This window comes from Giraffa tippelskirchi, chromosome 13 (genome assembly GCF_054371585.1).
Source record: "Giraffa tippelskirchi isolate mGirTip1 chromosome 13, T2T-mGirTip1v1.2.pri, whole genome shotgun sequence".
Taxonomy (NCBI): domain Eukaryota; kingdom Metazoa; phylum Chordata; class Mammalia; order Artiodactyla; family Giraffidae; genus Giraffa; species Giraffa tippelskirchi.
The window spans coordinates 21333278-21477456 of NC_137287.1; the positions used below are offsets into that span (position 1 = coordinate 21333278).

Here is a 144179-nt window from a genome sequence, read left to right on the forward strand (position 1 = left end):
TTGAATTTAGGTCACTTAAATACTTGTCTGACGTGACTGCCTCACATCATCAGATAAAGTGCAATCTGGCTTGTTTTAGAGGCATTGAAAATATCACAGTTCAGTGTCTCGAGCTCAGGTTTCATCCAGGCAGTGGTGCATAACAAGAATCCAGGGCCCCTCATTTATTTTCTCAAGTGCTTCCTGGTTGGGCAGGCAGGGAATAAAAGATTTTATGGTGGTGGTGTGCCAGAGCTAAGTGGGCAGCCCCTGGAGAGATGGTTCAGGACGGCATTGAATGATGTCACATCAGTAGCTTGTAATTGCCTCTGGTGGGTGCATTTACAACCAGGGAAATCGGCAAATTCTACAAAGCAGATATTCCCCTCACTGCCCACCGCACTCCCTTCAGAGAACTCATCTACCAGCTGGAGATACAGGCTGGGAGAGGTTGGTTCTGGAGACATTTGCCTTGAGAGGTCAAGTGCAAGAGATAAGGAGAAAAACAGAAGGTCTCAAAGTGGGAGTACTGGAAGATGGTTGTGGGAGATTTTCAAGACTCGTTGGAATATATCAGTAATCTAAGGGACAGATTTTTCAAATTGTTGGAGACTATTGTTACAAAGACTGTTAACTGCCTTCTCAGTATCCATTCTCTTATTTTTCCTTAGTGTCAAAATCTTGGGTTGTCAGGGAGACAATGTGTTTAGCTAACAGTACATTTTCTAGGCTATTTTTCAGCTAATGGTAGTCCATGAGATGTAAGTATAAGTTACTGGGTAGAATATCTAGGAAATCTCCTCAAATGGGGTTGAACTGATTAGCAGGAGTATTTTTCTAACTTTCTGTTTTCCTTCTTTCTGACTGAAACAGAGATGTGGTGGCTGGAGCACCAGCATCCTTCTTGGACTATGAGGATGCAAGCCAATGGACTAAGGTTGATGTATTAGACAGAAGGCATCTGAATCCCTGTTAACAGAGCTGCTGTACCAGTACTGGACTGTCCAACTTCAGACTTCTTTAATTTGAGAAAATAAATCTCGAATTTATTTAAGTTACTGTTGTCAATAAAAAGCAGTCAGGCATATAGTTCCTAAATGGCACAGTTGTATTTCCATTTCATTCTAAGCTGTTTTGGAGGCTGAGGTATGTTTTCTTTCTTCCTTCCTCCCTCCTTCTCCCTTTCTTTCCTTCCTTTTTTTCTTGTTTCTCCCAAAAGATAAAAGCAGTATGTTCTTCTTATTTATCAGGAAGCCAATTGTATCAAGAGTCAAATTCATCGTTTAAGTGTGAGAGGCCCCTTGGGGCATCTATTTATCCACCTGAATTGGTTCTTTGGCTCTCCAGTGCTGGGCAATGGGAGGTGGAGTGAGAGGAAGAGAGGACATTTGTCTCCCTTAGAAGGCATCTAAGCAGACTAGTGGCTCATCTTATCCTGGAAAAAGAGTGGCTTTGCATTTCTGCCCTTAGTACTGGGTAGGCAGGTGTGAGGTCCACTCTGAATTTGTGGAAGAACAGACTAGTCCTTGAACTGAGATGTGGTGTGGCTAGGCCTAGGGCCCAATCCAGTGACTGGAATTTAGCCCAGTGCTCTTAATCCTTGTTTCTGGTTGTCCTGACGCAGCAAAACAGGTTCCTGTGGCATCTCAGACTGGCATATAACGTTCTTCTCCAAAGGGTGATTTCCTCAGTATTCTTTAAGACCTGGCCCCGCTGCCACTTCCTCCACGAAAGTCCTCGTCCTCTTCCCTGTGCCCTCATCACATAGTTTCAGTTTATTATATTATAGAGTTTATAATATAATTATATATTATTATAGTTTATGTGACCCTCATCCTCATTAGTCTGGGAGCTCCGAGGAGGAAACAGGAACAAACGTTCCCACAATTGTGTATCCTCCGTGTCTGCCTAAATTTTTCAGTAAATATTTGCAGAACAAAAGAAATCCCATTGATTCCTATTTTTTTTTTTTTTTTTTGTATTTCATCTAGTAGGTTCTTTACCAAATTTGAGGACCAGACCCCATACTGTCCTTCTTGTTCCTGGGAGATAAAATGTCATTACAGCTGTGGTGTCTAATAAGCAAACTGAGCTTTATTCAAGAGGTGGTGAGATTGTTATAAGCGGAGATGGAGCAGGAAGGGGATCCGTGTTCGTTCTCATGAAGTCCTTGCTGACTGTGTTAACGCCATTTTCCTTTACAACACCCTCCACTTTGCATTCTCTCCAATTACTGCCCTGGACTCACTCGATCACCCATCTCTCTTGAGAGGAATGCCTGGGTTGACTCCTACTTCTGCTACTTGTGTGAACTTTCTTCACTTTGTTCAGCCTCAGTTCCCTCACCTCAAAGTTAGGAATAATGTCAATATTAGTTACCACTTTTGAATGTGATTCTCAAACTTCACAGGAATTGACATGTCTAATCCTCATAACACCACTATGATGTTGGTACTATTATTAGCACCTCTATTTCACAGATGGGAAAACTGGCACAGTGAGCATCAAATGACTTGTCCAAGATCCCAGAGTAAGGGGGCAGTGAGTTAGAGTCAGAACTCAGACAGTCTCTGCTGTTAACCATCACACCCATCTGTCCAGTATTTACTACACTTTCAAACAAGGTTTGTTTTGTAGGGTTGATAAGACATGGAAGGCACTGCAATCATATGAGATGTTCACCTCTAGTTAGCCTGCCTCCAGCTTCCCTGAACCAACAATCACCAGGGCACACCTGGAGCTTTCCCAATGAAAACTCCTTGCTATGGCAGGTTTTTATATATATATATAACACTAAAAAATTTTTTTTAATTGAAGGATAATTGCTTTACAGAATTTTGTGGTTTTCTGTCATATATCAATAAGAATCAGCCATAGGTACACCTGTGTCCCCTCCCTCCCGGACCTCCCTCCCATCTCCCTCCCCATCCCACCCTTCAGCCTGTCATGGAGCCCCTGTTTGAGTTCCCTGAGTCATACTGCAAATTCCCATTGGCTACCTATTTTACATATGGTATTGTAAGTTTCTATGTTACTCTGTCCATACATCTCCCCTCCTCCCTCCTCCCCTCCCCCCACGTCCATAGGTCTGTTCTCTATGTCTGTTTCTCCATTGCTGCCCTGAAAATAAATTTGCTATGGTGGTTTTGTGTCAGGAGGCTCTCTTTTGCTCTCTTTGGGGTGATCTCCAATGACTTCCACACTCCTGTCATGCTAGTGGAATGAGCCATTGTGAACTGTGGGCTCTAGGAGGGAAGGTACCTGATTCTCTGGTATTTTGGAATTACTGTGCACCCTGTACTGTTAGTGAGAGAGAAACACGCTTCACACACACACACACACACACACACACACACACACACACACAGGCCTGAAGGAGCCTTCTTTGTTTCAGATTTGAATAGTCAGACTTCATCTATTTAAACCACACTAATTTGGAGTTTGTGCAAGTTTGCCCTCAGGCAGCCTGGGTGAAAGGATACATTTGCATTGGATTAAAAATCAGAGTTTGCTGAACAGACCCATGTATACATCTGATTTCACTTGTTTAAACTAGGATTTTTAAGGTACTTCAGCATCTTTTATTTGCATATGATGATTGATATATTAATTACAATAGATTCTGACCTATTCATTAATAGAGGCTACTTAGTCTGGGAGGTCTGAGAATGCTTGTAATGTAAAGGAATAAAGCTGCATTTGGGCATACAAAATTCTGAAATTTCATCAATTCTAATTCCTGATCAGGATAAACAAGCAAATTTCACAGTTTCTTGGGTGTTTCCTCTGGGTTCCAGTGTAATTCTGTCTCCTAACTACAACCTTGGCCAGGATCACAGGACACCAGATACTTTTGTACGGGAATGTATAAGGGCAATTCATTAATGTCCATATACAACGTATTCTTCTTCTGGTCCCCAGAGATTCAGTGCCCAGTTTCTGGGTGGTGGTAGCTCCCACTGGCCTCTGTCCCCCTTCTCCACGCCCATGGGGGATGCTTAGAACCATGGATTATTGGTACCATGTTCTCAGTCATTTAATTTTCTTAGGTCATTTCCTAAGATGCTTGGGGTAGAAAAACGTGCTAAGACACAGAGCTAATATCTCAGGCTTTTGTAAGTCTTGTAAGTCAGCTTCTTATTTTCAGGAGCATTCCATGATGCCTGACAGAGCAGACAAAGGGCAAGGGGGCCCTGGAGGTTCAGCAATCCTTCCCAGCTACCCGTGGGTCCTGTGGAGCTATCTGGCAAGTATCCCAGAAGTCCAGTTCCATGGGACATTCCTGTCCACGTCACCAGACTCCCAACATCCATTCATCCACTTACACATTCATCCCTCAAACATTTGCCTTGTGCCTACTGCATATCAGCAAGATGCAGTCTTGACTCTCAGGGAGTTCAGGGTCTATGGTCAAGACAGGTATTTATGACAAGTAACGATACTCTAGTGTGATAAAAGCTGGACCTGAGATGTATACAAACTACCAAGTGCAGAAGAGCAAGCACGTAACTCAGCTTGGTTGGGGAAGGCTGCACAAATATCAAGCCAGAGACACTTGAGTGAAGTCTTATGGGAGCAGGGGTTTCCATTAGCTGGAGATGCCTGGGGGCAAGCAAGGCACGGATACAGAAAATGTCAAGAAAAGGCACACAGTTCTGTAAGACTGGAGCAGAGGGTGACGAGGGAGAAGCAGGCAACCCCAAAACTGCCATTGGTGTTGTCCCAAGCACCATGCTGGAGGATTCGGACTTTATTCTGAGGCCATGGTACATACTCAAAGCAGGCCTGTGAACTCAAATGCCTTACAGGGGTCACTGTAAGGCATTACAATGCCTTACAGGATGATTAGGGGGTACAGTTGGGGACTGAAAAATCAAGGCGTGCAGGTCCCATCCGAGGTGGCAGTCATGAAGCACAGGCTCAGCTGGCCAAGTCTCCATGTCACACTGAGTAAAGTAAGTTGGACAGGGAAAGAAAATATCGTATGATGTTGCTTATATGTGGAATCTAAAAAATGGTACAAATGAACTTATTTACACAACAGAAATAGAGTCACAGATGTAGAAAACGATCTTATGGTTACTGGGGGAAAAGTTAGGGGGAGGGATAAATTGTGAGATTGGGATTGACATATATACACTACTATATGTAAAATAAAGGACCTACTGTATAGTACAGGGAACTCTATTCAAATACTCCGTAATGACCTATATGGGGAAAAAAATCTAAAAAAGAGTGGGCATATATATATATATATATATATATATACATGCACACACACACACACATATATATGATTCATTTTGCTGTATAGCAGGAATGAACACAACACTGTAAATCAACTATACTCCAATAAAAATAATTTAAAAAGAAGCTGGAAATCCATATTTTAGATGAACACTCCCAAGTTTGTAATGTGGGAAGTTATTTCAAAATGTCAAGCTGGCCAAGCAAAAACATGTCTGATGTCCTGTCAGCCTCTAGTCTGGCTTCACTTCAGATGTAAAGCTTAAGCGGAGAGCTGACACCATCAGACTATGTTTCAGAAAGAGGATGCCCCCACAGGTCTCCCCAGCCTTTGTCAGCAAGAACCACTGCTCCTTCCTCCACCCCCTTGCTTCTCCTCTCACTGCCCTCCCACACCATCCCCAGGACAGCTCCACCTTGCTGGGAGGAGCTGGAAGAATGAGCCATGCCCCAGGCCTGACTCACAGAGAAAGCCCAGCCATAAGGACACGAGAGAGCCGTATTTATTTCACATGGACAAGCATGATTCCATTGCATGCTGAACATGAAAGCTCGCGTGAGGAAAGTACCCGTAACAGCAGAATTATGTGCTTTTGTCCACAGGGAGCAGGGAGAATCACAGGGTGGTTTTCAAAGACAGTTCCCGTTCAAGCAGAGTTGAAACCACAGGCTTTGAAATCACTGGTTTTTTTCATCAGCAAAGGGACTGTCTCCTAAGAGTGGCCAGGGGGAACACTTCCAGCTCCACAATCTCTCCATGAGCTCCTAAGGTCAGGAGGACGAGGCTGGTCCCCATTCATCACCCAGGGTGGCTCCAGAGAGTTAAGCTCAGAGGGGAGGTACATGCCACTCGGAATTAACAAGCCCACTCCAGGGTGGACAGTGACGGGATAGACTGCTGTGTTCATAGCAACAGAACCATCACCACTTATAATATGTATCTATAATCAGAAGATCTGTGCTTCCTAAAACAATTTCCCAAGGCCTCTTATGGGCTGAAGGGAAACTGTTAGGAACTGACAGGATGTGCCAGAAATAGATCAACTTTGCCTGGACAGACTGGGGAGAGCAAGTGGCAGGGACCCCCCTCCCTGGTCTCTTGGCCTTTAGCTGGGCTTCCCCATTCCAAGAGGATGGAACGCAAGAGGGGAATAGGGGCTGGAGCCCGGATTCGCTGAGGGAAGAGGGTCAGAGGCTCTCGGGGCAAACTTCATGGAAGAGACTAGCAGAAGAGCCCTTGAATCTCCCTGGCTCATTCCCACCTGAAGTCCTGCCCAACAGCTTCATAAAATTTAATATTATATGGTCTATAAAATTCCCGGAGTTGGTCTATCACTTCAGGGTCGATCTGTACATGAGTTCTGCCTTTTGATTTGCCCAGGCATCGAGGCAGGAGGCTCGATTCTGTTTTTTTCAAGCAAGGGAATCCTTTGGTCTTGTTGAAGTAGAAGTGCTTGTCCGTGATAAGCCTCTTAATGCCCAGGAAGTCCTGGACGCGCCCCATCTCCCCGGCCGGGTCGGTGATGAGCCGCTCGCCGCTGACGAAGTGGATCTGAGCCAGCGGGAAGTAACGCAGCCAGCTCTCCAGGTGCAGCGCGTACATGCCGATGCGGATGGCGTTCCAGGACACGTCCACCAGGCCCAGCGTGCGGTTGCGGAACGAGAGGCCCTCGAACGTAGGGATGTCCGGCTTCTTGGAGAGCGTCTGGGTGTAATCCGAGATGGCGCGGGTCACCGGGTTCCGTACGACCACGATCAGCTTGGTGTCTCGGGACATGTTGAAGATCCGGCGAGGGGCCTCTTGAGTGACAAAATAGCTGGGGGTCTTTTCCAGTGTGATCTGACTCTCGAGGGTCCTAGGCATGAGGCTCCTGTGGGGCAGAAATGCACATGATCAGCCACGGCTTTGCTGGGGGCCTCCAGGAGATCACTTCCCTCCACCCAGCTCCCCAGGGGATCCCCCTCTTCTCTGTGACATTTGAGCCTCGCCTGTTCTCATCTGATGAAGCACCTGTTTTAACTCTTGTTGACCCCTTTTCCAAAGTCTTTAACAGTTTAAGACAAGAACCAATCTAAATGTCCATCAGTATGGGTTAGATACATGATGGAATAGCCAATTAATACAGTTGGGTAGATCTGTATGTACTGTAATGGAATGATTTCCAAGATTTAGTGCTTAAATGAAAAAAGGCAAGACGCAGCTTGTTTATCTGGGGAAAGATACCAAGAAACCAATAAAAGTAATTGCTTCTGGGGAGGGGCCTTGAGTGGGAGCAGAGCAGGGAGGTCAGGGATAAATGAGAATTACTTTTTATTGTGTAATCTTTTACGCTGCTTGAAATTTTTATTGTGCTTATTACATATTCAAAAAATACAAAGGAAGCCACCGAATATTGTGCTGGCAAAAGATACCTCTCCAAATATATTAAGAAAGTCTTTTGGGGAGAGGAAAGGCATGTTTTGTAGGAATAGCATGTGTTTTTGAAATGAGTTCTGATGTCTTTTCCTGCTGAAATACATCTGAAGTATATCCCTGGTAAAAGACTGAAGAAGCACAGAATTTCAGGTTGGGTGGGTGGGGGGAGGGGCTCAGTCGGAAGCCCAGTAATGCAACCTCTTGCTCTCTTCTTAATTTTCTGGTTCTGCTTAAGATTTAAGGGAGGATGGCAGGACAAGCTGATGTCTCCTTCTCACGTGTATCTCTTTCAGGTCCTCGTAAAGGGGAACACCTCTGGCTCCCAGTCGCTACTTCTTTCTGAAAGTTGTGTTTTACCCTTAACTTTATATAGTGAAGGATAGAGGAGCCTGGCATGCTGCAGTTCATGGGGCTGCAAAGAGTTGGACACATGACTTAGTGACTGAACAATGACAGCAAAGTTTTTCTTAATCTTGGCTGCACATTAGATCACCCAAGAAGTTAAAAAAAAAAAAAAAAGGAAGATGGTTCTTTTGAGGTCCTAGCCTGCCATCTTCTCGATCAGTTGGCCCCTGAATAAAGTCTCTGTCTTGCCTCAGCCCCTCATCTCTCAGATTCATTGGCCTGTCGTACACCAAGCAGAACAAGCTTGGACTCAGTATCAATTTGGCTTAGCCAGCCAGAAGACTTGCTGCTCGTGGCTAGCTGATCCTGATCAAGGAATGTTGGGGCAAGACCCTAGCAGCTGCTGGGACCATTTGTCCTGAGGTTCTTTCTTTCAAGATTCCCTGCAGTGGCCTGGCTGCCCCCAGTGCTTGGCAGTTGAGAAAGGAACAGGCAAACTTCTACTAGTTGACAGACTTGGATTTTGTTTGTAGAGATTCATTAACAACAAACCCAGCCTTGCTGAGATAGGTGTTCTAAAATATCTTCAGAAACTTGATAGCTTCCAACTCAGTTCAAAACTGAGTAAGCATCCAAGTAGAGAACAAGATGGCAGAGGAGTAGGTGGATGTGGAGTACATCTCTCTCCACAGATACATCAGGAATACACCTTCAGACACAGAAGTGCATGCAGAACACCAGCTGAGAGCAGACAGGGGTACCTGACCAGCAGAAAATAATAATACAGACCCACGCAAAACTCAAGATCAAGCCTTGAGCCTTTGGAGTGGGAGCACTGACTCCAAGACCCTAGACTATGAGAGAACTAACCCTAGGGGTATCAAATAGTGAGAACTCACACAAAGGAAATCACTTGAATACAAGACCTGGCATCACTCAACCACCAGTAGCAGCCTGTGCAGGACGCCTCATCTAAACAACAAACAAAACAAAAATACAAATGAAATCATCAGCAGACAGGATTACCACCTCACTCTCCCTTGCCCATCAGAGGAAAAACAAACAAACAAGCAAAAACTCAGCACAAATCTCACCCTATACAAAGCTTACACAAACCACTGGACCAACCTTAGGAAGGCAGAAACCAAAAGGAAGAAAGAATTCAACTCTGAAGGCTGGGAAAAGGAGACTTCAAACACAGTAAGTTAAAAAAAAATTAATGAAAAAGCAGAGAAATGCTACGCAAATGAAGGAACAAACTAGTCCAAATAAATGAAGAGGAAATAGGCAAACTACCTGAAAAAGAATTCAGAATAATGATAGTAAAGATGATCAAAAACCTTGACAACAAAATGGAGAAAACTCAAGAATCAATTAACAAAGACCTAGAAGAATTAAAGAATAAACATGCAGAGACAAACAACAAAATTACTGAAGTTAAACATACTCTAGAAGGAATCAATAGCACAACATCTGAGGCAGAAGAACGAATCAGTGAGCTGGAAGATAAAATGGTGGAAATAACTTCTGAAGAGCAGAATAAAGTAAAAAGAATGAAAAGAACTGAAGATAGTCTCAGAAACCTCTGGGACAATATCAAACACATCAACATTCAAATTATAGGGGTCCCAGAAGAAGAAGAGAAAAAGAAAGGGTATGAGAAAAATTTTGAAGAGATTATAGTTGAAAATTTCCCCAATATGGAAAAGGAAATAATCAATCAAGTCCAAGAGGTGTAAAGCATCCCATATAGGATAAACCCAAGGAGAAACACAACAAATACATACTAATCAAGTTAACAAAGACTAAAACATAAAGAAACAATATTAAAATCAGCAAGGGAAAAGCAACAAGTAACATACAAGGGAAACCCCATATGCTGAACAGCTGATCTTTCAGCAGAAACTCTGCAGGCCAGAAGGGGATGACAGGATATATTTAAAGTACTGAAAGGGAAAAATCTACAACAAAGTTTACTGTACCCAACAAGGTTCTCATTCAAAATTGATGGAGAAATAAAAAGCTTTTCAGACAAGCAAAAGTTAAGAGAATTCAGTACTATCAAACCAGCTTTACAACAAATGTTAAAGGGACTTATATAGTCAAGAAATACAAGAGAAGAGAAAAGATCTACAAAATCAACCCCAAACAATTAAGAAAATAGCAATAAGAACATATGTGTCAATAATTACTTTAAATGTAAATGGATTAAATGCTCCAACCAAAAGACATAGAATGGCTAAATGGATACAAAAACAAGACCCATATATATGCTATCTACAAGAAACCCACTTCAGATCTCAAGACACATATAGACTGAAAGTGAGAGGATGGAAAAATATATTCCATGCAATTGGGAAGCAAAGGAAAGCTGGAGTAGCAATCCTCATGTCAGACAAAATAGACCTTAAAATAAAGATTACAAGAGATAAGGAAAGACACTACATAATGATCAAGGGATCAATCCAAGAGAAAGACATAACAATTGTAAATATCTATGCACCCAACATAGGAGCACCTCAATACATAAGACAAACACTAACAGACATAAAAGGAAAAGTTGACAGTAACACAGTAATAGTAGGAGACTTTAACATCCCACTCATACCAATGGACAGATCATCAAAACAGAAAATTAATGAGGAAACACAAGTCTTAAATGATACATTAGATGAGATGGATCTCATTGACAACTTCAGGACATTCCATCCAAATGCAGAAGAATACACCTTCTTCTCAAGGGTACATGGAACATTGTCCAGGATAGACCACATGGGTCACAAATCAAACCTCAGTAAACTTAAGAAAATTGAAATCCTATCAAGCATCTTCTCCAACCACAACGCTATGAGAGTAGATATCAATTACAAGAAAAAACTAAAAAACACAAACACATGGAGATTAAACACCACTTTTCTAAATAACCAACAGGTTACTGAAGAAATCAAAAGGGAAATAAAAAAAATTATAGAAAAAAATGACAATGAAAACATGACTCAAAACCTATGGGATGCAGCAAAAGCAGTCCTAACAGGGAAGTTTATTGCAATACAATCCTACCTCAAGAAACAAGAACAACATTGAATAGACAACCTAACTTTACACCTAAAACAACTGGAAAAAGAAGAACAAAAACCCCCCAAAATTAGTACAAAGAAAGAAATCATAAAGATCTGAGCAGAAATAAATGAAACAGAAATGAAAGAAACAATAGCAAAGATTAATAAAACTAAAAGCTGGTTCTTTGAGAAGATAAACAAAATTGACAAACCTTTAGATAGACTCTTCAAGAAAGAAAGAGAGAAGAATCAAATCAACAAAATTAGAAATGAAAAAGGAGAGATTACAACAGACGAGGGAGAAATACAAAGGATTAAAAGAGACTATTATAAAAAAACTATATGGCAATAAAATGGATAACCTGAAAGAAATGGACAGATTCTTAGAAAAGTTCAATCTTTCAAGACTGAACTGGGAAGAAATAGAAATTATGAACAACCCAATTACAAGCACTGAAATTGAAGCTGTGATTAAAAATCTCCCCAAAAACAAAAGCCCAGGAACAGATGGCTTCACAAGAGAATTCTATCAAACATTTAGAGAAGAGCTAATGCCTATCCCTCTAAAACTCTTCCAAAAAATTGCAGAGGAAGGAACACTTCCAAACTCATTCTGCAAGGCCACTATCACCCTGATACCAAAACTAGACAAAGACCACACAAAAAAAGAAAACTACAGACCAATATCACTGATGAACATAGATGCAAAAATCCTCAACAAGATTCTAGCAAACAGAATTCAGCAACACATCAAAAAGCTCATACACCATGATTAAGTTGGGTTTATTTCAGGAATGCAAGGATTCTTCAATATATGCAAATCAATCAATGTGGCACACTATATTAAAAAATTGAAAGATAAAAACCATATGATAATCTCAATAGATGCAGAAAAAGCCTTTGACAAAATTCAACACCCATTTGTGATTAAAACTCTTCAAAAAATGGGCAAAGAAGGAACCTACCTCAACTTAGTAAAGGCCATATATGCTAAGCTTATAGCAAACAGTATTTGCAATGGTGAAAAACTGAAAGCATTCCCCCTAAGATCAGGAATAAGACAAGGATATCCACTTTCACCACTATTATTCAACATAGTTCTGGAAGTCCTAGCTACAGCAATCAGAGAAGAAAAAGAAAAGAAGAATCCAGATCAGAAATGAAGAAGTAAAGCTCTCACTGTTTGCAGATGACATGATAGAAAACATAGAAAACTCTAAAGACAGTATCAGAAAATTACTAGAGCTAATCAGTGAATTTAGCAAAGTTGCAGGATACAAAATCAATGCACAGAAATCACTTGTATTTCTATATACTAACAATGAAAAATCAGAAAGAGAAATTAAGGAATCAATCCCATTCACCACTGCAACAAAAAGAATTAAATATCTAAGAATAAACTTACCTAAGGAGACAAAAGAACTGTACACAGAAAATTATAAGACATTGATGAAAGAAATCAAAGATAACATAAACAGATGGAAAGATATTCCATGTTCCTGGGTAGGAAGAATCAATATTGTGAAAATGACTACATTACCAAGTGCAATCTACAGGTTCAATGCAATCCCTATCAAATTTCCAATGGCATTTTTCACAGAACTAGAACAAAAACTTTCACAATTCATATGGAAACACAAAAGATCCCAAATAGCCAAAGCAGTCTTGAGAAAGAAGAATGGAGCTGGAGGAATCAACCTTCCTGACTTCATATTATACTACAAAGCTACAGTCATCAAGACAGTATGATACTGGCACAAAAACAGAAATATAGACCAATAGAACAAGATAGAAAGCCCAGAAATAAACCCATGCACCTATAGGTACCTTATTTCTGACAAAGGAGGCAAGAATATACAACGGGGCAAAGACAGCCTCTTCAATAAATGGTGCTGGGAAAACTGGACAGCTATGTATAAAAGAAAGAAATTAGAACACTTCCTAACACCATACACAAAGATAAACTCAAAATATATTAAAGACCTAAATGTAAGACCAGAAACTATAAAACTCTTAGAGGAAAATATAGGCAGAATAGTCAATGACATAAATCAAAGCAAGATCCTCTATGACCCACCTCCCAGAGTAACATAAATAAAAACCAAAGTAAACAAGTGGGACCTGATTAAACTTAAAACCTTCTGCACAGCAAAGGAAACTATAAGCAAGGTGAAAAGACAACCCTCAGAAAGGGAGAAAATAATAGCAAATGAAACTGACAAAGGATTAATTTCCAAAATATACAAGCATCTCATACAACTCCATGCCAGAAAAACAAACAACCTAATCAAAAAGTGGGGGAAAGACCTAAACAGACATTTCTCCAAAGAAGACATACAGATGGCTAACAAACACGTGAAAAGATGCTCAACATCTTTCATTATTAGAGAAATGCAAATCAAAACCACAATGAGATATCACTTCACACCGGTTTGAATGACCATCATCAAAAAATCTGCAAACAACTACTGAGTCCTGTGTCTCCGTGCTCGGCAACTAGAGAGCAGCCCCTACCCACCACAACAGATAAAGCCTGCATGCAGCAACCAAGACCCAGCACAGCCAAAAATAAATAAATTAAAAACAAAACAAAAAAATCTTCCAATCCATGAATGTGGTATCTCTCTCCATTGATCTATTTTATAGGTTTTAATTTCTCTCAGAATTTTTTGGAATGGATTTTAGCAGATAGAGATATACTTTGTTACCCTTACTTAAAAATATTTTATTACTGATGCCATTGTACATTTTTTAAACTGCGTTTTTCAATTGTTTTATTTCAAGTCTATAAACTTGTATCCTGGAAAACTCAAAAAAAAAAAAAAATCTGCCAACAGTAAATGCCGGAGAGGGTGTGGAGAAAAGGGAATGCTCTTGCACTGTTGGTGGGAATGTAAATTGATACAGCCACTATGGAATAAGGTATCAGTTCAGTTCAGTCGCTCAGTCGTGTCCGACTCTTTGCGACCCCATGAATTGCAGCACGCCAGGCCTCTCTGTCCATCACCAACTCCCGGAGTCTACCCAAACCCATGTTCATCGAGTCGGTGATGCCATCCAACCATCTCATCCGCTGTCATCCCCTTCTCCTCCCGCCCCCAATCCTACCCAGCATTAGGGTCTTTTCCAATGAGTCAACCCTTCGCATGAGGTGGCCAAAGTATTGGAGTTTCAGCTTCAGCATCAGACCTTCCAATGAACACCCAGGATTGATCTCTTTTAGGATGGATTGACTGGATCTCCTTGCAGTCCAAGGGACTCTCAAGAGTCTTCTCCAACACCACAGCTCAAAAGCATCAATTCTGCTGCGCTCAGCTTTCTTCACCGTCCAACTCTCACATCCATACGTGACCACTGGAAAAACCATAGCCTTGACTAGACGGACTTTTGTTGGCAAAGTAATGTCTCTGCTTTTAAATATGCTATCTAGGTTGGCCATAACCTTCCTTCCAAGGAGTAAGCGTCTTTTAATTTCATGGCTGCAGTCACCATCAGCAGTGATTCTGGAGCCCAAAAAAGTAAAGTCTGACACTGTTTCCACTGTTTCCCCATCTATTTCCCATGGAGTGATGGGACCAGATGCCATGATCTTAGTTTTCTGAACGTTGAGCTTTAAGCCAACTTTTTCACTCTCCTCCTTCACCTTCATCAAGAGGCTCTTTAGTTCTTCTTCACTCTCTGCCATAAGGGTGGTGTCATCTGCATATCTGAGGTTATTGATATTTCTCCTGGCAATCTTGATTCCAGCTTGTGTTTCTTCCAGCCCGGCGTTTCTCACGATGTACTCTGCATATAAGTTAAATAAGCAGGGTGACAATATACAGCCTTGACGTACTCCTTTTCCTATTTGGAACCAGTCTGTTGTTCCATGTCCAGTTCTAACTGTTGCTTCCTGACCTGCATACAGGTTTCTCAAGAGACAGGTCAGATGGTCTGGTATTCCCATCTCTTTCAGAATTTTCCACAGTTTATTGTGATCCACACAGTCAAAGGCTTTGGCATAGTCAATAAAGCAGAAATAGATGTTTTTCTGGAACTCTCTTGCTTTTTCGATGATCCAGCGGATATTGGCAATTTGATCTCTGGTTCCTCTGCCTTTTCTAAAACCAGCTGGAATAAGGTATGGCGATTCCTTAAAAAACTAGGAATAAAACCACCGTATGACCCAGCAATCTCACTCCTAGATAGATACCCTGAGGAAAACAAAATTGAAAAAGACACATGTATCCCATTGTTCACTGCAGCACTATTTACAACAACTAGAACACGGAAGCAACCTAGATGTCCATTGACAGATGAATGGATAAAGAAGCTGTGGTACATACACAATGGAATATTACTCAGCCACAAAAAGGAACACATTTGAGTCAGTTCTGATGAAGTGGATGAACCTAGAACCTATTATACAGAGTGAAGTGAGTCAGAAAGAGAAAGATAAATATTGTATTCTAATGCACATATATGGAACCTAGAAAAATGGTACTGAAGACTTTATTTACAGGGCAGCAATAGAGAAACAGACATAGAAAATAGACTTATGGACATGGGGAGAGGGGAGGAGAGGGTGAGATGTATGGAAAGAGTAACATGGAAACTTATATTGCCGTGTGTAAAATAGATAGCCAACGGGAATTTGCTGTATGGCTCAGGAAACTCAGACAGGGGCTCTGTATCAACCTAGAGGGGTGGGATGGGGAGGGAGATGGGAGGGGGGTTCAAAAGGGAGGAGATATATGTATACCTATGGCTGATTCATGTTGAGGTTTGACAGAAAACAACAAAATTCTGTATAGCAATTTTCCTTCAATAAAAAAATAAATTAAAAAATACACAGATGTCTGAGCCCCATTCTAGACTAACTTATTAAAAATATTTGGGTTCTTTTCTGAAGCTCCTCAGATTATTTCAATGTGAAAATAAAGGTGAGAACCACCAATACACAACCACCCTTCCCCCACTCCCCATTCTTTTGTTTAAAACTGTTTATTTTGTTTATTTATCTATTTTTGGTGGTGCTGCACGACATGTGGGATCTTAGTTCCTTGACAAGGCATCAAACTCATGCCCCTGCATTGGAAGTGTAGGGCCTTAACCACTGGACCATCAGGGAAGTGCCACCCTTCACCTGTTCCTAACACTATGGCTTCCCAGACCCCACAGCAGGCAGCTTCACAGTCCTATGGAATAGAGGCACCTGGTGTCTAGTCTTCTTTGTCCCACCCCATAGTCATCTCTTCAGTAACCTGGTCTCACAGGTCTTTGGCCAAATATCTCCATTTTCTCTTCCCATTTAGCAAACTCTTCTTCATGGCCATATGTTAGGTTTTGTCCTTGGAATTGATCTAATTCTGAAAAGGTTCACTCTGAAATTCTACTCTAGGGCTATGTCGTGGATTGAATGATGATCTTCCAAAAGATACGTTCCCCCAGAACCTATGAATGAGACCTTATTTGGAAAAAGAGTCTTTGCAGAAGGAAGTAAATTAAGGATCTCAAGATGAGATCATGTTGGACTAGGGTTCCTTGTAAGGAATATCCTTAGAAGAGAAGAGAAGGAGAGAAGAGACACACAGAGAAGAGGAGATGTGAGGATGAAGGCAGAGCACGCAGTGATATGTCTACAAGCCAAGAAATGACAAGCATTGTTGGCAGCCGACAGAAGCCAGGAGAGAAGCATGGAGTAGATTCTTCCTCAGAGTCTCCAAGATGAACCAACCCTGCTGATAATTTGCTTTTAAGGATTCTGGCTTCCAAATCTGAAAGAATAAATCTCCACTGTTTTAAGACACCTCCTTTCAGGGCATTTGTCATGATGGCCACAGGAAATAAATGTAGACCATAACCTTCTTTCTTTCTGTCTTTACCATAGTCTCAGATTCATTGTACCTGATCTTCAAATTCATCTTATTTCACTTTCTTTTTTATTTCACTTTCTTCTAAACCTTCTCTGGACCCAGGAAGCAATCATTTCCATAGCATCATCTTCACATCACCCCACCACCACCACCACCATTAGTCCCAGAGGACAAGTTATACAGGGGCTCACCTGCCCACCTGTGCTCTCAGATCCCTCCCCCCCTGCCCCTGACTCCGCTGCCTTCCGTACAAACCTCCCATTTTCCCCTTGAATCTTCAAGTTCTTTTCGCAACTGAGAAGCTGATCCAACTAATATTTTGCTTCTAGGCCCAAAGTCTGTAATAGACCTTGATGGGTTGAAAATTTTAATAGTATTTATTAATGCTGAGGATATCATTCTTAGCAAATAATCACAGGCACACTTGAATAGAATTTTTTGGATTTTCTTAATCTGCCTGTATTATTTTATGATCTTGGAACACATTGTAATGAGGTGTTGGCCTTAATGACAGAGTAGATGAAATTACATATCTGTGACAGTGCATTTAAACTTAGGGACTTTCCAAGCCTTATAGGGGTATAAGGCCTTCAATACACAAAAAGTTGACCTGATAAGCCATTAAACATATTTCTTTGCAATATCCTTTAATACACCAATTAATATTCAAGAGAGGAAAACAGGTTGCAGCATTTCCTAAGCTTATCTGGCTAAGGAGCCATGGACTTTTGCCAGGAGCGCCAATTAACATCTCTCTCTGCTACCAGTTTGGAAAATTCTGACCTATTCCAGGGATCTTCAGGGTGTCACATCACTCCCCAAGCTGTGCATTAAAGTGAAGTTCCACCCTTCATAATTGGCATATCAGCTACAAAACCAAATTACAGTTACTAAGGAAGACATAAACACCATACTGTAAATAATATCATGCACAGATCATCACACCATGAGTCAAACGTGTACTTCAAAATTTCTCTGTTCCACCAAAGGACACCTTACATATTTATTTCTCATTAGGTCACTGGAATTAGGTACCTGTGTAACGGTAACATACAAAGAGACCATGTGGATACATACCTCTCTGATCTGTGGTGGGAAGGGTGCATTAGTCTTTTTCTTAAGGCTCATTTTTCCTCCTCATGCCATTGTTCAAATTTTGCTGATTTGTTTCCAGCTGCTAACAAACAGCTGAACTTTTCTCTCACCCCCATAACCCTTTTAAGCTTCAGTCTCCTTTTGTTTCTGTGTGGCTCTGCAAAAATTACAGAAAGAGTGGTCTAACCCTCACCATTTGGACTTACTGCCCATCTGTTATTTTAACCTGCTCAGCAACAATTTCCACCACATCTGGTAGTAGCCCCCAGATTTCTTTTAAAGGAACCACTCCTACTTTGGATAAACTCTTAGCAGTCCAAGGAGAGGGTGCATGACTGACAAAAAGTGTATCATGAAGACGGAAAGTGGACTGAATCTTCCAGCCAGACACAGGAGCTTGGAGGAGCCTCTCCTGCAGTCTCTCTTACCAAATCCCTCAGCTCTCTTGGTTCTTGCCCTTTCCCAGACCTGGTTTGCCCACCTTCCTCTGTAGTTCTATAAGTTACTGCACATCTTTCTAAGAGATTTGTTTTACTACTTGAAGTTAATCAGAGTCCATTTCTGTTGCTTGGAACCCAAGATTTCTAACGTGCCTTATATAACCTGGTTTTATCTCTGTGGAAGCTATGTTAAGCTAAGCTCACCCCCACTTGATTATAAACTGCATGAGGCAGGGCAGGTGCACCTTATTTGCATCTCCCTCTGCAAAGGCTACCATAGCCATGGCACAAGTAAGGTCTCCATCAGTATTTCTAAGGCTCACATGAAGCCAACAATCTAATCCAGATATGCAATGGAGCCCGCATCCCCTTTTCACATTCTCAACTCTTTCCAAATCACTGACAACCTTCCCAGGAATCTATCTCCCACTTCTCTTATTCTACGTGATCTTCCTGGATGACCCCATTCCTCCCTAGCCTTTAGCACCACCTGGGAGCTGTTACCCCTCACATGTCTGTAACTGCAGTTTCAAGTTTCCCACACTCTGGACTGGAATGTCCAACTGTCTGTGGACTGGATACCTCATCTCGGTAATGAACTTGCCATTTTCCTCCCATGCTTACTTCTCTCTTTTGCCTGTTTTTGTAGATGCTATCACCATGAATCCACTCACAAAGCATAAAACCTCACATCCTTCTTACATCTAATGTCTGTCTTCCTGGTAAGTTCTCAAGTCTCCCCCCATCTCCTGGCCCCATTCATACACCTCAGGCTCGTGTCATCTGTTCCTCTGACAATATATTTCTCTCTGACATCCAGCTTCTACTTTCTTCTCCCTTTCAATTCATTCTGAATTCAGTGTCCACCAAGGGAATCGTGCTAAAGCAAATCCATACTCTTGTGTAAATGTGACTAATGGGAACCTACTGTATAGTTCAGGGAACCCTACTCAGTGCTCTCTGGTGACCTGAAGGAGAGGGAAATCCACAAAGAGGGGATATATGTATATATAACAGCTGATTTTTGCTGTATAGTAGAAACTAATACAACATTGTAAAGCAACTATATTCCAATAAAAATTTTAAAAATAAAGTGAATGAATGCAGTCACAGACAGTGATAAAATATTTAGATGAGTCAATACTGAGAGTTGTAAACATCTTTCTCCATAAGAAGATAGGCAATCATCTGCCAAGAATGTTGGGCTCCACATTTTTGGTGTTTGCATCTTGATTCATAAAATATCTACTGAGAATACAAAAAAATAAAGCAAATCCAATCCTGTCAACTATCAGCTATTCTTAATAAAGCCCATATTTCTTGACTTGGTACTCAAGGCTGTCGTCTACCTTTCCAGAATTAATCTCTTGCCACTTCCTGGAAATCTGATGCTTATAACTGTATTGAACATAAAATTCACTCTCCAAACACACGCTGTTCTTTCATGTTTTTTTTTTTAAGACTCTGAATCATCTTTCTGGTCTCTTTCACCCTGGAAAATGTCTACTCATCTTTCCAAACCCAAAGGAAAAGGCACACCCTCTGTGAACATTTTTTTAAAAATAATTTCATGGCACTTCCTGAATCCAGCTATTAAGACTTCATCCCACTGTGTAGTACTTACTAGGTACACATCATTTCTATCAAGAGATCATCAGCATCTTGGGCGTGTTTCTTATTCATTTTTGCCTTCTTAGCGTAAATCTGGCACAACATAGGTGCTCAATAAATTGATCAAAGATTTAGTGTCAAACATAGGTGCCTATTGAGGGGTTATGTTAATAACCTACCAACTCAAGTCCTCAGAAGTTACTAGAAATTATGAAGCCTGGCCTTTTTTTGGCATTCTGGACCTGGGCAGAGGAAGGTTAGCAGATAGTCCTGGGGTGAAGGGATCATTGTGTCATTTAAAAAATTTCATCATGGCCACATGTGCTCAGGTTCATGAACTGAGGGGGAATTCAAGCTCTGCTTCAGCCAAAACCTCCCAATATAAGAAGGTAAAATGAGACTGAAAGGAACAAATCTTGTGCCATTTCTGTTTTGTTATCTGCAATGTCCTTTGCCCAAGTTCCCTCTGATGTTGAAAGAGGATAGGGCTGTGGTCACCTGTAGTGTGGCTGAAAGGGAGGAGGTGGGAAAGTCAAACTAGATGTGATAAATACCCCCACATATGCTAATGTGTGCCAAGTCACTTCAGTTGTGTCCGACTCTATGCAATCCTATGGACTGTAGCCCGCCAGCCTCTTTTGTCCATCGGATTCTCTAGACAAGAATACTAGAGTCAGGAAAAAGACAAGGGTGCCCACTCTCACCACTACTATTCAACGTAGTTTTGGCCACAGAAATCAGAGCAGAAAAAGAAATAAAAGGAATCCAGATTGGAAAAGAAGAAGTAAAACTCTCACTGTTTGCAGATGACATGATCCTCTACATAGAAAACCCTAAAGACTCCACCAGAAAATTACTAGAGCTAATCAATGAATATAGTAAAGTTGCAGGATATAAAATTAACACACAGAAATCCCTTGCATTCCTATACACTAACAACGAGAAAACAGAAAGAGAAATTAAGGAAACAATTCCATTCACCATCGCAATGAAAAGAATAAAATACTTATGAATATATCTACCTAAATAAACAAAAGACCTGTATATAGAAAACTATAAAACACTGGTGAAAGAAATCAAAGAGGACACAAATAGATGGAGAAATATACCGTGTTCATGGATCGGAAGAATCAATATAGTGAAAATGAGTATACTACCCAAAGCAATCTATTGATTCAATGCAATCCCTATCAAGCTACCAACAGTATTTTTCAGAGAACTAGAACAAATAATTTCACAATTTGTATGGAAATTCAAAAAAACCTTGAATAGCCAAAGCAATCTTGAGACAGAAGAATGGAACTGGAGGAATCAAACTGCCTGACTTCAGGCTCTACTACAAAGCCACAGTCATCAAGACAGTATGGTACTGGCACAAAGACAGAAATATAGACCAATGGAACAAAATAGAAAGCCCAGAGATAAATCCACGCACCTAGGGACACCTTATCTTTGACAAAGGAGGCAAGAATATACAATGGAGAAAAGAAAATCTCTTTAAAGAATGAAACTAGAACAATTTCTAACACCATACACAAAAATAAACTCAAAATGGATTAAAGATCTAAATGTAAGACCAGAAACTATAAAACTCCTAGAGGAAAACATAGGCAAAACACTCTCCAACATAAACCACAGCAGGATCCTCTATGACCCACCTCCTAGAATATTGGAAATAAAAGCAAACATAAACAAATGGGACCTAATTAAAATTAAAAGCTTTTGCACAACAAAGGAAACTGTAAGCAAGGTGAAAAGACAACCTTCAGAATGGGAGAAAATAATAGCAAACGAAGCAACAGACAAACAATTAATCTCAAAAATATACAAGCAACTCCTGCAGCTCAATTCCAGAAAAATAAACGACCCAATCAAAAAGTGAGCCAAAGAACTAAACAGACATTTCTCCAAAGAAGACATACAGATGGCTATCAAACACATGAAAAGATGCTCAACATCACTCATTATCAGAGAAATGCAAATCAAAACCACAATGAGGTACCATTTCGCGCCAGTCAGAATGGCTGCTATCCAAAAGTCTTACAAGCAATAAATGCTGCAGAGGGTGTGGAGAAAAGGGAACCCTCTTACACTGTTGGTAGGAATGCAAACTAGTACAGCCACTATGGAGAACAGTGTGGAGATTCCTCAAAAAACTGGAAATAGAACTGCCATATGACCCAGCAATCCCACTGCTTGGCATACACAACGAAGAAACCAGAATTGAAAGAGACATGTGTACCCCAATGTTCATCGCAGCACTGTTTATAATAGCCAGTACATGGAAGCAACCTAGATGTCCATCAGCAGACGAATGGATAAGGAAGCTGTGGTACATATACACAATGGAATATTACTCAGCCATTAAAAAGTATGCATTCGAATCAGTTCTAATGAGCTGAATGGATGAAACTGAGTGGATGAAACTGGAGCCTGTTATACAGAGTGAAGTAAGCCAGAAAGGAAAACACCAATACACTATACTAACACATATATATGGAATTTAGTAAATCGGTAAAGATAACCCTGTATGTGAGACAGCAAAAGAGACACAGATGTATAGAACAGTATTTTGGACTCTATGGGAAAGGGTGAGGGCAGGATGATATGGGAGAATGGCATTGAAGCATGTAAATGATCATATGTGATACGAATCACCAGTCCAGGTTCGATGCATGATACACGGTGCTCGGGTCTGGTGCACCCAGAGGGATGGGATGGGGAGGGAGCTGGGGTGGGGGTTCTGGAAGGGGCAAACATGTACACCCATGGCAGATTCATGTCAATGTATGGCAAAACCAATACAATACTGTCAAGTAAAAAAATAGATTAAAAAAAAAAAAGAATACTAGAGTGGGTTGCCATGCCCTCTTCCAGAGGATCTTCCTGATCCAGGGATCAAACCCTCATCTCTTATGTCTTCTGCATTGGCAGGTGGGTTCTTTACCACTAGTGCCACTTGGCCAGTCCCATACCACCGCACCAGAGTAATTAAATCAGAATCTCTGGGTGGGTGCAGAGGCCTGGGCACCTGCAACTTTAAAGCTCCCCAGCTGATTCCAGGGGGCCCCCAGGGCTAAGAACCATGGTTGAGGACTGCATGTTCTTTTTGCTGCATAGCCTTCAATACAGTAGCTCAGAAGTGTTTTCTCCTTAGAGGAAAAGAATCTCGGTATATTCAGCTTCAGTGGGTTTAGGGTGCAGCCCAGGAGCCTACATTTTTAACAAGCCCCCTGCTCCATGACTCATGACTAGAGAAGCTTGGGTAGCACGGTCTTAATAAAATACACCCTCATAAGTAATGTGATCACACTCATTGCTACCTAAGACGTTAAATATTTATTCAAAGGATATCTCTGCCCTCCCCGAGCCCAACCATAGACTGGAAGTTCCAAGAGAAGAGCACTGGTGTGTCTTTTTCTCGGTTGTACTGCCACTTAGTAGGGGCATAGTCAATATTTGCTGAAGAGAGAAAAAAAAAAAAAGGCAAGGCTTTAGTCTGGAACAATGAGAAAGTAGCATATTTGTGTGTGCTGGTGGAGATCTGTGCCCCAAAGTCCATTTTATGTCTTCTCCCCGAGGGAAAATATCACAGACTTCTCTGTCCCTTACCAAAAGAAGAAAGAAAGAAAAAAAAATCCAAATACTGTCTTGTCAGTTTGAGACTCTCCGGAAATGGCATTTTCTGACCTACTCAGTGGAACAGCGGCAGCTCTTGTGGCCCCACCGTCCACACGGGGACGTGGTGTTCACGGCTGGCTTACCCGGATTATCACCGGAAGGGTTCACCGGAAGATTTCCTTTCCGGCTAAATCTGTACACCCCATGACTGTGCTCTAAAAGGCCTGGCTGCCTGGGGGACTTTGGTGATTTATTAGCTCCTGGCTGGGCAACCAGGCTCCTTGAAAAAAAAATAAATCATTGCCGTCTCCAGAGGGATAATTAGGAGCGGAAGGGGAGGGGCAAGTCTTTCCTGCAAGAAACTGGTTCTTCCAAAAGTAAACCTGCTAAACCCGCTCACCCTCCATGTGCTGGCCAGCTTCGGCACAGCACCCGTGAGCACAGACCTGCGGCCCCTCTGGCATCTCAGAACCCCCTCCTTCCAAGTCCTCGGCTCGAATCCTTATACTGATGTGACTTGGGAGGAAAACGCCGAGTCCCAGCTTGAACCCCATCAGTAATTCTTCACTGCTCACAGGATAAAGGACTTATTAAGATTTAGGTGGCTCTACTTGATCCAGCCCACGGCCATCTTGGGCTCTGGCCAGACTGGACTATTCAGAGTTCTCCCCTCAAACTGCATTTTTCATGCCAAGGGACCTCTGATGTGTTGTGGCCTCTGGGGGAAGCCTCTGTAGCTGGTCAGGCAGAACTTCTTCATGTCTTAGCCCTTAGCTCATCATCACCTCCACCAGAGAGCCTTCACTGACTGTGCCTTTATTATCTCCATCTTCCCAGAAGTTAGTTATTTGTTATTCCTGTGATTCCATGGGACTCACTACAGACATAACTCATTTTTTACACACTCTCTGTCATCACCCTAGAGTGTTAGGTCACAAAAGGCAGGGCTCACCACTATCAAGTCTCTGTCGATAATGCCTATCCTGGGCCTGGTATGCAGTCATGTGCTCATTCATTGGACACACATTTATTGAGCACCTGCTGTATGCCAGGATACAAAGACAGACATGATCTTCAAGGAGTTGACAGCCTTGTAAACCCAAGGGGTGAGCGAGGGTCCCCAGTGTGAGGGGCTGATGGAACTTGGCTTCCCACTAGGGCTGGTTGCTTCCTCTTCTGCTAGGAGGGGCCATGCTTGAATCCTGCCTCTGACAGTCATCAAGGTCCCCATGGCCTGGGCAGTTGGCTTTTCCCCATAACTCATATAAACATCTGGCACCTCAGTCCAGCCTGCCTGGTGTCCTAGTAGTTTGACTGTCTCCCAGCTGACAAGGCTGCTCTCACCTCTGCTCTATAAGAAGGGAAGCTGATGTAAGTGTCTGAGCACAGTCTCTTCCCTGGAGCGTTAACCCCCAGGCAGTCTGGGCTCTGTCATGTTCCCCAGGGTGATGGTGAGAAGACAGGGTAACCCTGCCTGCCTCTTCTACTGCATGTTTCCCCCGTGATTGCTGTTCTTTCCCCTCTACTTTGTGAATTACTGACTTTGTCTTAAGTCCCACCAGGTGCCAGATGGAAACCAGAATAGAATTCTCCTTGCCTGGTGCATCCACATGGAGATGTTCGGAGGGCGGTGGGCTACTTTAGCGGCTGGTTGTGAGTGTGCGATTTGAAATCAGAGAGCTGAGTGTGAGTTTTGCCACTTGTTAACCAGAAGAAATGGGCATGTAGCTTCACTTCACATACTGTCCTATAGGTTCACCCATGTCGTCACAAACAGCAGGTCTTCCTTCTTTTTTTATGACTGAGTAAAAAAAGACAAGCACAGACAGATACTATATGATTTCAATTACAGATGGGATCTCTATGTTGAACTCACAGAACCAGAGAGTAGAATGGTGGTTGCTGGGGGCTGGAGGTGGGGAGAGGGAAATGAGGAGATAAAGGTCAAAGGATACAAACTTTCAGTTGAAGGTGAATAAGATCTGGGGATCTAATGAACAGCCTGGCGATGAGTTAACATTGAAATTTGCTGAGAGAGTAGGTCTTAAGTGTTCTCACTACACACATACAAAAATGGTGACTCTGTGAGGTGATGGATATGTTCATTAACCTAATTGTGATAATCACTTCACAATCACTTAGCGTGCACGTGTGCTGAGTTACTTCAGTTGTGTCTGACTCGTTGCAACCCTACGGACCGTAGCCCACCAGTCTGCTCTGTCCATGGGATCTTCCAGGCAAGAATACTGGAGAGGGTTGCCATTTCCTCCTCCAGAGGATCTTCCCAACCCAGGGATCAAACCCCCACCTCTTATGTCTCCTGCATTGGCAGGTGGGTTCTTTACCACCAGTGCCATCTTTGGCTACCATGATGATTTATACCAAAATCATTATGTTGTACACCTTGAAAAAAAAGGGCACCCAGCCTACATCAGGCAATATGCACGGTTTGCTATGGACTGGATGCTTGTGTCCCTCGTCATCCTCATCTCAAATTTATATGTTGATGCCCTAATTCCCAATGTGATGGTATTTGGAAGCAAGGCCTATGGGAGTAATTAGTTCACAATAGAGGAGGCCTTAATGCTCTTATAAGAAGCGACAAGGACCTACTGTATAGCACAGGGAACTCTGCTCAATATTCTGTAACAACCTAATTGGGAAAAGAATAGAGACATATATACATATAAATGAATCACTTTGTTGTATACATGAAACTAACACAATATTGTTACTCAACTATGAAAATGAAAGTCGCTCAGTCATGTCCAGCTCTTTATGACCCCATGGACTGTATAGTCCACGGAATTCTCCAGGCCAGAATACTGGAGTGGGTAGTCATTCGTTTTTCCAGGGGATCTTCCCAACCCAGGGATCGAACCCAGGTCTCCCGCATTGCAGGCAGATTTCTTTACCAGTTGAGTCACAAGGGAAGCCCAAGAATACTGGGGTGGGTAGCCTATCCCTTCTCCAGTGGATCTTCCCAATCCAAGAATCGAACCAGGGTTTCCTGCATTGTAGGTAGATTCTTTACCAGCTGAGCTACTCAACTATATTCCAGTGCAAAATAAAAAGTTAAAATAAATTAATTTTTTTAAAAGGGAGAGATGATCTCTCCTTCTCTTCCATGTGAGGACACAGTAAGAAGATGTCTGTCTGTAAACCAGAAGGAGAGTCCTCACCAGGAACCAAATTGGCTGGCACCTTGATCTTGGACTTCCAGCCTCCAGGCTGTGAGAAAGAGCTTTCTGTTATGGAAGCTTCCCAGCCTATGGCATTTTTGTGATAGCAGCCCAGGCTGATAGAGATGGGGTCATTGATGCCCTGGACATCATGAACAAGCTAATAGCTACGATTTCTCATTCAGGGACCAGTGGTCAGATGTGCTACGCTGTGTATGAGCCACCTCCCTTGGTCCTCACATTAACTCCACGAGCCCAGCACTCTCACTATTCCTCTTTATGAGCTGAGGAATCTTGGACATGGAGAACTGAAGGCAGTCACCGAATCAAAGCAGCAAGTTGCAAAATCCAGATTCAAGCAAGTGTGACTCTAGCACTAGAAGAAAACGTGAGAATATAAAATTAATCTTGGCATGAGGACAGCCTTTCTAAGCACGAGACAAAACTCATGGAGGAAAAGCCTGCAAAGTTAGGTACATAAAAAATGTAAGTCTCTGGGATGGAAAAATACCATAAATAATATAATGGGAAAAATGACTCACTGGAAAAACATTTGCATCATGTGAGATAGGGAAACAAAGGATGATTTCATATATTTTTAATATCTATATATACATTTATATTGCAGAAGGAAATGGCAATCCACTCCAGTATTCTTGCCTAGAGAATCCCATGCACAGAGGAGCCTGGTGGGCTGCTGTCCATTGGTTTGCACAGAGTCGGACATGACTGAAGTGACTTAGCAGCAGCAGCATTCATTTATATGTTTTATATATTTTTTGAAGTCCTTGCAAATTAATAAGAAAAAGAACCAGCTGGTGAAGTAAATGAACACAGGCTGTGAGAAGTTAATATCTAAAGAGCTACCAATGGGAAATAAAGTTAAGAAAAGATACTCCATCTCGGTTAAAATTAAAGACATGCAAATTAAAACTAAGATGCGATCATATTATTCACCTGTATGACTGGAAAATATACTTTTTAAAATTATAACAGTTATTAGGACTTCCCTGGTGGTCCAGTGATTAAGAATCTGCCTTGCAATAAAGGGGATGTGGGTTCGATCCCTGGTCAGGGAACTAAGATCACACGTGCTGTGGAGCAGCTCAGTCTGCATGCCACAACTACTGTGCCACAGTGAAAGATCCCGTGTGTCCCAGTGAAGACCTGACACAGCCAAATAAATCAATAAATTATAACAAGTATTGCTGGCAAGAGTGTGTAGAACAAAGTACTTGCCAATACTTTGAGGGAGTGTAAATCAATACATCTTTAGAAGGATAATTAGATATTATCTGTGTATGCGTGCATGCTAAGTCGCTTCAGTTGTGTCCAACTTTTTGTGGCCCCATGGACTGTAGCCCGCAAGGCTCCTCTGTCCAAGGGATTCTCCAGGCAAGAATACTGGAATGGGTTGCCATGCCCTTCCTTCTCCAGGGGATCTTCCCGACCCAAGGAGCAAACCTGCATCTCTTATGTCTCCTGCATTGGCAGGTGGGTTCTTTACTACTAGCACCGCTTGGGAAGCCCTAGATATTATCTACTCAAATGTAAAAAACACATACCCTTTAACCCAGCAATTCCACTTCTGGAAATTTAATTGTACAAGTGTGTGAAGATCTGTGTGCAAGAATGTTTGTCACAGCATGTTTGGCAGAGATGGGGAGGTATCTACCAAAGATCCCTGCCTCTCACTCCATTGTATAGCTCTGTCTCTAGAGGGTGGTGGCCCAGCCAAGGACTACATCTCCCAGCAGCCCCTGCGGTGGGGCCCTGTGGCTGGTTCTAACTCTGTGACCTCCAGGCCCAGGTGTTTACAAAGTAGGTGAGTCCTCTTCATTTTCTTTTACATCTGCAAGCTAAATGCCGAGAACTCTGAGGCCTTGGAAGGTTTAAAAGGGAGAACGGGCATGAAGACCACTTATAATTAGGGAAACAACCCCTTTGGACTATCATGAGCATGACACACACTTTTCTCTTGGGGTTTGTTTGTTACAGCAGCTGGCATTGACCTAATAGCTGAAGCACTGTTTGTAACAGAAAGAGACCAGAAACAATCTACACGTCCATTGGTAGGAGGCTGGTTAAATAAGCTCCAGTGAAGTCACACAATAGCTTATTTTATGGCTGTGAGAAAATAAAGTGGATCTATAGATATTGACACAGAAAGGAGTCCAAGATGTATTATTAAGCGAAAAAGAAGCAAGATGCAGAACAGTGAGTTCAGTGTGTGTCTATTTACCTATAAAATGTACACACAGATGCCACCATTGACATGCACACACCATCTCCAAAAAGATACACTGTCAGCTGTTGACCGTGATTACCTTGGGGGACCCAGATGGCCTGTGGTGTAGAACGGACTTAATTTTCACCGTGATCTCTCTATGCTCATTGGATTTTTTTCCCCTTTGTAGTTTAAAAAACTAGCTAATAAATGTTATGTTAAAAAGTCTCCATTGATCTTATTTAGGGAGAAGATAGCCAGCAGGCAAGCAGTTTTGAGAAGCGAGGGGGAGGAAACATGTCTGGAGGAGCCTGAGTGTGAGTCGAAAGCACGGATCTGTTGGGCTGGGAATGCACAGCTCTGCTCTCCAGAATATCTGGGCTTGGAAAGGAGGAAGGGTGACCGTGGGTGTTGAATGAATGGATTTTGCTGCTGTACCTACAGCTCCAATAAGTTTCCAGGTACCTGGACTTCAGTTTCTCAGGTGCCACCTGTGGGCTAGCCTGGCTTGACCATGGGGACAGTATCAGGGCACCTGCTGGGGGTAACTCTGAGTCTCTCACCTTCTCTCTCGGTCTGGGCTTAGCTCCTTCTCTACACCTAAGCCTACTTTCCCTTTGCCCTGGGAGTGGATCCTTCCACACTTGAATGTAAATTTGTACTGCCTTGGGATCTTGTTGAAATGCAGATTCTGATTCTATAAGTCTAGGGAGGGGGCCAAGATTCTGCATTTCCAAAATGCTCTGCAGTGAGGCTGAGAGGCTGGTCCGTGGCCTACAGTTTGAGTAGCCAGGTGCTGGCCATCCTGGCACAAATTACATAGTGAACATTTATGCATTAAATGGGACTGGCTAATGGATGTTGGGGGACTTCCCAGGTGGTGCTAGTGACAAAGAACCTGCCTGCCAATGCAGGAGACGTCAGAGGTACGGGTTTGATCCCTGGGTCCGGAAGATCCCCTGGAGGAGGGCACAGCAACCCACTCCAGTATTCTTGCCTGGAAAATCCCATGGACTGAGGAGCCTGGCAGACTATAGCCCATAGGGTCGCAAAGAGTCAGACATGACTGAAGCGACTTAGTACACAGGCAAATGGATGTTGGGTCATGAACTGTAGATGATGTGAATTCAGAAAACCCAGATTGGAGGCCCAGCTTTCCCATCTCCCGGACTTGTGACTTTCATAGCAGTTTCCTCAGCTCAAATTGCAGATGATAATAAGGTGGACTTCCCCTGGTTGTTGTGAGGGCTAAGCTGGATGAACATGGAAGGGGCCCAAGTAAACTGTAAAGTGCTGTACCCGCCCATCAAAAGGTTCCTCTTTCTCTAATTTCTCCCCTTTAGTTTAAGTCTTTTTTTGTTGTTGTTCTTTTATTTATTTAGTTATTTTTAAAGTTGAGATATAATTGACATATAATAGTATATTAGTTTCAAGTGTGCAACATAATGATTCAACATATGAATGGATATTTTGTGAAATGATCACCATGATAAGTCTCGTGAACATCCATCACAACACATATTTTTTTTTTCTTCTGATGAGAACTTGTTACAGCTACTCTCTTGTGCTGTGTGAGTGCTCAGTTACTCAGTTGTGTTCGACTCTTTGTGACCCCATGGACTGTAGTTCACCACGCCCCTCTGTCCATGGAATTCTCTAGGCAAGAATACTGGAGTGGGTTGCCATTTCCTCCTCCAGGGAATCTTTCCAACAACCATGTGGGATGGAACCCACATCTCCTGTGTCTCCTGCATTGGGCGGATTCTTTACCACTGAGCCACCTGGGAGCTCTCTTAGCAATGTTCATATATGCAATACAGTGTTATTAACTATAGTTACTGTGCTGTAAGATTTGTTTTTCTGATTTTCAAAAAGCCTATCATCTGTTTCCTCATGAGCTCCCAATACAGCCCTACAGGGCTCCTTTTCTTCCCAAAATTCTTGAGAGAAATCTCAACAGCTCCGCTTCCTCCCCTCATATTCATCCCCAACTTGTCACATCTGCCTTCTGCCTCCTCACCCTCTGAAGCAGCTCTCTCTGAGCAGTCCCATTTTGTCCTGGCCTTGTTTTGCCCTCTGTGGCATCTGAGGGATTAGCCCAATCCCTGCTTCTTGAGGAACATGTTCTTTCTTGGCTTTGAGAACACAATGCCTTGGTTTCCCCTTTACCCCTCTTACAAGTCCTTCTCGTGACATATTTCAGTTATTTTTCCTCTCCTTACCATTTATCTCTTTATGTCTCATGTAAAGGCCCCAGTTACCCAGCAACACTCACATCTAATCTATGGTGGTGGTTTAGTTGCTCAGTTGTGTCCGACTCTTGCGACCCCATGGACTGTAGCCTGGCAGGCTCCTCTGTCCATGGGATTTTCCAGGCAGGAATACTGGAGTGGGTTGCCATTTCCTACTCCAGGGGATCTCCCTGACCCAGGAATCGAACCAGAGTCTCCTGCATTGCAGGCGGATTCTTTACCAACTGAGCTATCAGGGAAGCCCCATCTAATCTATAACTGAATCCAACTGGTAATCTCCCATCCAGTCTCTTCTGACATTAGTCCCTGCCAGCTTAGGACTCATCACAGCTTCCTTTTTCATGGTCAGAGCTCCAAGGAGCAGCTCAGCATCTTTCTTGTAGACTCTGCTTGCCAGCATCTATTCTGAGCCAGTTTGCTCCACCAAGTGGTAGGGTTGGTTCCAGGGGGTGGCTTAGGGGACCTTCATCCTCCTTTCAGTCTCTGGAAGTCAATCTAAGTGAACACAGATGGAGGGGAAGAAGGGGAACATTTGAAACTGGCAGAATGGCTCCATTACAAACATCTGATTCCTGATGCTGGGGGCCTCAGCACAGCCAGCGATTCTGCCATGTTCCTCTGGCCAACTTGCTCTCCCATTCTGCAAACAGCTTTTTCAGACCTTTTCCACACTCTGCCAGTGATCAAAGGCTGCCCTTTTCTGCCCGTCTCAGCAGATGAGTTCACACCATACAGAATATAGAAACTGTTAGAATGAAACATCTTCACTATCCTGCTGCCAAAAACATAAGTTTTTCCACACTGACCAGCCCCAGGCGGAGGAAGGAGCTAGTCAACCCAATGGCCTTCTGATGCCAACTTCACCACCCTTCCCTCCCCCCAGCCTGTGCATCTTCCCCCACCTTCACCTCCCAGGGCTCCCTGCCTGCAGTGTCCACGAGGCCCCACCTTCCACCCATGCCTGGATCCATGCTAAGGATCTGTCTGCTGTCCCCACCAGATCTGAATGCATCCCAGGCATCTACAAATGTTCCAGCCAAAGACTGGATGAGTCAGTAAGTTTATCTTCTTTTTTAACACCAAGCCTTACAATCTCATGCTCCAGAGCTCCCATGGGTACTAAATTTTTCAGGGCTGAGTTCTGCAAGCCTGCCCCCACTTCCTGCAGCATAGCAGTGCCCCCTAGTGGGAGGTGATCCAACTGCAGCTGTTGGAAGCAACACCTCCTGCCTGGCCTCAGTTCCCTGTTGTCTCCCTGGGAGAAGTTAGCCACCATCAGGAGTCCTTTTAATTTTGTCTCCCGAAGAGGCAGGTGTTTCAGGATACATGAAGCCCAGTGGTTCCAAGGGTGAGCAGGGGCTGGCTTTCTGATCATTCAGGGAGTAAAGAGAGCCATGTTGCTATTATCATTCAGTTGTGTCCAACTCTGTTCGATCCCAAGGACTGCAGCATGCCAGACCTCCTTGTCCCTTACTATCTCCCAGAGTTTGCCCAAGTTCATGTCCATTGAACTGGTGATGCTATACAACCATCTCATCCTGTGCTGACCTTTTCTCCTGCTGCCCTCAATCTTTTCCAGCATCAGGGTCTTTTCCAATGAGTCTGCTCTTTGCATCAGGTGGCCAAGGTATTAGAACTTCAGCTTCACCATCAGTCCTTCTAATGAGTATTTAGGGTTGATTTCCTTTAGGATTGACTGGTTTGATCTCCTCATTGTTCAAAGGACTCTCAAGAGTCTTCTCTGGCACCACAATTTGAAAATATCAATTCTTCAGAGCTTGGCCTTTTTTATGGTCTATCTGAAAAAGGTCTTAATAACCTGGATAACCACTATGGTGTGGTCACTCACCTACAGCCAGACATCCTGGAGTGCAACGTCAAGTGGGCCCTAGGAAGCATTACTACCAACAAAGCTAGTGTAGGTGATGGAATTCCTTCTTCTTCTTTCTTCTTCTTCTTCTGTTCACTTAGTTGTGTCCGACTCTTTGTGACCCCATGGACTGTACAGTCCATGGAATTCTCTAGGCCAGAATACTGGAGTGGGTAGCCTTTCCCTTCTCCAGGGGATCTTCCCAACCCAGGGATTGAATCTAGGTCTCCTGCATTGCAGGCAGATTCTTTACCAGCTGAGCCACAAGGAAAGCCCAAGAAAACTGGAGTGGGTAGCCTATCCCTTCTCCAGGGGATCTTCCCGACCCAGGAATCAGTTGAGCTATTTAAAATCATGAAAGATCAAGCCGTTAAAGTGCTGCATTCAATATGGCAGCAAATTTGGAAAACCCAGCAGTGGCCACAGGACTGGAAAAGTCAGTTTACATCCCAGTTCCAAAGAAGGAGAGCAATGCTCTTGGGCAAAGCCCTGGGGAGTTTTATATCCAATGCTTAGATATCATCCAGGTCAAAGATGCACTTGTATGGTTACTGAGTCAACAGTACTTCTACAGGGTCCAGGCCTCGCCCAAACTGTGCAAATCTGGATTCATGTCCAGGCAGTGGTAGAATGGTCCAACTCTACATTTCAGTTCTGGAAGGTATTCAGGACACCCTGTAGGATGAGCTAGCTGACATTCTCAAATCCATCAGTCCTACCCTCTGCTGCCTCCAGGCCTTTTCTGCTTTTTGTGCCTAGCACACTTTCCCCTGACTCTTCCACGGCTCAGTCCTTCTCATCCTCAGGTCTCTGTTCAAATGTCACCAATCTCAAATGTCACTCTGCAAACCCCATGGTTCATTTCCCTCACCGCACTGAGCATGACCTGTAATTCTCTTGCATATCTGTTTGTCTATTGCCTTTCCTCCCAGTTAGTCTGCACACCCCATCGGGAAGGGATGCTGTCTTCCTCGCTGAGGGTGGCGTCTCAGTCCTTGTCACTGGGACACACCACCACAGGCAGCCAAAAAGCCTATGATGCAGGCTTGTCAAATGAATAACAGGGGAAGAAGCAAAGCCTAAAGCAAGAAGACCTGGGCACCGTGAAGAAATGGAGCAGCCCAAGCTCTTTAGAAAACGTTTCCCAAAGTTCCGTCACACATCGTCTCTGGTCTGCAAGTGATTTGTGGATGAAAATTGTATTTTTAAAAACACTTTTGCATTTGTTTTAATGCATTTGAGAAAATTAGAACTAGAACATCTAGAACATTTAAGCATCTAGTTTAAACTAGAACTAAAACTTTAATTTTATTACTTAGGATGAGGCTGAAATATGTAGTGAGCATAGAAAACATGGCTTGATCTGAAGACAAATACTAAGCAAATAATAGTACAAATGGTATATGAATATTGGGGAGAAAGGTGATACTAACAATGACAGAAGTTTGGGAACCTCTGGCTCAGACAATGTTATTTTGGCCAAAGGGAGTCCAAGCCAGAGTAATGTAGACATAGACTCATTCAACAAATAATTTTTAAGTACCCATGTTTGCCAGCCACTGTGCCAGGCGCTGAGGCCATGGCTCTAAATAAGATACATATAGCCCATGCCCTCATGGAGCCTCTGGTTTGGTGGAGAACATAAGGAACAAATGGGCAAATATATAATTACAATCCAGGGCGGAGGAATAGAACAGCAAGCATAACAAGGGACTGAGAGGTCAGAGAAACCCCAGAGTAGACATTTGAGCAGATGATCAACAGATGAGCATTGGCTTGGGTGGAAAGACCATAGGATGAAATGAAAACACAATAGGATAAGACAGAAACAGGTACAGATGAGGTCAGATGGTACTGTAGAGAATCTAAAAATGCATTAGCAAACCACACTGACAGCAGTCAAGAGGAGGCCTAACAATGCAGAAAATAAAAATCAGAACAAACTTGAACCTGATCTTGGGCTTCTCAAGTAAAGATCCACAAGACTGAACTAATGAGAGAGGTGACATGGAAGGGGAGAGATGACAGAGTAGTCGTTAGCAAAGAAGAGTTTGGGATGTTATTGAAGAGGAAACCAGAAACAAATTGAATAGAGCTACAGGCAAAAGATTTCACTAAATAGGCATTTCCAGAGGTAAAAGAATGGGCAACGTGGACATATCAAAAGGTCAGCTTAGTCCAAACAAAATAAAACTTACATCTGTGAATCCATCCATCCACTCATCTATCCATCTATCCACCCATCATCTATCGGTACAAACATGCATCAGGGCAAACATTTAAAATTATATGGAAAATGCAGAAGTTCTATAAGTATTATAGATATCCAGGCTAGATAAAGCAAATGAAACAGCTTTTCTACAAATTTAAGCCAGAGAAGGACTTTAAAGCAGCATTAAATGCTAGAATAGACAGATCATCATCCATAGTTTTTAAAATATTCATTCACTAATTTATTTATTTGGCTGCTCCAGGTCTTAGCTGTGGTATGTAAGGTTTTTCTTTTTCAGTTGTGGCATGCAAGCTCTTAGTCGAGGCATGTTGGATCCAGCTCCCTGACAGGGACTGAATCCAGGCCTCCTGCATTGGGAGCATGGAGTCTTAGCCACTGCACCACCAAGGCAGTGCCAACTATAGAGTTTTGCAGAAAAAAATGTGACTCCAAACACTTAATATTTAGACAATTCACTTGTGAAGGCAAAAGAAAAGCACTATAAGTTTGAAAAGAATTCCACCTCATTCTCCAAAAAGTTTTCTTAAAAATAAAAGCAGCGATCTGAGATACGGTGTGAAGGAACTAGGAACAGGGGAAGTTGTACATAAAAGGACAGACTAGGATTGAACAAACTATGGAGTACAAAGAACTAATACAGTTAGCACTCTTTCTTTCTTTTTGGCCATCCTGTAGGGCATGTGGGATCTTAGTTCCCCAACCAGGTATTAAACCTGTGCTCTCTGAAATGGAAATGTGGACTCTTAGCCAGTGAACTGCCAGGCAAGTCCCTATTTAGCTCTTAATATCCGTATTTTTCTTTAAAAATTTGATGTAAAAAGTAATAATCTATACCTCAATAGAGTTGAAAAAATTAATAAATAATTTGATCAATCAAACTCAAAATCCAAGGTTAAATCACCACAGACTAAGAAATTAGCAACAGAGGAAGTGGGGGAGGGAAGGGGCTGAGAGTCCTCCCTACTCATTTGCTCTGTTAGAGAAACATACAATGAAGAATTTAAAAACAGGACATGTATCTTTCAAGACACTGGAAAATAAAAAAGCAAACTAAGTGCAGCTCATAGAAGAAAAGAGACAGGAAAGGAAAGCAAGGAGAAAGCAGTCAAAATTGCACAGCAGATGACAGAAGTGCAGGAGTAGGACTGATTGTGTCAATATTAAAAATCAATGGAAATAGGCTAAACCCCATAATTTTTAAAAATGACAACAAGACAGATTCCTCATTTCAACATAAAACCCAGTCAGTCATATCTGTGTTTATAAGACCACCCCAGAACACAAGGATGGAAACATTTTGTATGAAAAGTGGAGAGGTTCAGATACAGCAGGAGAATGCCAGTCTAAAGAAAGCGAAGTCACGTTATTAACATCAGAAAAAGTAGAATCCAAGACGGAAGACTTTAAATGAGACAAGGGGAATCATTTAATGTTGAGAATAGTCCCCACTCACAGTAGTACTTCCATACGACATGGGAGCTCAAACACAGTGTCATCTCTCCTTCTCTGTCACCACTGAATTGATCATGAAGAGATAGCATGTATAAAGTCAAAATATCAAGAGGATGGGTGAAGAGTTGGTGGCAGACAATGAAGAGAGGCTGGCTTGTGGAAGAAGGGAGGCTGACTGGCGATGGGATGTTCGTTTTGGAAGAGAAAGCTGAAACTTCAGTGGCTGCAGGGAGAAGAGGGCATCACTAATGAGAAGAGAGTGAAATCTTCCCATAGCTCTGGAATTGGAGGCACCAGGGACCCAGGTGGGGCGAGAGGTGTGGGCAGAAGCACAGTCAGGGTTAGAGCTCTCTAGAAACAGCAACTGGACTTGCAGAGCTCCTATCCCCCAGCCCTACAGCCAGGTTGGAGCCACTTCTCTAGCAGGTCAGAGATGGAGAGATGATCCTTCTTCTGAAAGACGCAGCCCCCAGACATTGTCAAGGTGAAGCGGGGGGTGAGGCATCTGCCAGAATGCTGACGAGCAGCTTATCTACCTCAAGCTGACAAGTGGAAGCTCCCCCTTGAGAGAAACTGACCAGTCAAGATTTCAAGTAATATCTACCAAAGCACAATTTATTAAGAGTAAAGCTGCCACATCCCGCTGAGATCCATATCATTACATGTTATACAGAATCATAAGTCAGTGTAGAAATAGGTCATAAGAAAAAAAAAATGATCCTCTCAACAGATTCTGAAAAGGCACTTAGTAAATTCAACATCCATCACTAATTAAGAAAAAAATTACAGTAAGAAACCAGGAAGGCTGCATCTTCAACATGAAAAAGAATATACATCTTAAACCCACAGGGACTTGAAGGATTAAATAGTATCTTTTTAAAAGAAGTTTTATTGAAGTATAGTTGATTTACAACGTTGTGATTTCTGCTGAACAGCAAAGTGACTCAGTTATACATATATTCTTTCTTCATATTCTTTTTCCATTATGGTTTATCATAGGATATTGAATATAGTTCCCTGTTCTATATGGTGTGTGCCTGCTAAGTCGCTTCAGTCGTGTCCAACTCTTTGCAACCCTATGGACTACAGTAGCCAGTCTTCTCTCTCCACGGAATTGTCCAGGCAAGAATACTGGAGTGGGTTGCTGTGCCCTCCTCTAGGGCATCTTCCTGACCCAGGGATTGAACCTGCATCTCTTACATCTACCTGCACTGGCAGGTGGGTTCTTTACCACTAGCACCAACCTGGGAAGCCCACTCGTTCTATTCAGTAGGATCAGGACCTTGCTGTTTATTCACCCTATGTATAATAATTTGCATTTGGTACCCAAACCCAATATTTCCCTGTCCTCCCCTTCTCCTTGGCAACCGCAAGTCTGTCCTCTTCAATAGCTAACTTTTATTGAGAGCCACGTGGCAGGCATAGTTCTAACTATTTTCATATCTGTTATCTCATTTAAACCTCATCACAGTATCACAAGGTAGGTATTTGTATTAACCTTACAAGGAAAGGAAATTTGAGGAAATTTGGCACAAAAGAATAAGCTGCCAAAGACCCAAAGTACTGATCAGTGAAACCAGGATATAAACCCAAGTGTTTTGACTCTAGTGCCTGTGCTGTAACCTGCGGGCTATGAATCTCATTAAAGTCAGGCAAGACAAAGATGCCTGCTTACACAATTAATATTTAATATTGTTCCATAATTTATAGACAGTTCAGTTAAAAGTTTAATAAATGGAGAGATGGGAAATCGTAATATTAGAAAGACATCCATACTTCTCAAATTAATCTATAAATCAAGTGTAATACCAATCCAAATCCCAAGAGGATTTTAAAAATTGAATTTGACATTACAATTATAAAGTTTCTTTTGGATGAATAAATTAAAGGTAAGAGCCAATGCATTGTGTTAGAGGAAGAATCATGGGGAGGAAGCTACACTGTCATCCAATATATATTATAAAGCCGCAGTAATTAAAACGGTGTGGTTCTAGCTCAGAAATAGGCAAATGGATTTATAGAACAGAATACAAAATCAGAAATAAGCACAGCTATATGAGAAACACATGATAAATGTAGTATTTCAAATCGGTTGGGAAATTATGCATTACTGGGACTTTGTTGGGACAGAGTCCCAGCATAGCTGGAAACAAAGCTTAATTGATTAAGCTGGAAAAAATGTAGTCAGATTTCCTCTTTTACATCTACACCAATATTAATTCAAGATAAAGGAAACATTTCAATGTTGAAAAGAAAACAATGGAGTAAGAGATTAAAATTTCAGTAAGAATGTATATATTCTTGAGACTTGGAAAGACTATTACCATGATATCAAAGAAGAAAGCAAAAGTTAAAGTTTTGGGAAATTCCCTGGTGGTACAGTGGTTAGTGGAGAAGGCAATGGCAACCCACTCCAGTACTCTTGCCTGGAAAATCCCATGGACAGAGGAGCCTGGTAGGCTACAGTCCATGGGGTCACACAGAGTCGGACACGACTGAAGTGACTTGGCAGCAGCAGCGGCAGCAGTGGTTAGCACTCAGTGCTGTCATTGCTGGGGCACTGGGTTCAATCCTTGGTTGGGAAATTAAGATCCCACAAGCTTTGAGATGTAACCAAAAAAAAAAGTTAAAGTTTTAGAAGACAAAAAAAGTAACCACAAGGGGAAATAAAATGCAAAAAAAGAAAAAAAAGGAAAAAAGCAAATGGTATTCCAAATAGGATAGACAAATATTTAATATCTTTAATAAATATAGTTTTTATAAATCAATAAGGAAGACATCCCAACAGAAAACTGAGGAAAAGACAAAGGATTCCGGAAAGAAGGTATAAATCTGGTAAAATAATAAAATACTAGTGGGAAAGAACCTTCCTACTAATGCAGGAGACATAAGAGATGTGGGTTTGATCTCTGGCTCTGGAAGATCTCCTGAAGGAGGAAATGGCAACCCACTCCAGTATTCTTGCCTGGAGAATTCCATGGACAGAGGAGCCCGGCAGGATACAATCCATGGGGTCACAGTGTTGGACATGACTGAAGTGACTCAGCACACAAAATAATAAAATTCATTAGGTAGCAAAGAAATACAAATTCAATCTAAATAAGAGAGCATTTTGAACCCACCACAAAGTTAAGAATTATTTAAAGTTGTCCATGGTGCACAGAAATATGCACCCTTGTACAATTCTAGGATTTCAAATAACTTTAAATTTAATGGAAGATGCTTGTTAGAACTCAGCCTGTTGAAATGTTAATTTATTTGCTGAAAGATTTATATTATAAGCATGTTCAACACATTCTTCTTTAGTTAAAGTGGTGAAATAATGGAAAGAACTTAAATGTACAAAATACTATATTGATTAAGTGATGGTATATGCATTTTATGAAATGCTATGCTGCAATTATGAGTAAAGTTTCAGAAAATGTTTAAGATAATGGCAAAATGCTGGTGTTAAACTGGCAGGCAGAAAAAAGAAGTTAGAAAATATCATATTACACATGATAACTGGTCTTTGGGTGTGGGTATGTGGATATCAAAAGGGAGGACATAGTTAGTTACCCCTGGATAGTCTGGTGTTCTCTAAGTCTCTCAACTATGTAAAAAAATATGATCTGCTGTTCTTAATGATTTTTCCTGAAAGATATGTAGATAGAATAGTGTGTTCTTCGTTTGATACTCATACAAGTTAAGTTCAGTCACTTAGCTGTGTCCAACCGACTCTTTGCGATCCCATGGATCACAGCACACCCAGCTTCCCTGCCCACCACCAACTCCCAGAGCCTGTTCAAACTCATGTCCATTGAGTTGGTGATACCATCCAACCATGTCATCCTCTGCTGCCCGCTTCTCCTCTTGCCGTCAATCTTTCCCAGCATTAAAGTCTTTTCCAAGGAGTCAGTTTTTTGCATCAGGTGGCCAAAGTATTGGAGTTTCAGCTTCAGCATCAGTTCTTTCAGTGAATATTCAGGACTGATTTCCCTTAGGACTGACCAGTTTGATCTCCTTGCAGTCCAAGGGACTCTCAAGAGTCTTCTCCAACACCATAGTTCAAAAGCATCAATTCCTCAGCACTCAGCTTTCTTTATAGTCCAACTCTCACATCCATACATGACTACTGGAAAAACCATAGCTTTGACTAGACGGACCTTTGTCAGTAAAGTAATGTCTCTGCTTTTTAATATGCTGTCTAGGTTTGTCATAGTTTTTCTTCCAAGGAGCAAGCATCCTTTAATTTCATGGCTGCAGTCACCATCTGCAGTGATTTTGGAGCCCAAGAAAATCAAGTCTGTCACTGTTTCCATTGTTTCCCCATCTATTTGCCATGAAGTGATGGGACCAGACGCCATAATCTTCGTTTTCTGAATGTTGAGTTTTAAGCCAGCTTTTTCACTCTTTTCTCACTTTCATCAAGAGGCTCTTTAGTTCTTCTTCGCTTTCTGCCATAAGGGTGGTATCATCTGCATATCTGAGGTTATTGATACTTCTCCGGGCAATCTTGATTCCAGCTTGTGCTTCATCCAGTCTGGCATTTTGCATGATGTACTCTGCATATAAGTTAAATAAGCAAGGTGACAATATACAGCCTTGACATACTCCTTTCCCAGTTTGAAACCAGTCTGTTGTTACATGTCTGATTCTAACTGTTGCTTCTTGACCTGCATACAGATTTCTAGGGAGGCAGGTGAGGTGGTCTGGTATTCCCATCTCTAAGAATTCTCCACAGTTTGTGGTAATCCACAGAGTCAAAAGCTTTAGCATAGTCAATGAAGCAGAAGTAGATGTTTTTCTGAAATTCTCTTGCTTTTTCTATGATCCAATGGATGTTGGCAATTTGATCTCTGGTTCCTCTGCCTTTTTTAAATCCAGCTTGAACATCTGGAAATTATCAGTTCATGTACTGTTGAAGCCTAGCTTGGAGAATGTTGGGCATTATTTTGCTAGTGTGTGAGATGAGTGCAATTGTGCAGCAGTTTGAACATTCTTTGGCATTGCCTTTCTTTGGGACTGGAATGAAAACTGACCTTTTCCAGTCCTATGGCCACTGCTGAGTTTTCCAAATTTGCTGGCTTATTGAGTACAATACTTTCACAGCATCATCTTTTAGGGTTTGAAATAGCTCAGCTGGAATTCCATCGCCTCCACTAGCTTTGTTTGTAGTGATGCTTCCTAAGGCCCCCTTGACTTCACACTCCAGGATGTCTGGCTCTAGGTGAGTGATCACACCATCATGATTATCTGGGTCATTAAGATCTTTTTTGTACAGTTCTTCTGTGTATTCTTGCCACCTCTTAATATTGTCTGCTTCTGTTAGGTCCATACTGTTTCTGTCCTTTATTGTGCCCATTTTTGAATGAAATGTTCCCTTGGTATCTCTAATTTTCTTGAAGAGATCTCTAGTCTTTCCCATTCTATTGTTTTCCTCTTTCTTTGCATTGATCACTTAGGAAGACTTTCTTATCTCTCAGTGCTATTCTTTGCAACTCTGCATTCAGACGGATATAATTTTCCTTTTCTCTTTTACCTTTCGCTTCTCTTGTTTTCTCAGCTATTTGTAAGGCCTCCTCAGACACCCATTTTGCCTTTTTGCAATTCTTCTTCTTGGGGATGGTTTTGATCACTGCCTCCTGTACAATTTATGAACTTCCATCCCTAGTTCTTCAGGCATTCTGTCTATCAGATCTAATCCCTTGAATCTATTTCTCACTTCCACTGTATATTCATACGGGGTTTGATTTAGGTCATACCTAAATGGTCTAGTGGTTTTCCCTACTTTGAATTTCCCTTCAATTTAAGTCTGAATTTGGCAATAAGGAGTTCATGATTGGAGCCACAGTCAGCTCCTGGTCTTGTTTTGGTGACTGTGTAGAGCTTCTCCATCTTTGGCTGCAAAGAATATGATAAATTTGATTTTGGTACTGGCCATCTGGTGACCAGATTGGCCATGTGTAGAGTTGTCTTTTGTGTTGTTGGAAGAGGGTGTTTGCTATGACCAGTGTCTTCTCTTGGCAAAACTCTGTTAGCCTTTGCTCTGCTTCATTTTGTATTCCAAGGCCAAACTTGCTTGTTACTGTAGGTATCTCTTGACTTCCTACTTTTGTATTTCAGTCCCCTATGATGAAAAGGGCATCTTTTTTTGGTGTTAATACAAAACCCTTCCCGATTTTGCTCCCAAAGCATTTATAAATTCTAAATAGGAAACTTCAGTATAGACATATGGTTCATTTCAGCGAAACAACTTATAACAGCAATTTCAAAGAAAAAAAATGTATACATGCATAGGTATATGAGATGATGTGGAAGAACGTAGGAGGGGGATCTCCAAGAAGGGAAACCCGAGGGTGAAGGGCTGGGAGGAAACTCCTTTTTAATTACGTATCCTTTGTGTATCCTATGACTTTTTGTCAAGTGTATTTTTTTGTTTTGTTTTCAGTGGAGAGTGCAGAAGGGGAAATAACAGGCATTGGAACCAGACATGTCTAAGTTTGAGTCTCTGTTTGCCCACTTATTTGTGTACAGCCTTGAGCAAGTCACTGACCTCTCTCTGAGCCTCTGTTTCCCTATTAAATGGTAGAAAACAAACCTTACTTTGCAAAATTGTGGAAGGGATTGATGGTTATGCATGGAAATTTCCCTGTGTTTTGGCTGGTGCATAGTAGGCGCTTGTTAGCCGCGGTTATTATGATTAATCTTGTATCTGCCTGAGACTGTAGGCAGAGCTGAAGCAGAATGCAATTATCCAGGTGGGAACAAAGCCAGGGTACCTGAGTCTTGCAAAACATGCTGTTGAATGTTCAATCAAGATATGTAAGTACATACAGCCACAGAACATACCCAGCAGTTTCCCCCAGGGTTTGGGAAGTAAAATGCATTTTACCATGGCACATCTGCTCGTTTTTTAAAATTCCACAACTAATTAACCAGAATCCTCATCAGCCATCTCCATGTGGATTAACTAAACATGTCAGCAAACTCTGGCCCTTTCCTGTTAAACACAGGCGATTTCTTCTTCCCACCAGTGCCTCCAGCAAGATGCTGAGAGCCCGGAGAATTGAACTGCAAAATCTAATGTTCATTTAACCCACTATAAGGCATTTCTCAGGTGGTGTTAGTGGTAAAGAACCTGCCTGCCAGTGCAGCAGATCTAAGAGACACAGGTTCGATCCCTGGGTCAGGAAGATCCCCTGGAGGAGGGCATGGCAACCCACTTCAGTATTCCTGCCTAGAGAATCTCATGGACAGAGGAGCCTGGCAGGCTACAGTCCATAGTGTCCCAAAGAGTCAGACATGACTGAAATGACTTAGCATGCACGCAGGCATTTCTCACACAGTAGGTCAGTTTGATAGCTCTTCAACAGTAGGAAGGCACCATATCTTAGTGGTTAAACCCACAGTCTCTGGAGTTGGTCTGACATGGCTTCTAATTCTGCTTGATCACCTCTTAATTGAGAAATCATGGGTAAGTTATTTAGCCTCTGAAAACCTCAGTTTTTTCATCTGTTAAGTGGGGCCAATTATGGTGCCTACTTCTTAGGATTATGGTAATAATTAAGGGTGAGAATAGATGAGCATTAAAGGTGTTTCACACAATGTCTGGCAAGGCTTCCAAAAAAAAGGGGGGACAAACAAAGATGTAGTGCTTTTGCATTATGAGATTCCAAGGAAGAGTCTTGTTCCTCATGCAAGCAACAGGGAAGTCATGCACTGAAGGAAGATGTATGAGGCTGAGTTCTCTGTAAGGAGCCCTGTAATGACCAGAAAAAGCAGTCACAAAGAACATGTATATTGTCTACTGTGTTGTTTATAAATAATTTGCTTATCAAATACTCTCAAAGGAAAATGTGAGAAAAACTGTTTAAAAGTATGATCGCCTTATGGTTGAAAACATTTTCTTGGTTTTCAGTGAAAAAGAAATAAAGCAATGTTCCTTTAAGAAGGAAATCCTTTTAGAATATCCCAAAGTCAGATTATTACTACAATTATCTAATGCTGTTGTAATTGTCAGAGAAGGCAATGGCACCCCACTCCAGTACTCTTGCCTGGAAAATCCCATGGACGGAGGAGCCTGGTAGACTACAGTCCATGGGGTCGCTAAGAGTCGGACATGACTGAGAGACTTCACTTTCACTTTTCCCTTTCATGCACTGGAGAAGGAAATGGCAACCCACTCCAGTATTCTTGCCTGGAGAATCCTAGGGACGGCGGAGCCTGGTGAGCTGCCGTCTATGGGGTCACGAAGAGTCGGACACGACTGAAGCGACTTAGCAGCAGCAGCAGCAGGTCATGTCCATCTCTTTGTGACCCCATGGACTGTAGCCCACCAGGCTCCTCTCTCCATGGGATTTCCCAGACATACTGGAGTGGGTTGCCATTTCCTTCTCCAGTAATCTTCTCCACCCAGGGATCGAACCCATGTCTCCTGCATTGGGAGGCAGACTCTTTACCATTGAGCCACCAGGGATCTCTCATATGTCAACATTTTTTTAAGGAGTAGGCTGTCATATAAATGTAACTAATTATTATTTAATCCCAAGCTTATGTGAAAAGTAATTTTCTGATTAGCAAGGTGGTAAAAAGAGAGATGTCAGAAGCTTTTTTTTTCCTTTCTGATTGTACAAGATTGTTATGGAGAAGACATGGATTTTTCCTTACTATATCAAGAATCTTGACATGGAGTCCGGCAGTCACTATTTAACTGCTATCAAACCTAAGAATCAGGGCTCCTCAGGTAGTGCCAGTAGTAAAGAACTAGCGGAGACGTAAGAGATTCAGGTTCAATCCCTGGGTGGGGAAGATTCCCTGGAGGAGGAAATGGCAACCACTCCGGTATTCTTGTCCGGAGAATCTCATGGAGAGAGGAGCCTGGCAGGCTACAGTCCATGGGGTCACACAGAGTTGGACGCAACTGAAGCTACTTAGCAGAATCTTGACATGGGAGAAGGCAGTCACCATGTAACTGCTATCAAACCTAAGAATCAAAAGAATCAACCTAAGAAAAGCCATGGCTTCAGAGGCAGCTCTTTAATCTGTTTTATTTTTAAAGAAATTTTTTTTTTTTGTCAGAAGTCCATTATTTCCCAGAAAAATTTTATAAGTTATTCCCCAAATCTCAGGTCTCATCCCACCTCCTAACTGTTTTAAAAACCTGCGGAATGTGTCAAGCATGACCCCACAGGAAACAATTTCAGTGCAGTGAAAGTTCGGGCCTGAGTTCTGATCCAGTCTCCATCACTCACAATCAGGGCACATTTAACAAAGCACTCCAACTCTGAGTCACTTTCTACACATAAGAAGGGAGAAAGTAATATATTTGTACAACGGATAATTTAAAATGTAACATGTTAAGTCTCAGCTTGACTGGGCTAAGAAACGCAGCCGAGATAGCTGGTAAAACGTGATATCTGGGTGTGTCTGTGAGCCTGTTTCTGGAGGAGATTAGCATTTGAATCAGTGGACTCAGCAAAGAGAGCAAATCTCTCGTTACTGCCAAGGTGCTAGAGCATCATCCTGTGCGCTGAGAGTGCAGATGAACAAAAAGATGAGGAAGGGCAAATTAATTCTCTTCTTGAGCTGGGACATCCATCTTTTCCTGCCCCTGGAAGTCAGGGCTTCTGGTTCTCAGACCTTTGGGCTCAGACTGGGATTCACACCATCAGCTCCCCTGGTTCTCAGGCCTTCAGACGTGGACTGGATTCCACCACCTGTCCCAGGCCTCCAGCTTGCAGACAGCAGATGGTGGGACTTTTGAGCCTCTGCAACCACGTGAGACAATTCCTATAATAAAACTCCTTTTATATATAATCTATATATATCCTATTGGTTCTGTTTCTCTGGAGAAGCCTGGCTGATACAGTCTCTCACAGGGCTTCTGTGAGGGTTAAATAAAGTGTATATAATGTGGCTGCACAGTACCCTACATGTGATCATTGAAGGATTTGAGGGAGCAAGGTCACCAGCCGCAGGGCTGGGAAGGGCGGGCAGAAAACTGAATGTAGAATGAAAAGTTTGAGGTCACCACTGGGGAACAGAGAGAGGGCATCACAAGGCTCACAAACCGCTCGGAAGTGCTCAGGGCTTTAAGGAAGTGTGGGATCCATAATTCAACAGTGGCATCGGCACCATAGGAACATCTTTCAAAAGTGAGGAATAAACCAGCAAAGGAGAGGGGAGCAAATGTCTCCTTGCCTTCTTGCGTACATGTTCAGTTGCTCATGTTCGACTCCTTGCAATCCCCTGGACTGTAGTCTACTAGGTTCCTCTGTCCATGGGATTCTTTAGGCAAGAACACTGGAGTGGGTTGCCATTTCCTCCTCCAGGGAATCTTCCCAATCCAGGGATCAAACCCACGTCTTCTGTGGCTCCTGCATTGGCAGGAAGATTCTTTACCACTGAGCCACCCGGCAAGTCCTTGAATTCTTGAGGTGTTTTTTTTTTTTTTTTCTTAAATTTTATGAAGCAGAGATCACATTCTGGGCATAAAAGTACCTGCATCAGGTCCATGACCCAAAGTTGTGCAAACTGTTTTCCCAGGGGTTCCAGTCAAGGGAGAAACAGGGTGGAATCCAGTTATCACCAGGTTACTTAGTGTCTCCTGTGCAGCTGGTTTACCGGGAGTGATGCCTGTTTTGCAGGAGGTGGGTAGTGACCGTGGGCTTAATACAGGGGGGTCCCTTGACCATGGTTTGGACCAAATGTGGCTCCTCAAAGGCAGGCTATCCAAGCCTCATGTCCAAGGGAGTGATATGAACCCCCTTACCTTATAGGTCCCTTCCCCTGTATTTTCCCAGAAAGATTTTTGCCTATTAGTATCAGAGAGAGGGGGGAGAGAGAGAGAAGCTCTATTTCAGTTTGTTTATTGCTCTAAAGCATCTGTTACTTTGCTATGTTGTGCAGGGAAACTTGGCATCTCATATTCATAAACCGGGCTGTTTTGGGTTTAATTGTGTAGCTAACTTGAGCTATAAAATGGGATCTGTGGTGGCCTGGGAAGATTTTCGAGGGAGAAGCAAATGAACCTCCAGGGCTACTGTACTTAGAAGATAATCATGTGTTAACTCCATCCCTGTAAGGGATGAATATGTAGCTCTCGGTCTTGGGTGTGAGGGAGCCTGGGTCCCCACCGGAGTCACAAGACAACAGCTGATTTCTGATGACCTGACCCTGGGAGACAGCCAGGCTGGGCCAGAGGTGGTCTATCAAAATCTCTGAGTCCCCAGCTTTTGGCAACCAGACAGGATTGATCCGGTGACTGTGGGCCAGACCCTCATTTTTAAAAAATTCATTTACTTTTGGCTGTGCTGGGTCTTCGTTGATGCGCAGGCTTTCCCTAGTTGTGGTGAGCAGGGATTGCCCTCTTGTTGCAGAGCATGGGCTCTAGGCGCTCGGGCTTCAGGAGTTGCAGCTCTCAGGCTTTAGAGCACAAGCTTAGTTGTTCTGCAGCATGTGCGATCTTCCTGGACCAGGGATCAACTGTGGCCCAGACCTTCTTCTTGGTGTTGTACCCAAGGACCTCATTTCTTCCTGACACCATGGCTAGGTTGTTGTTGTTCAGTCACTTAGTCATGTCTGATTCTTTGCAACCCTATGAACTGAAGCTCGCCATGCTTTCCTGTCCTTCACTATCTCCTGGAGTTTGCTCAGATTCATGTCCACTGAGTCAGTGATGCCATTGAACTATCTTATCCTCCGTTGCCCCCTTCTCCTCCTGCCTTCAATCTTTCCTAGCATCAGGGTCTTTTCCAGTGAGTCAGTTCTTTGCATCAGGTGGCCAAACTATTGAAGCTTCAGGTTCAGCATCAGTCCTTCTAATGAACATTGAGGGTTGATTTCCTTTAGGACTGACTGGTTTGATTTCCTTATGGCTAAGTGGGTGCTGTGTTTTAGGGAAGGGTCCCCATTTTATCCCCAGTAGAGGAGCATCTCTGGTAAAACTCTAGAACAAATTGGAATCTACAGGTACACACAATGAGGCCGCTCTGGTAAAAAGGGAAATTTTAAGGTAAGAGCCCCAAGTTCAAATGTTCTGTTCTTCGTAGGGTTTTCTTAGCTTCTCTCAGTTCCCTCTTAAGAGACTGTGGACTGACTTAGCCTCTGAAAAATTTTACTGTATTTGAGGCTTAGAGGAAAAAGAGTAGGTAGGCTTTCTTCAAGCTATTTCTCACAGACCCTTAAATTAAAGAGGCAAAAAATGGAGAAGCGATTGGTACTGTGTCCTGTAAGAGTGAAAAAACACAATTGTCTATGTCTGAAGGTGCATCTAGCAATAAAGAATGACAATCAAGGTAGATGTTGAGATGGATCAAATCCTGCCTAATTTCTTACAAGGGATAAAGGTGATAATAGATACTTTCCCCTCCATTTTACAGGTGGAAAAACTGAGGTAAGGGAAGTTACCTGAGGTCATCCAGCTCAAAAGTGGCAGAGGTTTGACCTCAGCTCTGTCTGACCCAGTGCCTGCCTTGGAGGGTGAAGCTGCAGGACCTGGGATCCAGGGAGGAGACATGAGATGCGAAGCCCCTTCTACTACAGAGTCCTGGCCAATGGACCAGTGAGACTCCCTGTGTCCTCTTGAAGAAGCATGGTGAATAAAGTCTCTACATTTCCTTCCGTCTTGGCAGGAGCTTCAGTTTAGAGTCAGATGAACTTGGGATTTGAAGCTCAGCTCAACATTTTACTAGTATGTTCTTAGGCAAGTTACTGAACTTCTCTGTTCCTCAGGTCTCTTATCTATAAAATGGAGATGATAATAGTAATAGCTCAGAGGGTGGTTGTTGCAAGGATTAAATGAGATAATATAATGAGATAGATCACAGGAAGCCCTTAAGATGGTCCCTGACATGTAATAAGCACTTTGTGTTAGATGTCAAGATTAATTAATTACATGGTGACGTTTGGGCCAAACATGGCTCAGCTTCCTTCCTGACGCTGTGTTTCTTCCTCTGTTTCTGTCTCTGTGGTTTGCCCAGAAATGGAGCCCTTATCCCACCTGGTGCTGGTCCCACCTGTTGCTTCAGGAAACAGGTCTGGAAACCACTCTCTGGCTTTTCTCAAAAGAGGGCAAGGCAGATCCAGAACCTCTCTGTGGGGTGCCCCAACTTTTCCTGCAGGTTCAAGGACTGGTGGGAACTTTTGGCATGCCTGCTTTTGGTCTTGTGTTCAAGAGGCATTTTTCAAACTAGCTTCATCAGGAATACAAGTAGAAATTATATTTTCACTTCTACCTACATCTATTTTTTAAATTCACTTTAGAATCAGGAAGTAAAGAGGGCTGTGATGAAATGCTAACCTCTAATCTCAACCAAAGGGAAGCATACAATTCAACTATCATCTAATGTTTACTCCTTAAGCCAAAAAAAAAAAAAGGAAAGGAAAAACCCAGTTAAGTGGTTATTCCAGCCATTCCCGTGACTTCCTGAGATACCTCACTTCATTATTATTATTACTGTTTTTGACAGTGTTAATTGTGATGCCTTGAACTTCCCATCTATCATCTATGACATAGGCAGGCCTTCCAGGAACAGCTCTTCTGGAATAGCTTTTCAGTTACTTCCTAGACCTCCAGAGAACTCCTGAACCCAGGGAATATTAACCAGTGAGAACTCCCACGAAGGCCCCTGTCTGAATCCAACACCCGGCCCCACACAACTGCCTTCAGCACCCAGTGCTGGCTGCTGCACCCAAACAACAAGCAAGATGGGAACACAAACCCATCAACAGACAGGCTATCCACAGACACTCCAAAATGCACCAAGTCACATAACCCTGCCCATCAGAGGGAAAAAAACTCACCTCCACCCATCAGAATGCAGGCACAAGTCCTTTCCAACATGAAGCCTACACAAGCCACTGGACCAACTTCACCCACCGAGTGCAGAGACCAGAGCAAGAAGAACTATATCCCCACAGCCTGGGAAAAGGAGACCTCAAACACAGTAAGTTAGATAAAATGAAAAGACAGAGAAATACCATGCAGATGAAGAAACAAGCTTAAAAACCCACAAGACCAAATAAACAAAGAAGAAATAGGCAAGCTACCTGAAAAAGAATTCAGAATAATGACAGTAAAAATGATCCAAACACTTCTATCTTAGAACTCTCGGGTCCAGGTAAAACTGTTCTTTTCCCTCAACCCTTGTCCACTAAACCAGTCTTTTTAAAGTTTCCTCTGGCCTCTCCAACATATCTGACTCTCTCTTAGAGGGTATGAAACCCTCTGCCTTGCTGGGCTGATGTTCTGGGCAGCAGCTGCCTGATGCAGGAAGGCTGGGGAGCACCCACTAAGTGTCTTCTGTCACTTTCTCTCAGCCTGTGACTCTCAGAGAAGGAAGCATAAATGGTCAATGTGTTTGGGAATTGGTGTCTTTTTGCAGTTTATAATATTCTGCAAACGCTATAAAGCAATCTGAATTTGCCTGAAATGGAGCATATGGTTAGCAGGATTGTTGCTATGGTCTGGGAATCTTAATGCTGCTGAGTTCACCTCCCTCGCTGATCCTAAGACTCTCTTTGGAAATCCCACATATGCTCTTTTTTAAGTGAAGTCAGAAATAAAGATTTTCATGTGAACGTTCTCAATTATAAAATTTTGGCACATGTTTTTAAACAACATCAACAGCTACTGAAAACACAGGAAGAACCAAACCAAATGTGTTCTCTGACACTACAGCCTACTGATGGCCAGTTTACAACCTGTATAAACCTTAGGCCACTGGCATGTTTTTGGTTTTATCAGATGTTTATGAAAGACCAATTAAGTGCCAAGAACTTGAGATGTTTCGAGAAAAGAAGTGTGCATAAGACCCACAGTTCTTGCTACTACAGATCCTGCAAATAAGTAAATTAAGGCAAGAACCTAAGGCATCAGTTTCTGAGATGCTATGAAGTGTCTTCAGCTTCACAAGGTCACTGGGAACTTTCGGTCCTCATTTTGCTGAGTGGTTACGATTTTACCATGGAAGTCAGCTGCCCCTATGTAAATGTGTGTTCCTACTTCTGTGGGCTTCCTGCAGGCTCTGCTCTCTCTCAGCTTGGTTTGACTTGATCCTTCCCACTCTGACATGGGTGGACATGCATCCTGGTACCCTCTTTAGAGCACAGAGAGGGCTAGTAACTGAGGGACACAGAGGAAAGGGGTAGAGATAGTGCAAGGGCAGAACCTGAGAGCAGGGCTTAGAGCTTGCAGTGTTCATGTGGATCCTGACATCTGCCCTCCTGACAGCACGATGTCTGCACTGCCCACCAAGACTAGAGCACCAGCGAGGGAAGGGACCCAGAATGGCACTGAGCACCTGTTGAGGTCACAAAATCATCAGGAGTCCTCATGTCTGCTCCTCCCAACAGCCCTACAGAGGACTTGCTTTGTTATTCATATTTTGCAGACAAGCACCCTGAGCATAGATGAGGTAACCGACTCTTTGCAACCCCAGGGACTGTATAGTCCATGGAATTCTCCAGGCTAGAATACTGGAGAGGGTAGCCGTTCCCTTCTCCAGCGGTTCTTCCTAACCCAGAGATCGAACTGGGGTCTCCTGAATTGCAGTCGGATTCTTTACCAACTGAGCTATTGGGGAAGCCCAAATTCTTTCCCTAGATCATAGAATTAGCAGCTGGCAGAGCCAGGATTGAACTGAGGTCTGTCCCTTGGTTGCAAGTTACAGAAGCTCAACTCAAACAATACGGGAACTTATGGCCACACACACTTTGGAAGTCCAGTGACTCAACAGGTTTCAGGAACATCCAGATCTAGGGATCAAATGTGTTGTTGGGATTCTGTCTCCATCACTTGGCTCTGTTGTCCTTGGTATGCTGGCCTCATGTTGCAGACCGCTCCCTCCATGTGACTGGCACAGATGTCCATTGGCACAGCATGAGATCCCAGAGGAAGAGAGATTGATTTCTACTGGAATCCATATATCATATCTTAGGGATGTTTTGATTGGCTCAGTTTGAGTCACATGCCATACCTGAACAAACCACAATGGCCAAGGGATAGAGTTGCCTGATTGGCCAGCCGAAGTCATGTGCCCAATCAGCCGACAGGGTCTGATCTACTCCTCATCAGTATCACATGGCACAAGGTGAAGTCAAGGTCTGGTACCAGCCAAAGAGGGGAGTGGATGCTGGGTGAGCAAAACCAAGAGAGGTTGTCTATACTTCTCATCACTTCATGGCAAATAGATGGGGAAACAGTGGAGCCAGTGACAGACTTGATTTTTCTTGGGCTCCAAAATCACTGCAGATGGTGACTGCAGCCATGAAATTAAAAGATGCTTGCTCCTTGGAAGAAAAATTATGACCAACCTAGACAACATATTAAAAAGCAGAGACATTACTGACAAAGGTCCATCTAGTCCAAGTTATGGTTTTTCTAGTAGTCATGTATGGATGTGAGAGTTAGACTATAAAGAAAGCTGAGTGCCGAGGAATTGACGCTTTTGAACTGTGGTGTTGGAGAAGACTCTTGAGAGTCCCTTGGACTGCAAAGAGATTCAACTAGTCCATCCTAAAGGAAATCAGTCCTGAATATTCATTGGAAGGACTGATGCTGAAGATGAAACTCCAATACTTTGGCCACCTGATGAGAAGAATTAACTCATTTGAAAAGACCCTGATGCTGTGAAAGACCAAAGGCAGGAGGAGAAGGGGATGACAGAGGATGAGATGGTTGGATGGCATCACTGACTCAATGGACATGAGTTTGAGCTAACTCCGAGAGTTGGTGATGGACCAGGAGGCCTGGCGTGCTGCAGTCCATGGGGTCGCAAAGAGTTGGACACGACTGAGTGACTGAACTTAACTGAAATGATACTTCTCAGATGGCAACCCTGAGAAATTTCCTGGGAAATCCCATGGACAGAGGAGCCTGGCGGGCTACAGTCGATGGGGTTGCAAAGAATCAGACACAACTTAGCGACTAAACAACAGCAACAACAACACTTTCTAACATCAAAGCTTTTCTCACACATTTTTATTGGAAAGAATACAAATCAAGTTAGGAGACTCAGCAAATGTGAGCCTTTTCTCATTCATGGGATTACTCTTTAATATCTAGGTTGGCAGAATGTCCTTAAATAGTCCTGTAGGCTGTACTCTATGCTGTATGGAGCTTTGTGGGGGCTGGAGGGAGGGGTGGGTTTCCTTGTTCTCTCTCACCGTGACCCATCCAGTTCATGGCTGGCAATCAGGAACTGTCTCCCAGACCAACAGCCTCTAAGCCTGTCTGGGATGCTTGGCCCGGAAAGATTCCCTGACCTTGATGGTGGAAGATAAAAGTGGTTACCTTACCCACTCTGGGAGCCCAGGGAGAGATTTCAGACTCAGACACATTTGGAGGAAGGATTCAGCACTGGAGCTGCTACCTCCAGATTAATTTACACTCTACCGGCCCCCAGAGAGGCTGATAGACTGATGGATGGCGATGCCTGCTGGGTGTGCAGCCGCATTAATGCTGCCACAAACTCAGCTCATTAGCTCCGAGTTCTTCTCCTTCCTCACCACACCTTGGACACAGTTAATCTCGCGTAAAATGGGGCCGGCTCCTAGGGGCCATGTGCACTCAACAGCAGATCCCTGGGGTGGATGCCCAGCTCAGCTACCAACACAGCAGAGGGTGCTCAGTGCCCTGCCTTCATCCACCATCTGTCTTCACCCTTACCAGTGTATGGCGCAGGTCACACAGGATGCCAGGCAAGAAACACACTCCACACAAGGAACTCAATTACCTCAGTAACAGTTCTGAGGACAAAACTCAACATCACAGTTGATGTAGCCCACAGGGGATTAGGCACATAGTGTCTCCTAAGCCTACCAGACGCTAAAACTCTTGGTGGATTCTGTTGGAATCCAAAGAAATAATCAGTCAAACTGGTCATTTGCTCAGAAAGCAGAGCCCGAGAGTGTAGGCAGAGCCCAGGTAATCTGCGTCAACGGTGCCAGGACTGTCTACACAGATAACCTTGGCTCTGGCTGAGGAAGGCTGGCACTCAGCTTGTGAAAACAGAGCACAAAGTGGCCAACTGAATTTTTCACCTATTCTCCCCCAAAGACTGGCAGGAATATATAAATAGGGCTTCGGGCAAATGTCAGGAGACCTTCTGCACCCTTCCCCCCCTTCTCTGACTTTATCTCTCACCATTTCTCCTCTCTTCACTCTCCTCCAGGTTCACTGGCCATTTTGCAGTGGAACACGCCAGGCTCACTCCCACCTCAGGGCCTTTGCACGTGCTGTTCTCTGCATGGAAAGCTCTTTCCTCAGAGCTCTATGCCTCCCTCACCTTCTTCAAGTGTGCACTCTGCGCCTTCTCAGGGAAGACCACCCTAAGGACAGTTGCAGCACCTTCCCCCAGCACTCCTTACCTGCAGGTGTTCATTTTTCTCTGCCACTTTCTAACATACTCTATAATCTACTAATTTCTGTCATTTGGATCATGTTATTCCCCTGCTTGATATCCTCAAGCAGTTCTCCATGGCTCATGGGTCACCCACAGGGTGGGGTGATGCAGGTGGTCATTGGGCTCAGCATTAATTAACATCGAATTGTAGACCAAAAAGTTTAACTCCTCCCACTCTCCCCCGCTTAGTCAAGGACAGAGTCTCAGTCGATGTCAGCATGTCTCCAATGTGTCCTCCATCTTTTACAGAGAGAGAGCAAGTCTCAGGCTCTGAGCTTTCAGCAGGCAACAGTGTCTAATCAGAATTAAAGAACATCATTTTGTTTTTACTTTATTTATTTATTTGACAAATGATACCAGTTTTCCATGCACCGGTGATAAAAAGTGTATTTTCCAAATAAATTTAAGTAGAAAACCCAAGTACCTGATACAAAGAAAATCATGAAGGGGCTACATGACAGAGGTTTAAGAAATTGTAATGTATACGACAGATTCGAAATATCCTTCAACAGTATGTTGAGTCTTCCATGATCTGGCACTTGGTTCATTTTTTCTCCTCATGGACTTGACTCTGGAAATGCAGGAGTATTCACGATGCCCCTGGCATTCTGTGCAGTTTCACACATATGGATGCTGAATGGGCCTCCCAGCACTGTCTCCTGGGTGAACTCTAACCATTCAGAAGTCAGCATCAGCATCACCACCTCTGGGAAGCCCCTTGCTATCCCTCTTTGCAAGACAGAAGTTATCCTTCGCTCCACTTTGTTACCTATCTTGTATAGCTGTACTGTTGCATGAATTACATGGCACTTGTTTGGAGAACAGTTCCTTGAGACAGCAGAGACTGCCCTCTTCATATTTCTTATGTACAGTGGCCAGTACACATTGGATGCCAAATAAATGTTGAGTGAAATACCATCTCATGGATACTCCACAGGATAACCCGATTGCCTGGCACTTGGGGTTAGGGATAAGTCTGGAAGGCAATCCAAGCTGATCCTGGCCTGCACCCTCCTCAGGGTAAGTCATGACCTCAGGACTTCCCCAGATTCCACTCCTCTGTTCAGGTGAGACTCTCCCAGCCCAGCGCATCCTCCCTGGTATACTGAGTAACCTGGCCAGCTGGGTGTGTCAGAGGGACCTCCATTTCCCTGCCCACTTATAACCACGTGCAGAGTCTTCAGTGAGAATCATACTCTTAATCTCTCTCACCACCCTGTAGTCACTTCTATAGTAAATGTTGATTTACTTATCTGGCAAGTTTGGAAGAAATAACCAGCCATGCTGGGGTCAGCAACCCTTCCTGAGCCCTGCCAGAACCAGCTATCCCCCCTAAAGGGCACTGCCACTTCTCTGGGCCATCAACACCAAGGAACAGTCTCTAGGGGATGCCCAGAGCTACTCCCAGCTCAGCAGTGACCAGGTGTGAGTCTAAGTCACCAGGGCCAGCGGCATGCTCTCGTGACCACACTCTCAGCCACCTTCATCAGTGACATAGCTGACCTTCTGATCACCATCTGTCTGCCTCTCGACTCAGCTGGTTCTGAACCTGGGAAGGGAAGAGAAGAATGCAATATTGTTCTCCTCCCCATCAGTTCAGGTCAGTTGCTCAGTTGTGTCTGACTCTTTGAGACCCCATGGACTGCAGAATGTCAGGCTTCCCTGTCCTATCACCAACTCCCAGAGCTTGCTCAAACTCATGTCCATCGAGTACCAACTGTCAACGGAGTAATAAGTAGGTCTACAGAAGCCAGAAGTCATGGGCTCAGGCAGAGGACCTGGGCTTGAGTTGTCAGGGAATCTGGAGCCAGGACCCAACTGAGTACGCTGTTGGAAAACTAAAGGACAGAGGCTGTATTTTACCCCCAGCACATACTGAAACACTCATGTCAAAGCCCCAGAGTCCCAGCCCCTTGGAAGGGATATGATTCAGGTGAGAATCCTGCCATGGCAAGAACCCACCCTTCTGGGTCCACTTGTCCCCCTTCTCTGCTTTCACCCTTCTGAGCCCCAATTCCAGCTGCTCATGGCCACCTCATCCTCCCTGTCTTTGGCATCCAGGGGTAGCAATTAAGGGCATGGGTCCCAGGGTCAGACTGACAGGCTGAGGCTTCATCAGCACCCCTTCCACTTACCACTGGCTGGACCAGCAGAGTGACACCATCTCCTGGGGTCTCAGTTTCCCCTTCTTTAAAACAGTGATAACAATGATACTGACTTGCAGGGTATAGGCTCAGCAAGGTGCCTGGCACATAGCAAATGCTCTGCCATTGTCAGCTGCTGTTATGATGGTCCCACTAGGGCATGTTTCTGCAGTCTTGGGCCTTATTGTTTCTTGTTTGTGTTTGGTACTGACCCTCCTACTGCAGCCATAGAGTCCTGTCCACTGCCTCCACCAGCCCTGGGGGAGCCATCCCACATGGTACAAGGATCAGGCAGGTCCCAGATTGTCCAGATACTGGGAAAGTTCTGGGTGTAAACCCTGGTGTGTATCTTTGGGAGACCTGAGGGACTCAGGACACTGCCCCTTTGGCACTAGTAGCGTCCTACTGGTTCAGTTTTCCGGGACCTGTGGGTACAGCAGGTCCCAGTACTTGTCCTGACTGTGACAGCTTCCAGCCCCAGCAGCTGCCTCTGCCAGTTCTCAGCCGTGATGTTCACAGTGAATAATGCCCTCTCCCAGACAGCATATGGCCTTGGCAGAGTCTGGCATTCAAGAGGCACTGACTCACAGCCATATGGGCTCACTGCCCAAACTACTCTGGCCAAGTTAGGTCACCCAGGGCAGCATGGGTTGGGGGACTTGAATGAGTGAACCAGGCTTGAGGGGAGCAGAGCGTGAGCCCCACTGGAAAGCCGGCTGGTGCAGTCATCAAGGAATAAATTCCCCCAAGTCCAAGAACATAGAGACTGGGAGTGAGAGAGGAACACTCCCCTTCCAGATTTTTCCACCTACTAGAAGTCAAGGGAGTAGCTTTCCAGGTTGGCTTACAGTCATTGTGAGATTGACTGTTTGCAAAAGTGGCTACAGTAACTCCCCTTCCTGTATGAACCCCTATGGTAGAGCCCACCCACAATGACGTTAAACTTGGCCACGTGACTTTCTTTGGCCAATAGGAGAGCAGCAAACGTGAAACGCAGATACTTGAAAATCACTGGTACACGGAGGCTTTCCTTGCTGCTTCCGGGGCCCTGTGGCCCCCATTCAGTACTGCCAGACTCATCTGCTGGAGGATGGAAGGCCGTGTGGAGATGGGACTCCCATCATCTCAGCTGTCCCGGACCAAGACACCAGGCAGCCCAGTCAACCCACTAGTTGGCCACAGATGCATGAGTGAGTCCAGCCAAGTTCAGGTGAGCCTGTCCCAGACAAGAAGGGGTTGTTCAGGTGAGCTCAGGCCAAATTGCCAACCTGCAGAGTCATTGAGCTTAATAAATGGCTGTTGTGTAAGTCACGATGTTTTGGAGTGGTTTGTTACACAACAAATGGAGACACATGGATTTTGTGTTGTCAGAGATAGCTAGATCACTGTGGCTTCATCCAGCTAGATTCTGGCATTTCTGTTCAGAACAATCCAGAATGACTGTTTAAAACATTCCAAGAACAAAGGAGCGATTATGAATTCAAAATGACCTGTACCAGAAAGAAAAAACTGTCACCCATTGCTCCATCACTTCCAGTCTAACTTATCTGTCTCCCAAAAGTTTTAGTTGGATGTAAGTTACAATAAGTAAAAATGGTCCAAGAAACTTGCCATTAAAGTAACATAGGATTTAATGGACACTGACATGCCTACCATGTGCCAGGCTTTGAACTTGGTGTTTTAAACATTCTCAGTTTCATTTGCTACCCTCCTTCTCTGCCCACTTAATAACCTATGAGACAGATTCTGCTTCTGCAAGTTATGAAGCCCAGGCTCAGAGAAGAGGCATGTTTTCTCTGGGAGTGGAGAAGCCAGGATTTGAAATCTGCTCTGCCAATTCAAACTCTGAGTGTTTTTCTGATACCACAGAATCCCTATTCCAGTGAACCTTTGTTTGACCACTACTTAAATGCCAGGTCCTTTTCTGAGTGCTTTACATAAACAATTTAATCCTCAACTCTAACCCAATGGGGTAGGAACTACTGTCACCATCACAGTATAGATGACAAAACTGAGGCATGGAGAGCTTAAGAACCATGCACACAGTTATACATCTGATGAGGGGTCGAATTGACACCAGGTCTCCCACCTCAAGAGCTCATTTTAGCCAAGTTGTTCAGTGTTAGTGACTGAAAGTCTGGAAGTCATTATATAAATAATGCCTTCTAATTTTGCCTCTTAGAAACTAACCAACACCAGGCTGGGAAGCAGATTGTCTTGCCAGTCCATGTTGTAGACTCTTTGGGATGAAGTTTGGGAGAATCTTATACTCTGGGGTCCAGAGCTGCCCCCTCCTCCATCCTCAGCTCCCTGCCCGGTGGAGGGTGCAAGAGTTGCCAATTCAGGCACCTCCATGGATCAGGCCAGTAACTGGTGAGTCACTGGGTTGGGTAGGCTGGTGGGGAACCCTTGGCTGCACATCTCATGTAAAAAAGGAAATCATTTTCCCCAGCTGATGTTAGCAAGCAGGAATATGGGTCCACTGTTTCTTAACTTTCCCATTTTTCAAGACAAGCCAGAGATTTAATTTTTTTCATGTGTTTTCATTTTTTAAGCTGGAACCCAATAAACATTTCTTTTCCTCCCAAAACATGTGAGCCAAACAAAATTTCTTTGAGCCAAATATTGCCCAAGAGTAGCATTTGCTATATTTGGTGGAGGAGATAAAACTCAGGGTAAATGACAATAAAAACCAGAATGAGTTTAAGGGGGAGCTTATCTCCTGGAAAATAAGTCTGGAATAATCATTTTTAGGGTCGATAAGTGAAGTGAAGGGTGGATTATTAAATAGTCTTTCACTTGGGTTTATCTCCAGGGCTGCCACTTGACATCCTAATACTCAGTTGACAAATCACAAGACTGTCCCATTTGTGTGCAGAGAGCAGATTTACAAGCCAAATTCTGAAATTTTCATCTCAGAGAGTCTGGTGTGCTACCGGGTCTTTAGGTATCTACAATAGTCTACAGATCTCATTTCCATCAACAATAAACACATTGTCTGGAGAAGTACAGGCACTATCTGCAATCATTCCACTGGTGCCCAACAAAATGTCTATATGCCTGGTCAGTTCCCTGCAGGGCTATTCCAGGCCTGCCTGCACCTCCTAGGTAAGTCTAGTCTGGATCTGGAAGTGAATCCTTGTCCCTGCCAGCATCAGAGTCTGAGCCACACAGGTTTCCAGCCCACGAGTATTGCTGATAGTGGCTGCTCTCAATGTAAGAGTCTTGCTGGCTTCCTTGGGGGACTTTGCCTCCAAAACCCAGCCCCCTGTGGGTGGAAGGATATTGGACTAGGTTCATTTATTCATCAAGTGTTTAGTGAGCACCTACTATGTGCAGGGCACTGTTGCAGAGTCCAAAGGTAGGCTGAACAGAAGAGACACAAATCCCTGCCTTCACAGAGATTGTATCATTGTGGGGAGGTGGACAATAAACAAGATGAATAAGCAAAACAGCATGTTAGAGAAGGTAAGTGCTAAGGAGAAAAAATAAAGCAGAGACATGGATGATGAAGGGTCAGAGGGATTAACATTTTACAAAGAGTGTCTGGGGATGGCTTTACTCAGAAGAGGAGAGTTTTATAGTAAGTAAGGGAGTGGGCATGAGGATCTTGGAGGAGAAAGCATTCCAGGTGGGGCAAACACAGGTGCATGACCCCTGAGGTGGCATTGCACCTGGTGTGTGCTAGGAACCGTGAGGAAGCCATGCTGCTGGAACAGACTAGCAGGGGAGGAGGTCAGAGGGACAAAGCAGAAAAGGCTGGATGTAGGACATGGGAGGTCATCGCAGGACTTTGAGAAGCAGAGCAGTAACCTAACCTGAGTTACGTTCGAGCAGACCTCACAGGCTACAGTGCTGGAAACAGACAGACGAGAGCAAAGGGCAAAAGCATGAATCAGTTGAGGCTACTGACAGTCATTCACAAAAGAGATGGTGGTGGCTTGGCAAGAGAGGGTGAGAAGTGGTCAGACTGGATACATCCAAATCCCCCAATTCTCGATCATTACTGACATTGCAAGTTTACTGGGCAATCCTGGTGGGCTTTGCTGGACCCCATGGATCCCCTGAAACTGTCTATAGAACACTGTTTTGTGTACTGTATATATCTGGGAGGGTCAGCACAGAACAGTACATTCCAGGGATTGCAAACTGCAATCAGATGGCCTGAACTCAAATTCTACATGAGCTCCTTACTCTCTTTGTAACCCCACACAAGCTTTTAAACCTTAGTATCCTCACCTGTGGGTTTCCATTGTGGCTCAGCTGTAAAGAATCCACCTGCAATGCAGGAGACCTGGGTTCGATCCTTGGATTGGGAAGATCCCCTGGAGAAGGGAAAGGCTACCCACTCCAGTGTTCTGGCCTGGAGAATATAGGACTGTATAGTCCATGGGGTCACAAAGAGTCAGACACGACTGAGCGACTTTCACTTTCCTCACCTGTAAACTCAGGGATATTAATAACCATGCCTACCTTGGTTTCAAGAATTGAAGGCTATATTTGTAAAACCCTTCATAGTAAGTATTCAATATACATTAGCTATTTTTATCCCATTTTTTTTCAAATGTCAGTAACCCAAATAAGGTTGAGACTAAGGCCTTCAACCTGATCCAGACCACATCTGGTATAAAAGGGCTCCTTTTTTTCCTCTGGCTTCAATTTTAAAAAGGTTGAAGATCTTGGGGTTTTAGCTTAGGCATGCCCTATAATCTTGTATCAGGAAACTGAGTCTTGGGTAGGCTAAAGTAATTTGCAATAACCTCCAAGATTACAGAGCTAGAAAGTGGCAGAGCTGGGTTTGAATCTACAGGTCTCTAACGTTAACCTTTCTTTATAATACCATGCTGCTTCCTGAATGTGATGAACAAAGATTTGTCCAGCAAGGCTGATGAGGGAGGTCTCTAACAGAAGGCAAAGTCAGAATCAGCCCTGCCTTACAGGGCTAGTTCTACAGAGACCCCCTTCTCCAGCTTCACTGGGCTTCTCTCTGCTTTTACAACAACATAAATCCCAGCTACAGGTCTCGCTGTGTAATACCTGTCAGGAAAATGCTAATTTCACTGTGAATCCCACTGCTGTTCAGATGATCACAAACAGGTCCATCAAAAATCCTCAGGGGACAGCATTTATAAGTGATTCCCTCTGTAGACTGTACCAATGGAGCCTCCTAAAACTGCTGTTTCATTAATGGGCCATCTTCATACTTGTTAATGTCTAATTACTGACACTAATGGGCTCATGTATTTTAAAAATGAAATTATGGGTTTTATTCAATTAGGAAAAGCACCAGATAAACTGCTGAATAAATCTAGCAAGGGACACAAAGGACTGCTAGTTAAATAGGCACCCCCAGCTCATGAGACCTCAGAATGCTGCAGCAGCAAAATTAACTCCAAAAATAAACAAATCAATGCCCGGGATTGTAAGACAGAGCACAGTTGTGGATGAATTCATCTTTAGATTAACAACAGTCCTGGGTATGGCCCAGGCTCAGAAATGGATCTGAAACTTAACTGCTGCTGACTGTAAAATATATCCTGACTTTGCATTGTCTGGCTGATTTACATGGAAATAACACATCGGATAAGTAAGAAAGAAAAAACAAAGATCCTGTAAAACCCCACCATGCAGAAATAAACATTATTAACAATGTGTTGCATATTCTTCAGATTTTCTACATTTCTATTTGTATGATTTTGTGTGTATATTTTCAAAAAGTAAACAGAATTACACTAAATTAATGTGATGTTCTATAACTTTCTAGAACTTGTTAACATATGAAGGACAGGGAAGCCTGGTGTGCTGCCATCCATAGGGTCACAAAGAGACAGACACAACTTATCAACTGAACAGCAACAATACAATGGATAATATTCCATGATAACAGCTTATATTTATATACTTCATTTCTTTAAACGGTTGTATAGTATTCCATATCCATCTCCAATATTGCATATTTGTTTGTTTACATTTTAAAACATTCAAACAAAACTATATTAAATATCTTTGAAGTTAAATAAGCATCTACTTTTTATTTCCTTGAATTTGTTTTCTAAAAAGCAGTTTCTGAATGTGACTGAATCTAAGACTTTTCAGCAAATAGCTGAGTTTTCTTCCAGAACAATTAGACCAATTGACAGGCATAATACTACTTCAGGAGGATATTTTCACATTTCCTAATTTCATCAGTGAAAAAGTACTATCACTATTTTACTTCCTTTTTTTCACAAAGTGCTACTGAGTTGAACACTTTTCTTTCATTTGTAGATTGTCCATTTGAATTTCTGCTTTACACATTGTTTTTTCATGCTCACTGCCCAATTTGTTATTAGAGTGTCTGTCTCTTCATTATTTGGAGAAGGCAATGGCAACCCACTCCAGTACTCTTGCCTGGAAAATCCCGTGGATGGAGGAGCCTGGTAGGCTGCAGTTCACGGGGTCGCTAGGAGTCGGACACGACTGAGTGACTTCACTTTCATGCATTGGAGAAAGAAATGGCAACCCACTCCAGTGTTCTTGCCTGGAGAATCCCAGGGACAGGGGAGCCTGGTGGGCTGCCATCTGTGGGGTTGCACAGAGTCGGACATGACTGAAGCGACTTAGCAGCAGCAGCAGCAGCTCATTATTTATATGTTATAAATCTTTACAAATTAAGGATAGTTAATGCTTGACTATTTGTGTTGCACATATCATAATCTACTTTAACTTCTGCTTCACTTTTATAATTTTTTTAGTGTACAAATGCTGTTACATTTTTATATGGTCCAGTTTCTTAATACTTTCCTTTATGTTTTCTGTCTTGGTGTCATGCTAAGAAAATTTTGACCATTCCATAGTCATAAAGTGGTTTTATTTTTAGCATTTAACTCTGTAAGCATGTTGAGACATTTTGATATATGTGAGGGAAGAACTATCTTCCAAATGGCTACCCAGTTATCCCAATACTATTTCTTAAATAAGTCTTTCCCACTGATTCAAGTGTCACATTATTATATAACAAGCTCAAATATTTTATGGATTTTTTATTCTACTCTATTGATCTTTCTTATAGCAGTACTATATTTTTAATTATTATAAACGTACACTATATTTTAATACAATCTTATTCTCCAATTCAAAATTTTCTCCAGTGTTCTCACCAATCTCCAGATGAACCTTAAAAGTCAAGATTTTTCTTTTTATTGGTGTTTCCATTTAACTGAATGAAAGGAATAGATTAATTTGAGGAGAGTTGACAACCAGCTATATGCCATGCCCTCCATCATTCAGGTGTTTGTTTGCATTATCTAGTAGAGTTTGATACTTCATACACATTCTTTCTGGGTGTTTATTTAAGTACTTAGCATTTTATTTCTGTCGTAAACAACCTTCCTCCCTGTGTAATATGTGTAACAATACACAATATTCTTAACTGGTTATTGTGTGTGTGTGGGGGGTAACTTCGCCTAGCCAAACTCTTCAAAACCTTCTTATTAGTTCCTAGACTGTCAATTGAGTCTCTGGTTTGGGGGCAGACAATATCATCATCTGCTAATCATGAAAAAAAAAATGACTTCTTTTCAGAATCTGTGTCTGGTTTCACTTTTTTCTTGTCTTATTGCATTGGCTATACCTGCCAGAACAATACTAAATAACTGCAGTGGGCTTTAAATGCCACTTAAACATAATGTAGAAATCTAGTCAGATAAATAAAAAACACTATCCACTAGTCCTAATTTAGTACTTTGTTTTCAGAAATGACACTGATTTCCATCAAAGCCTAATTTAAAAGCCATCCAGCTGATTGTGAATTTTTCTTTTTTTTTATCCACTAGAGTGCTTTAATTGTATTATGAAGTATCCTAATAAACCATTCCTGGAATTCTTGGAAGACATTCTATTTGGCTACAATAAGTACCCCCTGACAAATTCTCTAAGTATATATTTCTTTGTGTTAATTTAGCTGGATATTATTTGTTCCTTTATCATTCAGGTTTTCTGCATTTGTGCTCAGAATTTGGTATCAGGGAAATCCAGTTGCTTGTTAGTAAAATAAACATTATATTTTTACACATTTAGAATAGCATAAATTTTCAAGTTCCTTGAAGATTTGATTTAATTCATACATGGAATCTCTTTGGTCTAGCAGCTATTAGGGAGACATTATTTTCAAATACATTCCATGGTTGTTGGTATGTTTTCAGTTTTCTCCATCTTCCTGAGTCAATATTCTTCCCTGGAAAACCATTTGCTCAAACTAGGTTTTACCTTTTAATAAGTAAAATACATATATTTAAAATACAATATTTTAAAATCTGCTGTTTTGTCTTTCTGATATTGTGCATTCAAGTTTTCTCCCCCTACCCCCAATTTACCTATCCAGAGATCTGTTTTGCATTTCTTTAAAAAGCAGCACTTGGGTTTACTTACTAAGCATAATGTCTTGAGGGCCATGCTCCTAGAAGAAGTAGTAAATGTGTTATCTGTATGTACTCAGTCACTAGAATGGATATACCCAGGGCTATCTGCTCATCTACATCTCTCTTTCTGCAAGCAACCCTTTCACTTACAAGAGTGGCCCCTGCAGCCATGTTTGTACTGAATAGCTGCTGCTGCTGCTAAGTCACTTCAGTCGTGTCTGACTCTGTGCGACCCCATAGACGGCAGCCCACCAGGTTCCGCCGTCCCTGGGATTCTCCAGGCAAGAATACTGGAGTGGGTTGCCATTTCCTTCTCCAGTGCATAAAAGGGAAAAGTGAAAGTGAAGTTGCTCAGTTGTGTCCAACTCTTAGCGACCCCATGGACTGTAGCCTACCAGGCTCCTCCATCCACGGGATTTTCCAGGCAAGAGTACTGGAGTGGGGTGCCATTGCCTTCTCCATGTACTGAATAGCCTGACCTCCTAATCTGGACTGGACCAGGTACAGAGACACTTCGCTCAAACTACAGCAGTTAAGCAATCCTGGGAACTTGAAACTGAGAATCACACATACTAGTTAATGTTTGCCATTTACTCAAATAGGTAATTACTGCCTTAGTTTCTGGCTACAGTTCTTCTTGAGGTCCTGTCATCTTGCCTATATTTGGTTCTATGAAATATCCCTATAACTTTATAATAAATCACCCTTTTCTGCTTTACCTATTTTGAATGCTTCTACTCTTTTCAAGCGGATGATACTTGATTCAGACAATCACTAAGTCCAACATCCATCATATCACCACCTCCAGAAGTAGAGAAATTATATATTGGGCATGTTGGTGTGGCCCTGACTAAAGGGACAGTGTGAATCAGATGATGGTCAGTCCCTCTATATTCTTACTCTTGGGGTAATATTTATTTATTTACTTATTTATTTGGCTGCACAAAGTCTTAGTTTCAGCATGCAGGATCTTCGATCTTCATTGAGGTGTGCAGGATCTCTAGTTGTGGCATGCAAACTCTTAGTTGTAGCACGTGGGATCTAGTTCCTTGAACAGGGATCAAACCTGGGCCCCCTGCATTGGAAGCATGGATTCTTAGCCACTGAACAACCAGGGAAGCCCCTTATAATCTTACTTGTTAAGTTTATGGGTTATCTTGAGACTTCAACTTCCACCTGATTTACTAAAAGAACGTTTGTGCTATATATTTACAGTTACTCTGGTATTGAGAGTTTAGTTAAGCTACTCCATGGTATTGCTGCCTTGGTTGACATCCATTTTGTTTGGTCAAGTGGCCAGTGGGGGCCTTAATCGGACACTAGACTCTACATGCAATCATATGTCCTAGATAATAGCCCATAGAGTCATAAGCAAATGTAAGCTCCTCGTATGACTTCACCAACAGCCCCTCACCCTTCCCAAGGCCTTTTGCTTGTATGCCCTTTAGATAACACACATGTGGAACTTTTCAAAATCTCACTCTTTCTACTTCACATTGACCATCTGGCCTTAGCCTATGAACCCCAAATTACTCCACACATGGCCCCTAAAAAAGGCATATTTCCCAGTTCCTATCCCTCTCTCTGCCTGAACCCTACCTTGACTTCCCCATGTGGCCCTTGGAGGTGTGTCACATACTTCCTCCAGGACTGGTGAGTAATTAACTTCTCTGTTTCAGTTTTTCTTGTGGCCTTTTGTTGAACCTCCTCACTGTCCAGCACCCTGGGCTCCAGGTAACAAATGCGTATTTGTAACAAAGTCTAAAAACCTGATCACATGAGCTCTGATGAGGGGCTTTCCTACCAGTGAGGAACCCTGCCAAGCTCAACAGAAACCAAAACCAAAAGGGTTTAAATGAAGAGAGAATTTTTTGCCCCAAAATGGAAACACACAGACCCTGCTGGATCTGAGGGTTCGGATGATGTTCAGAGTTTGCCCCCTCTCTGCTCCTCCCAGTCATGACTCCCTGACAGTCTTATCCATGTGCCAGGGTCAAGCATCCTATCAGCCCAGCAAGTTCAGTGGAAAAATGAAGCTGTCCTGATGACTCTGGCAGGGAAGTCCTGCCACAGACACTAATGGTTCAGCTGGTACCTTGAACTAATTACCACGGGGAAGGGGGCTGGACAAGCAAGGATGTGTGACACCTGGAAGTGGATGTGGGGACAGAGATGCAAACAGCATACCTGTGATGGACAAAGCCGGATGGTAGTGCAGAGATCTTGGGATTCCTGTGGTGGGGATGAGTGGTTAATACATTGCAGAAGGCTTGACAACACACCTTCATCTTGAGGGCCCAAAGGCCTTCTGCCCCAAGTGAATTGTCACCTGTCAACTTCAAGTTGATGAGAGTAGGACGCTTGCACCAGGAAATTCTTAGGATACACTGGTATTGGCAGGTATGTTGAATTTTTTATTGGGCCACCCACATACACTGTTACTTTTGTCCCACTGCATCTTTAAAGGCATCCCAGGACACAGAAATCACCATCATCTGCTTTTTCTGCTTTTCTTATCAAGCTGATGGGGAAAGTAATAAAACCTAGCTAAATGGGGATACTGTAAATTCAAAAGGAAGCACTGTCATTTTAGCTAGGGCCATTTAAAAAATTGTACTTGAGCATTTCCTCAGCATCCACTGTTTTCCAAGCTGTGCTAGGTGTAGAGGATATTAGTATGGAACAAAACAGACCCACTTCCTGCTCTCATGATCTGCCTCTTGCATCCCCATAGGAGATGTTTCAAACCTTTACTCTCTTTTCTTCTTGGTGGTCAGCCTTGCTTAACTCCTTTAAAGATGAAAGCCAGCAGCTATACCTTGCTGTCCCCCAAACCCCATGCCCGGGAACATCAGAGACACGTGAGAAGACTGGTCCCCAAGCCAGCTTCCTGAGAATGGACTTGGATCAATGAGGACAGCTGTAGAAACCAGAATAGGTATCTTGAGTTCTGAATCCAAAATGATCCAACAGTCTAGGGTAGGTAAGCTCAAATGCTGCAGGAGCCAGGCAGGTAACAGAGATGTGTGAGATGGGAAGAGTGTAAGACAACTGATGCTAAACAGCTGGGATTCCAAGAATAACAGGAGCCTGGGTAGTCTGCCTTTAAAACACTGCAGGAGGCCCATCAGCCCCCTTCAACAAATCCACAGGCTGCATCTAGCTCCACATCCTACCCCTCTGCAACTGTTGCTGCCGACTCTCTTCAAAGAAACTAAGAAGAATCCTGCCTAAGGAGAAACATGGCCACACCAGTTACCTTTAGATCCTAAGACAAGAAGGCCTAGTAGGGCTGCTGGTGCATTCATTCATTTATTCATTTGCTGAGGACCAATTAAGTGCAGGGTGCTGTGCGGGGTACTGAGGACCAATTAAGTGCAGGGTGCTGTGCTAGGTATTGAAGCTACAGTCATAAATGAAGTCCCCCCATCCCCTAGCCCACTCCATAGAGCTCACATTCCCAAGGTAGGGGTAGAGACACAAGTTATGGAAATTAAACAAGTAAGTGAAATATGTCATGAAGAAAACACACAGATGGGAGAGGCTACTTTAGAAAGGTCTCTCTAATGGATATACTGGGCTCAGGTCTGAATGATGGGAGGGAATCAGGAATGGGGAGCGGAGAGCTCACTCTAGGAATCAAGTGCAAAGGCCCTGAGGCAGGAAAGGAGCTCAGCGGGTTCAGGAAGCAGAATGGACGGTGAGGGCGGTGTGAGCCAAAGGCCACAGAGGTCGACAATACCCAAGATCTTGGAGGCCATGGTAGGAGTTTTGCATTTTATTAAGCTCCATTGACCCACGACTCCAGGAAGGAGGCTCCCTCCCCAGCTCTGGACTAAAAACAAACTCGCGTTCAGATGATGGTGCAGTTGCCTATCTACTAACAAGCTAGAGGACCGAGGCTGGTCTGAGAATCCCAGTTTCCCTGTCACCTCGCCTCCCAGACATCCCAGGGCACAACCCTGTACCCAGGCCCCTCTGAAACAAAAACCACCTGCCCAGCAGGTTCAGGAGTCAAGGTGTTCAGCAGCAGCAGCCCACTGGGTTCAGCCACAAGCCGAGACAAGGGTGAGGAGAAGGGTGCCTGCAAGCTTTGTGTCACTGATGGGGCCCCAGAGTGGGCTGGAGTTCTGGGGGCCAGAAAAGCAACATGCATATCCAAAGCCCAGGACAAAACTAGGGCTGTTTCATCCATTCCTTCCACAAATATTTACTGGGGGCCTACAGTGTTGCAGGAGTGGTTCTAGGTGCTGAGGACAGCAGTGAACAAAACTGATGGTAATTCCTGCCTAAAGGGGGAGAAAGACTCCCCCCGAGTAAATTATATAGTATAAAGTCATAATTGCTATGAAGAAAATAAAGGATGGAAGCAGGATGGGGAATTCTGATGTGCATGGGGTGGGGGAGGTTGTACTTTTAAATAATGTTCAGGGGGAGTCTCACTCACAGTGAAGCAGAGATTTGAGTGAAAGAGGGAAGCAAGTCACGTGGCTATCCAGGCGGAATATTTCAGTGCAAACAGCAAGTGTGAAGGTCTTGAGGCAGGTGTGCTGGATGTTTAAGGACGAGCCCTGTGGCGGGCTGTCAGGGTGGGGAGGAGGCTGGAAGGATCTGGGGCACATCATCAAAACTCTCTGGGTCTGTAACGACCTGGAGGCTCACTCTCCACCTGCCCACCCTACCTTTTGAAGGGGTCTTAGGTCAACCACCCCTCCCCCAAGAAACCTTCCAACCAGTGGAAAGTGAGTCTCCTTCCTTGGAAATAAAGCATTTGGTTCCCGCCATTTCACTTGGGACTGCTCAGTTTCTGCCAGAGATTAATGTTTGTAGGTTTAACGCAGCCATAAATCACAGGCTACAGATTGCTGGAGTTTTCCATCAAGACTGGCAGTGGGAATTTTGAAGGGAAGTCGAGACTTCCTCTAAGTTGGACTAAGCCAATTCTGCAGTCGTAGTGAGGCGGATGAATCTAGAGCCTGTTACACAGACTGAAGTCAGAAAGAGAACAAATGTCGTATATGAACACATATTTACAGAATCTAGAAAGATGGTGCTGCAAGGTATTCGCAAGGCAGGAACAGAGACGCAGATGTAGGCAATAGACTTGTGGACACAACAGAGGAAGGAGAGAGGGGGATGAACTGAGAGAGAGTAGCATGGAAACGCATACATTACCATATGTAAAACAGACTGCTAATAGGAAGTTGCCTATGACACAGGGAGCTCAGCCCGGTGCTCTGTGATGACCTAGAGGGGTGGGGGTGGGGGAGAGGTTCAGGAGGGAGGGGACATATGTGTACTTATGGCTGATTCACGTTGTTGTATGGCAGAGACCACCACAACATTGTAAAACAATTATCCTCCAATTAAAAAAAAAAAAAAGGAAGTCAGGTTTGACAGGAGACCACCACTTTGGCCCAACAAGGAAGTCTTTGAAGCAGGAGGGCAGGCAGCCCGGAAAGGCTGTCAGGAGATCTGGCAGCTGGAATACCGACCATGAGAATGAGCAGTAAATTACTGATTCAATTACATTTTCAGTAAAGAATCACAGAACATGTACTAAATTCAGTTATCTAGCCTTCTGCAAATTTATGAGTTCCCAATGTCTCTCCCCACATATCCCCTTTGTGCTAAGAATTATTAGAGGCAGCTGCATTGTTTGCAAACAAGAACGTGTACCGTGAATGGGAGTGTGAAGGGTCAGGAAGGGTCTTCCCTGAGTGTGGGTAATATTTGACTGGGATCATTAGGCGGACAGGCAAAATTGGAAACCAAGAACAGAGTGGTTTTATTATATTTCTGATCAGCAAGATTTTGTGGTTTTTTTTATTATACTGAAGTAGCCCTTTACAATCCATCCAGCGAATTCATGTACTTCATCACAGAGAAGCCCAGCAAGGAGGGCATTTCCCTCATTGTGCAATGCAGAAACAGGCTCAGAGAGGGAAAGGAGCTTGTCTAAGGTCACACAGTACAAAGCAGGGACTTGAACCCCGGCTGTTTGAAGGTGACTTTAAAGTTCTTTAAAAGCTACTTTAGCCTCCTCACTAAATTGACTGCCTCCCCAGAACAGCTCACTCCTCCTGAAACAGAAGAAACTGATTCCAAAATAGGCCTTCTTAGAACTATATTTATAATAATATAGTAATCTAATTATCCTATACTTCATAATTTGAGAACAAAGAATTTCATTGTCTCAGTGGCTGAATTTTCCAGTGGAAAAACAAGCACAATTTTCCGGTGGAAAAACACCACGAATGCAGGTGCTTACACACCCTCCTTGACAGCCCGCGCGTGCTTGAGGGGGCCCAACGCATGTTCTTCTTCTAACTTTCGTGTCTAGCCCCGCGCCCAGCACGCCAGAGATGTCAGGAAAGGTTTGTAAAATGAATGAACGAACGACAACGGAAAAAGCTTCCTACCTACTTACGAATCGCTCACATCTCTCCTTCAGCTCCCCTCCGATGCACCGAGTGGCTTATTAATTATGGATGGAAATGGAAGCTCTGAAACAGAAACCGACGTGGGTATAATCACACCCTGTGTTTGCATGATCATAAGTAGATTATTAAAAATGGATAAGGCAGCCATAATTGGGCTTCAGCCCACCAGAAATCTTAGAGGAAGCAGATGGAGCATTTGGGCATTTTCTGTGCTTTAATCTAAACCAGCAGAAAAAAAAAAAAATTGATTAGAAGATTGTCTTTCACATTCTGTTATTGATGTCCGGGCTATCATTAGCAAATGGGTCGCTGTAAGAGCTTTCCCCAGTGCAGAATCAGAGACATGGGGATTTTATTTAGAGAGAGTTAAACTTTGCTGTGTTTGTCAGGCCCTTTTGAGAGTTTGGGCAGCTGGCCAAAGTTGTAAGTGAATTTTTCCCCAAACGCATTTTCCTTTCATTTGAAATGGGGCTGGAAAGGAAATGATATTAACGCATTTTCCACTGTTTGTGCTTTAAAATCATCTCAAATACTCATCTAGAGGCTCCAGTGGAAATAACAAGAAGGCTTTCTTAAAGGGAAATCATGAAAAGGCTGGGAGAAAGAAGATGGTGGCTGGATAACACACATGCAGAAAGATGCCAGAAATGTGGAACAAATAGAGTTCATATTCATTTATGTGAAAAATTACAACTGCGGAAACCCAAGTTGAAAGTAAATAACACGTAAATAATCAAGGAGGAGCATTTCTTGAGTGCTTTTATCATTGCCAAGTGGTCATATCGACTCATTTTATCCTCCTGACCGTGAGGCAAGTGTTACCATCTCCACTTTACAGGAGAGAAAATAAGAGCTGACGGTTAGAGGAATTAAGGAACAAAGGCCAATCTGAACGCAGCCCTGTCTCATCCATGTCTCATGCTCATCCACTTTTGCTGTACAGATGTCAGTCATTAAAATCAATATTATTTTTATCACTGTACTCAGGAAATCTCACATAAAGTCATGGGTACTAGGGCAAACTGAACTTTTATTATATAAACAGGTGTCATTCAATCTCTCTAACTTTCCTCACTTATAAAATGGGGATGAGGGATTTCCCTTGTGGTCCAGTGGTTAGGAATCTGCCTTGTAACACAGGGGACATGGGTTCGATCCCTGGTCAGGGAACTAGGGTCCCGCATGTTGTGGAGCAACTGAGCCCACGCGCCACAACTAGAGTCCATGTGCCGCAATGAAAGATCCTGCATGTGGCAACTAAGACCTGAGGCAGCCAAATAAATCAGTATAAAATGGAAGTGATAGTAAGATATACCTGCAGAGTTTTAAGGATTAACTGATGTAGTTAATACTAGGGTATAAAATACCTAGGGCAGTGCCTCATATCGAGTATCATTGAATAAAGAGTTGTCATTGAGACTATGTAGCATCTGTTGAAATGTTTTTACTCTTCCATTTGAATGACATCCCGAGGCATCAGCTGAAAGCTGTAAAAACCTTCAGAAATGACCCAACCCTGCTCCCTCATGTAAAGGGCCAGAGGAGAGACATGACATGCCCAAGGCAGAAAACAATCAGGACTACCGCTTTCTGGGGCACTTTAAGGTCACTACCAACTTGATGACACATCAGCTACCAGATGGAAGTAGATATGAACCTCTCCTTTTCTTCCAGAGCCTAATCCACCTACCCCAGAATGGACTTCCCACCACTCTCTACCACCAGAAGCACTCAACAACTACGAAGTAAGAGAAGCTTCTCTGGTAGTTCAGACAGTAAAGAATCTGCCTGCAGTGCAGGAGATCTGGGTTCAACCCCTGAATCAGAACGATCCCCTGGAGAAGGGAATGGCAACCCACTCCAGTATTCTTGCTTCAAGAATCCCATGGACAGAGGAGCCTGGCAGGCTACAGTCCATGGGGGTCACAAAGAGTAGGACATGACTGAGCGACTAATATATTTTTTTTAAAGGGATGGGAAAAGCTTTGGTTTCTCAGGGAAGGTATATGTTTCAGGGCCAGGCATGGAGGCAAGAAAGAAGAATAATCCTTTATCAGCAATGGGATTTCTATTTATGGAAATGACACAGGATTGAGGATTTACATACTTAAACATGCAAAAATAAGCTAAAGAAACTGCACTGGGACTAGTAGCTCAAGGAAAGCAATTACAGCTTGTAGAAAGAACCACTGAGTAAACTATACCTCTCGATGCCTACCATTTGATGTCAGCCTGTAAGGTACCCTTGGGTTTCCCAGGTGGCACAGTGGTAAAGAATCTGCCTGCCATTGCAGAAGATGCAGGAGATGTGGGTTGATCCCTGGGTCAGGAAGCTCCCTTGGAGTGGGAAATGGCAACCTACTTTAGTATTCTTGCTCCAGGAATCTCATGGGCAGAGGAGCCTGGTGGGCTACAATCCATGGGGTTGCAAAGAGTCAGACACAACTGAGCATGCACACCTAACCAATAAGGTATCTTTATGCAACAATACTTCCATCTGTTGGGAAACTATAAAAGTTACACAGATTTATAATGTCTATGATATGACTTGGGATCCTTTAAAGGTGGCATGGTTGTACAGTACATGATCTACCCAACTGTACATTGCCTTCTTGCTGGGCCAGTTCACTACTTACCACTCTGAGGAAGGAGAGTGGTTTTACAGAATTAAGGGGAAAAGTCTTCTACAGTGGGCATCTACTGTTTGTGCCACCACCGTTCATTCACTGTTTTTTATGGTAACACTAACCCAACGTGTCTTTTGTAGGATTTGCATGGGGCAGATTCCAAACCCTGCTTGAGAAGTGGGAATATCCCACCTCTTAGGTGTGATGAGTGGCTCAAAGATGAGCATGTGGTCCAACTGGAGCCAATGAATCTACAACCAGACATTTCCTGAGAATGCTGGGAGAGAAGAAAATATTCTTTTTGGTGTATTCAGAATTGTGAGGATATGAGGGCTGAAGCTGCGGCAGGCATCATGCCACTGCAGGGAGCCTAAGAATGAAGTCAGCACACACAGCAGAGGAAAGACAGGCTTGATGCATTGTTTATCCCTGTACCAGCCAGATCTGAAGCCCAAATGACCCTTGAACTTTTCAGTGATATGAGATAAAAAATTCTCTTTTGCTCAAGCCAGCCTGAGTTTGTTTTAATGTCACTTGCACACAAAAAAGTCCCGAACCTTCTAACCCTCACTGGTTTTGAGAGGTCTGGACATCTGGAGTGTTTGCAGCCTGTGCTGGTGGCCTGGTTAATTGTGGAGAAGTCACAGCGCAGTGCTAGGACCATCCGTGGCCTCACTTTCTTTCTCTCCCCACCTCAGGGTACTCAGTCCAGGAACTTGCAAAATCTTCCAGCTCAGGATCCATGTGGAGGAAAATCAGAAGGAGAAGTCACTGCCTTCTACTTGGGAGGCAATGACAGACCTGGATGGAACTCTTATGAATTAAAAATGATACAAAGGTAAAAGTATGAAGCCTATGAAAACTGCATCATAAATGGACAGAGCACAATTATGCTTTTGAAAGTGATTTACCAAAGGAAATAGAAGTAAATTCCAATAGCATTTGCTTTGTACTTTCAATAAAATTGAAGAAAAATGCAGACATAATGAAACAAAAACATAGATAAGATGAAAAGAAAAAGATATGAAAATGATTCTGGTATAGAGAGAGAAAGAAATTAAATCACTTAAAAATGCATTTGATAAATGTCCATTGACAAATGAATGGATAAAGAAGATGTGATACATACACATGATGGAATATTGCTCAGCCATTAAAAAGGATGAAATAATACCATTTACAGCAACATGGATGGACCTAGAGATTATTGTATTAAGTGAAGTCAGACAAAGACAAATTATATATGATATTACTTATATGTGGAATCCAGAAAAAGGATGTAGGTTAACTTGTTTAGAAGAGAAAAAGACTCAGAGATTTAGAGATGGGCTTGTGGTTGTCAAGAGGAGAAGGTGGGGAGGAGGAATGTATTGGGAGTTGCGATTGGCATAGGCACACTGCTATATATAAAATGGATAACCAACAAGGACCTACTGTGTAACACAGAGAACTATACTTAATATTCTGTAATAATCTATATGGGAAAAGAACCTGAAAAAGAATAGATGTATGAATACATATATACTTAAATCACTTTGCTGTCCATCTGAAACTGGCTTCCCAGGTGGCACAATGGTAAAGAATCTGCCTGCCAATGCAGGAGATACAGGAGATGTAGGTTCAATCCCTGGGTCAGGAAGATCCCCTGGAGTAGGAAATGGCAACCCACTCCAGTATTCTTGCCTGGAAAATGCCATGGATGGAGGAGCCTGGCGGGCTACAGTCCATGGTGTCATGGAATCGGACATGACTGAGTAACTGAGCATGAATGCACACCTGAAACTAACACAGCATTGTGAATCAACTATATTCCAATATAAAAAAATTTTAAGTGCATTTGATACTGCTGCTGCTGCTGCTAAGTCACCTCAGTCGTGTCCGACTCTGTGCGACCCCATAGATGGCAGCCCAGCAGGCTACGCCATCCCTGGGATTCTCCAGGCAAGAACACTGGAGTGGGTTGCCATTTCCTTCTCCAATGCATGAAAGTGAAAAGTGAAAGTGAAGTCGCTCAGTCGTGTCCGACTCTCCGTGACCCCATGGGCTGCAGCCCACCAGGCTCCTCCATTCATGGGATCTTCCAGGCAAGAGCACTGGAGTGGGGTGCCACTGCCCTCTCCGCATTTGATACAGTAACAGCTAAATGAACAATGCAGGAAAGCAACTTAGTAACAATAGGGCAAGTGTGAAAAAGTTCCTAAGGATTCAGAGGAAGAGGATGGAGATGAAAGCTGTGAAAGGTGGTGCGTATCAAAGACAGGTACAGTGATACAGCACCAAGAAAACGCATATTTGTGAGTGAAGTGAAAGTCGCTTAGTCCTGTCCAACTCTCGGCGACCCCATGGACTATACAGTCCATGGAATTCTCCAGGCCAGAATACTGGAGTGGGTAGCCTTTCCCTTCTCCAGGGGATCGTCCCAACCCAGGGATCAAACAAGATGCCAAAGCAAACGTAACAGAAGCAATGTTCAATATGAGAAAACGTTTCTTGAGTTAAAGAAAAACCAGATCTGTGTTTCAAAAGAATGCAAAAATCATATCAGGAAAAAAAAATCATAAACCACAGCAAAACCCTGATGTATATTCCAGTAAAGTTCTAACTTTAAGGAAAATGACTCTACAAATATTCAGGGGAAAAGCTTATCTATAAAGGACGAGTCAGCCTGGCCTCGGACTTCACCTCTGCAGCATCAGACAGAAGACAATGTTGAGTTTTGGGGGTTCGGAAAGCCTGCAACTCCAGGTTTCTATAAACACAGCCAAGTTGCTGTCCTCATGTGTGGCAAAGAGGAAGCTATTTTCAGCTATTTCAGGTTCTGAGGGTTCAATGACCACATTCTATTGAAATAATACTCCAGTCAATCATTGGCTGACTTAAAATACAATTGTGAGACCATGCGCGTCTGTGTTTATAAACTGAATGGTTGGATGCAGTGGAAGTTTTTCGAGGAAAAGATAAATTACCAAAATTGACCCAAGAACAGTCAACCTGCTTAGACCAATTAGGGTGCCAGGTTTCTTGCTCAACCAGACAGGAGGCCTTGGAGGTTGCCCTCTCTCAGTGAATTTTTATCCACTTTGGCTGCCAGCACCAGGGAGATGCCCTCTATAGACCTTTGCTGTGCATGGGAGCCTTCCAGTCTTGGAGGAAAGCCAACCACCACATGGGCTTTGGCTTTAGGGATCTCTGACTGCCCATGGCCCTCCTCCCTCCTCTCAGGATGGGGAAAGTGAGGCTTCCTTCCAAGGCACCTTCAGACCAGCTTTATCAGTAACCGATCTAGCGGGAAACCCATGAAGTTTCTACAAATCAGTTCAGTTGCTCAGTCGTGTCCAACTCTTTGTGACCCCATGAATTGCAGCACGCTAGGCCTCTCTGTCCATCACCAACTCCCGGAGTCTACCCAAACCCATGTCCATTGAGTCGGTGATGCCATCCAACCATCTCATCCTCTGTTGTCCCCTTCTCCTCCTGCCCCCAATCCTACCCAGCATTAGGGTCTTTTCCAATGAGTCAACTCTTCCCATGAGGTGGCCAAAGTCTAGGAGTTTCAGCTTCAACATCAGTCCTTCCAATGAACACCCAGGACTGATCTCCTTTAGGATGGATTGATTGGATCTCCTTGCAGTCCAAGGGACTCTCAAGAGTCTTCTCCAACACCACAGTTCAAAAGCATCAATTCTGCGGTGCTCAGCTTTCTTCACCGTCCAACTCTCACATCCATACATGACCACTGGAAAAACCATAGCCTTGACTAGACGGATTTTTGTTGGCAAAGTAATGTCTCTGCTTTTAAATATGCTATCTAGGTTGGCCATAACCTTCCTTCCAAGGAGTAAGCGTCTTTTAATTTCATGGCTGCAATCACCATCAGCAGTGATTTTGGAGCCCCCAAAAATAAAGTCTGACACTGTTTCCACTGTTTCCCCATCTATTTCCCATGAAGTGATAGAACTACAAATAGGTGAAGCTATTCTTAAGATTCCAAAAAGCAGCAAGGAGAGACAAGAAGGTCTTCTTCAATTAACAGTGCATAAAGCTAGACGAAAACAACAGAAAGGCAAAGACTAGAGATCTCTTCGGGAAAATCAGAAATATCAAGGGAATATTTCACCCAAAGATGGGCACAATAAAGGATGGAACAGTAGAGACCTACTAGATGCTGATGAGATCAAGAAGACATGGGAAGGATACATGGAAGAACTGTACAAAAAAGATCTTAATGAACAGGATTATGATGATGGTGTGCTCAGTCAACCAGAGCCCGACATTCTGGAGTGAAGTCAAGTGGGCCTCAGGAAACACTGCTGTTAATAAAGCTGTGGCTGCGATAGATTTCCAGAAGAGCTATTCAAAACTCTAAATGATGATGCTATCAAATGATGATGCACTCAATATGTCAGCAAATCTGAAAGAACCAGCAGTGGCCACAGGACTGGAAAAGGTCAATCCTCATCCCAATTCCCAAGAAAGGTAGTACTAAAGAATGTTCTAACCATTGGACAATTGCACTCATCTCCCATGCTAGTAAGGTCATGCTTAAAATCTTGCACGCTAGGCTTCAGCATTATGTGAACCAAGAACTTTTAGATGTCCAAGTTGAGTTTAGAAAAGGCAGAGAAACCAGAGATCAAATTGCCAACATTCACTGGATCATAGAGAAAGCAAGGGAATTTCAGAAAAACATCTACCTCTGTTTCATTGACTATGCTAAAGCCGTTGACTGTGTGGATCATAACAAACTGTGGAAAGGTCTTAAAGAGACGGGAATACCCGACCATCTTACCTGTCTCCTGAGAAACCTGTATATGGGTCAAGAAGCACCAGTTAGAACCCCAAATGGAACAACTGATTGGTTCAAGATTGAGAAAGGAGTACAACAAAGCTGTCTGCTGTCACCCTGTTTGTTTAATCTATATGCTGTCACCCTGTTTGTTTAATCTATAAGCTGAGCACATCATGAGAAATGCCAGGCTAGACAAATTACAAGGTGGAATCAAGATAGGCGGGAGAAACATCAACAACCTCAGATATGTGGATGATACCACTCTAATGGCAGAAAGCAAAAAGGAATTAAAGAGCCTCTTAATGAGGATGAAGGAGGAGTGTGAAAAAGCCAACTTAAAAGTCAATATTAAAAATAAAACTAAGATCATGGCATCCGGTCCCATCACTTCATGGCAAATTGAAGGGGAAAAGGTGGAAATAGTGACAGACTTCCTCTTCTTGGGCTTTAAAATCACTGCGGATGGTGGCTGCAGCCATGAAATCAGAAGATAATTGCTTCTTGGCAGGAAAGCTATGATTAACCTAGACAATGTGTTGAAAAGCAGAGACATTACTCTGTCAACAAAGGTCCCTATAGTTAAGGCTATGGTCTTCCCAGTGGTCATGTACGGTTGTGAGAGCTGGACCATGAAGAAGGCAGAGAACCAAAGAATTGATGCCTTCAAACTGTGGTGCTGGAGAAGACTCCTGAAAGTCCCTTGGACAGCAAGGAGATTAAACCAGTCAATCTTCAGGGAAATCAACCCTGAACACTTATTGAAAGGACTGATGCTGAAGCTGAAGCTCCAGTATTTTGGTCATCTGATGCGAACAGCCAACTCATTGGAAAAGTCCCTGATGCTTGGAAAGAGTGAGGGCAGAAAGAGAAGAGGGCATCAGAGGATGAGATGGCTGGATGGCATCACCCACTCAATGGACATGTACTTAGGCTACAGGAGATGGTGAGGGAAAGGAGGCCTGGAGTACCGCAGTCCACAGGGTCACAAAGAGTTGGACATGACTGGGAGACTGAACAACAAAATATTTAATATCTAAAACCAATGCCTTGGCATTAACAGACACACACTAATATATATAAAATAGATTAGAATGACTTCTATATAGCACAGGGAACTATATTCAATTTTCTACAACCTATAATGGAAAAAAATTTGGAAAAGAATAAATATATATATATATACACACAACTAAATTACTTTGCTGCACATCTGAACATTATAAATCAACTATATTTCAATAAAAAATAAAAATTATAAAGAGATAAAACCAATGCAGATTTCCCCCCTATTGTGTTGATTGTCCTCACAGGCACGGAGGGCAAGAGGAGGACTTAGATGTCCATCATCTTCGGAAGCCCTTAATCTGCTCTTTTACACATTCAAGGACTCCTGAAATAATAGTTGTAGAAATGCTACCAAATCTTTCCTCTTCCCTGTGGATGAAGCTATTTAAAATCCTCTAAGTAATACACTCAACCACGTGTATGAGTATAAGAATCCTATGAACGGAAAGAGGCCAGACACCAGTGAATAAGTACTGCATGTCACACTGTATGATTCCACCTCTATGCAGCCCAAGAACGGGTAAAATTAATCATTGATGATGGAAGGCAGAATAGCCATGACCTCTGTGGGGTAGTGATTGCTTGGAACGGGGCACAGGGGCACTAATATTTTGTTTTCTCTTTCTCTCTCTTTTTGCCACACAGCGTGGCAGGCAGGATCTTAGTTCCCTGACCAGGGATTGAACCCTCATCTCCTGCAGTGGAAGCATAGAGTACTAACCACTGGACCGCCAGTGAAGTCCATAGGGGACATTCTGAGGTGACAGAATGTTCTAGATCTTGATCAGGGTAGTGGTTACACTGGTGTATATAGATATAAAAACTGATCAAGCTGTACCCTTCAGATCTGCGCATCTTCCTGCAGGCAAATTATACATTAATTTAAAAAAAACCCTTCCAAGTAGATGAGGAAGGTGAACTGCTATAAAACAGAACTGCATGTTCAATGGGTTAAAATGTTTCTATAATTTCTTTTTTTTTAATTAATTTATTTATTATCGTACTAGGTCTTCATTGCTATCCATGGGCTTTCTCCAGTTGCAGCCTATGGTGGCTTCTCTTGTTGCAGAGCACAGGCTCTAGGCACACGGGCTCAGTAGTCATGGAGCACAGGGTTAGTTGCTCTGAGGCATGTGGAATCTTCCTGGGCCAGGGATCGAATCCGTGTCCCTTGCATTGGCAGGGAGATTCTTATCTGCTGCACCACCAGGGAAGTCCATTTCTATAATTTCTTTTGTGCACATTAGTCAGAACCCGATTCTTTTCTCAGTCTGAAAAACGAGATTACATAAAAAGATCCTGAAGGACATAGGGACCAAAAGGAACACTTTTTGTGTTTTCTGAAAAAGCACAGAATGTATTAAGTTCCTTGGGGTTACAAGTCACCATCGAATGCACGTAGTCATCAGGACTGGAGAGTCTAGCCTGGACTGATGAGAGAAAAGGCAAGTTTTTCTGCAGGAGAAAACAAGCATTAATAACCAGCTGGAGAAAATTCTTCAGACAAATTGAATGTGACAGAGAGGGGAAGGGGCAGGCCTCGTGAGGCAGAGAGTCATTAAGGGCTTCAGGAGGCAAGAAAGAGGATGACATGAAGCTTGAGGGAGGCATCTTAGGGGCCTGAGGTGGTGCCTTCCTTCCCAGGAGGTAAAAATCCAGGCTGATCTGCTGGGCTGCCCTTTGTCAGGGCAAATGCCTGGGGATCAGAGCCAGCAAAGCCTAGCTGGGAGGAACCATTCATGAGCTTGCCCTGTAAAACATGCTTTTCTCATTTGCCATCATATCTGTCATTTATTACTTTATAATAGAGTAATAGTGTTGCTCAGTCATGTCCAACTCTTTACCACCCTCTGAACTGTAGCCCGCCAGACTCCACTGTCCATGGAATTTTCCAGGCAAGAATACCTGAGTGGGTTGCCATTTCCTCCTCCAGGGGATCTTCCTAACCCAGGGATCGAACCCACGTCTCCTGTGGCTCCCTCACTGGCAGGTAGATTTTTTATCACCACACCACCTGGGAAGCCCTGTAATGCCGTATTAAAAACCTCCCTCTAAACTCAGAGGTTTCAAACTGCAACCATTTATTTTTGCTCACATGTCTATAGATAGGCTAGGAGTCAAGGTTTCTCAGTCTCAGCACTGCTGACATTGGGCCACATAATTGTTGTCATGGGAGGCTGTCCTGGGCATTTGTGGGACATTTAGCAGCATCCCTGGCCCCTAGCCACTAAATGCCCATAGCACCTTCCTCTTAGCTGTGTCTCCAGTCATTGCCAAATGTTACGGGGTGGGGGGTGGGCAAAATCACTTTCAGTTGAGAATCACTGGTCCAGGCTGAGCTTGGGCTAGACTCAACTGGGCAGGAGTCTAAGCCCAGGTGTCTCCCCTCCTTCAAGGACTGTTGGTTATAGAAGCACAAGGGAGCAAGCCCAGTGACACAAGCACATTCAAACCTCTGATCATGTTATTGGGTTGGCCATAAAGTTCATTTGGATTTTTCTATAACATCTTATGGAGGAACCTGAACAAATTTTTTGGCCAATTCAGTACCTCCACTAACATCCCTTTGAGCAAAGCAAGTCACAGGCCACCCAACACTGATGGAGGGGACACAGGAGTGAGTATTTAGGGACTAATAATCCAAACTAATCCAGTCATCAACACCATCACTGGCTGAAAATTGTTTGTCTATTAAGTTCTCTGGGCTTTCCTAGTGGTTCCATGGTAAACAATCCATCTGCCAAGAAGGAGACTCGGGTTCAATCCCTGGTTTGGGAAGATTCCCTGGAGAAGGAAATGGATACCCACTCCAGTATTCTTACCTGGTAAATCCCATGGACAGAGGAACCTGGCAGGCTACAGTCCGTGGGGTCACAAAGAGTCAAATATGACTTAGTGACTCAACAATAGCAACAAATAAGTTCTTTACCTTTTATCTTAAGTTATCCTAGGGGACACCCAAGGAATGTAATACAATAAGTAGGGAGTGGAAAATTCTCATGAATCAGGGGAATATGATTACATCCTCCTTCAGGATAGGTTTTCATTTTTATTCTTCAATCTATGTTCAAAGGCTATCTCACTCCAAAGAAGAGAGAGCTGGGCTGCAATGGCAAAAAAACTCACTTTGACTTGGAATTGGAAGACCTGAGTTCCAGTCCTTGTTTTGCACTTACTAGCTGTTTGATTTGGGGCAAGTGTTTTGACTCTAGTGAGACTTTAGTTTGCTCAACTATAAAATGAGGCTATATCAGTTTCTACCCAACAGGGTCAATAAAAGGGTTAAGTTACATAATGTACGTAAAATGCATGTGGTTGACGGCCTCCAAGATGACTCCATCAATTCCTTCCTCCTATGCATATGCTGCTCCTCTAGAGTGAGATGGGGTCTAATTCCTTTTTGCCCTCGCATCGAGACCAGCCTCAGTGACATGCTCAACTACCAGAAGCCAGCAAAAGTGAAATTCTAAAACTGCTGAAGCTAAGTTACAGGAAGTTCTGCAGCTTCTGCCTGGACCTCTTGGAACACTTGTTCTGGAGATTCTTCTTCTCAGAACCTGGCTGTCATGCTGCTAGAAGCCCTAGCCAGGTGGAGGGGTCACACATCATCCCTCTAGTTGACGACCCCAGCTGAGCTCATGGCCAACAGCCAACATCACCTGCCAGCATTGTGAGTGACCCCTCTTGGACATGCATCCCAGGAAAACCCTCAGATGGTAATGGCCCCAGCTGACATCTGACCACAGCTGCATGAGAGATGCTGTGTAAGGGCTGCACAGCTTAGCCCAGTCATTGCATGGAACCATAAGAGATAGTAATACATTATTGGTTTAAGTGACTAAGTTTTGGGGTTGTTTGTTACCCAGTGTCGTGCCATTGTAAGGTATTATTTCAGAGCTATATCATACTACACACCTAGGGGAAACACCACAGCCATTCAGCTCAAGCATAGTTATTATAGTGAACGAGAACTTATGACACTCAGAAGCCTCTTACTCTGATAATACAAGATCCACTTTTTGCTTTGAAGGAACCACTGGTTTGGGAAGAGAGTTCCCATATGGGGGTGCCAGTTTTAGAAAATAAAATACGGGATATCCAGTTAAATTTGAATTTCTGATAAACAATGAATCTTTTTATTTTTAAAGTACGTCTCTTGAAATTGTTGGGATTTACTTATACTAAAAACAAAATTCTGTGTTGACCTGAAATCTAAATGTAACTGGGTATCCTATATTGTATTTTATGTGAGCAAAACACTACTCCCAAACCTGGCCCTAAAAGGAGAGATGACTACACTAAGCTAATAATGCATTGTATTGCCCTAGCCATGGTTACCACTTCAGGATGGCTATATTATTCAATCCAGGACAATCAGAAAGGAACTTTTTAGAGAGTTTGTGGGAACTATTTGAGGGGACCCTGTTTCTTTTGTTGAAATGGGATCTGTGTTGACGTGAAGCCCTGAACTGCTACAGTCTGAGGATAGATATAACCCAGAGGAAGCAGGTCCAAAAGACAGAGCATAAAGGCCTTGTTTGTGCCCTGGATCAAGCCTTTCCTGAAGCTGCTGCCAGGTAGAAATGTTAAGAGCCAGTGTACATTATTCACCACATTCCCTTTCCACTTCTGTGGTGACCCTGGAAGCCCATGTTAAAATGAAGTGTCCATGAGCTGGGTGCCTCAGTGACACTAGGAGATGGTGTCCTCTGCTGACACTTGAAGGACATGTAGCGTGAGCAAGAAACAAACCTTTGTTGTGCAAAGCTTAAGATTATGTTGGGGTTGTTTGTTATGCAGCATAGCACCTAGCCTATTTAGTCTGTCTAAGTCAAGTTAGAATGAGAACTAGTCAACAAAACGGTTGGTATTCCCACATACTGAAGTCGAGCTGTAACATTTCCATATGGTAAACATTTTAGTAAAAGGTTTTTTTTCCTCTCTGTTAATTCATGGTCTTAGTATCTAAGTGGGTTGGCTTATTTTAAGGAGACAGAGGACTCAATTATTTCAAAGAGGTAAGTGTATATGTCTGTGAGCTCCTGCTGACTGGTAGTGATGAAATAACACAAATCAAGGAATGATAACTGCCAGAAAGTGAGTATCTCTGCTCAGCCTGCTATTTAGGACATGTTGCATGGTTCATGTCCCTCTGTGTGCCATGCTGAACAGTTAAAAAAAGAAACCCACCCAAATCACAGTGAGTCAGTTGCATTGTCCAAAAATCTGCTGGATTTAAAAATGTTCAAAATGTGAAAGCTTTTAAAGACTTTCAGGTTGAATGCAAGATTTTAGAAAGCAGCTGGATAATTTTATAGTGTGTGAAACCTGCTGCTAAGATGAATGCAATCAATCTAAAGGCCTTGGAAAATCACCACAGTCCACAGTAGAGTGTCAGGGTTTCTCAACGCTGCAGCGGGCATGGGGATAATCATCCGGCCTCACATTAAGTTATGGTCTCTCTAACAGACAGCAGAGAACAAAAGGGAAAGAGAAATCAACTTGAACACACAGAGTACTTCTTCCCCAAGACCAGCAGGGAGGAAGGTGAGTGAGAAGTCACAGAGTCCTCAAGCCTGAAACAGAGCCGGGAAGTGGGATGGCGGAGGCGTGTGTGAAAGCAGAGACTTCCCTTCTAAAGGTGCTCAAAGGAGAACATTGCACAATCACACTCAGAAGCCATTCAGATGCTTTAAAACAATGCTATGCGGAAGCTCTGTTTTAGCTACACCAAAAGCCACTATCTTTTGCTCCAGTCTATGTGAACATCAGTCCATTTCTATTCCAAAAATCTTGCTAGAACCCCTAGGATGTGTTGGAGACTATAGCAAATATAATCAAGGAGAGGAGGCTAGGATTTACTGAACACCACAGGTTCTGTACGGGGACAATTGTTCAAATTTCCTCATTTAGTCCTGGTAATAATCCTCAAAGGTCTTTTTGCCCCTGTTTTCCAAATGAGGAGACTGGGGCTAAGAAAGATGACATGACCTTGCCCAAGGTCACACAGTCAGGGGCAGAGGCTCATCTGACCCCTAGTCCATCCTCTTTCAACTACATCTTGCGGCAGCCATGTAACCACAAATGAGACACACCTCCTGTGATTAAAGACCTTCTCAGTGATTTGGAAGGAAAGGACACATATTAAAGTAATAATTACAAGATTCCAGAAAACACACAAGGCTGGCCTGAGCGGGCAAGAATTCAAGGAGAAAATGGGACTCCCAACTGAACAAATGTTTCCTTCTTATTTATTCTTCCGAACGTCATGTGTTGAGAGTTACTCACACCCATGCTCTGTGGCTTGTCACCATCATTGGTCTGTGACAGCCCCTTTCTTATGTATTTATTAATTAATGTACTCGCTTTTCTCCCCGTTCCCTTCTCCCAGAAGCAATCCATCCTCATATATTTCTTGGGCATCTTTTTGCTTGAGTATGTTCTTGCAAAATGTATATTGTTTGGCATGCGGGTTTAAAAGATTTACATAAATGATATTATGCAGAATACCTCATTCCTTTTCCTTACTCCGGGCTCGACTGTTAGGCTGTCTCTGCGGAGCTTCATGTCTATCTACTCTGCTGATGCCGAGAGCTGCGGCAGACTCCGGCTGTGCATCCCCACGCGTGCCCACCCAATTTCCCGGTGATGGACACTGAGACTGTGCCCAGCTCCCCACCTCTAGGACTACACTACAGTATCTTTCCTCGTACGTGTTTTTTTACAGAGCTTTGTGAGGCTGTCTTTGGGCTATCCGCCCAGGAGTGGAACTCTGGAGTTTGATATGTTTAATTTGACAGTCATGTCAGATTGCTCTTCAGAATTACACCAGTCCTCCTCTCCCATCAGCCTTCCCTGAGAGTTCTTATAACCTCTTATCCACTCTGACACATGGCAAGATGTCCAATTTTTCCTAGTTTAATAGGTGTGAAATGACATCTCAAATTGCTTTAATTTTAATATCTCTAATTACAAATGAGTTTATGTAAAGCATACAGTCTTTTTTTAACCACCTACTGTGTGCTTGGCACTGTGGGTGATATGGAAAAAGCAGGTGACACGGTCCAGGATCTCACTAAGATTTCACGAGGGTACAAAGTAAGACTGAGCTCATAACAAGGGAGGCATTAAAGGTGAGAAGGCAGAAGGGTTTGCAAATGAGATTGAGAACATCACTGTCCGACACTAATAATACATTGGCAAGTGCTGATTGAACCTTTTGGCCCAATGCAGCAACACATCTGAAGGACCAGTTTACGTCTGACCATCCTGAAATGAAATCAGACAATTAGAATCTTTTGTTAAAGAGAGGAAAACTCAATTTTAAAAGACTGGAACTTTACCAAAAGGTGAATTTGCTTTATCAAAAAGCCTTATCTTCAGCATCGTACTAAGTTGCTAATTGTATTGCTAAAGAAATACAGCCATAATTAAAGGGACATCATAAGGCCCCACAGCAAAGTAGCCTGAGTTAACATGGACTCTCCTATCAACAGAAATTGTAGACAAAATATTACAGTAATAATACATAGTTGAGTTCACAAAAAAAGAAAGGGAAACCTCTGAATGTCAGACATGAAGAGAACACTGATGGAATGATGCCACAGGAGCCCATTGAGATAACAAACCACATATAGGCCTTAGCCGATCGAGCTGTTATGCCCCAGAAGACAAGTTGTGACCCTAAGCTCATGGGAGGTGGTTACCTGGAATCAAGACCCATGTACAGAGCTGTGAAACTTGCAAGGGTTGTCATTGTTGGGAAGGAAGACGAGAAATTCTTTCCAATGGCTCAGGGGAACTGTAAGGAACTTTGCCTTTATTCAGGGTCTGGGAAGAAAAACTGAAACCCTGAGCTTGTGTCAAGCATGGTGCAGGAGTCCCAAAGCAAGAAATTAACACAAAATTCTGTCCCAGTGCAGCAGAAGTAAATGTAAAGCCACTTAGTAGAAACGCTTCCAACTCGGGATACATGGTACTCATACAGCAGAAATGATTCCCACTAAGCTCAAAACTATAAAATTAAAAAAACACATCAAGAAATAATCCATCATAAATAATGGAGAGTAAGATGATATGACAAAAAGAGATGATTAAAATGCATGGAGATGATTGAAATGCATCTCTCTGAGAGATGAGAGAAATGTATTAGAAGGTGTAACATGTGTCTAACAGGAGGATCGAGCTGGAACAAGAGCGAACAGAGGAATGAAAAGAAAATACTCAGAGATGTTGGCTTGAGAATCTCGCAGAATTGATGGAAAGCATTAATCTTCAGATTTAGGAAACAAAGTATGTTCTGATCAAAAGAAAGCAAATCTGTACTTTAGATACATTGTAATGAAATTACAGAATATCAAAGAGATAGTGAAAAGCAACCAGAGGTGAAAGACATATTTGCCTGTAAAGGAATCACAACTAGATTCAGAGAAGATTTCTCAACAATGCCATGAAAGTTCAGAAGATGCTGGAATTACATCTTATAAGATCTGAGGGAGAATAACTGCCAACCTAGAATTCTGTACCGGATTAACTACTAATCAAGGGTGAAGGCAAATAAAGACATTTTTAGAAAAAAGATATTTTTTCTTTATCTCAATTCTTTAATAAGTCCTACTATTGGTTACATAAGCAAGAACAACATTTTAATTAAATACACACTAATTACACTCGCATAATGCATGTCTGTTACAGAAAGAAGAGTAATGGGGGATATTATGAGATTCAATCAATCACCACTGTAAATAATTCAAATAGTAAAGTTCCAAGTAGAGGAAACCAATAACTAGTAGGCTACTATCACAGTATAATTTTCAAGGAAATATTTTTAGAAAAAAAGTTATTGACAAAATTTACTAGTGAAAACTACCGAAGGGCACACTTGAGTAAATAGCAAGAAAACACAGGAGGAAGAGGATCCATCCTATGGATAGATCTACAGAGAAGTTTCCTGTTTTTTTTTTTAAAAAAAAGGAGGTAATAATGGTAACAGGATGTAGGCTGGTAAAATATTGATAGGTTCTAGACTGTGAAATTAAAATTGTGTTAGTCACTCAGTCGTGTCTGCCTCTGCTACCCCATGGACTGTATCCCACCAGGCTCCCCTGCCCATGGAATTCTCCAGGCAAGAATACTGGAGTAGGTAGCCATTCCCTTCTCCAGGGGATCTTTCCGATACAGGGATTGTACCCGGGTCTCCTGCGTTGCAGGCAGATTCTTTACTATCTCAGCCACCAGTGGAAGGATAACCTCTAAAAGAATATGTTACAGATAATGTCCAAAGTAGTTGAAGGAGAAGAGTCAGTGTGGCTGTGAGCTGGCTGACAGCCTGGAGCCGAGGAAGAAATGTAAGACGTGAGGATGCCCCATAGGGCATCCTCATCCACTCCAGAACCACAGACATCTCTCCTAACAGCGCCGAGGCAGGTTATGAGGGGACTGATAACTGCCCCATTCTTTCTGGCCTGGCAGCTGGACAAACTCACTGTTCTTTTCCCTGGGGAGCCAGAAGCCCGTTTTCACCTCTTATATGCACTCTGACACCATCAAAGAATTCCTATTTTGTGAGCTCCTTTGGGTAATTGCAAAAGCAGGCCACATCTCTGAAATAATAAAGTTTCTTTGCCAAGCAAAGAATATGTAGACCAGGCTAGAGGTGACTTCCCTGACACGAGTACAAAGGAAATGATGCAGGTTGAATGCAACTTAAGGAGCCTTGGAGAAATCGCGTGCTCCTAGACACCAGGCCACTCTCACTGGGCAAAGTGACCCACAGAATCTCTTATTCCACTCACTTCCACTTACCTTTGTAAGTCAGGTGTCCATTGCCATCAAAACCAAAAGCCGGAATTGATTTGATGTCAAAGATGGCATGCGCACTGGCCCACAATCTCAGCTGCTTATACCAATCAGCTAAACGCTGGCAGCAGCAGCATTGAAATTTCCTTTTGAGTAAGTGAAAGGCTACTTTTCCATCTTATTTTGCACAACTCTGAGCATTTTGCTTCTAGAAAATGATCATTTATTTTACATTAAAAAGTTGAGGCAAAAAGACATAACCTTTTGCAAGGAACACATTAATAAGTGCGTGGAGTTGAAGGCAGTCACTTTCCACTGCAATAAGATGAATTCTGCAAAACGTTGCGCGTACATATTTATAAATTTGAGGGGAATGGGAATATAGCTTTCAACATGCTCTTAGAGACATTTATGAGCAAAATGAAGTTAGAAGCACCGAAGATATGAATTCTAACTAACAGGAGGGACAGGTGGGGGGCATACTGGGATCTTTGGATGAAAGGGGGCAAAACTGCGTATCACCTTTAAAAAGCATATTTATGCTACCTTGAGTTGGAGAAAAGAGTAGAGTGGCTTCCACCCTGGAAAGAAAATTTCACATAACTCATAAAAGTTACCTATGCAACAGCTTTTGTGCACAGAAGAAAACAACGTTGAGAAATATTGCTCTAAGGTGTGATTTAACTTATCAAATGTGATTGACAGGCCATTCACAATTACAACTCTTCTAAAGCTATAGGCAGAAAGAAATAGTGTTCCTTTCCTCCTTACACTTTTGTTCTTTTCAAGAGCTCCTTCCAGGTTTCCTGAGAAGCTTTTCATTCCCTCTTGAGTCAGTAGTGCAGTGTGGTTTCAGTGGGCGCCCTGTGAGCGAGGCTGAGTCCTGCCCTGCTCAGGTGGTACAAACACTCGTTGATTCATTCAACAAACAGGTATCCATGTTGTATGGTGCCAGGTCCCATTCCAGGCACAGAGGAGATGGCCAAGCACAAGGTTTGCAGTAAGACACAGGTGTTTAATGACACTCAGTGCAGTGAGGGAGCATCACACAGGGTTGCTAAGGGACGCATTGTGACATTCCAGTTCAGTGCAGCTCACAGATGGGGTGGCAGGGCTGCCTGGTGTTGTGCAGGGATGTGTGGGGCTGGGAGTTCCTGGTTGGAGAGTGAAGAGCAGCACCACGTGTGGCTGGGCAGTGCTGGGCTGTGTGTGGTAGAAACGGTAGATAAGCATCACTGTGCCTGAGGACCAGGGTAATGAGACCAAGGCAGGTTCTTATAGGAAGAAAAAGCACTTCTTGGGCTCTTTTCGAGGCTGCAAATGGCAGTAGGGCACACATCCCAGCAGACTCTGTACCACCCACCCTGCCACCTGGAACAAGGAAGAACTGGATCTGCAGTGGTCGCCTGCCTGCACACGCCATTGTCCTTTCAACAAATTGTCTCCTCTCTCAATCCTGCTCTTACTCTTCTCGATGACCCTTGCCCTTTCATAAATGCAGCTCCAGGAGCTTCCGCTACTGGGTTTCAGCAGCTGTGGACACCTAGTCGATAGCTTTTCATAATGATTTTTCTCCCCAGCAAGTCCAAAACTCTTCCGCCACAACACATCTGGACTGAACTAAACAAGAATGTCAAAGCAACCAAAGAGGCAATTTATCATTTATGATGTTTAAGGATTCATCCCACAGCTGCCATAAGAGATAGGAGCCTCCGCCAACTGTCAAAAAAGCCTCTTTGATCCAATGTTGCAGAGGATATTGAATATGAAGGTTGGTGCCTGGCAGGTCTGCTGGGAACACATTCCAATGGAATCCAACATGGACCATTCAAAAATCCCAGGCCATGGGATGTTGCATCCTGAGTCCCAACTGCATGATGGATTTTTGCTGAAAGAGATTCCAGAGCAAGACAAAGGAGCTTTAAGTCCATTTTCTCCAAATTCAGTCATTCACATACAACTCCCACAATCCTGGCCATATTCTTGCACTAGTGTTTACATTCTATTTCTCCTTATAATCCACCCAATGTTCTTGCTTACTTAAATATATTTTTTTTAGGCTAAAGAAACTTTGTTAGGACCATAAATGGAAAAATAGTATCTCTTGCCACAAATGGTAGGTAACTGTCAAAATAAGTACAGACAGGAAAAAAAGAATAAACTCTAACTATGTAGTGTTACAATGTTAGAAAGGTGTTAGAGACCTATTAACACCAAGCAGACCTTTTCCTTGACTCAACTGGAATGAGGAATGGGTGTTGAAAATGTAATGTTTTCACCATGTGCTTAGATGTGTATAACATGAGTACATATCATCTCAAATCACCTCAATGATCACCCCAAACAACCCGGTTATGACTTATTCTCCATTCAGGTTATACAAACCTAGTCTAACTCTCCGATTCTACAAATGAAAATATGGACCCTAAGGGCACACAAGCCATCCACCTAAGATCAAAGGCAAGTTGATGAACTCAGGGAACTGGAACATGGGTTTCCTAACCCCAGATCTCAACTCTTCAGATAACAATACTGGACTAAGCTTTCCTTCCTTCAAGGCTCAGGACCTCTGGGCATCACACACTTCCCCTGGGAGAACCAGACTGGTGTCATCAGTCTAGGAAGGCTCAGTTATCCCCTGGCTGCCTGAGGTCAGCACTGCCTGGGAACAGCTAGCTGACCTGGCGCTGAGCCCCAGGGATCCTTCTGGAGGAGAAAGCCTGGTCTGAAGGATTCCAAGCAAAGAGACCAAAATGGGGCTGAGAGCTGAAACTTCCATCAAGACCAAGCTCAGCCTGAAAAACTGGGGGGATTTGAAGCTCATGGCTGAGCTGTCAATACAGAGCAGCAAAGTAGATCCCTGGTCCTTGGGGGTTCTCTGTGTCTGCTGCCAGAGAAAGGAGCTGGAACAGAAAGTGGCTGTTGGAGTCAAGGAGAGCTTGACTCCTTTTTGAGCTCACAGGCAAGAGTGCACTGGTATGTAACAGATACAGTGTGAGCCCTGTTTCACTTCCCTTCACCCACCTTGGACTTCAGCAGCAGCTATGGTGGACAGTTCCTGTAAGTCCTGACATTACCCCTGCTCACTTGCCTCTCACCCCGGGTAGTCCAGAAAAAAAAAGCACAGAGAGGGAAACACCTCTTGGAGAAACTCTTAGCCAATGGCTTTTATCTGGAGAGACAATTCTGGGGCACTTTCTAGATAATTCCTTAGAATTCCTCAGATTCCCCAGTAGGCCTGAGCTCAGGTTACCACCATGCCAACCAGCTATTCGCAACTGACTCTCCCTGCTTGCATCTGTGTCTCTGTCCACTATCATTCCTGCTTTTAGGAGTCATCTCTGAAATAGGTCACCTGTCTACTCCTGTAGTGAAAAGAGAAAGGTCACCAGATGCATGGAAGGATAAAGTAGCTCACAAATCAGTGTGAGAAATAAGAGTAGACATTAAGAAAGCAAGACAGTTGCTACAAGAAACAAAAGCAATATTAGAAAACTACTGGCTGCATTCTCAAAAAGACTCAAAACACACTACATCTGTTCAACTGTGGAGTGGGAATAATCTGAAGTCAAAAAGGAAAAGAACGGAAAAAAGGAAACAATTGGTAAAATAAAAGCCAAAAAAGGAGATGGGACTCCAGATTCCACATTTCAAGCTGCATGCTGCTAAGTCGCTTCGGTCGTGTCCGACTCTGTGCGACCCCATAGACGGCAGCCCACCAGGCTCCGCCATCCCTGGGATTCTCCAGGCAAGAATACTGGAGTGGGTTGCCATTTCCTTCTCCAGTGCACGAAAGGGAAAAGTGAAAGTGAAGTTGCTCAGTCGTGTCCGACTCTTAGCGATCCCATGGACTGTAGCCTACAAGGCTCCTCCGTCCATGGGATTTTCCAGGCAAGAGTACTACATATCAGTGACTAAAACAACTCAAGAGACATCATAGAATTCAGAGACAAAGGAAAAGTGATAGAGAAAAGCGCTATAGAGGACAGATCTGTAAAGTTTATTAGGAATTTAATGGAAAATCCAGATGAAAGGTATTGATCAGAATAGAAGTGCTAGTAAGTAGTGAGTTAAAACTCAGATAGATCCCACCTAAACATATCCTGATTCAATGTTTTAACTTAAACAACAGAGAAAAATCACACAGCATCGAGATAGGGAAAAACACCAACCTACCAAAGGGCTCAAATTAAAACACTAACTGAAAAAAAATTACTGATAAAAGTTTTCCAACTGGCTGAGAGATAAATAAAAACCAACAACTAAAGAAAGGTATAAATTCATGAAGAAAGGAAGGTGAAGACATGGAACCAGTAAACAGAGACTTACGCTATGAATAGTAATGAAGCTTATGGACACTATCAAATGTAATATTTGAATTATGAGGTACATTATATGAGGTGATTTAGTAATAATTAGAAGTAAAGTCTACGGCAACAGGCCACTTATCATTCTGCTCTCACCCTCCATGGCCCCTGGGGATGTTCCTTTCTATGATTCACAGGTAAGCTTTTTGTTTTTAGCTATTACACTTTAACCCTTTTATCAATTATCTGTGCTGAACCTTGCACCTCTGTGATTCATCAGCAGACAGAGTTTGGGGGAAGTGATATGCACATGAGTTCAAGACATCATGGTGAAAATTATTTTTAAAGTAATGCTAAAAAGTATCTTTAATATATCCTAAGTGCTTTATGGGGCTTCCCAGGTGGCTCAATGGTAAAGAATCCACCTGCCAATGCAGGAGACACGGGTTTGATCCCTGGGTTGGGAAGATCCCCTGGAGGAGGAAATGACAACCCACTCCAATATTCCTGTCGGGATAATCCCATGGACAGAGGAGCCTGGCAGGCTACAGCTGATGGGGTTGCAGAGTCGGACGTGACCGAGCACACAGGTATGCAAGTGTTTTACGACGATTAAATACAAATTCACTTTTATCTAGTTCTTTTTCAGCATTATAAAGGTGCTTGAGCCCTGTACAGATTTTCTTAAACCTTCTGGATCTACTCTTTTTCATTCCTAGTTTTGCCTATTTGTGCTCTTTTTTGTTCTTGATTAAATACCATAGATGTTTGTCTATTTTATTGAGTTTTTTTTTAGAGACTAAGTTCTTGGGGTTTTTTTTATTTGTTTGTTTAAACCAATGTTACTGTTTTCCTAGATTCATTTTCTGTTTTTATCATTCCAAAAGATTTCTTCCTTATTTCTTTATATTTGTTTTATCATTTTTCTAACCTTTGAAGTGGAAGCCTTAGTCAATTCATCTTCTTCACTTAATAAAGAACTTATATGCAGGGAAGGAAGAGAGAGCAGATATAGAGAACAGACTTGTGGATACAGCGGGGCAAGGAGAGGGTGGGACAAACTGAGAAAGCAGCATTGATACATATACACTGTCATGTGTGAAACAGATAGCTAGTTGGAAATGACTATATACAGCACGGAGAGCCCAGCCTGGTGCTCAGTGATCACCTAGAGAGGTGGGATGGAGCGGTGGTCGGCGGAGGGAGGCTCAAGACATATTTATAATTATGACTGATTCGTGTTGTTGTGTAGTAGAAACCAACACAACATTGTAAAGCAATTTTCCTGCAATTAAAAAATAAATTTTTAAAAAAGAAGCTTGGTTGCTGTAGAGTAGGGCTTTGGCTATATCTGACTGGTTTCTGAGTGTACACATTATCATTATTTTCTACATATTGCACAATTATAGTCTTGAAATTCTTCATTTACCTGAGTAATTTAGAGGGGCAGTTTTAACTCCCAAGGTTATCTTTTTGTGATGTACAAGACACAGCAATAGAAATGTAGTATTTATTAACACAGAGGGACAAAGAGAGGGACTCAAAGGAATCAACAGCAGGCGCCTCCACAAAGTGGAGATCAGAATGTGGGGAGTCAGGCAGTGGGCTGCTGGTTTTGTGAGGAGCCTTGTGATATCATTTAACTGTTTAGATGAGGCCGACCTATGACTTGGACAAACATTAAAACCACAAAAGTAAGTGCAGTAAAATACAAGGAAATCGTAACATGACCAGTTGGGGCAGGGAAGGTGGGAGTCATGGCGTTCTAAATTATTTTTCATTAAGGTTTTGTTTGGTCAGATATAAAGCTAACTATTAAACACAGAATTAGCTTGTATAACTTCCAGCCCAGTGGAGGGAAGAATAGGAGGAATAAAGAAAGCTCCAGTAATTCAAATAGCAGAGAGTCGGGAGAGGAAGGAAAAAAGAAACTGCAAATGAACAAAATCAATGACAGTGAAATCCAGACAGATCAATAATCAGAACACATGTTAAAACATAAACTTTCTTACTGAGAGATGATGTTAAAAAGAGAGCCCTCCTTCATTGTTGGTGAGAATGTAAATTAGTCCAGCCACTATGGAAAATAGTACAGAGTTTCCTCAAAAAACTAAAAACAGAGTTGCCATGTAATCTAGCAATTCCACTTCTGGGTATGTATCTGAAGAAAACAATAATTCAAAAACATACATGCACCCATATGTTCATAGCAGCACTATTCACAGTAGCCAAGGCAAGGAAACAACCTAAATGTTCATCAACAGAGGAATGGATAAACATGTGGTACATACATATAACGGAATACTACTCAGCCATAAAAAAGGATGAAATAATGCCATTTGCAGCAACATGGATGGACCTAGAGATTATCGTACTAAGTGAAGTCAGTCAGTCAGAGAAACACAAATACCACATGATACCACTTATATGTGGAATCTAAAACACGACACAAATGAACTTACTTACAAAGCAGAAACAGACTCACAGACATAGAGAACAGACTTGCAGATGCCAAGCAGGGAGAGGGAGCAGGCAGGAATGGATCACATATTTGGGATGAGTAGATGCAAACTATTATATATAGAATGGATAAACAACAAAGTCCTACTGTATAGCACAGGGAACCTGTGATAAAGATCCTGTGATAAACCATAATGGAAAAAAATATGAAAAAGAATGTATATACGTGTAACTGAGGGGCTTCCCCGGTAGCTCAGTGGTAAAAGAATCTGTCTGCAATGCAGGAGCTGCAAGAGACACGGGTTTGATCCCTGGGTCGGGAAGCTCCCCTGGAGGAGGGCATGGCAACCCACTCCAATATCGTTGTCTGGAGAATCCTAGAATCCCATGGACAGAGGAGCTTGGCAGGCGATAGCCCGTGGTGCCTCAAAGAGTCGGACACAACTGAGTGACTAAGCACAGCGCGGCAGCATGGATAAATAAATCGCTTTGCTGTACAGCAGAAATTAACAGGACATTGTAAACCAACTACACCTCAATAAAATACATTTTTTAAAAAAGATGACTATCAGACTAGATGAAAATATAGAAGCTGGTCAGATTCTATTCCCCCACCAGAAACATGTCTGAAATAATATAACAGAACAAGAATGATCAACCCAGAGTAAGCATCATCAGTCACTTGCATCCTCTTTTAAAAAGAAAAAGAAAAATCCAACAGAAAAACACATTAACAAAATAATTGAGCAAGTAAATACAAATCTATAGTAAGCATTTTAAAATAGATAGCAAAGTTTTCAAATTAAAAGGAGATTGTTTTCATCTGACAAAGATCAAATAGATTGTTAACAGGGTTGACAAGATGGTGGGGAAAAGCCCTTTTAGTCTCTGCTAGTGGAGTATAAATGCCTCACCTATACTGAAATAAGGGTAGAGCAAAGTTGGCAACTTGTATGAAAAACTTCCCCTTTATTAAGCAAGCTCATTTTCAAACCCCAAATTCCTTTGCAAAAGGTTTATCCTGAGGGGGGAAAGATTAACAAATGTTTGCTCCTACCTTTTTTTATTATTAAATACTAAAATGTGGGGACAATCTAAATGTCCATCAATAGATTTGGTTAACAAACAATGGCATATCTGTACAACTAAATGCTATATAAGCATTTAATTTATTTTTATTCATATAAGCATTTTAAATGAGTCTATGAATCCATACTTATTGTCATGGAAAGATACTCATGTCAAATTTTTAAAGCAATTGGTAAATGTGGTAAAAGGCAAAATTCTAATAGTAGCTATAACCAGCAGTACAATTTTAGGTGACTTCTTAATTATTTTACCAGTCTCCTAAGTTTTCCACAATGCACAACTTTTATTTTAATTTTCCAAAGAATGCATTCACATAGCTCAGAAAATAAACAACAAAAGATGTGTAGTGAAAAGTCTCTCCCCTACCTCTGTCCCCATCTACCTAATTTCACCCCCAGGAAACTCCTGTTATTAGTTTCAGTGTATTCTTTCAGAATTTATTTATGTATAAATAATAAAATTTGAATATATATTATTCCTCTCTTCCTTTTACACAAAAGATAATATATAGTTTTCATCTCGCTATTTTTTTAACTGAATAATAATATAGCTTGAAAACTTTCCTTATTAGTTTCATTTTTTTTCTTTATCTACTATGCTGAATTCTACGACGGGGATGTATCTTTGTTTGCTTACTTATTTACTTACAGATGAATTACAATCAGCAAAAATAAAGCATTTATATGTGTGGACAGTGAAAACAGTAGCAGATGTAAGATATCTTTATGTGTGCTATTATCATCATCATATTTGAAACTGGTTAATATGAATATCCAGAGCTGACCATGGAAACATCCAAACAGGCTAATAACCATGGGATAATGGTAAGGTTAGGAAACACAAATCATCTTTTCCTCAGCGGTGAGCACAGAGCAAGAAATGTCGGAGGGGTGGATGCCTCAGACACGTCTGGTGCACACGCCCCCTGCTCCACCGTGATTCCTGTACAAACCACACATCTCTATCCCCCTGCATCACTGCATCAAGTTTACTTCCTGGCCACGCCCCACCTTGCGACCACCCTCTCCAGCTGCACAGGTTCCTGAGTTATTACAGCTACTTCCATGAATTCAATTCATTCTTTCCAGAATTCTCAGGCTGGCGACGCTCATATTTTTGCCTCCAGCCCAGGTGGCTTCAGCATAACCGCCCAAGCAGTGTCTTCTTCACCTAATGAAAAGACCCCTGTTCAAACTAACAAGGGAAAACTAGGGTTTGTGAAAGGATGCTGGGGTGGGCTCGGCCAGGCTATAATGTCTTCTCTCTTTTGTACACATGATCTCTTTGTGCAATTTCAGATGCCAGGTTAAGAGAGAACACGACTGGAGGCCCATCTGTGGCTGGGAAGTGAAGTCTTGTGGGGCCTCTGGGAAGCATGGGTTCTTCCCCAGGTACGGAGAAGAGGGAGCCGTGGACATCTTCAGTCCAGGACAGGTGCTCTTTCCAGTTCTGGGGGAGCTCTGGTGGGAGAAGGTGCATTGGGAGCTTTTTGTCCCTGCCGACTTGGCTCAGAGTGGAGGGAGTGGGGAGCAGGGGTTGCTTCTGGCTCCATCCTCAGGTTGTCTGGTGCTCAGGTCAGACCTGCTGTTGGCAGATTGTGAACTGTTTTGTTTTGGATGCCTCTTCCTTTGTGGCTTGTGATCCATTTTTCTCCATCCTATATGTCCCTCCAACTCTTCCCAGGACCTCAGCCAGAACTTCTGATCCACAAACAGGCATTCTAATTATGAGATGCATTTGCCACTGCTACCTCCTCCATGTCCTGACCTCCGACCTTTAGGGAGAAACCTGGTTGCACCTCTGTGTTGGCCACCAAGGCTCCAGACCACAGTGGAAACTTCCGAACCTTTGTGTCAGACTCCAGCATCATTCAGAAGTGTGAGTGCGGGATGAGGAAGATTTAAAGGCTATCCACTTTCTTGATTCTAACTCATAACAAAGATGGAAGTTAGGGAAGTTAGGCTTCCAAATACATGTAAGCAGGTTCTCTTTGATAATTAGGAACTAGGGCTAAAGGAAGTCCTCCAGTAGCTAAGTTCTACAATCATGGATATTTTAAAAATAAAGTTTTATTTTTAAATTTTGTCCTTCTTGCTCCCAATGCAGGGGGCATGGGTTCAGTCCATAGACAGATGAATGGATAAAGAAGCTCTGGTACACATAGGCAATGGAATATTACTCAGCTATAAAAAGGAACAAATGTGCAACAGTTGAACTGAGGTGGATAAACCTAGAATGAGGTAAGTCAGAAAGAAAAAAAATACCATATATTAACATATGTAAAGAATCTAGAGAAAGGGTACTGATGAGCCTATTTGCAAGGCAGGAATAGAGATGAAGACATATAGAGAATGGACTTGTGGACACAGTGAGGAAAGGAGAGGGTGGGACGAATTGAGAAAGAAGCACTGACATAGATATATTATCATGTGTAAAATAGATAGCTAGTGGGAAACTTCTGCATAACACAAGGAGCCCAGCTTGGCACTCTGTGATGACCTAGGGGGTGGGATACGGGGGTGGGCGTGGGAGGGAGGCTCAAGAGGGAGAGGGTATACATATCATTATGACTGATTCATGTTATTGTGCAACAGAAACAACATTGTAAAGCAGTTATCCTCCAACTTAAAAAATTAATAGAAAATAACATCACATAAAAATAAATTTTATCTTTAAAAGTACTACACAGTAAAGTATACCTTCTATTAGTGTTAAGCTCTATGGATTTCAACACACGTGTTGATCCATGTGACAACCACCACAATCAGGACACAGAAGGGTTCCATTCCCCGGCCCTGTGCAATTCCCTTCTCTTCCTCTTTATAGTCACACTCTCCCCCTATCCTAAACCCTGGCAAACACTGATTTGTTCTCCAGCATTTTAGTTTCATCTGTTTAAAAGAGTCATATAAATGGAATCATACAGTATGTAACCTTTCTTTCAGTTGGCATAATGCCTTTGGGCTTTATTCAAGTCACAGCTTTTTTAAAAAAAGAACAATAAATACAGGATTTACATAAGTGATTTAGATTGGAATTATAAAGAAACTTTGGGTAGCCCTCAGGTAATTGGTCTTATCAAACCCAGAGTCCAGAAAAAAAAAAAGAATGATACAAAATTGGTCCAGAGAAAAAGATCTAAAAATACTGCATAGCTGGATCTTTTCCTTCAGTTCTTCACGTCTGCATTTGCTTTTCCCATGATGCTCCATCAATTTGCAATTTAAATTGGAATCACAGCTTTTTCAACCACCCAGACTTTGTAATGTCAGCCAGCCCCTCCCAAGCTGTTGATGGACCATGATAACCAAGTATGATAAAATAATACAGTAACATCAAAGCAAGAGGGATCCAGGTGGGCAGGGCAGCATTTCCCAAAGTGTGAGATATGTAGCACTAGTGGTTAAAAAAATATTTTGGTGGCACATAGACATGACTTTAAATGCTAACTAATCACCTCATTACAAAATGATCATCTTTCCTTTTTAATTCTGTTCAAATCTTCTGATTACAACATGGAAAAAGTCTTAGGTGCTAAGATGTTGTTAACACCCCCGAAATAGGTTTTGATCTCTCTCTTTAACAGAAAAAAAAGAGGCTGCCACAGGCAGAATGTGGCACAGGCAACAGAATCGGGCAGGAATCTATTTGCATTGTTTGACTTTCACTGCATTGGCTTTTATGACCACTTTCTGTTTCTGGCAAATGATGATTCTCATTTAAGATAGTGATATAAAGTCTCATATTTAAGTAAATGGTTAAACCAAAAATTATGAGTGGACTTTAATACCATGTAAAGAATATAAAAGTATTTGTATATGGCACCTACATGACTGAAGATTGGGAAACAACATCAGATTTTAGACAGAACTTTGCTGACTCTATGATTGGAGAGGCTTGTAAACAGGTCATTCCAGAGGCAGGACAAACCTGGATGATTGATTACACAGCTATTTCACCAATGGTTCATACACACAGCCTGTCAATACTGATCATGCAACCAATTCCAATGGAGCGCCCTCCACATCAAAGCTCTGCTTGGCTTTAAAGGGAATTGTGTCAGAGATGATGCAACTCATCCTTCTGAAGGGTGGCTACATTCTCTTCTCCATCATACTCATCTCCCTCCAGCCTCCTCTGCACCAGCGTCCCAATATTCTCCTGTTGTTCTACAGGTGCCAGCGACTGATCAAGGCTGGAGAGCAGTCCTTCTAGGCTGATCTTTATGGTTCACCCCTGCCCATCCATTAGCTTCTCCCCATAAACAAGACCTTACTCTCCAGGTTGGGCTTCTACCTGCACCAAACCACTCAATCTTAGAGGCACTCAACTCCTGTGCAAGCTAGGTCATCTCCAAAACATGAATCTCAGCATCTCCATCCTACCCAGGTAACTAAAAGCCAAAAGAAGTGTGTAGAGGAATAGAGAGGTCTGAGCTGTTCTGAGTATGGCACCGTGAGTTGGGGACAGTGACCCAGCTGCAGAAAATGTCTATCCCCTGAAGAAACAGTCTGGAGCAGTGACAACATCACAGACTCAAAATCCTCAGGGGCTCTGTGGGCGTGTACAAGAATGGCAGTAAGAAGCAGTGGAGGGATTTCCCTGGTGGTTCAGTGGATGGGAAACCAACTGTCAAGGCAGGGGACATGGTTCGATCCCTGGTCCAGGAAGACCCCACATGCCTTGGAGCAACTAAGGCCATGCACCTAGAGCCCATGCTCCGCAACAAGAGAAGCCACCACAATGAGAAACCCTTGCACCACAACTAGAGAGCATAGCCCCCGCCTGCCACAACTAGAGACAGACTGTGCACAGTAACAACGAGCAACCAAGACAGATAAATTTAAAAAATACTTAACTTGCAACTTTAAAAAATATTTAAAGAAAAGAAGCAGTGGGGGTTGCTGGCTCCCTCCCTGGGGGTTAGTTCTACAACCAAATGAGTTTCTCCAACCTTGGGTAATCCTGGCTCCAGATTCTTCTCCTCCCCATTGGCCCAACAGGTAAGACCCCAGCTTTCCTCACCCTGACAAAGGTCCACATTATGCGTTTTGTCTTCTAGTCATGCCCATTGGCTTAGTGATGATCATACCTCCTCCAAGCACAATCCAGGAAGAGGGACCCTCAACGGTATGACACATGATAGTGAATCATGGCGACAACACAGCAGGTAGGAATGCTTGACACCCTCATCTTATAGGGGAGAAACCAAAGCTCAAGAAGGTCGCTGCTAACCCCACAGCTCACACGTGGCAGAAGAAGGATTGCAAAGTGGTAGAGCCTGCCTCTAAGGCCCACCCTGCCAGGATGGCGAAAGGACAGCTTATGGCTAGCATCCTGCCCATGAATCTGTTCTATTTGTTCCTCAAGGGTTCAATAAAAGTTCTGAATCAGTAAGACACAATTATAAATTGAGAGTTCACATTTTTAAAAAACAAATATCACTTTTCATAATAGGTTAGAGGTTTTTTTTTTTTAATATTTATTTATTTGCCTGCATCAGATCGTCATTGCATCATATGGGATCTTTTTTGGGGGCACAGACTCTCTAGTGGTGGCATGAAGGCTCCAGTAGTTGCAGCACATGGGCTTAGTTGCTCCTCAGCATGTGGGATCCCAGGTCTTCAACCAGGGATTGAACCCATGTCCCCCACATTGAAAGGTGGATTCTTAACCACTGGACCACAGAGAAGTCCCTCACATTTTTAAAAAATGCTATATTTCAAGTTTTTTTTTTTTTTTTCAAAAAGGAATAAACCTTGAAGATCTGGCAATACTGGGGTGGCAAAAAGTCTTCTGGGATGGATTAATGAGACAAATGTCCTCCCTCACTGTTCCACACGCACGCTCAGCTGTGTCTGACTCTTTGCGATCCCATGGACTGTAGCATGTTAGGCTCCTCTATCTATGGGATTTCTCAGGGAAGAATGCTGGAGAAGGTTGCCATTTCCTACTCCAGGAGATCTTCCCCGCCTGTGGATAGAACCTGGATCTCTTGCACTGGCAGGCAGATTCTTTACCACTGAGCCACCTGGGAAGCCTATTATCCTTGGTAGCAAAGAACAACTGAATTAAGTCAAGTCCTTTACCTCCTGGCAAAATGACTGCCAGACAGAGATTTGGCCAAGATGACCAAGAATTTCTGGTTAACAGAGATCTTCTTGCTAGAGAAAATAGCCTTAAAGGGGCCTTAAAGTGGGAATTTTGCCACCACAGAGCTTTGCAATGACTTAACTCATTTTTCACAGAATTAATAATTCAGATCCCACACTGTTTCAGCCAGAAGTGGCCATAAACTGCAGAGAGTTTAACCAACCACTTCTAAAAATGGGGATTGATCCTGGGAAATGCTACCTCTACTTTAAGCCATCTCACTTGAGGCAAATGAAAGCTGTTAGATGATTTCATATCTTCATTAAAACCATCAAAGCAGAAACACACTGCATAGAGGTTGCCAAGGCAGAGAACATTTCTCCATGCTCCAGCAGCTTTGGGGAAGTTGGGGAGATGTAGATCCTGATTATCTTGCGGGAAGGCATTACGGTGTTCAGTTCTGTTTGAAAGAAACCACACAGAAGCCCCCTAAATCGAGCAACGCCATCAAGGCAGCTCCCTTGCCAGGCATGTTGATGAGGCTGGAACAAGAATGAGAAGCTGGGTGATACCCACACTAAGTGACACGTGCCTTTTCTGGGTTGGAGCAAAGCTAGTTCAATCTTCAAAAATCTCAAGAGGTTACCTAAGAACACTGCATTTATAAATAGGGTTCCCAAGACCTCTAGAAAAAGGGACTGCCATCTCTCATCAATTTGGGGGTGACCCTGCAGCCTCCAAGCTACAGTAGAACGTGGCATTCCTTTCTTTGCTTAGTTCAAGGACACCTACAGGTAGATATTTGACTTGTCAAACCAGGAGCTGTACTGGGAAGTACGTTAGGTTCAGACCTCAGCCTGCTGTCAATTGTAAGGGTCTGAAAGGCAGCAAACCCTTAATAGGTGTCATCACCACCACCATCATCACACTACCATCTTCCCTGACTCCTCTCTCACATCTAGCCTCCATGAATCCATCAGCAAAACCTGCAACTGCACCTTCAGAAGGTATCCAGCACCTGTTCACATCGCACAGCCCCACTGTTACCACAGTGAAGGCCTCTGCTAAACAGCCCAAGAGATCTTTTCAAAATGTAAGTCAGATCATAAGACTCCTTCACTCCAAACCCTCCAATATATCTCCCCATTTGCTTGGAGTAGAAGCCAAAATTCTTGCAATGTTTTGGAGAGCATTTTTGGCAGTACATATCTCCAGCCTTTAAAAAAGTTCTTCACTTGGACCTAGTAATTTCGCTTCTAGGACTCTGTGCTAAAGAAAGAATTAGAGACCTAGGCAATGGAGAGCTACTTATTAATAAATAGGAAAAAAAACTGGGGATCAGCAACTAAAAGCCCAACAAGAGGGGAATGTGTAAACCCTCCATGGGACCACATGACAGAATGGGACCCAGATGCTGAAATCAAGGTTTGGAAACATTTAATGGTGTGGGAACATCCTAATGATGGAATGTTAGACAAAGAATGCAGGATTGAAAAATTGTGTTTTATATATCTATGTGTGTTTGTGTGCTAAGTCACTTCAGTCATATCTGACTCTTTGCAACCCTATAGACTATAGCCCGCCAGGCTCCTCTGTCCATGGGATTCTCCAGGCAAGAATACTGGAGTGGGTTGCCATTTCCTCCTCCAGTGGACCTTTCCAACCCAGGGATCGAACCCACGTCTCTTACGTTTCTTGCATTGGCAGGTGAGTTCTTTACCACTGAACCACCTGGGAAGCCCTTTATGTATCTGTACAATGGTCTCAGTTTTGTTTGAAACAAACAAAAGTCTCAGTTCTGCTGCTCCTTGGCCAGGCAGCTGGGGTCAAATCTTTGAATCTCTGAGAACACCAGTTCATTCAGCTCTCAAAGTGAGAGGGGGAACATTTGGATCCCACAATTTTCACTGTTGCATGGCACAGCATATTAAAAAAAGTAATAAATATATCATATTAATAAAAATTTTGTGCAATGCCCTGCAAGCCCCCGAATTGGGGCCTGGCCACCTTTCTGAGTTTACTTCCCATCACTCCGCTCCTGGTGTGGCCAGTCCAGCCACTTGGCCCCTAGATTTCCCTCAATCATACCAGCTCCCTGCTGTCCTCAGAGCCTCTTCATTTCTTGTGCCTCTGCCGAAAGTGCTCTTCGCTCAGATCACACATGCTTTGCCCCTTAACCTCCTCCAGGTCTTTGCTCCAACATCACCGTCTCAGTGAGGCCTTTCCTAGCCTCCCTGTCCCGAACTGCAGGGTCCCCTCCTGGCCACTGAGAACTCGCCATCCTCTACCCCTCGAACTGTCCCACAACCCTTATCACCATCAGACAGAGATGCAATTTGCTTATTTCTTTTGTTTAATGAATGATTTTTTTTTTTTGCTTATTTGTTTAATGAATGATAAGCATGCTTGTGTTTATTTTCTTAATTAATTTGTATTGGAATATAGATGCTTTACAATGTTTCTACTGTACAGCAAAATGAATCAGCCATACATATACATACATCCCCTCCGTTTTGGACTTCCTTCCCTTTCAGGTCACCCCAGTGCATTAAGTATAGAGTTCCAGTAAAGAATCTGCCTGTAATGCGGGAGACTTAGGTTCGATCCCTGGGTTGGGAAGATCCCCTGGAGAATGGAATGGCTACCAACTCCAGTATTCTGGCCTGGAGAATTCCATGGACAGAGGATCTTGTCAGGCTACAGTCCATGGGGTCCCAAAGAGTCAGACAGGACTGAGCAGCTTTCACACTTCCCTGTGCTATGCAGTACGTTCTCATTTGTTACTATCTTATACATAGTATCAATAGCATATATATCAATAGTGCATATAATGTGTCAGTCCCAATCTCCCAATTCCTCCCACCTCCCCCTTCCCCCCTTGGTGTCCATACATCTGTTCTCTACCTCTGTTTTTCAATTTCTGCTTTGTAGATAAGATCATCGATGCCATTTTTCTAGATTCTGCATACACACGTTAATATATGATATTTGTCTTTCTGTCTTACTTCATTCTGTATGACACTCTCACGTGGTACATATATATGATGGAATATTGCTCAGCCATAAAAAGGAACAAGATCAGGTCATTTGGAGAGATATGAATGGACAGTGCACTTATTTCTTTACTGACCATTTCCCTCTCACCCCACAGAAAAGCACCATGGGGCAGGTGCTGTTTTTGGTCTGTTTTTTTTTCTTTTTACCACTCTCTCCCTGGGGACTGTAACAGTGTCAGGCACTGAGCAGATGCTCACTAAATATCTGTTGAAGAGGTGGCTGAGTCCTCAGCACCATATCCTGCACTCTCTCACCCAGCCTCCCAAGACCCACATGTGAAAAGTCTAATGAAGGGCTGGGACCAGTCTGTGGCCTTGGAACAGGCTCACTCATTCCTAAGCATAGTCACTCAACAACTATTTATTGAGCACCTACTGTGTGCCAGGCACCACTCTGGGGACATAGCCATGCACAAGACAGACAAGATTCCTGCTGTCCTGGAGTTTTGGGTCTGGTGGGGAAGATAGCTAGTGAAAAGGAAAAGGAACAAGATCATTTCAGATTTCAATACAAAGTAAGAAGTAAATAAAACAAAGTGGGGAAAAGAGATAAAGGGTGATGGGGAAGGTAAGTCAGCTAAGACTGGGTAACAAAGGAAGGCGTTACTGTCTTGTAAGTGACATTTGAGCTGGAACCTGCACGATGAGAAGCAGCCAGATCTAGGATGCTCTGGAGAGAGAGTGATTCAGGTGGAGGAAAGCCAATGCAAATGTCCTAAAGCTTAGGCCTCAGCTCCCCAGAAAGTCTCTGGCCCACCCTGAGTGATACCACATGCCAAGAGCATTTTCTCTCCTAGAGCATCTTGCTATTGGATTTGTCTGCCCCTTGAACTCTTTAAAGGACAGTTCTTTCTTCCTTTCCTCTAGGATTTACCACAGTGCCTGGTATGTGTGTGTGTGTGGTTGTCGCTCAGTCGTGCCCGACTCTTTGTGACCCCATGGACTATAGCCAGCCAGGCCCCTCCATCTGGGCACGAATACTGGAGTGGGTTGCCATTTCCTTCTCCAGGGCATCTTCTGGACCCAGATATCAAACCTGCATCTCTTGTATCTCCTGCATTGGCAGGTGGATTCTTTAACACAAGCGCCACCTGGGAAGCCTGGTATATAGTAGGTAGTCAATAAATGCACATAGAACTACAGTAATTTGAAAAAAATACTTTATTTTTTGATTTGACTGTAATCAGAGGTGAAATTGTGAGATGAATGTATTTAGAAACAGCATCTCTGTAGGGCCAGCCCCTTTATCTGCCCCCTGCAAAGATCCCAGCTACCCATTGAGACCCAAATAACATACTACCTCCTCCAGAAAGCCTTCCAAAATTTCCCCAATTGGATCTTATCTCCTTCCCATGCCATTATAGCTCTGCTTGCATCTCTCTTAGGGTTCCTATCATCAGCTGATTTGTGTAAAAATTTTCCATGAACATTTCATAACCCATCAACCTGGGAGGAGCCCAGTCTTGTCCACCTCCAGGTCCTTAGCACTCAGCTCGATGAAGGAATGATGAGAAAACCAATGACCAATAATGAGAGCCAACACTTGGACCCCTTCCATATGCCAGAAATTTTCTGAGCACATTTTTACATGATATCACTCATTCAGACCTCACCGCAACCCTATGTGTAGACGAGAGGATTGGTTGCTACATGGAGATAGAACCAGGGCACAGAGGACCCACTGGTTGGTGGACCCACACTCAAGGGTAGAACCGAGATTCCAATTCAGTCATTCTGATTCAAGAGCCCGACTTTTTAATCACTGTGCTGAAAATGTCTTCTGATTTCCATTTTAAGTTCTTCTCATCCATGTACTCAGGGCTGCCCTCCTTCCCTCTTTTCTGTGTGCCATGACACACTGCTTCAATGCCAGCTCATTTGTCCACCAGCCTTAGGATGGATCCAGAATTCCTTCACCAGGCAGTGAGCACTGGGACCTGGAAGCCCTAAGTGAGCAGGAAGCCCTCTCCTCGTCAGAGTCAATGACTATCTGCCCATCTGAAGGCAAGCTTGGGGAGCCCTGCTATCACACCCTCTAAATGGCTTCTGTTGACAACATATGGGAAGTTCTAGGGACAACTGTCCCCAGTGGAGCTCCTTTTATGCAGCTAAAAAAGTATGCAGAAAGACATGACACCGTCTTCCCCTCTTTATTCAGTGAGATCAAACTATCTGAGAAAGGAAGAGTGACACCCTGCCCTACCATTATTTTTAAGTCTCACATCATGCGTCACAGAGGGTGAGAAAAGGAACTTTGCATCCTGAGATTTCAAAAAGACATCCTGTTCCACATGAGCCTCTAAATTGAAGAAACAAAAAAAGCTCTGAACCCCTTTCACATACATTGCCATGTCCTTAGTGGAAACAACTTTATCTTTGACTTTTGCAACACTGATGCCTGCAGGTATGTAATCACCATGGAGATATGATATTCATGGGGGAGACCACTGATTTTCCACCAGCGAGGGCAGTGATGAAACCAATAGTGAACTGGTGGGATATTGTTTTTTCCTTTTTAATACACGTTATACCCTTTATTCAGGGAATCCTGTTCTTCTGAAGGCTAGACTACTTTGTAAATACTGCAAGCCGCAATACTTTTCTGAATGGTCATATTTGTTCTGAGTTTTCCTTTGGCTTGTCTCTTTCAATCATTAACACATCAAAGGAATCTGAAAGCTAGAAACAACGTCTCTGGATTTACTTACACTGGATTTTCTGCAAATTCTGGCAGTGTTTCCTATAATGTCGGGGTATACCCCATCTCAGTAATTTTAGATACTACATAGACTGACTAAATGTCACTCAATCGCATAGTGAGAAAATTTATGATCTTGTCTACTTCACTTTCATTCCTTCTGATTACACCAAAGAGAAATGTTTCACATTGATAATAGTATTTCTTTAACTGCTCTTTTTAGTATGCCCATCCTCTTTTAAACAAAGATAAAGCATGCTACAGGTTTGGAATATTTTAGCCACTTTCGTTAGCAAAAATTCAATTTAAAAATAAATAAATTTTTTAAAAAAAATTCAATAGCATTGTTATGTTTTCAATCTACTTATTTTTACAATTACTTTCTAATTATGGCAAGTGATGCTGGCTTTCCATTTAAGGTGGTTTTCAAATAAAGTTGTGTTTTAAAAAGATGTATTTCAATTACATTTGCATAACGGATGTTAGGTTTACAAATGCAAGCACCTCTCTTGAAGGATACACAAAAATCGATCTCGTGATTGTTTCTGGGAGGAGGAAGTGCGTGGAAGGGGAGATGGGGTACGAAGGAGGAGAATGGTTTTCAGGGAAAATCTTCTGTCACTTTTGAAGTCTGTCTTATGGGAAGATATTATCTATTCGACAATGTACACGCTGGCAGAAAATAGACCCAGTTCTTTATGAAAAATCAAACATTTTTAAAGTGCTAAGTATTAAGAAAATAATAGAGGTCATGCCAGGTTTGGGCAACTATAAGGCAGTACAAAAATGTCTGAAGCCTGGAAAATGCTACCCTAAGAGGGTGTGGACTTGATGCTGCCCCTCCAAGGATGTCAATGAGAGGTCCTCGGGCCTTCGCCCAGAGTGGACACCTTGGTTTTTTTTTACTTGTGGGAGCTAGTGACGACAGACCATGAAAAGGAACCATGATTAGTGCCGTTAATTTCAAAGCTTGGGAAGCCACTCCCAGTGGACTTGTGTCCAGGAGATCCTGTGATCCTCAAGCCTCAGGTAACCCAACCAGTCTATCTAGCCCACGATCCTTGGAAGCACACGCTCAATAGCAATCCCTTGCCCCCGTCTCTGCACCACCATCCTCTGAGGAAGCTGGGTGAGTATAGCATTGGACCAACAGCCCAGCTGTGTAGCTTGACAGGCAGCAATTACCTCTGAAATGCTAAGTTATTTCCATCACTGGTGGCTTTTACCCACCTCATCAAGCTGCCCATGGACTACAAAGCACTCCAGCCCACCAGTGCAGCCCATTAAGAGAATAAAGTGGCAGCGGAGCCAGCCTACAGCAGCTTGGCACTGATTCCGGCAAATGGTAGGCATCTGACAAATAAATGGATTAACCTGCCCTGGGGTTAGCTCCGGAGGGCAGAGAGTCTCACGGGTTTAGGTAGACTGCATGACCTTGCAGATCCCCCCAGCCTGACTCACTGCCAGCAAGCCTATCTACCTCCCCAACTTCCCACCCCCACTGCTGAGCCCTCGCTCATACAGACAGCCCCCACTCCACGCCCGCAGAGGATTCTGATCAATGGAGAGCTATGTGCTTCCATCCCTGCCCCACCCACTCGGTCACCTCGTCATTCAGGAGTGAGGCAGTGGAAGTCTAACCGATGAGAAGAAAATTATTCTACTGTCCTGCACACCAGATGCAATGGAACATCAGCAAGCACACTTGTTGAGTATCAACCCTGCCCTGACTCTTCAGGGACTCTTGGGATGTGACTCCAGATATCTGGGCAGAACAGTAGCCAGTGAAGAACATGCCCGCCCAAGCATCTTCTTGTCTCCTGGTGGCCATCAACTTGTATTTTCCCTCATTTCAGGAAAGGTAGAAGGGAGCATAGGCAGCAATCAAAAATCTAAAATGAGTACAGCTCAGGAATTCCCTGGTGGTCCAGCGGTTAGGACTCCACGTCTTCACTGCCAAGGGTATGGGTTCAATTCCTGGTCAGGGACCTAGATACCACACACCACAATTAGGAGTTCGCATGCTGTGATGAAGATCAAAGATCAAGCATGCCCCAACTAAGAGCCGGCACAGCCAAATAAATAAAGAAGCATTTTAAAAATTAAAAAATCAAGTGGGTACAGCTCCTTCACCAATCAGAAGACACCCCTGCTGGCTGCAGAGACAAGCAGGGACTCAGGGGCTCCCTGATCGGTCAGGCATTTGTCACCTAGTTGCTAGTCCTTTGTAAAGTCCAATGGATACCAGAGCAGAGGGCACCTCTGGGAGAGTGAGTTTCCATCCAATATGGAAGCATCATATCTCACGGAACCTGCTGCTGCTGCTGCTAAGTCGCTTCAGTTGTGTCCGACTCTGTGCGACCCCATAGACAGCAGCCCACCAGGCTCCCCCGTCCCTGGGATCCTCCAGGCAAGAACACTGAAGTGGGTTGCCATTTCTTTCTCCAATGCATGAAAGTGAAAAGTGAAAGTGAAGTCACTCAGTCATGTCCGACTCTGAGCAACCCCATGGACTGCAGCCTACCAGGCTCCTCCGTCCATGGGATTTTCCAGGCAAGAGTACTGGAGTGGGGTGCCATCGCCTTCTCTGCTCATGGAACCTAGACCCCATCAATCATTAGACTCATCCTAATTTCAGAGGTGTTAAAAGATGAAAAAGAAAATGTGTTTCTTAGGCTCTACGTAATATTTTAATATCCCAAACAGACTTAACAAAGTGTGCTGGTTGAATAGCACTAGGACCTGTCGGGGTCTCTCCCCGTTAGCCACATACCAAAGGCCATGGGGAAAGCCCAGTCTTCATTCCAAGCTCTTCCACTGTCCTTCCAAGCTCCAGGGGGATGCAGAGCTAGCTCTTCAAAAAGCCTCCTTGAGCGATGACAGTTCTGTTTGCCCAACCTGAATGTTCCTCAGTGCCTGACAAGAACTGTACATGTGCTGGAACTAACTACTATATCTCCAGCTGCAGCGAGGCTGACAAGAGAGCTACAAGGCGGACGAAGGATTTATGAACTCAGCAGGTTCATTTAATCAGCGTGTGTGACATCCTCCCGGACCGAGGCAGGAAAACTCCTTATGAAGACGTGTCTGCACAGACACTGGAGTTGTGCGTGCGGGTGACCGCGTGAGAACTGTGCATGCACGCACATCTGCACACACTGGACAAACACAGGTTATCTGTGCTCAGTGACCATCAGTCTGTTTAAGGTGGTAAAGCCTCCCACATTCACTACTTCCCCTGCCTTCTGCCTTTGGTTTTATTTCTTCTTAAAGTTTGCCTTTCTAGAGTTTGGCTTTGCTACTGAAATTTGATTCCTTGATTAAAATCAGCTAGATAAGGTGATAGACCTTACTCTGCGCTTTTAATTCTCTGTCTCACTTAAACTGTTGCCTCCAGGGCAAATGCCCTGTCTTCTTTGCCTCACACTGTCCCCAGAATACCACTGCCGCTGAACAAATAAATAACCAGACGTGTGGAGTCTAAAATTTATAGAACAGGCTCATCTATCACAGTTTTGACACCGGAGCACAGAGTCAATTATCACATATTAACTTGCTCTTGTTGGCATTTCAATGCATTTAGAGAAGATTCACTTCCTCTTCAGACTGCCTCCCCCACTCCCATCACTGAAAACTAGCAAAACGAACACTCTACACAAAACTCAGCTTCCCCTAAGACCGTAAAAACTACTGGGCAATGCACAGCTTATGTCTCTTTATGACAGATGAAGGCTCTGAATATTCTGTCTCACACTCAACCTTTGATGCATTCCCAAGTATAATCTTAGATTGAGAGACGCGTTTTTACATACATTGTCAGACATCACTCTCTTTTTAAAGGTGAGCAAACTGACACCCAGAAATGAGGAGTGACTTTTTACCAATGCAGAAGGAAGGAGAGAAGGAAGAGAGGGAGGAGGAAAAGGGCAAAGCAGAGCTGAAAGTTGAACTTAGGGCCAGGACCCTTCCTAGTCTTTCATGGAACTACTTTTCCGGCAATTAATTCCTCAGTCCCAGGTAGTAATAGTGGTGGGGAAAGAAGCTGATAGTTTTAATACTCATAGTACTGATGATGGTAAAAGGAGTGTTGCTACTGAAACAGTCATAGTAATAGTGGTGATAGTGATAACGTTACTGCCTTATCTTTGTATACCAGGGAATTTTCCAGGACACTTTCATATACAATGTTTCATTCATTCTTCAAAACCACCTTCTATGATAATGGTTACAGTAGGCATCATCCTATGACGAGGAAGCCAAGATTCAGGAAGATGACTCTGCTTCCAATTACCCAGCTTAGGGTTCCATCTCTTGCCTTCTGACAGCAGGTCCTATCCTGGGTCCCTTGTCAGTGTGGTCTCACGCTGTCTCCCTGTCCAAGCAGCTAGTCGACCCCACCCAGCACACCCAGCTGCTACCTGGAGGAGCAAATTGGGAGGGGAAAGCTGGCCAGGTGCAGAGAGGAGGGGAGCGTCAGGGATGGGATCTCAGAAAAATATCTCAGGGGAGGGATCCCACCACAGAAGGCTGGCCACTCCTAGGGTGGCTGGAACCCAGTTAGTTCCAAGAGGGGGTTTAGGCTGGGGGTCAAGAAGATGCAGATTCTGTCTCCCAGTCTCCGGCAGATGGTGTCTCTCTGGCTGTATCATTCTGTTTTCAGGCACTGTTTGTCAGCTCCTGGTTTATCTCCACTTATCCACAGAAAAAAGTCTCTCCTTTGATTTTTCCATTGTCTGTCTGATTGGGGCCTCGAGACCCAGGAAGTTATCCCCAGGGGCTTTGAGGAGATCCACTGCCTGCCACTCTGCAACTCCACCTTTGGAAAACATGGTCCCCCACAATAGGCACAAGGGCTCTTTGGCCATGTCTACCTAGTGGACACTGGCTTTATGGTGGCAAGCTGTGCAGAACAGTGGTTAGAGTACTTGGCTGGAAGTGCACATACATACACAGTGTACATGTATAAATCTTTGTGGGACAGTGCATGCCAATGACTTTTGGTCCTAAATTTCATCCGCTTGCTTTGGATCCCATTCTAGATGCTCTCTTTTCAGGTTGCAGTTTTCCTGTCCATGAAATGATAAAGGCAATGGGCAGAGAGAGAAGCATCTTATCACCTGCCATCCTAACTCATGGACTTCAGGAATAAAGTGAGAACGTGAGTTTTAAAAGAAACCAGGTATTTCCATCATTTCTGCAATTAATGCATACTACTGGAGTGATAATAAAGAATAGGACACATACAGAGAAATGTTCTGGAAATTAGGGAAACAGCAGCCAAATGGGGCAGTATGACTTTATATACAGAAATGACAATCTGTACCCGAAACCCTGGACTCTGGAGGTGCAGATTTGCAGCCCCAAGAAGCACAAATCACATGGCCCTTCCTGAAGCTGTAGGCTCCCAGCCTTCCTGGGGAGGTGACGGGGGTGAGGCAGTTACTACCAGACACGCGGGCTAAATGCTCTTTTAGAAATATGAAGGGGAAAAGGGATGGTAAGACAGACCCTGGGAAGTGGTGGGGGGGGCAGATAGAGAAGTGGAGCTGTCAGCATGCTTGATGTTAAATAAAACCTACCAAGACTCAGCTGAGAATTTTAGCAGAATCCAAATGTGCTATATAAAAAAAAAAAAAAGGCACGGCTCCCATCTCTAAGGTTCACAGCTAAGCTGGCTTAGAATCACACATGCCAAGGTTAAAAATAAAAAGCAGCCATCCCTGAATGACACGGGCTTGGAGAAGGAAGGTATGGTGTTTGGTGGTGGAGCACAAGAGAGGGAGTGCAGAGGCTGGGTGCAGGGAATAGGTGTTTACTGGAGGGCTCACAAAAGCCAGTGCTCAGAATTGTGCTATTTTGCACTTAAGAGGCACTTCACTTTGGCAAAGGGTCTCATAATGATTCTTAGATTTTCCATCGAGGAAACCCTGCCGTGCAAGAGCGTGTGGCCATGGCTGACCCACGTCACACTCTGCTGTTTGATGCATTTGCCTCTCTGACTCTGGGGTCTGGCTCTGACGCTGTCCTCGTGTACTTCATACCTCCAGGTGGGATGCCTGGGGGGGGTCACAGCTTGGAAAGCACTGACATGCCATTCTGTGCCACTCTCTCTATTCCAGTGATCCAACATAACAGTGCTGGGGCCACCCATAGGCTAGCCGTTCCCTGCTGCACTCCACTGGAGATGGGCTGTGTGTCTGCCTCCTGAGGACTGGGCATCTCCCACCCCTGGCCCCTTAAACCATGACCAGGGCTCCTGGGCAAAGGGGACAAGTTGGCCCTGTTGCCCCGATGCTTACAAATCCAGGCTTCCATAAGCGAGGCCAGTGGGGTCCTCCTTCTAATGAAGCTTCCTTTATCCAATATGGTTATGACTTTCTACCCCCTAAAGGGTTTACTTTAACAAAATTCTTAAAGAATAGCCTCAGCTACTGTGTCAGCTACCATGTTCCCCCCTCCCCAGTTCCATTACTAGGCAGACATTTCTAGCAAGTCTTCAAGGGGTCAGGTGAATGGTGAGAATTCTGTAACCCAGGTGTCATGGGGAGCCCATACATTACACCACCCCCAGGATGCCCTCTCAGCTCACACGTGGGCCAGCCCTACACCTCAACACCATACAGGGCTTGGGAAGTAGATAGGCATTTGATAGTGGAGGCTGCTACCTTCCAGAAGCTTCAGGCTATCCCCAGATATCACCAGCATGGGTGACTGTCATCCCTGACAGTGCAGTGCAGAAGTGGACAGTCTGCTATGGCTGGCTGCCCCCTATGAACCTAGACAGCTTCCACCTGAGGTGCCCACCGGTATTTCGAATTCTATATTCTGGCTGCTGGCTTAGAAACACCGCCCAGTGCAAAGTGTCCCTGTTACACCTTTCAAGCACTTAGAAAGACCTTGCGAGGCCGAAAGGTCAGGGACCTTTCCTGCTAGTTGCGATGGACCAGAAAATCAAGGCTCGGTGAGTTTTTAGGAATTTGCTCAAGCTAAGTGGCAGAGCTAAGACTCACATCCAGGGTCGTTTCTACTATTTGAAAACATGAATTCAGGGTCAGAGCGCCTGGGAGTCTCAGACCAGATCCAGCAGCAAATACCTGGAGCTGAGAACGAGGCTCCAGAAGGGACCTTTCTCCGCCCACACCTCAGGGGCCTCCCTGTCATTCGGCCTAAACTCCGGGGACCTCGCCCAAGCGCAAGGCCATGCCGCGAGGGGGCGCTGTTCGGACTGTCCCTTCCCTGGGTCGGTCAGATGCCAGGAAAGATGCGGCCAGGCTCAGGAGAGGGCTGCGTTCAGGCAGCTCCTGTCCTGGCTGCCCCTTCCCCTGGCACCCAGCTTTACCCCAGAGTTTCGACACCGAGCCAGCCCTCCAAACTGGCCCGGAGGTCAGGCCAGCGATCTCCCTTCCCTTCTGGCGATTCCAAAGTCAACTGCCCTTTGCGATTCAGGAAACTGGAGCCGGTCTACACCATCACTGGGAAGTTCCGGGTAAATTCTTCTGTTAGAGTTCCCCCACGTGTCAGTCGGAACCCACATAGCCAGCCGAGTCAAGGGGATGCGAGGGCGCAGGAGGTGGCCCAGAGGACGGAGCCGGATGGAGCCCAGGCGCGCGCGGTGGGGCTCCCCTCCTTACCTGTACCAGTCCAGCCCGCGGCCGTAGTTCCTGTCGAAGAAGTGGGGCTCGGTGCCCAGGGCCCGCACGTCCGGGTGCACGCGGATAAACTCCAGCACGGCGCGGGTGCCCCCCTTCTTCACGCCCACGATGAGGGCTTGGGGCAGCCGCTTGGTACCCAGCTTCGGAGAGCTAGAGTGGTTGGACCCCGAGAGGCGAGAGGAGGACGCGCCGGCGGCGGGCGCGCTGGGAGCGCCGGGCTCACCGGGCGTCGGGCCCGAGGGATCGCAGGGGCGGGACTCCTGGAGAAGTTTCTGGCCGCCCGCGCCGGGGCCGCGGAGGCACCGAGGCGCGCCGAGGAGGCGGCTCTGGCCGAGGTCGTCGCAGCAGCACAGGAGGCTGTAACACAGGTAAGTGCAGGAGAGCGAGAGCGTGAAAGCGAAGAGCAGCCTGCGCGCCCTCCGCGGCTGAGGTGGCCCCGCGCGGCCCAGGACCCTATAGGCCATGGCTCCATGGGCCCGCGCCGGGGGTCATGGTTTCCGAGGGGGCGCCGGCGGCGGAGCGGCTGGGGCCCTGCGGCCGCCTAGAGGGCTCGCGCGGCGCGGCCCGGGCCACGCGGGTCGGGCGTAGGGGGCGCCGTCTTCTCCAGACGCTGCCAGCCCGGGCGCGCACCGTGCCCCGGGATCCCGGGGGCGGCGGCTCCTCGGGGAACCGGCGGCGGCGCCTCCGACATCCCCGCGTCCCGGGCGACGGGGCTCCGGGCAGCGGGGCGGCTCCCGGCGCTCCTCGGCTCTCACGTGCGCTGGGCTCGGAGCGCGCCCAGCGCCGGAAGCCCCATCCCGGATCCTCCCGGCTCGGCGCCCCAACGCTCGGCGGCAGTGCGGGCCGGCGCGCGGGCCGGACGGTGGCGCTGGCGCCGGCCGCGTTCTGGCTCCTCGAGAAATGCCGAGCCGAGCGCGCTGCCGGCTCTATTTAAGGAGTCGCCTGACGTCAGCTGCGCGGGTCCCCTGAGCCCGCGCCCCGCCCGGGGACCCGGCCCGCCCCCTGCGCCCCTACTCTTTACCCCTTCCAGGGACACACCACCCCGGGGCCTCCCCACGCAGGCCGCTCCCTAAGGAGCCCGGGCCAGCTGGGGTGGTGAGGGTGTCGAGGCTTTTATGCTCCTCCAGGAGGCTGGACACCCCGGCCACGCGGGCTTCCCGACACCCGGGGGTTGGGAGCCCGGGTCGAGATTGCGCCAACATCCAGACCCGAACAGAGACCCTGGCGCACACGCAGGCACCCCGCGCTGATAAAAGGTCCCACCACACTGACACACGCACGCACGCACAAACACAGGTACATGCGTACCTGAGCGGGACACACCCCCCTACACACACACACCCCTCATGGGGCAGGGTGGGAAAAATCTAACCTGGGCATAGAAACACCCACAGGGACACTCCCTCTTCCGCCTACCCCTTTTCCCCCCAAACGGACACCCAGAACCCCGAATCGGACATCGTGTCGGGTGCGCACGCACGCGCGGGCCTGAACACACGCTCTAGACAGGATGGTGGAGGAGCCGAGCGTGAGATTCCGTGACTATTCGGGGAGCTCCTTAGCCCCCCGCGCGCTGACTCACACCAGGCGGCTCGCTCTGTCTCACACCCATGAAGCGTGCACCCCCACCCGCTGTCACTCCACCTCCCTCTGGGCCTGGCTGGAGAGAGAGAGTCCTAAAGGAGCGGACTCCGCGCGGGCAGCGGGCGGGTCCTCTCAGCAGCCGCCCCCTAGCGGCGGGCCACTCCCCGGAGAAACTGACCAGGGTCCCAGGGCATCCCTGAGATCCAGGAATTTCCCCAGTGGCCCGGGGAGGACTTTATCCAGGAGCGGTTCCTCTTCCAGGGAGTCCTACGTGACTGCCACAGGACAGTGCTCATGGATTGTGCCCAGAACAGGCCTGAGTGAGCAACCCCATTACTGCCCTGAATGCCCGCACTAGTTGCAGCAGAACTGTTCATCAGACAGTCCTCAATGACCATACCCAAGAATGAAGCTAGGCTGTCACTCCACAGCAATGCCATCCTGTCCAGGTGTTCACCAAGTGAGTACCCCATGAAATGTATGAGTGACGACCATCACTCCCACTGCACGCCTCTGAACTTTTTTCAGGGTTCATTCTTCAGAAAATAATCTGGTCAAGCTCTGTGGACCTTAGCCCAAGCCAGGGAATATTTTGACCACAAGCCAGTCCCATCCCTAAAAACCTTCGGCCAATCCCTCCACTACTACCAAGTTTTCTTCAAGCACTGGGCATGTGTTAGCTCATTTAATATTCACCACAACCTGCAAGATTGTTACCATTATCTTCACATCATGTCACTTCCTTAATCCTAACATTTATTGAGTGCTTTTTTGTGCCAGTAACATACAAATCACTTGGCATGCACTACCTCATCTATCTTCAGAGATAGGTACTGTTATAATTCCGTCAGACAGTGAGATTAAGGCTTAATGAACATATATTCAGTAATTGACAGAAACCCAGGCAGTCAGATTCCAAGATCTGAGCACTTAGTTACAGTGCTTTGCAGTTTCCTAACTTCCTTTGACCCATTCCCCACATAATTCCATCCTAGATCTGAACTAATTTGTCTGTATCACTTCTGAAATCTGACACCTGGGACTGAATTCCAGGTGTAGATTGAAAAGCTCAACAGACTGAAAAGTTCAACAGGACACCCCCTCCCTTTTGTAAACTCTGTTTCTAGGAATGCCATCCATGACTCCATTATCTTTTTCTTGTAGCCTCATCACACTGCTGACAGCTCAAGCTTGCAGCCAAGTAACATCTCTAAGTGTTTCTTACAAGTGCTGCTGATTAAGGCACATCTGCCTCATACTGTGCTTGTACAGTGGTCTTTTTTGGACTTAGATCCTTACACATTTGACCTGATTAAATAGTATCTTGATCTCATCATCTCACTCCTCCATTTTTTAAAAAATGTTTACTTGAATCTTGAATCATGACATTGCTTTCATTTATTCAGAAAGAAAAAGTAGAAAGAGTGTATGCCAACAGCTTTACCCTTGATTCCAGGTATACCTTGGGCAAGTGAGTTGACAGCTCTGAGCCTCAGTTTTCTCAGCTGTAAAAACGGGAATTATGATAACTTAAACTTCTTGGGGTTCTGATGTTGTGTAATTCTGATTCCATTATTCAAGGCATGAACTGTTCTATTGGCATCATGTCGTCTCTGTGTTTGATTACAATTTAATTAATTCCTCACTCAAATTCTTAATAAAAATGTCAAAACAAATATGTTGAAAAAAGTTCTAATAGGCACTTTCAGCAGTTTTCCACATTGCAAACCTGTTATTTCAACACTTCATTGTTAAAGTTACAAGGTTAAATGTGGCTTAATCCACTCTGACAAGTGTTGTTTTTTTTTTCCTGAGTGGAAAAAAACATGGATATAGCCGTTTCTGATCATTCTGTGCTTGACTCAACTTTCAGATTAATTTTGTCTTTAAATTAATAAGCTCAGAAATTTCTGGATATTCAGATTCATCAGAGCCAGACAGATTTCCCTCTTCAGACTTCCAACCAGAGTAACGACCATGACCGAGACAAAATTTTTCAAGGAGTGAGACAATGGACATACCTGTGCTTCATCCCTACCCCTATCTTTCTCCAGAAGTGCCAAGATTTTCCTCTGGGGAGTTCTGGTAGGATTATGTTGGGTTGTGTGGTTTGTCCAATAGCACTCAGCTAAACAAGATATAAGTCTACTTTTCTATTACAGAAAGAAGATGATTCAGGGTTGACTTGTCTCCACAATGACTAGGCTCCACTGTGAATTTCCTCCATCCCCAAATCACGATGTATTCAGAGATGACTTATTCATCTCCAGCCATCCTGTCCACATTCTGGACATAGGAAAAGAAGAAAGGACAGATAATCCTGACATATCCCTTTGAGGACATTTCCTGGAAGTGATCTCATCACTTCCACTTGTATTCAGTGGATCTGAACATTATCACCCGGCTTTTTAGCTTCAAGAGATCCTTTGAAATGTAATTTTGATTCCGGATGGTTATATTCCTGGCTAATACATGAGTGTTTCATGACCCAGAAAGAACCTGAAGAAAACTTATGGAAGGCAACTCATAATCTCTACTGATCTTGTAAAGTTTCCCCCCACTCTGTTCCAATGTGATTTGTGTGAGCTGAGCCTAGTTCAAGGGCAGGCATAATGACCAAGCCCAGTCAATCACAATTTTCTAATCATATTTCATTTATTGAAAGCAACTCAGTGCTTTCCAATGAGCATCAACCACAGAACTTTGGTTGGAACTATTGGAAACAGAAACTTTTTCTTTTGAGATGATTTTGTTTGTTGTGTAGTCACTCAATTGTATTCAACTCTTTGCGACCCCTTGAACTGTAGCCTGCTAGGCTTCTCTCTCCATGGGATTCTCCAGGCAAGAATACTGAAGTGGGTTGCCATTCCCTTCTGCAGGGGATCTTCCCGACCCAGGAGTTGAACCCAGGTCTCCTGCTTGGCAGGCGGATTCTTTACCACTAAGCCACAATGATAAACTAGTATAAAATACTCTCAAAGCTTCCAATGGCCATCTCTGCCATCAAGAAGGGAAATCCTGGAGAATGAAGCAAACAGAAAGGAGAGCAGGACTGAAAGAGAATTGGATTCCTGATAGTATGTAATCTAGCCGTGCCTGAAGCATGGTCCCTCGACTTTTTGCTCCAAGAGATTCATTACCTTTCTGTTACTTGGAATTGAAAGAGTCCTGGTTAATACAATAATCAGTTGCCACTTCAGTTACAAGGAACAGGGACCATTCTAATTTTAAAAAATTATGAAAGTGGGATGGGGCTTATTTTTAAGGATCTACGCAGACTAGGATTGTATCCTCCAAATTCTGGGCACTCATAGGATCCAACCACTTTCTCATCTGCTCTAATCCTCTTCATATCTTGTTTTCTTCTGACTCTTAATTGCTTTTTTGTCTTTATTTGCAAATCAGTAAGGGCTACTGAGTTACAAACAACAGAAACTGACTCCAGCTAATATAAACAAAAAGCAGAATTTTAAATAGCTCACACAGAAAAAAAAATACTCCAAGGTAATACACAGATTTAACAAGAAGTCTGGAGAACTGGGCTCATAAAAAGAATAACAACCACAGAACTCATTTCTGTCTCATCCTCTTCTTTCTGAGTCTTTGTTTTCTCTTTTGTACCAGCAGTATCTTGAATCTTCCTTCCCACTCTAATACCCTTCATGTAAGACCTTGAATTTGAAATTATAGAATAAGGACATTTTCTTTCCCTTAAGTCGTTGAACCCAATCAAGTCTTATTATTCAGTTTTATTTCAGTGTCATTTTTTTAAAAGTTTCCCTAGTGCTGAGTTTTGTAAAATGTGAGAAAAATTTTCAGAAGAGGGTGGTTCTGATGAGGCAAAAGACTGTGAAATGAAGTCATATGGTCTGCAGCTTGTGTGAGATGAAAAGTTCACATCTGAGCCAAGAGGATGTGACTGAATAGTCTACATTTAAGAAAGTAGCTGGGAGTGACGATGAGAGAAGATTTTACTCATGCTTCCCTCTCGGGATAAAATCAGAGGGCAAAAGTTCCAGGGACCAGCTACTGCCGATAGAAGGGAACCAAATCTAGAAGACCAGGCACCGTGATTAATTTTAAGAACTTTGTAAGATTCCAAGCCTTTTGTCACTCTCCATGTTGATTTACTTCTGCCCTTGGCAACGATAATCATAACAATAACAGGCACTCCTTACTGAGCATTTGGGGCTTCCCTGGTGGCTCAGATGGTAAAGAATCTGCCTGCAATGCAGAAGATGTTGGTTTGATCCCTGGGTTGGGAAGGTCCCCTGGAAAAGGGAATGGCTATCCCTCGACTGGAGAATTCCATGGATAAAGGAGCCTGGTGGCCTCCATGGGGTCACAAAGACTTGGACTTGACTGAGCAACTAACACACACACATTGAGCATTCACTCAGCAGTAGGCACTGGGCAAAACATTTAGATGCATTACCTAATCTAATCCCCTCAATAAACGTGGCACAGATTGTTACCATCCCTATTGTAAAAACGAGGAAACCGTGTCAAGCAGATTGACTTTCCATGTTCTCAAAGATACTGCTGGGGGATGAAGGGGCAAACTAGTGCAAGAAAAGCATAAACAGGGAGATTGACAATCAGCTCTACCCATAATGTTCCCTTGGGTCAGTACTGTTACACACCCCCACCTTCCCTCCTGTATTATTTAACCCACATTGTCTTATACCCACCCCATCTCACCATCTTGCCTTCCTAATAAGACTGAATTCCTTGGTGGTGGCGATGAAACAGTTCCAACTCAGCCTGATACTTGGAATTGGGGCTGCATTTTCATGTTGGGACTCCTTTGGTTTCATCTTTTTTTAATTTTTATTAATTTTATTTTTGACTGTGCTGGGTCTTCATTGCTGTGTATGGGCTTTCCGGGCTTTCTCTAGTTGTGGTGAATGGGGGCTACTCTCTACTTGCGGTGTGCAGACGTACTGAAGTGGCCTTTCTTGTTGTGGAGCACAGGCTCTAGGGTGTAAGGGCTCCAGTATTTGCAACACACAGGCTCTAGCGTGCGGGCTCAGTAGTCATGGCACACAGGCTTATCTACCCCACGGCATGGGATCTCCCCAGACCAGGGATTGAACCGGTGTCCCCTGCATTGCAAGGCAGATTCTCAACCACTGGACCACCAGAGAAGCCTCTCCCTTGGTTTCTTTATCTCCTTTCTCCTTCTTAATGGACCCCTAAATGTTACTCCATCACGGCTTCCAAAAAAGAACTAATATTTCACTTCAAAATATTTCCAAAGTGAATTATTTATAATGTTAGGGAAGATACTAAGCCTGTTCACCTGTACAATAATATGGTAGAGCTGAGCTGTTGATACACCTTCTTTAACCAAATGGGAACGAATAAGAATGTCCCTACTGGTGTTGTCACCCCCAATGTATCAATTTCCTGTGATGCAGGTTTTAGTGGTTATAGGAGTGAAAGATCTACCTAGGTACGGAGAACAATTTAGGGAGATATATTTGTCTGCTTATATTGAAAATTTTGTTTTCTTTCAACATTTTTATTATACAGATAATGCATTCCCTGTGTAGAAACAAATGAAAATATTGAGAAGCAAAAAGAAAAAACTCTCCCAAATCATAACATCAGAAATAACTGTCATTAATTTTTTTTACATACTTCAAATTATAAATGCATTTGCTTGTTTATTTATGGGCCAGTCCATAACTACTGTTTTATAAACTGTTTTTTTCTTAACAATATCGTGAATCTGTTTCATATCATTTAGTACAGACCTATGTAGGTCTAGTACTTTCAGAAAGAAAAAATAACTTTCTTCTGAAACTGCTGGGTATAAGGATGGTGTAAGCCTGAAGCTGCCATGAATGGAGAGAACCTAGCAGACACGTGAATTAATTCAGCGCAAAAGAGAGCAGAGAGGGAGTGAAAGGCTGAGTCCTGGTGTGATGTTTGAATCCCTGGATCCAGCTTTGCCTGAAGCTATCTCTTTAAGAGACAGTAAAGCATCGTGGTTAGGAGTACAGTGTCTGAAAACACACAGCCTGAGTTCAAATCCTGGCTCCGTTAATAAACTTAAACAAGATTATAAATGTAATGCACTTGGAACAGAACCTCGTTAATAATAAGCCCTCAATAAACACTGGCCATTATTAGGCTGAAAACTCTTCAATTACATCCAGCAATAAATTCTTTTTGACTTAAGCTGTTTTGATTGATGGGTCTTCCTAGATAGCTCAGTGGTAAAGAATCCACCTGCCAAGCAGGAGATGTGAGTTTGACCCCTGGGTCAGGAAGATCTTCTGAAGAAGGAAATGGCAACCCACTCCAGTATTCTTGCCTGGAGAATCCCATGGACAGAAGAGACTGGCAGGCTCCATGGGGTCACAAAAGAACCAGACATGACTTCGCAACTAAACTACAACAGCAATTTTGATTGATACAGATATGTACTTTTCAACTAGACATGCATCTTTCAACCTACTTGAAAAGTTTTCGACAAAAAAGTAAAATCAACCTCTGTTTTCATTAGTCACCTGAGACCCAACCCCTGCTTTGGAACCAACTTATCTCCTTGATATTTTAAATGTTTCTAGGGAAGTAGCCAAATATTCTCTGAACAGTTCATGGCAAGCATTCAATAGATGCTTATTGCATAAGTATTAATAGACAGGTAACATCCTCAAAGACCCCTCTGCCTGAAGAACAATAATTTTAGCCCTGCCTGAGGATGTTGAACAACTTAAAGAAGTAAATTCTCTGTTTATTGATCACCTCCTTCGTATCCACTCTTCCCTCTTTATTCAGTCTGAATTCCGTGGATAAGCATAATAATCACATTTTTTTTTATTATGTCATTAACTCCCTTGACCCTCTCTTACTGTGCTGCATTTCCTAGTTACAATCAACTCTCTGCCTACTCAGTGCCCTATGCCTGCACCCAGACAGCTGAACACAGTAAATGCAGAAACACGATGACTAATCTAAATTAAAATTCATCATTTCTAGCCTCAAGTGGACTCTTAACACTTCCTCGCAATCATACTACTTTTCCCCAGCCCATTCATTCTCCCATTCCCTTGTGTAACTGCCTATCTAGTTCCTTCTCCTAAACCTCTTATCACCTCTCCTATCCCCGTCAGCTGATGGCCTTGCTTCCTACTTCACTAGTGAATAGAAGCAATTGAAAGAGAACAGTAACCATCGCCTCTACCCCCCTGCCTATAACTGTGTTCATATACTTTATTCACTGTTCTGTTAGTATGATGTTATGGTCTGTTTTTAGGTAAGACCAACCCCTTCACTTGTGTACTATATCCAATCCACTCTTGTCTGTTCAAGGACATGACTCTGGCAGTCTTTCCCTTTTTTTCCTGCATTATCAGTTTTCTCCCTCTCCACTGGGTCCTTCCTATCAGCATAAAAATAAATGAATGCTTCTTCCATCTTAAAAAGCAAAGAGAGAAGTAGCTCTTTCTTGACCTCATCTTGACCATTTACATTCTTCTCTTTACATCTCAACTCCTCAAGAGAGATCTGGAGTTACTGACTAGATTCTCTCCACCCATTCACCCTGCAGCCCATTCCAATCAGGCGTATGCTCCCACCTCTCTTCTAAAACTGTTCTCATCCATAGTGCTACACTCAAGTCAATTCTTGATCTTCATTGAAACTGACTTCTAAGCAGCAATTTGACACCACTGGCACTCTTTTCTTCTTGAAAAGTTTTGTTCACCAGGATTTCAAGACACTGCATTCTTCTGGTGTTTTTTTCACCTCTCTGCTTCTCATTTGAAGCTTCCTGTGATTTTTTGACTCTGTGACCTCTAACTTGAAGTATCCCAGGGATTTGTCCTTGGAAACCACCTCCTTTTTATCTACACTTACTCCCTTAGTGAGATCCTAAGCCTCATGACTTTACATTCCGCTTATAAACTTACTGTGGTTGTTTAGTCACCAGGTCGTGTCCCACTCTTTGCGACCCGGTGGACTCTATCCTGCCAGGCTCCTCTGCCCATGGGATTTCCCAGGCAGGAATACTGGAGTGGGTTGCCATTTCTTTCTCCAGGTGATCTTCCTGCCCCAAGGATTGAACCCGTGTCTCCTGCTTGGCAGATGGATTCTTCACCACTGAGCCACCTGGAAGCCCAAACTACTACATCTCAAATTCGCATCTCCTTTATCCTTAACTGTCTACTCAGACATCTCCACCTGGACATCTAATAGGCATCTCAAACCAAACATGTCGCAAACCAAACTCTTGCTAGTTCCTTAAATTTACTTTTATTATATTCTTAGTCATCTAAGTAAACGAAAACTCTCATCTTCCATTTGCTCAAGTCAAGAATAATCTTGAGCTAGCCTTGACTCCTCTTTTTCTCTCATCACCCACATCTGACCTGTGAGCAAATCCTGTTGACTCTCCCCTCAGCATATCTTCTGAATTTGACTCCCCTCCCCACCTTGATTGCCATCATCTTAGTCCAAGTTATCATTCTTTCTCACCTAAATTCCTGCACTAGCCAGTCAGTTATTTCTTTTCTTTCATGTCTATCCCCACTCTTCCATGCTTTCCTTTGAACTACAAGATTCTGGAAGCCTGAAAGCCACATTTCCCAGAATCCCTTGCCAGCTAATTTCCAATTAGGTTTGCCCAATGGGAGTTCTTGGCAGGAGATACAAAAACAAATAGGAGACAATGTGCTTTGCTTCTAGAAGTGTCTTACATAGCATTAGCAGCAACAGAACTGTTGGTTAAATGCAGGTTTCTCATTTCTTGTTCATGTAGCATGGAGATTGAAGTGGACATTCATATAGCCTTGTTGTTGTTGTTAAGTTGCCAAGTGATGTCTGACTCTTCGAAACCCCATGGACTGCAGCACGCCAGGCTTCCCTGTTGCTCACCGTCTCCCAGAGTTTGCCCAAGTTCATGTGTATTGAATCGGTGATGCCATCCAACCATCTCATCCTCTGTCACCCCTTTCTCCTCATACCCTCAATCTTTCCCAGCATCAGGTCCTTTCCAATGAGTCAGCTATTCGCATCAGGTGGCCAAAGTATTGGAGCCTCAGCTTCAGCATCAGTCCTTCCAATGAATATTCAGGGTTGATTTCATTTAAGATTGACTGGTTGGATCTCCTTGCTGTCCAAGGGACTCTCAAGAGTCTTATCCAGAATCACAGTTTGAAAGCATCAATTCTTCGGCACTTGGCCTTCTTTATAGTCCAGTTATCACATCTGTATATGACTCCTATAACCTTAGCAGCACAGAACTCATGGGTGTTGTAGACCCTCCATCTCTCAGACAATTCGGGGTCCAGGATCCTGCATTGTTAGTGGAAATGTGACCACTTGGCTTCTTGCAAGGTGGATGTGGCTGTGGTTCCTAAGGCAGCAACCACAGTAACAGATGCTCCAGGAATCACAGTGATGTTGTAGTCATGGGCTCTGGCAACATCATTTTCCCTTTTGCTCCTGCAGGAGTAGGGATACTTCCTTTAATTACTAATTTCTAAGTAAATTTATCCTTCCTTTTTTTTTTTTTTTGCCTCTCCTACCCTTCCATAACTTTTAGAACCAATCTCTTATATTAAATTCTGTCTGTTTAAAATACCTTGAGTATTTTGTTCTCCTGAGCAGACATGGCCCCAACAGGTCTCCTAAAGTCATCTCAACAATGAGAGGGATCCTTCTGTTTAAAGCCCTTGTGGCTTCTGATCTCATCCAGAGAGAAGATCTGTCCCAGAGGCAGCAGACAGGCTAAGAATCATTTTAAGACCATAAAACCAAAACAAAATTGCCAACTGCCCAGATTGCTCTCTTCAACCCTGCCCCATGCTATTCTCAAGCAACTAGCGGACTCAAAACTGGCCTCATTAAAAGGTGAGAACTAAACAGAAGAATATTAAAAAGCAGGGACATTACTTTGTCAACAAAGGTCTGTCTAGTCAAGGCTGTGGTTTTTCCAGTGGTCATGTATGGATGTGAGAGTTGGACTATAAAGAAAGCTGAGCACCGAAGAATTGATGCTTTTGAACTGCGGTGTTGGAGAAGATTCTTGAGAGTCCCTTGGACTGCAAGGAGATCCAACTAGTCTGTCCTAAAGGAAATCAGTCCTGGGTGTTCACTGGAAGGACTGATGTTGAAGTTGAAATTCCAATATTCTGGCTGATGCGAAGAGCTGACTCATTTGAAAAGACCCTGATGTTGGGAAAGATTGAAGGCAGGAGGAGAAGGGGATGACAGAGGATGAGATGGTTGGATGGCATCACTGATTCAATGAACGTGAGTTTGGGTAAACTCTGGGAGTTGGTGATGGACAGGGAGGCCTGGCGTGCTGCCGTTCATGGGGTAGCAAGGAGTCGGACATGACTGAGCGACTGAACTGAACTGAACTGAAACATAAGAATCTGGTATGGGACCCATGAATAAATACCATACAAGAGGATGACTTGAACCTGATGCCCCTTGCTTCATATCAACACTTCTCCCCTTCTCACTACTCGAAGGTGTCCCTGTCTGAGGTCATCTTAGGCAGTTTTTCTGTAGAATAAATGGCTAGAGAGGGGGCAGCATAATTTTCCAGTTGTGTGCATGGCAAGGGATACCTCAGGGTGCAGCTGCTCAGGCTTGTACCTCTTTCCTGCTTTCTGCAACTCTCGATGACTCCAAGGACTCAGGCTTCTGCAGACTCTTTTGCACAGTATTTCCTGCTTCAGGCATTCAGTGCAACTTTCTCAGCTCTGCTGTACTGGATGCTGTTTTCAACTTTTTTTTTACGATAGTTTCTCATTTGCTCTCATGTCCTCTCACTGTCTTTGTCCCTGTAGATTAATACTTTTATTTCATTCCTTTAGACATAGTGATACTGTAAGAAATACAGTCTGTGTGTTAGAGGGGTTATGAAAGAATCTTGAACTTCTCCAACAAAACACACTCAGGTGGTGGCTCTCAAGCTAATCTCTATGTGCAGGAGAGGCTTCTCTTCCAGGTCTGAGTCTTAAGCTCTGACAGTTCAAATAGGGACCCTGCAGGCGGCAAGCAGCAGGCAAGTAAACAGTTTAAGAAGGTCAGCTGGTGGGTAGGTGGGAAACATAATTAATTTGTACCATACAAGTAGTACATGAATCATTCCTTTTGTAAAAATGTAGAAGAGTGCAGCCAAAGATATGGTAGCCTTTGACTATCCCCCAACAATTTTTGTCCTCTCCCCAAAAGTTACCAACATTATCACAGTTTAGGTAGTACACTTTTAGTCTTTATTCTATGCTTTCATATAGAAAATTATGGAAAAATGGCCAGCATTCTTTATTGGGTTTTAGGGAGTGGTATACATGTATAATTATGATATACTGCAACATGCTTTTTTTACTCAACATGTTAATGCCTGTAGATTTAACTCAGTCTCTGCAAAGTGTTTCACAATACATATGATGCCTCAGGTTGTTTCCAGTTTACATTTTTTTATAGATCAGTGTTGACTTAGCCATTTCCCTTTGAATAGGCATTCAGCTTTGTATCTATTGTGATTTAACTTGACTGCGTATAACTGAGAAACCCCAAGCAACAGCAGTTCGAATAGGATATCAGTCTCATTTAAAGGAACTCCAGTAGTAGGCAGTCTGTGTCTATCTGGGGGTCCCATGAAATTACCAGACACCCAGGCTTCCATCTCTCCATAACCGTGGATGTGTCCCGCTTCCTTGTGGCTGAAGATGGGTGCTGCAATTTTCCCACAATCACATCCTGCATATAGATGAGTACATGGTGGAAGAAAAGGAGGGTGCCCATCCTAACTTAAGATTTCTCAGAAGTCCCATACAAATGTCAGCTCACCGTTTACTGGCTGGAACTTAACCACATGGCCACCTGGCTGCAAGGAAACTTGGGATGTGTATTCTTTTGATGGGCAATAATATCATTAGGTTTGGTTGTTTTGAAAGAGACAGGGATATTTGGCAGGCACATTGCTGTTTCTGCCTCAAGGTATTTCCAATCTGTTGTTCTTACAACAATGCTTCAATGAATATCTTTTAACATAAGGATCTGAATTAAATATCCCCAGCCAACTAGAAGAGACCCTGAGCCAAGGCTGGAGGGCAGTATGGAGCTCCCTCTGTGCTGGTCAATTAACTCATTAACTCTTTAGTTGCTGAATCATTACCTGGTGGCTCAGACTGTAAAGAATTTGCCTGCAATGCAGGGGACCTGGGTTCTATCCCTGGGTTGGGAGGATCCCCTGGAGGAGGGCATGGCAACCCACTCCAGTATTCTTGCCTGGAGAATCCCCGTGGACAGAGGAGCCTGGTGGGCTGCAGTCCATGGGGTCACAGAAAGTCGGACACGACTGAAGGACTAAGCACAGCACAGGGCCAGTAGCAGTATGAGGCTGAGGGGAAAAGGTTAAAGTGACCTGGGGACTGGGGGTCAAGGCCACTTGTAGGAATTAAAGTGGGGCTTTCTACCAACTCCCCAAAAAAAGTATTTCAGGATTTTAGTAACTAGTAGAGCCCAGCTTTTCCCTGACCTTACTTGTATGCTGCTGCTGCTGCTGCAAAGTCGCTTCAGTTGTGTCCAACTCTGTGCGACCCCATAGACGGCAGCCCACCAGGCTCCGCCGTCCCTGGGATTCTCCAGGCAAGAACACTGAAGTGGGTTGCCATTTCCTTCTTCAGTGCATGAAAGGGAAAAGTGAAAGTGAAGTCACTCAGTCGTGTCCAACTCTTAGCGACCCCATGGACTGTAGCCTACCAGGCTCCTCCATCCATTGGATTTTCCAGGAAAGAGTACTCGAGTGGGATGCCATTGCCTTCTCCGACCTTTCTTGTATACTTATGTGTATACTAGTGTATACATGCTAGTATATCTCAGGGAGATTCACTGGGTTATAAGGTGTGCATGTTTTAAATTTTAAGAGATCCTCCCCACACACAAAAGAGATGTACTTTTGTGTGAGGATCCTCCAACATGACTGTGTGAATCCATACTCCCCCAGTAACTCCTCCCAACCTCATCAACTCTACTGTTAAGAAATAATATTTTTAAAATGCTGTTGCCTGTCATATGGAAGAAGAATGATATCTAATTGTTTTTATTTGCATTTATTTCCTGGATTATCACTGTGGGTAAAATTATTTTTATATGTTTCTTGGCTTCCCTTGTGACTCAGCTGGTAAAGAATGCACCCGCAATGCAGGAGACCTGGGTTCGATCCCTGGGTTGGGAAGATCCCCTGCAAGAGGGCATGGTAACCCACTCCAGTATTCTGGCCTGGAGAATTCTATGGTCTACAGTCCATGGGGTCACAAACAGTCGGACACAACTGAGCGACTTTCAGTTCACTGGCTTTTAGCATTGCTTGTCTGTAGGTTGAGTGTTCATTGTTGTTGTTCAGTCGCTAAGTCATTCCTAACTCTTTTCGACCCCATGAAATGCAGCACACCAGGCTTCCCTGTCCTTTACTATCTCCTTGAGTTTGCTCAAATTCATGTCCATTGAATCAGTGATGCCATCCTTCCATCTCATCCTCTGTCGGCCCCTTCTCCTCCTGCCTTCAATCTTTCCCAGCATCAGGGTCTTTTCCAGTGAGTCAGCTCTTCGCATCAGGTGGCCAAAGTATTAGAGCTTCAGCTTCAGCATCAGTCCTTCCAGGGTTGATTTCTTTTGGGCCTGACTGGTTTGATAGACTTGCCAATTTTCCTGGAATTTTTTTGGTTGGTAATCTAAGGTAGTATCCTAATGTTTTCCAATTGAATAAGCAAAACCAATCACTGAATAGTCCTCTCTTTTCTCACGGTTATTAATAATACTACATTTCCCATTCCCAGACTCTCTCTTTGAATTTATAGACCTATTTGTCAAAAATTTCAAATATTGTCTTAATATGCATTAATTTTGTAATAAGCTAAGACTTTTCCAAAATAATATTCAAATGAGAATCATGAAGAATAAATAGAATGCTTTTGAAACTAAAAATAAGAATGATGTACTTTTTATGAGATCTTAAAATAAACAATAAAGGTATAGTAGTTAAAACAGTATGTTAATAGATTAAGACAGAGCAGACAGGTTGATCAATGAGTCAAAAAAGAAGAATCACAAACAGGCCCTCATGTTCAGTATGTGATGGAGCTGGCCTTTGGGTATTGCAGTTAAGGCAATTTGTGAGCCAAAGCAAATTCCAGATGAGTCAAAGCATTCAATATTAGAAATTAGGTCATAAAAAATTATAAGACCATTTTGAGATAAAAAGAGAACTTTTAAATCTAAAAGCAGTAAAAGATATCATAAAGGATAAGACTAGTAAATTTGCCTACATAAACAGCTTACACTTGTTTATCTAAAAGTCCTCAAATAAAATTAAATCAAATAACACTAAGAAAAATGTTGGCAATGTATGACACACAAATTTTAATACCCTTAATATAGAGGTATATATAGAGAGGAATATTAAGTTTTATACCTCTTATATAAAGAGTATATACCTTTTATAAAGATATGATAAAGAGCATTAAAAATCAGTAAGAAAAGATGAACACCACAATGGAAAAATGGTCAAATTATATGAATAGCCATTTCATAAAAAAATACAAATAACGAATATACAAATGGAAAAATCAAACATTAAAGAATTACAACATAAAATAATGTTAAATAGAATTTATTACCAATAAAGTTAGTGAATAATTTTAAATGATAAACTTCAGGCCACCAAATATATGGAGAAAGGGCACCCTCATGCATTCTCAAGTATGTCAGTTTGAACAGATGTTCTGGAAGACAATTTGGCAACGTGTATTACAAACTTCAGAAAGTATTCATACCTTTTTACTCAGGGTGCAAATTTATCCCAAGAAAACAGATGATGGATACATACATAGGTCTGTGCAGAAGGTTATTGGTTAATTATAGCATTATTGATATAAAATTGAAAGCAACCTTAAAACTGCAGTCAAGTTGTTTTTTTGCTTAAATAAGTTATGGTCTCTTGCTCTTTCAGTGTCAACCCCTCTTCTCCACCCCAATTCAGAGTGTGCTCGGAAAAGGTAGGCAGTCACAGACTAGAGAAGGAACAAGATTGCCATCCTGTATGTGTGTCTGAACTTGACTGCTAAATGATCTAGGCTAGTGCTTCGCAGCCCTGACTGCACATGAGAATCAACTGGAGCGATTTTGAAAACTGCTGATGTCTGAGGCCCCACCTGGGTGAGGTCTAGGACTGGTATTATTTTTAAAGCTCCCTAGATGATTCTAGTGTGCAGCCAGGGTCAAGAACCATTGCTAACAGCACTCCCTTTAAGTTGATTAATTACATAGGTTATTGACCAAAGCTGGAACTAACAGCCTCCAGAAGCCCCAGGGAAGCCAAACCATTGCTTGAGCTGGGCCCATCACAAGTGGGCAGCGGCCAACCTCACGCCCCAAGAGACTGGCCTCCCTGGCCTTGCTACAGCCTGGCCAACCAAGTGTCTGTTAGATTTAATACCAAAGAGGTCATGGGTGACCTTGACAAGCACACTTACTGGCGAGGGATTCTTGACTGTTCGTGACAAACTGCCACAACAAAGCTACACACCAGTTCGTGTTTCCATTTTTAGCCTCTTTATTACCTCCATCTGTTGATGGAGATGCGGCAGCAAACACAGGGCGTGTGAGCTGCAGCGTTATCTGGTATTGTATAAATAAGGACAGCCAAACTCCTACGGTCTCCCACTTGCAGTGGGGGCTGATGCTTCCTAAGTGGGTCCCTCCTTCTGTCCGCACATTCCATCCCTGCCCCCTCAACTCTGCTCTCTTCTCCTCCACCTCAATAACATGTTTGCAGTTTACACTCCATTTCACACAAACAACTTTCCAGCACTTCCTTGCTCACACAGTGATGGCTTGAGGCTTAGCTGCAGACCTTGAAAATGCTTCTTTAGTTTCATCAGTGACTGCCTCTTCCCTAATCCCTCCCACTGCCCTGTCTCTGCCTCCCAGCCACCCAACCCCTGTGTAATGATATAGTGAGCAGCAAGGACTCATTTCTGATAATTTATTAACATACTGAAAGAGGTGATGCATTCATGTATAGAATCTCCCTTATAAGTATAAAATGGAAAAATAAAAGGGAAGAGGAAAGATGTGAATACTATTTGCTGGGGTTCTATAATTTTTGATGCCCTTTCCACCAGGCAGATTCCCAAGAGAGAGAACATAGGGAATTGGAGATATTCCAAGGCAGTGTTTCCTGAATTTTGGTCATTTGCATGGCACCTTTGTGATTTCTGCCCTACCAACAGTGTGATTATTTCTACAACATTTCTTTATATCATCTCACCTTTTACATTTAGATTGTCAGTCTGATCATCACTAAAAGTAAAAACCCAGTATTATTTCCCAGAGTGAAGAGAACTTTAAGGATTTATGCATTAAAGACAAAACAGAGCTATTTCATCGCTTAGACATTGTTGCCTGCTAGTTTGAGACTGGTTGTCTCCTCGTTCAAAAGGTGAGTAAACGAGAGGTGTTAAGGACATTTTAGCACCAGACTGAGAAGTCTCCTTGATGTAGTCAGGATTGGAAGATGTTGGTAAAAGAATAGTTTTCTTTGTGAGTTAATGGCTGTGTGACACCTGACATTATCTTGGTGCCATCACTCATAAACATTCCACACTGGGAGAAACACTGCTCTAGCCCAGTGCTTACTTTTTACCTCTAGTAGGATCCTCCATTGGCCCCGACACTGTTTTGTATCATTTTTCCTTTAAACCAAGCCACCTATCTATGCACCAGGATGACACGTGCCTCACCTCCCAGTTACTTGCCATCTCTTCTCCTTTGCTACTGGGATTCGTTAGTCCTGTTTCTACAACTTCAACCTCTGGTAATCCTTGGTCCTAAAGAAGACTGGTGAGAGCAAAGGGTATCAGGGCAACAGTGGTAAAATATCCTTGAACTCAGCTTGATAGCCTGCCCCAGGGGACACACCTACAGAGCTATACCCTAATGGGCTTCCTCATTCAGGGTCAGACATTTGTAAGCAGGATATTCAGGTTTTCTACAGTCAAAGCAAATAGCTGCTAGCAAATGTTTTGATTTTTAGGTTCAAAATCTACCAGTCTATAGAGGATACCCAATGTAGTGGTAAACTTTGTAGGCCCTGGAGCCAAACATACTTGAGTTCAAAGCCCGTCTTTGCTACTAAATGCCCAAGCGACCTTGACTAGGTTATCTAACCTCTTAATATCACAGGTTTCTTATCTCTCCTGGAGATAGAAATAACAAAAGGGGCTACAGCTTAGAGGGTGAAATAAGATTAAGTATGTAAAGAGATTTGCATAGTGCCTGGAAGAAATGAATACTCAATAAATAATAGCCTCCATCATCATCATCATCATCATCATCACCCTCATCATCATCACCAGTATGAATCTCTGAGATGGCAATGGATAACATCTGAATGCTAAAGCATCATTGCTGTTGCTGTTTAGTCACTAAGTCATGCCCAACTCTTTGCAACCCCATGGACTGTAGCCCACCAGGCCCCTCTAACCATGGGATTTCCCAGGCAAGAATATGGCAGTGAGTTGCTATTTCCTTTTCCAAGGGATCTTCCTGACCCAGGGATCAAACTCAAATCTGCTACATTGCAGGCAGATTCTTTACCACTGAGTGGCTAAAGCATCATAGTAACTATTTGTTCTCCTTTTAGGCTGCCCAGGTCTGAGCATTTTCCTGTGTTTCTGGAATCCCTCATGATATGAGAGTTGGTAGCTGGAAAACCTGTCCTTTACTAAGAAGCTGAAAGTGTCAGATCTTACTTTCCTGAGTCCTTTGCAGCTAAGGAGAGCCAGATTCTGGCCATGTCTCTTCCCATGGAACAAGGAGTCCACAGGACTAAGAAGATATGCTCACCCCTCCTTATGGACCATGTTCCAAGTATCCTGAATCCTGGAATACCTGCTCAAACAGCCTCAACCCATTTCTCAGTCCACACAGATCTCACCCCTCGGTTTGTGCTTCTGAGAGTGGACTACATCAGCATCCTGAGGCCTAAAGGTTGGCCAGAAATGACTCTTTACAGGAGATGATGTGGATGGAGCTCAGATGTTTACATGATTGTGTGAAGGAAGAGCCAGGAGTGGAAAGAGAAGAGGGTGGGCCACAGGTCAAGTGAAGAGCTCTGAAGAGTCAGAATTCTAAATCTAAACTTGGCCTTCCCAGATGCTCTGGAGGAATATCTGTCAGGATTGAATTATAGAATTTATTTAATCGTTTGTAGGTTTGGTTCACAACTTTTAAATGGCTGAGTATATAGTATGTGGGCCTCCGTGTGCTCTTCCTCCAGATACTGAAAATGATGAGATTCGCTTGTGCACTTGCTTCAGGTTTTGAATCAGGAGCAAAGGACACCAGGAAACAAGAACCACAGAGATCTCTCTCTTTCTGTGTGTGTGTTTGCAGCAGTAGTGGCTGCAGCGAGATTAAATTTCTGGAGACAAGTGCTGGCAGGGAAAGTGGGGGACCCAGTCCATTGCCTGCAATGCTGATGGGCAAGTTACATCTTTGGAGCAGCTCAGGGCAGCAAGAGCTGCCCAGCCAGACCCTCTGAAGAGCCCTGGCCAGAGATTCCTGCTGCTCAGCCCCTCCTGGTTCTTCCTCACTTTTCTTTCTCCAAACGTCTCAGCGATTCTGTGAACTACTTACTCAACAGCCTTTTATTTTCTTTTAAAAAACATTTTCTTATTTTCACCCCATTAATCCATGTGTCCATAGGAAAAATAAAACATACTCAGAAATAAAAGTTATCCACAAGTCCTTCTGCCAAGAATTCCTTCTTATCACTTCAGCATATATTCTTTTATATCTAACTATTAAAACACAAAATTATCAGAACAAATTGTTTCTTTATTATATTTTTTATCCTACCTTGTAACCTAATTTTCACACAAAACCCTATATTGCAGACATCTTTACATGCCAGTGCATTTTTTAAGTTAAGCTTTTAATTTTGAGACAATTATAGATTCACATGCAGTTTTAAGAAATAATAGAGAGACATACAGAGAACTGCATACTCATTACCCAGTTTCTTCCAATGGTAACCTCTAGCAAAACTGTGGTACCATATCACAGCGAGGATATTGACATTGGTCCAGTACACTGACCTTATTTAGCCCCAGTTTTAATTGTACTTGTGTATGTGCATTTCTCTCTATACAGTATTATCATGCATTTGTGTATCCACCAGCCCAGTCAACATACAAAATGGTTCCATCATCACAAGGGTCCTTCATGTTGTCTTTCAATAAGTATACCCACCTCTCCCTGACAAAATACTCCATCCCTAACCCCTAATCTATTCTTCCCTTCTAATATTTTATAGTTTTACACGTTACATAAAAAGAATCATACAGTATGTAACCTTTTGAGGCTGGCTTTTTTCACTCCGCATAATTCCCTGGAAATCCATCCAGTTTAGTGTATTGTTCATTCCTTTTTATATATTTCTGGGTAGCATGGATGGACGTATCACAGCGTCTTTAATCACTCACCCATCAAAGGACACTTGGGTTGCTTTCCATGTTTGCCTGTTACAAATATAGCCACTGCAAACATTCATGTACAGGTTTTGTGTGGACATAAGTTTTCATTTCTCTGGGATAAATGCCCAATTCAACTCCCGAATCACATTCAGTAACTGTATGTTTAGTGTGTAAGAAACTGCAAACTGTCTTTCAAAGTAGCTGCATCATTTTATTTTTACAATTTTTTTTTTTGGCTGTGCTGGGTCTTTGTTGCTGCATGCGGGCATTCTCTACCTGTAGTGAGTAGGCTTCTCACTCGGGTGGCTCCTCTCACTGCAGATCATGGGCTCTAGAGTGCCTGGGCGCAGTAGCTGTGACACATGGGCTTAGCTGCTCCACAGAATGTGTAATCTTCCCGGATCAGGGATTGAACCCATGTTCCCTGCATTGGCAGGTGAATTCTTAACCACTGGACCACCAGGGAAGTCCTGCGTCATTTTACAGTATATGAATGATCCAGTTTCTTTACATCCTCATCAGCATTTGGTGTTGTCACTATTTTATTTCAGCTATTCTGATATGTATGTAATGATACCCTATTGTGGTTTTAACTTATGTTTCCCCGATGGCTAATCATTTGACATCTTTTCATGAACTTATTTTCCATCTACATATCTTTTTGGGGGAAATGTCTCTTCATGTCTTTTGCCCGCTTTCTAATTTTATTTTTTTACTGTTGAGTCTTGAGAGTACTTTATATATTCTAAATACTAGCCCTTTGTGAAATGTGTGGTTTGCAAATATTTTCTCCCAATCTGCAGCTTGTCTTTTCCTTCTTTCAACAGTTCTTTGACAGAACAGAAGTTTTTAATTTTGATAAGGTAAAATCTATCAGTTTTTCTTTTTGAAGACTGTGCTTCTGGTGTCAATTCTAAGAATTCTTTGCCTCACCCTTGATCATAAAGGTTTCCTCTTATGTTCTTTTTCTTTCCTGAAAGCTTCATAGGTTTGCATTTTATATTTAAGTCCATAATCCATTTTGAGTTAATTTTTGTGTAAGATGTGAGGGTTAGGTCAAGGTTCAGTTTTTTCCAGATCTTGTGTATCACTATTAATATAAATATATGCTATTATAAAAATGAATTATATCATGTCTTCTGACTTATTCTATAACCTAATTTTCTCACAGAGTGGTATATCGTGGACATCTTTATACTCCAATACATTTTAACCTGTGTGATAGTTTCTAATGGCTGTATAATAAGTCATCAAATTGATGTATCACACTTTATTAAGGCAGGCATATTTTAAAACCTTCTTACACTGTCCCAATATCCATTTAATGGATTTCTTTTTCACTCAAAGCAGGCAGCATCAGTATCTGTTGCTTGAAGCTAAGAACTCTGACACAAGCACATAAGCTGCTTTCTGAGAGTTTATTTAAGCAAACACCACATGTCAAGTATATCAGAAAAAAGAGCTGGAACCCAGAAAACAGTTCTTTCCTTGAATCCTTTTGGTCTCAGTGTTAAACTGACTTAGAGAATCTAGTAGCTTCGAATTTAACCTCATCTTCATGTGTTAAAATACTCCCCGACCCATGGTGGTCATCTTATTTATGCTCCTATTTCAGTGTGTATTTGAAGATTTACACAGACTTTCTTTTAAGAACCTGAGTCATTGCCAAGGTTGAGGTTGGGGCTTGTAGAGGTCATCCATCTCGCTCAGTGGTTCTTCCCTAGGAGAGCTCAGCAGCAGCATCTGGAGAGATTTTTCAATCTGTACCTGATCAGCCCTTACCTGACTTTACTAGATTATAATCTTCCAGGGTGGTCCCTGGACCTCTGTACTTGGAGAAACTCCTTGGGTGGATGTCATCCACACGCAGGGTAAAGAACCTTTCCTCTAGTCCAGTCCCTCTCCCTTTGAAGTATTTCAAAGAAGGAAATTCTTGAAAATTCTCTTGATTGATTACCCCCAGAAATGGGGACCTCACTTCTGATGCAGCCCATTTGATTATTTAAATTCTTTTATTACTACTGTCTACTGGGCATGAGGTTATTTGCCTTGGAGCTTCTTCCCATGGGCTATCACTCCATGATAAAGCTGGGATTCTTGCCCTTGACTACACCTTGAAACCGTTTGTGAGCTATAAGAAACACTGCTGCCTGGGACCCATCCCCAGAGGGTTTGATTAGTTGATCTGGGTGCAGCCTCAGCACTTGGGTTTTTTAAACTCCGCAGGTGATCTGAGTGCAAAGGCAAAGTTGAGCAACACTGGATTAAATGTCCATGGGGCTGCAAATTCAAATTCTAATATGTAACGAGGTGAGGACTGTGGTGAACTAGAAAGCTCTAGATTCATCCAAAAGAGATGTCAGTTACTCAGCAGCTCCAGGCAGTTTTGCGGTGCCAGAAGGTAGATCCAATATAAGGATACTGTTAAAGTGCTGCGCTCAATATCTCAGCAAATTTGGAAAACTCAGCAGTGGCCAGGACTGGAAAAGGTCAGTTTTCATTCCAATCCCAAAGAAGGGCAATGCCAAAGAATATTCAAACTACTGTACAGTTGCGTTTATGTCACATGCTAGCAAGGTTATGCTCAAAATCCTTCAAGCTAGACTTCAGCAGTATGTGAACCGAGAACTTCCAGATGTACAAGCTGGGTTTAGAAAAGGCAGAGGAACCAGGGATCAAATTGCCAACATTCATTGGATCACAGAGAAAGCAAGAGAATCCCAGGAAGACACCTACTTCTGCTTCACTGACTCCACTAATGCCTTTGAATGTGTGGATCACAACAAACTGTGGAAAATTCTTAAACAAATGGGAATACCAGACCACCTTACCTGTATCCTGAGAAACCTGTATGCAAGTCAAGAAGCAACAGTTAGAACCTTATATGGAACAATGGACTGGTTCAAAATTGGGAAATGTATCACAAGGTACAAGCCTTGAGTACCACGAGGCTATATATTGTCACCCTGTTTATTTAACATATGTAGAGCACATCGTGTGAAATGCCAGGCTAGATGAATCACAAGCTGGAATCAAGATTACTGAGAGAAATATCAACAGCCTCAGATATACAGATGATACCACTCAAATGACAGAAAGTGAAGAGGAAAAAAGAGCCTCTTGATGAGGGTGAAAGAGGAGAATGGAAAAGCTGGCTTAAAACTCCCCATTAAAAAAACTGGGCATTCAGTCCCATCACTTACTGCATGGCAAATAGAAGGGGAAAAAGTGGAACAGTGACAGATTTTATTTCCTTGGGCTCCAAAATCACTGCAGATGGTGACTGCAGCCATGAAATTAAGATACTTGCTCCTTGGAAGAAAAGCTATGACAAACCTAGACAGTGTGCTAAAAAGCAGAGACATCACTTTGCTGACCAAAGTCCTTATAGTCAAAGCTATGGTTTTTGCAGTAGTCAGGTACAGGTGTGAGAGTGGACCATGAAGAAGTCTGAGCGCTGCAAAATTGTTGCTGTTCAGTCGTTCAGTCATGTCTGACTCTTTGTGACCCCATGGGCTGCAGCATGCCAGGCTTCCCTGTCCTTCACTATCTCCCAGAGTTTGCTCAAACTCATGTCCATTGATGCCATCCAATCATCTCATCCTCTGTCATCGACTTCTCCTACCTTCAATCTTTCCCAGCATCAGGGTCTTTTCCAATGAGTCAGCTCTTCACATCAGGTGGCCGAAGTATTGCTTTGGCAATACTTTGGAATTGTATTGCAGACACAATGTAGTCCAAATACAAATTGTATTGCAAATACATGTATTCCAAATACTCATTGGAAAAGACCCTGATGCTGGGAAAGATTAGAGGCAAAAGGAGAAGAGAGTGGCAGAGGATGAGATAGTTGGATGGCATCACCAAATCAATGGACATGAACTTGAGCAAAATCTGGGAGATAGTGAAGGACAGGGAAGCCTCTCATGCTGCAGTCCATGGGGTCTCTAAGAGTCGGACATCACTTAGTGACTGAACAAAAACAACAAGAATTTTTTAAAAAGGAAGATTGAAATTCAGATCTTTTTGTGAAATTGACAAGTGACAATAAAAGAAAAACTCTGCAGGCCAGATCCAGCCAGGGGGCTGTGGCCTCTGTTCTTTAGCATTTTAGTGTAGGAATTCCTTCTAAAGCAGGTTTCTCAGGCCCAGCACTATTAACATTGTAGGTTGGGGACTTCCCTGGTGGTCCTGTGGTTAAACTTTGCCCTTTAATACTAGGGGTGTGGGTTCAATTCCTGGTCAGAGAGCTAAGACCCCACGTGCCTCGCGGCCAAAAAAACAAAACATGAAACAGAAACAATATTGTAACAAATTGAATCGAGACATAAAATGGTCCACATCAAAAAAAGAAATCTTAAAAAAATTGTGGGTTGGATAATTCTGTGTTCTGGGGGTTATCCCGTATTTTAGGATATTTAGAAGTATATTAGTATAGATCAACAATATCTCTATCTCCTGGGTTGGGGGGAGCAGGATTGCTCCTGAGAACCACAGTTCTCAAAACAACTCTAATTACTTAACTCCAGTCATGAGAAACTCGCTCCTGCAGGTGCCCATCCTATTGTCAGGTGGGTCAGTGATAAGGAAGTTGTTTATTTCTCTAGAGATAACTTACCCTTTCCATAACATCCATCCATGAGCTCCATTTTCTAATGCCACATGAAAGCAACTCTTTCAAGTTTTAAAGTTGCTACCTGTGTCCTCCTGTAGTCTTCTCCTCTACCTGCTACGTTCCCTGAATTCTTCCCTGCTTTCGAGGGAAGAATTTCCAGACCGTTCACCCTCCACCAAACACCCTCCAGGTCTTGGCTACCCCTCTGAAATTGCGGAACCCAGCTGAACACAACATTCCAGGTGCAGCCTAACCAGAAAGGCCAGCAAAGGAGCTATTTCCTGCCTCACTTCGAACATTGTGCTTCTGTTAATGTACCTTTGAATTACATTACTTGTTTTTCTGGCAACCACATCCCACCGTTGACTCAGACTGAGCTTGTGGTCAGTTAAAACCCATAAATGTTGGTCATGCTGCTCTTAGGCAGTTCTACTCCATCCTGTTCTGTGTGTGTGTGTGTGTGTGTATGTATGTGTGTGTGCCCTCTAACCTAATTTTAGTATCTTACATTTACTGTTGTTAATTTTCATCTCCTTGGTTTCAGTTTATCATTATAATATACTACAGCTTTTGAATCTGTAT

General features: G+C 43.4%; 1 protein-coding gene and 2 long non-coding RNA genes across 5 annotated transcripts; 1 reads left to right on the plus strand and 2 right to left on the minus strand.

The window, feature by feature from the left end:
* Positions 1 to 5711: 5711 nt before the first annotated feature.
* Positions 5712 to 118652, minus strand: HS3ST2 (heparan sulfate-glucosamine 3-sulfotransferase 2). The gene is made up of 2 exons (XM_081554546.1): positions 117870 to 118652; positions 5712 to 7097 (listed from the first exon to the last, which is right to left on the minus strand). The coding sequence occupies exons 1-2, from the start codon at positions 118352 to 118354 to the stop codon at positions 6479 to 6481; spliced, it is 1104 nt and encodes a 367-aa protein (XP_081410672.1). The 5' UTR covers positions 118355 to 118652; the 3' UTR covers positions 5712 to 6478.
* Positions 56774 to 91506, minus strand: LOC145531627 (uncharacterized). Its single transcript, XR_014072608.1, has 3 exons — positions 91307 to 91506; positions 57406 to 58904; positions 56774 to 57108 (listed from the first exon to the last, which is right to left on the minus strand). It is a non-coding gene; the product is annotated as an uncharacterized LOC145531627 (long non-coding RNA).
* On the plus strand, positions 91682 to 103795 carry LOC145531626 (uncharacterized). 3 transcript variants are annotated; one of them, XR_014072606.1, is made up of 8 exons: positions 91682 to 93595; positions 93868 to 94921; positions 95280 to 95432; positions 99690 to 99825; positions 100075 to 100269; positions 100498 to 100631; positions 102567 to 102780; positions 103454 to 103795. It is a non-coding gene; the product is annotated as an uncharacterized LOC145531626 (long non-coding RNA). The 3 variants fall into 3 exon arrangements; XR_014072605.1 differs by lacking the exons at positions 93868 to 94921; positions 95280 to 95432; XR_014072607.1 differs by lacking the exons at positions 91682 to 93595; positions 102567 to 102780 and having other exon boundaries at positions 94300 to 95039; positions 99690 to 99782.
* Positions 118653 to 144179: the final 25527 nt, after the last annotated feature.

Coding starts and splice junctions, on each gene's coding strand:
- HS3ST2 (XM_081554546.1), bottom strand. CDS start 118,354: ATGGCCTATAGGGTCCTGGGCCGCGCGGGGCCACCTCAGCCGCGGAGG. Junction 7,098..117,869: donor CGCGGGCTGGACTGGTACAG/GTAAGGAGGGGA, acceptor TCTGCCCCACAG/GAGCCTCATGCCTAGGACCC.